This window comes from Pinus tabuliformis, chromosome 6 (genome assembly GCF_031772625.1).
Source record: "Pinus tabuliformis cultivar Carrire ecotype Pingquan chromosome 6, CPIR1, whole genome shotgun sequence".
Lineage (NCBI taxonomy): Eukaryota > Viridiplantae > Streptophyta > Pinopsida > Pinales > Pinaceae > Pinus > Pinus tabuliformis.
This window is the reverse complement of record NC_142292.1, coordinates 593,985,259-594,129,437: the sequence shown is the minus strand read 5'-3', so window position 1 is coordinate 594,129,437 and position 144,179 is coordinate 593,985,259. Positions and strand designations below refer to the sequence as shown.

General features: G+C 36.9%; 4 pseudogenes; 2 read left to right on the top strand and 2 right to left on the bottom strand.

Moving 5' to 3' along the window:
- The first annotated feature begins 18,319 nt into the window (after positions 1 to 18,319).
- On the top strand, positions 18,320 to 19,458 carry LOC149259970 (iron-sulfur cluster assembly SufBD family protein ABCI8, chloroplastic pseudogene; annotated as a pseudogene).
- A 37,039-nt stretch (positions 19,459 to 56,497) lies between these two features.
- LOC149259969 (large ribosomal subunit protein bL12m-like) lies at positions 56,498 to 112,925 on the top strand (annotated as a pseudogene).
- A 2,715-nt stretch (positions 112,926 to 115,640) lies between these two features.
- Positions 115,641 to 117,746, bottom strand: LOC149259968 (asparagine--tRNA ligase, chloroplastic/mitochondrial pseudogene; annotated as a pseudogene).
- A 3,235-nt stretch (positions 117,747 to 120,981) lies between these two features.
- LOC149259967 (asparagine--tRNA ligase, chloroplastic/mitochondrial pseudogene) lies at positions 120,982 to 123,087 on the bottom strand (annotated as a pseudogene).
- Between the last annotated feature and the right edge of the window lie 21,092 nt (positions 123,088 to 144,179).

Genomic DNA, 144,179 nt, shown 5'->3' with positions numbered 1-144,179 from the left:
AAATATTTAGTACAAACAGTATTTACACAGAGGATATTCATGAGTGAACCCTCGAAAGACTTAAAATGACATAAGAGATGAGATTTGCAAATCTCAATAATATACAAAGTGGAGATTCCAGAGCGAGGGAATCCACGAAAGCTCGTTCGGCACCATAGTCGGCCAGAAAGACAACACTTAATCCATTGTATAGTATTCTATCTGCGGATGTGTATAATGTTGATATCTAAACCTTACAATCAGAGAATTATTAAAGTACTGTACTCTTATTTCTTTCTCTGATTCCCACATTTGTGAACTGTTCCTATTAGGTGGTTCCATAAAGTTGATGGGTTGGAAAGGATTTGATGAGATGTCAACCTGATTGTGGAAATCTTCATAATTGGAGCTAGAAGATATCATCCTTGCTTTGTATTGATTTGTGACAAACCATCTGATATGACTGTAGCGTCGGATTGCTTGCAAGAAGGATAAATCATTTATGTCGGCAATGTCTTCAACACTCTTATATACTATCCCATTCATGTGGGATCTTGTTTCACTAAAACCAGGGATTTTAAGCATGTGTAAAGTATACGGTTTTATTACCAAGGCTGAGAGACCATAAATTTTCCACCATTCAATGAACCAATCTGGAGTAGGGTCTTCTTGTTCTAAGGCTTCTGCTGTCATACCTTCAAATATGAATGAAGAATGTATAGAATAAAATAAGTTGGTTGAGCATTTTTGAAGGTTCATAGCTGTAAAGAAGCATTCCTTTTGTCTATCAGGATCATAGTCTTCCTGATGAAGAGGATTATCAAACCTTCGGAGTGTAATATGGTAACTTGTCATTCGATCATCATCCTCATCATCTCTTTCGAGAGTATAGTGTATGCTATCAATATATTCCAGATATTCTAAAGCTTCCACTGACTCTTGATTCATTTCATCCTGCATTGTTTCTGTCCAAAGATAAGGAATATCTTCACGATGCCCAATTTCTTTAATTGGATACCAATATACATCATGGATAAGTAAAGGAATTTCAAGCATATAGCTTACCCAACCATTTGGTGTTTCTATTTCAACAGTACTCTCTCTTCTCCTGATATAATTGCAATGTAAGCTTAGGATTGAATGTTCAGATAGAAATTCCCTACTCAACATATCTGCAAAATTGTTCTTATCTCCTTTAACAAATTCAACTTCAAAATTATACTGGCTGAGCTGCATAATCCATCTGACCATAGCAGCGTCTTCAAAATCACATTTATGAATGGCAAATTTTAAGGCTTGGCAGTCTGTTTTAACAGTGAATTTGGTATAGATAACAAAGTCTCTGAATTTTTCTATTCCCAAACAAACTGCTCTATGCTCTTTCTTCAGGCTTGACCAATTCAATTGATTTTTGGCCCATAATCCAGATGCATATTGACAGATTTTAACCTCACCTTTGCTGCTAGGGTTCTTCTGGCACAAAACTGCTCCCCATCCTTCATAACTGGCATCTGTCATGATTATCTTTTCCCATTCTTCTCTGATAGGAGAGAGAGGCTGAATTTTTCTGACCTTTTCTTTTATTGTTCTGACTGCCTGAGTGCAATCATTATTCCATGGAATTGGATCCTTCTGAAGCCTTTTGTTTAGCAATTTCCTTTCTTGTGCACAATGCTTCAAAAACTTAGAAATGTAGTTCAAACTTCCCAAAAACCTTTGCAATTGTGTTTTATCTTTAATTTCATCAGGGAAGTGATCAATAAAATTTAGACTTCTTTGAATTACAGTATAGGATCCATACTGAATATTGTAACCCAAAAAGTCTATTATTGGCCGAAATAATTTCATCTTGGATTCTGATAATACTATACCCATGTCTTTGACCCTGTGAAGAAAGATTTTCAAATGTTTGATATGGTCAGCAATATTATCAAAATGAATTAGTAAATCATCAATATATTTTTTCAAAAAACTTTCCATTCCTTCGAAAGTTTCATCCATTATTCTCTGAAAGGCTGAAGGAGCATTGATCAGGCCGAATGGCATGATATTCCACTCATAATGTCCTTCTGGTATAGAGAATGCTGTCTTCCATTTATCTTCTTCTTTGATTCCGACTTGCCAGAAACCAGATTTGAGATCAAATTTGGAAAATATCTTAGACTTTGATATCTGAGCAAGTATGGAAGAAGGCTTTGGCAAAGGATAGGCATCATAATCCAAAATGTTATTCAGAGGTTTATAGTTTACGACTAACCTTGGTTTTCCTCTGGCAATCTCAGCATGCTTATTAACATAGAATGCAAAACATGCTATGGGGCTTTTACTTTTCCTGATAAGCCCTTTCTTTAAAAGATCCTTTATTTCTTCTTTGCAAAGCTTCATCTGTTCTTCATTCATTGCCACTGCTTTGGATCTTCTTAATTTTCCACTGAAATCTTTCTTGAGAGGAAGTTCTACTTCCTGTTTCTTAATATGCCAGAAAGCATTTGGATCATCTGAACAACATTCTTTAAACTGAGCAGTAAGATTTGCTATTTCTGAAGCAAATTTTCCATTATCCAAGAGTTCTTCTGTTTTTAGTACTTCTCTCTTTATTTCCATTTTTGCCAGCAGATTTTCCATTCTTTCTATTCTCTTAATTCTAATTGGAGAATTAGAATTAATAAATGGAAAAAAGACTTCCTTATTATCAAAGTTGACAAAATATCCATACCTCTGAGTTTTTGTATCAAATTTTGCTCCATGCATACTAAAGTTCTGAAAAAATGGTGTCCCGAGGTACATTGCACAATCCAATCCTGGAACAACAGGACAAACCAAATGAACTCCAATTTTTTCTGTAAGCAGAACATCAATTTCTGCTTCATGCTTTGTGGGGATGTCACCACTTGCAGTGATTACCCTTGGGCATGTTGTTGGTCTTCTATGATGCATACAAACCACTGTATCACTTGCAATATTTAACCTGGAACCAATATCCATAAGAACTTTCCAGAATTCATACTGGTTTCCAATTTTTACCTTCATTTTGACACAATACATGACATCCCTATTCATGATATTGCATCCAAAATCTGTTCTTGCTATCTCTTCTTCTTCTCCTTCTTCTTTGTTATACTGCTGTTGAACTGGCCCAGAATGATAGGTCCAATTTTCTGTCTTTCCTGAAATAGGGTCTTGTGATGAAGAAACAAAAGGAGCTTATGCATTTAATATCTTTAGGCTTAACTCATTGTGCCTTTCAACACATAATCTTCTGTTTTCTTTGATTATTTTTCTCAATTCTTTTATTGCCTGATGTACTGCAGGCAAAGTCTGTGGCAAATCTTCTCCAAAATCCTCATTTCTGAATTGTCTAGTTAAAGCCTCAACAGAGAAAAGAGTAGCAGGAGGCACATACCCTTTATTTGGAGAGTTCTTTAAACTAGAGGGTGATTTCTTCAAATGTTCTGTCAGCAAAGTTCTATACATTTCTTTCATTTGCGGATCTGTAGCAGCCATCATTTGCACAAAAATATTTTTACTGATTTCATCATAATCAGTCTTCATCATCCTGATTGCATTACATGTACAAATATCAGGGTCATCACAATCACAATATTTACATTCTGTACAATGGGGATCATTACATAATTCTTCATCAGATGATTCTTCTGAATCAACAAAATTAAAATCATTTGCAGATCCAAAATCAGAAGATACCAGCTCATCACAACTGCTTGGAAGATCAAAAGAATTTACTTTGCCTTTCTTGTTTCTATACTGGACTTTCTTCTTAGAAGAGTCTTTCTTTTTGTTTGGACAATTTGGAGCTGTATGACCTTTTTTGTTACAATTGTAACAAATTATTTCTTTGTCTTTAGAAAACATCCTTGTGTGTTTGTATGGTTTAGCTTTGTAATGTTTTCTTTTTTATTTTTCTTGGGATATCTAGGAATTCTTTTTGAAATGTATTTTCCTCCTCTTATGCCCCTCAGAATTTCCAGCTTTACCAAGGTGCCATTGTTTGCAGAGTTGTTGATATCCATGTGGCTTTTTAGGGTTGGTGGCTGCTCTTGCAATCTTCATTTGTGAGCACAATTCTACAATGATTGCTTTTACAGCTTGTCTGATTATGCCAAATTTATAGTCCCCAACCTTCCCTGGTAGTTTATTGACAATAGCTGAAGAGACCCATTGGGGAAGGGATGCAACAAAAATTTCCTTCCATTTTGGCTCAAGAATGAGATCTGGAGTCAATGTATGCAACCTGTGAAGGAATTCATTAAAGTACTCATCAAAATGTTGCATATTATGCAACTTCATGGCCAGCAAAGTAATAGTTGTAATATCATTGGTTATTTGAGGAAAACCAATGAAGTTGACTGTAATAGCATAAAGAAGCTTTCCTATCATATTGTTGACAGGTAAACTAGTGACAGGATCTATGTGAGTAGATCCATCTTCATTTTGGACAACTGCTTGTTCCCATCCTGCAAGGAGACTAGGATCTTTTAATGTCTCAGCTTTTAGCCAAGAATCCAATGTCCCTTCAAATCCTCCTATTATTCTCCTTGTAGCATTAATAGGACCTATATCATCAGCAAGATAAGTCCTATAACATACAAGCATGGAATGTAAAACAGACATAATTTCAGCCTCTGTGCAATTATCAATATTCCATGAGTAAGTTGAATTTGCAGACCAATCCTTATGGTATTCAGATTTCATAAGATCTCTTCTATCAGGAGCAGGGTTCCAAGTAGTCTCCCATCTTGAGCTGGATGATGTAGCATTAACTTGATCTTCATTATCAGGTTGCTCCTGGTCTTGATTTGTCAAAGATAAGTTATTGATACAGGTTTCAAGCTCTTCAATTTGTGGTTCTGCCTCTATCTTGCGTAGAGTCATATCACCAAAAGATGTTTCTGCCTTATGGAAACTTGTATCAAAACTTTCTTCTTCTTCTCTAGTGTAAGGATCTTCGGACATGAAATTAGAAGATTCTGGTTTGCTGGATTCTTCAGTTTCTTTGGATTGCTTTATGGCAGGATGTGGGCTAAAGAAACTGAGATTTGCAAACAGAGAATATGGATGAGAGGAAGTAGGCGGTGGAAAGGTTATAGAGCTGGGTGTTTTAATAAGGCTTTCCACAGAAGGAGTAATAGAATATGGGACAGAAGTCTTGGGTTCTGAAAATATAGTTGCAGATTTGTAGGCCTCAACCCTAGGCTTCTTCTTCAAGGACTCTATCCCTTGAGTTACTTCCCAGACTTGTTTTTTTACAATATCTAGGGAATTGCTGATCTTTACAATTTCTTTTCCATGAGCTACAGTAGCATCATGGGACTTTTTATCTATCTATCCTGTTTGTAAGGATAACCTGTCAAGACTCTTAGCAAGAGCTTTATCATTTTCCGCCAAAGTTGTAACACTGCTATTCAAACATATTGTATTGTAATCTTGTTTTCTAAGAATACTTTCCAGCATGGTCTTCATCTGAGAATTAGCGGTTTAAATATTTTCAAATTTAGAGCTAACAAATTTCTCAAGACTGGATAAAGCTAAATTTGTCCAATTAGTAGCAACCACAGCATCTCTTGCTACTAGGTTAGAATCATCAACATGAGATGGAAGTAATTTGTATAGTTTTCCATCTTGACTTCTTATCACAAAATTTTTCCAAGGGGGAAACTCTGTGTCTGCTTCTAAAAGGCTCCCATCAAGGAGTTCCCACTTGTGTTTATTCGGGGTCCCGGACCTCATCATGTTTACTTGAAACTGAGAACAAATTTTTCTTAGTAGTTTTTCTCCTTCAATTTGAACAGCAATCAGAGATCCCAGAATGTTTGGTTTATTTAGCATACTCTGAATTTTTGGCTGAAAGACATGTGCTTTCAGAGGAGGAGGAATTACTACTGGATTTTCTTTCAACTTTTCTTCTACAAATTTTTCTGGATCCTTGATTCTCTTCTATTTAGCCTGGTTCCTGAATTGTTTCATCAAGGATTGTTCTATTATATTTGCAGAAGGATAATACCATTCATAGAATGATATCCATTGATTTTCTGCCTTCATCCATTCTTTCCATTTTTCAACATTCTGTCTGTTGAAGGCAGGACGATCATTTCTTGGAAGAAGCATTACTTCTTCAAAATACAAATGTTCCTTTTCATGTGTAAACATATCCCAATTGAACATTTTCTTTTTCCATTGATCATCAGGATCATATGGACTGATTCCTTTAAAAATCTTTAGAAAGGCAATTATCTCTGAATCAGAAGGAATATCTACATGCCTTGGAATTTTATCAATAGGATTTCTTCTGTATTCAGGAATAGGCGAAGAATCAACATAACCTAAACCATAAGTAGAAGAACTGGATATAGTCTGTACAAGTAGCTCTTCTTGTGGATTGAAAAATGCAACCTTTTTGTAACTTTCTTCAGAAAAGTCAGACGGAGGAGTAAATCTGATCATGTTTATCCTATGACGGTCTGATGACTCCCCCTGTGGAGTAGGTGGTTCTGAAGAAAACTGACAAAAAATCTTGGAGCAGTGTGGATGGTCACAGACTGAACTGAAAGGCTGAGATGGGTTTTGCTGTGAAAACAATCTTCTGATAGAATCATACACTGCTTGATCAATTACAAATTGTGGGGGTGCAGAAGTCTGGCCAGGGTGTAACTGACTAATTGTAGTAGGGATTGCAGAGACAGAAGTAGAGGGTCCACCATGCTGAACTGTGTTAACTCTGGGAAATCGTGTGGTAACCTTTCCATCTATCTCTGTTATTATTGATTGTGCAGCAGCAACAGGTTTCTTTGTGGGTTTTCCCCAATTGGTTACCCAATCATCAGGCGGACATAAATTATTTCTGGAGACATAAACTGGTGCTACTGGATTGTAAGGTGAATCATACTGGATAAGAGTAACTCGGCCTTCATCTTTATCAGGGGTATGCAATACAGCAGGGATTGTTGTATTATAGAACCTAACACAAGTAATATAAAAAATGGCCAAATTTTTTGATTTTCTTTTGAAATTTTCATACCCAGCAGTCTGGATACCTAAGGTTAGGCATTGCAGGACATTTGGGTCGCCAAGTGCAACAGAGAAATCTGGAAAAACATCATACTGTACAGGGCCTTCAGCAAGGCTTGTTTCAATGCCACCTATCATAGCCTGTGTGAATGTGGTCCATCAATTATCAAATAGGGCTGAGAACACATAAGCCTTTTGTCCTTTTCTATGTAATGCATTCAGTCCTATCCTCACCATCCCCAGATGGACATACTGATAACCAGCTTTGAGAGCTGATTTGATATGTTTGGCTTCCAGGAGAGATATAGTTAACATAGCATTCAAAGTTAAATCTGCTTTGATGGATTTTTCTTTGATTTTGATTTGACTAAGGGCATGAAAGTTAAAAGAGGATAAATTTCTATATACATCATGTGGAGAAACTGGTGGAAGTTTCCAATTAACAGAGGGATCTGTTTCTTCTTATTCTATGACAGCAGAATTACCAGAAGTAGATTCAGATCTACATAATCCTTCTAATGCAGATTTTGATTTTTCTTCATCTTTCATAGTTCTAAAGTTCTTAGATCCAAAAATAGACTCAGAAGATTCAGCTGAAGAATGTCTAGAAGCATCCATTTTAGAATAGATAAATACCCGTTCAAAAGTCTTGCAGAAAATGATGAGAAGAATTGCGGTCTTCTTCTGAAAGAGAAATTGCGGCAAATTCTTGTCCAACGTCTTCAATGCTCTCCAACGCCAACTCCGGCAACAACGAGCTCAAATGCTATTCATGAATCAAGCAAATTTTTTCACTCAAACAATATCTCATATCAAAATATCAACTCAAACAATACTTGGCTCTGATACCATCTCTTACAGGACCTATAACACACAGCGGAAATTTGAACTGGAATTTTATTATATGGATGCCATAGATACATATGAGAAATCTCCTTACAGAGATTGACTGTCTACGCTTTTACCGGACTTTATACCGTCCTCAAGGAATAAGTATCACCGGAGGCTACCTGGCAATAGACAGACTTTGCCTCAGAAATTACAAACTAACTCTCAAATTTTCCTAATGGTTCAGCCACTTTAGGTTCTCATCAGTGCCGAGCACACTGATGCGCAGGCTTCCAAACCAGACTCTAAGACTTACTAAACTCTTCATGGTGCAAGCAGATCAGTCACAATTGTACGCAGATGCAGAGCAAGAAAAGTTTATGACTCTAAACTCAGACTCTCTCCCGACCCGAATGAATCTTACTTCGCAGCTAGCTCTAATTTATAAGCTCGAAGGGAACAAACATTCATGAGTGGGATTTGTACAGACTGATGACTCAAAAGCAAAGTACTCAGACAAATCTGGGTGGATCGCCGAAAGAAAGATTCGGGCATAGGACAATATCGTCCTATGTTATCTCGTCCCTACTCTTTATCAGAGCGTAGACAATCAATCTCTGTAAGGAGATTTCTCATATGTATCTATGGCATCCATATAATAAAATTCTAGTTCAAATTTCCGTTGTGTGTTATAGGTCCTGTAAGAGATGGTATCAGAGCCAAGTATTGTTTGAGTTGATATTTTGATATGAGATATTGTTTGAGTGAAAAAATTTGCTTGAGTCCTGAATAGCATTTGAGCTCGTTGTTGCCGGAGTTGGCGTTGGAGAGTGTTGAAGACGTTGGACGAGAATTTGCCGCAATTTCTCTTTCAGAAGAAGACCGCAATTCTTCTCATCATTTTCTGCAAGACTTTTGAACCGGTATTTATCTATTCTAAAATGGATGCTTCTAGACATTCTTCAGCTGAATCTTCTGAGTCTATTTTTGGATCTAAGCACTTTAGAACTATGAAAGATGAAGAAAAATCAAAATCTACATTAGAAGGATTATGTAGATCTGAATCTACTTCTGGTAATTCTGCTGTCATAGAACAAGAAGAAACAGATCCCTCTGTTAATTGGAAACTTCCACCAGTTTCTCCACATGATGTATATAGAAATTTATCCTCTTTTAACTTTCGTGCCCTTAGTCAAATCAAAATCAAAGAAAAATCCATCAAAGCAGATTTAACTTTGAATGCTATGTTAACTATATCTCTCCTGGAAGCCAAACATATCAAATCAGCTCTCTAAGCTGGTTATCAGTATGTCCATCTGGGGATGGTGAGGATAGGACTGAATGCATTACATAGAAAAGGACAAAAAGCTTATGTATTCTCAGCCCTATTTGATAATCGATGGACCACATTCACACAGGCTATGATAGGTGGCATTGAAACAAGCCTTGCTGAAGGCCCTGTACAGTATGATGTTTTTCCAGATTTCTCTGTTGCACATGACGACCCAAATGTCCTGCAATGCCTAACCTTAGGTATCCAGACTGCTGGGTATGAAAATTTCAAAAGAAAATAAAAAAATTTGGCTATTTTTTATATTACTTGTGTTAGGTTCTATAATACAACAATCCCTGTTGTATTGCATACCCCTGATAAAGATGAAGGCCGAGTTACTCTTATCCAATATGATTCATCTTGCAATCCAGTAGCACCAGTTTATGTCTCCAGAAATGATTTATGTCCACCTGATGATTGGGTAACCAATTGGGGAAAACCCACAAAGAAACCTATTGCTGCTGCACAGTCAATAATAACAGAGATAGATGGAAAGGTTACCACACGATTTCCCAGAGTTAACACAGGTCAGCATGGTGGACCCTCTACTTCTGTCTCTGCAATCCCTACTACAATTAGTCAGTTACACCCTGGCCAGACTTCTGCACCCCCACAATTTGTAATTGATCAAGCAGTGTATGATTCTATCAGAAGATTGTTTTCACAGCAAAACCCATCTCAGCCTTTCAGTTCAGTCTGTGACCGTCCACACTGCTCCAAGACTTTTTGTTAGTTTTCTTCAGAACCACCTACTCCACATGGGGAGTCATCAGACCGTCATAGGATAAACATGATCAGATTTACTCCTCCATCTGACTTTTCTGAAGAAAGTTACAAAAAGGTTGCATTTTTCAATCCACAAGAAGAGCTACTTGTACATACTGTATCCAGTTCTTCTACTTATGGTTTAGGTTATGTTGATTCTTCACCTATTCCTGAATACAGAAGAAATCCTATTGATAAAATTCCAAGGCATGTAGAAATTCCTTCTGATTCAGAGATAATTGCCTTTTTAAAGATTTTTAAAGGAATCAGTCCATATGATCCTGATGATCAATGGAAAAAGAAAATGTTCAATTGGGATATGTTTACACATGAAAAGGAACATTTGTATTTTGAAGAAGTAATGCTTCTTCCAAGAAATGATCGTCCTGCCTTCAACAGACAGAATGTTGAAAAATGGAAAGAATGGATGAAGGCAGAAAATCAATGGATATCATTCTATGAATGGTATTATCCTTCTGCAAATATAATAGAACAATCCTTGATGAAACAATTCAGGAACCAGGCTAAACAGAAGAGAATCAAGGATCCAGAAAAATTTGTAGAAGAAAAGTTGAAAGAAAATCCAGTAGTAATTCCTCCTCCTTTGAAAGCACATGTCTTTCAGCCAAAAATTCAGAGTATGCTAAATAAACCAAACATTCCCAGATCTCTGATTGCTGTTCAAATTGAAGGAGAAAAACTACTAAGAAAAATTTGTTCTCAGTTTCAAGTAAACATGATGAGGTCCGGGACCCCAAATAAACACAAGTGGGAACTCCTTGATGGGAGCCTTTTAGAAACAGACACAGAGTTTCCCCCTTGGAAAAATTTTGTGATAAGAAGTCAAGATGGAAAACTGTACAAATTACTTCCATCTCATGTTGATGATTCTAACCTAGTAGCAAGAGATGCTGTGGCTGCTACTAATTGGACAAATTTAGCTTTATCCAGTCTTGAGAAATTTGTCAGCTCTAAATTTGAAAATATTGAAACTGCTAATTCTGAGATGAAGACCATGCTGGAAAGTATTCTTAGAAAACAAGATTACAATACAGTATGTTTGAATAGCAGTGTTACAACTTTGGCAGAAAATGATAAGGCTCTTGCTAAGAGTCTTGACAGGTTATCTTTACAAACAGGACAGATAGACAAAAAGTCCCATGATGCTACTGTAGCTCATGGAAAAGAAATTGTAAAGATCAGTAATTCCCTAGATATTGTAAAAAAACAAGTCTGGGAAGTAACTCAAGGGATAGAATCCTTGAAGAAGAAGCCTAGGGTTGAGGCCTACAAATCTGCAACTATATTTTCAGAACGCAAGACTTCTATCCCATATTCTATTACTCCTTCTGTGGAAAGCCTTATTAAAACACCCAGCTCTATAACTTTTCCACCGCCTACTTCCTCTCATCCATATTCTCTGTTTGCAAATCCCAGTTTCTTTAGCCCACATCCTGCCATAAAGCAATCCAAAGAAACTGAAGAATCCAGCAAACCAGAATCTTCTAATTTCATGTCCGAAGATCCTTACACTAGAGAAGAAGAAGAGAGTTTTGATACAAGTTTCCATAAGGCAGAAATATCTTTTGGTGATATGACTCTATGCAAGATAGAGGCAGAACCACAAATTGAAGAGCTTGAAACCTATATCAATAACTTATCTTTGACAGATCAAGACCAGGAGCAACCTAATAATGAAGATCAAGTTAATGCTACATCATCCAGGTCAAGATGGGAGACTACTTGGAACCCTGCTCCTGATAGAAGAGATCTTATGAAATCTGAATACCATAAGGATTGGTCTGCAAATTCAACTTACTCATGGAATATTGATAATTGCACAGAGGCTGAAATTATGTCTGTTTTACATTCCATGCTTGTATGTTATAGGACTTATCTTGCTGATGATATAGGTCCTATTAATGCTACAAGGAGAATAATAGGAGGATTTGAAGGGACATTGGATTCTTGGCTAAAAGGTGAGACATTAAAAGATCCTAGTCTCCTTGGAGGATGGGAACAAGCAGTTGTCCAAAATGAAGATGGATCTACTCACATAGATCCTGTCACTAGTTTACCTGTCAACAATATGATAGGAAAGCTTCTTTATGCTATTACAGTCAACTTCATTGGTTTTCCTCAAATAACCAATGATATTACAACTTTTACTTTGCTGGCCATGAAGTTGCATAATATGCAACATTTTGATGAGTACTTTAATGAATTCCTTCACAAGTTGCATACATTGACTCCGGATCTCATTCTTGAGCCAAAATGGAAGGAAATTTTTGTTGCATCCCTTCCCCAATGGGTCTCTTCAGCTATTTTCAATAAACTACCAAGGAAGGTTGGGGACTATAAATTTGGCATAATCAGACAAGTTGTAAAAGCAATCATTGTAGAATTGTGCTCACAAATGAAGATTGCAAGAGCAGCCACCAACCCTAAAAAGCCACATGGATATCAACAGCTCTGCAAACAATGGCACCTTGGTAAAGCTGGAAATTCTGAGGGGCATAAGAGGAGGAAAAGACATTTCAAAAAGAATTCCCAGATATCCCAAGAAAAATAAAAAAGAAAACATTACAAAGCTAAACCATACAAACACACAAGGATGTTTTCTAAAGACAAAGAAATAATTTGTTACAATTGTAACAAAAAAGGTCATACAGCTCCAAATTGTCCAAACAAAAAGAAAGACTCTTCTAAGAAGAAAGTCCAGTATAGAAACAAGAAAGGCAAAGTAAATTCTTTTGATCTTCCAAGCAGCTGTGATGAGTTGGTATCTTCTGATTCAGGATCTGAAAATGATTTTAATTTTGTTGATTCAGAAGAATCATCTGATGAAGAATTATGTAATGATCCCCATTGTACAGAATGTAAATATTGTGATTGTGATGACCCTGATATTTGTACATGTAATGCAGTCAGGATGATGAAGACTGATTATGATGAAATCAGTAAAAATATTTTTGCACAAATGATGGCTGCTACAGATCCGCAAATGAAAGAAATGTACAGATCTTTGCTGACAGAACATTTGAAGAAATCACCCTCTAGTTCAAAGAACTCTCCAAATAAAGGGTATGTGCCTCCTGCTACTCTTTTCTCTGTTGAGGCTTTAACTAGACAATTCAGAAATGAAGATTTTGGAGAAGATTTTCCACAGACTTTGCCTGCAGTACATCAGGCAATAAAAGAATTGAGAAAAACAATCAAAGAAAACAGAAGATTATGTGTTGAAAGGCACAATGGGTTAAGCCTAATGATATTAAATGCACAAGCTCCTTTTGTTTCTTCATCACAAGACCCTATTTCAAGAAAGACAGAAAATTGGACCTACCATTCTGGGCTAGTTCAACAGCAGTATAACAAAGAAGAAGGAGAAGAAGAAGAGATAGCAAGAACAGATTTTGGATGCAATATCATGAATAGAGATGTCATATATTGTGTGAAAATGAAGGTAAAAATTTGAAACCAGTATGAATTCTGGAAAGTTCTTACGGATACTGGTTGCAGGTTAAATATTGTAAGTGATACAGTGGTTGGTATGCATCATAGAAGACCAACAACATGCCCAAGGGTAATCACTGCAAGTGGTGACATCCCCACAAAGCATGAAGTAGAAATTGATGTTCTGCTTACAGAAAAAATTGGAGTTCATTTGGTTTGTCCTGTTGTTCCAGGATTGGATTGTGCAATGTACCTCGGGACACCATTTTTTCAGGACTTTAGTATGCATGGAGAAAAATTTGATACAAAAAATCAGAGGTATGGATATTTTGTCAACTTTGATAATAAGGAAGTCTTTTTTCCATTTATTAATTCTAATTCTCCAATTAGAATTAAGAGAATAGAAAGAATGGAAAATCTGCTGGCAAAAATGGAAATAAAGAGAAAAGTGCTAAAAACAAAAGAACTCTTGGATAATGGAAAATTTGCTTTAGAAATAGCAAATCTTACTGCTCAGTTTAAAGAATGTTGTTCAGATGATCCAAATGCTTTTTGGCATATTAGGAAACAGGAAGTAGAACTTCCTCTCAAGAAAGATTTCAGTGGAAAATTAAGAAGATCCAAAGCAGTGGTAATGAATGAAGAACAGATGAAGCTTTGCAAAGAAGAAATAAAGGATCTTTTAAAGAAAGGGCTCATCAGGAAAAGTAAAAGCCCCATAGCATGTTTTGCATTCTATGTTAATAAGCATGCTGAGATTGCCAGAGGAAAACCAAGGTTAGTCATAAATTATAAACCTCTGAATAACATTTTGGATTATGATGCCTATCCTTTGCCAAAGCCTTCTTCCATACTTGCTCAGATATCAAAGTCTAAGATATTTTCCAAATTTGATCTCAAATCTGGTTTCTGGCAAGTCGGAATCAAAGAAGAAGATAAATGGAAGACAGCATTCTCTGTACCAGAAGGACATTATGAGTGGAATATCATGCCATTCGGCCTGATAAATGCTCCTTCAGCCTTTCAGAGAATAATGGATGAAACTTTTGAAGGAATGGAAAGTTTTTTGAAAAAATATATTGATGATTTACTAATTCATTCTGATAATATTGCTGACCATATCAAACATTTGAAAATCTTTCTTCACAGGGTCAAAGACATGGGTATAGTATTATCAGAATCCAAGATGAAATTATTTCGGCCAATAATAGACTTTTTGGGTTACAATATTCAATATGGATCCTATACTGTAATTCAAAGAAGTCTAAATTTTATTGATCACTTCCCTGATGAAATTAAAGATAAAACACAAATGCAAAGATTTTTGGGAAGTTTGAACTACATTTCTAAGTTTTTGAAGCATTGTGCACAAGAAAGGAAACTGCTAAACAAAAGGCTTCAGAAGGATCCAATTCCATGGAATAATGATTGCACTCAGGTAGTCAGAAAAATAAAAGAAAATGTCAGAAAAATTTAGCCTCTCTCTCCTATCAGAGAAGAATGGGAAAAGATAATCATGACAGATGCCAGTTATGAAGGATGGGGAGCAGTTTTGTGCCAGAAGAACCCTAGCAGCAAAGGTGAGGTTGAAATCTGTCAATATGCATCTGGATTATGGGCCAAAAATCAATTGAATTGGTCAAGCCTGAAGAAAGAACTTAGAGCAGTTTGTTTGGGAATAGAAAAATTCAGAGACTTTGTTATCTATACCAAATTCACTGTTAAAACAGACTGCCAAGCCTTAAAATTTTCCATTCATAAATGTGATTTTGAAGACGCTGCTATGGTTAGATGGATTATGCAGCTCAGCCAGTATAATTTTGAAGTTGAATTTGTTAAAGGAGATAAGAGCAATTTTGCAGATATGTTGAGTAGGGAATTTCTCTCTGAACATTCAATCCTAAGCTTACATTGCAATTATATCAGGAGAAGAGAGAGTATTGTTGAAATAGAAACACCAAATGGTTGGGTAAGCTATATGATTGAAATTCCTTTACTTATCCATGATGTAGATTGGTATCCAATTAAAGAAATCAGGCATCGTGAAGATATTCCTTATCTTTGGACAGAAACAAAGCAGGATGAAATGAATCAAGAGTCAGTGGAAGCTTTAGAATATATGGAATATATTGATAGCATACACTATACTCTCGAAAGAGATGATGAGGATGATGATCAAATGACAAGTTGCCATATTACACTCCGAAGGTTTGATAATCCTCTTCATCGGGAAGACTATGATCCTGACAGACAAAAGGAATGCTTCTTTACAGCTATGAACCTTCAAAACTGCTCAACCAACTTATTCTATTCTATACAGTCTTCATTCATATTTGAAGGTATGACAACAGAAGCCTTAGAACAAGAAGACCCTACTCCAGATTGGTTCATTGAATGGTGGAAAATTTATGGTCTCTTAGCCTTGGTGATAAAGCCGTATACTTTACACATGCTTAAAATCCCTGGTTTTAGTGAACCAAGATCCCACATGAATGGGATAGTATATAAGAGTGTTGAAAACATTGCCGACATAGATGATTTATCCTTCTTGCAAGCAATCCGACGCTGCGGTCATATCAGATGGTTTGTCACAAATCAATACAAGGCAAGGATGATATCTTCTAGCTCCAATTATGAAGATTTCCACAATCAAGTTGACATCTCATCAAATCCTTTCCAACCCATGAACTTTATGGAACCACCTAATAGGAACAATTCACAAATGTGGGAATCAAAGAAAGAAATAAGAGTACAGTACTTTAATAATTCTCTGATTGAAAGGTTCAGATATCAGCATTATACACATCCACAGATAGAATACTATACAATGGATTAAGTGTTGTCTTTCTGGCCGACTATGGTGCCGGACGAGCTTTCGTGGATTCCCTCGCTCTGGAATCTCCACTTTGTATATTATTGAGATTTGTAAATCTCATCTCTTATGTCATTTTAGTCTTTCGAGGGTTCACTCATGAATATCCTCTGTGTAAATACTGTTTGTACTAAAGATTCGGTCCCCACATGCCTCAGGCTCTCTGATAAAGAGTAGGGACGAGATAACATAGGACGATATCGTCCTATGCCCGAATCTTTCTTTCGGCGATCCGCCCAGATTTGTCTGAGTACTTTTCTTTTGATACATCAGTCTGTACAAATCCCACTCATGAATGTTTGTTCCCTTCGAGCTTATAAATAAGAGCTAGCTGCGAAGTAAGATTCATTCGGGTCGGGAGAGAGTCTGAGTTTAGAGTCATAAACCTTTCCTGCTCTGCATCTGCGGACAATTGTGTCTGATCTGCTTGCACCACGAAGAGTTTAGTAAGTCTTAGAGTCTGGTTTGGAAGCCTGCGCATCAGTGTGCTCGGCACTGATGAGAACCTAAAGTGGTTGAACCATTAGGAAAATCTGAGAGTTTGTTTGTAATTTCTGAGGCAGAGTCTGTCTATTGCCAGGTAACCTCCGGTGATACTTGTTCCTTGAGGATGGTATAAAGTCCGGTAAAAGCGTAGATAGTCAATCTCTGTAAGGAGATTTCTCATATGTATCTATGGCATCCATATAATAAAATTCCAGTTCAAATTTCCGCTGTGTGTTATACGTCCTGTAAGAGATGTACCGTAATGTGGGGGTGAATATCCATGGTTAAGAATCTTGTCATATTGTTATAAAAGATTTTGGTTCTGAAATAAGTTATGGTTTTGGAACTTGTAGTATTGATAAGTCATGGTATTGACCCATGGTATTGTAACAAAGCCTATTCACAAGTTAATAACAAAATCAAAATAAAACAAATTGAATTTTGTTATTTTTATTAATTTAACTTTTTGTTATTAATTTAGGCCATATTTAAATGTTTACACTCATCCCAATATCATTTTTAACTTCTTTTTCTTCTTTTTAATTTAGCCTCTTATGCAAAAATAACAAATTATTATTAAAAATAAATCATTTATCCCAATTGAAATTTATATATTTTATTTTATATTATAAATATATCTTTTATTTTTTCCATTATAAATATTTCTTTTCATTTTCATATCCATTTTAGCATAAAATATTCACAAGTTACAACTTCACATTGTAGCACTGCATTTTTCTCTGTCTTGTTGATATCTGCGTGGACTCTGTCTTGTTGATATCTGCGTGGAAATGACAAAAGAAGGAAGACCATCAATGCGATCTATGGATTTCATGGGATTTGAACCCCAGATGTAGTTTGCATGGGAAACACCTTAGGAGAGCTTCAACGATTAAATGGAGGAATGACAAGGTCATTGCGGGTGGAGATTTTGGCCATTTGTACATGGGTATGGATTTGGACTCTGGAGAGTTCTTCCTTTTTACTAAGGATGAATTTTTTTCTTATGGGTAAATAATTTCAAGGGTTTATATGATCAAAGCATAAATTTCATCTAGAGTTGAGGGTTTAAATATTATGATAATGTAGATCTTGATTGCAGCCAACAATTCATCCACAGACAATGCACAAGTAAGCATTTTGCAAGTCCTTGTTCTACAAAGGGTTTAATGATTATGATAATGCAGATCCAACAATTTATCAAAGGACAATCGATAGGTAAGCATTTTGCATGTCCTTATTGTACATATCAGCTCCTCCCTAACTTTTCCAGGGTTATAATGCATGAAACTTTATTTTTTCATTTCACCTTTTTTTAGTGGTTGATTTTTTTCGTAATGGACTCTACCATGGCCAAATTCAAAGGGCTCAAGTGACGGAAGAAAATTTTCTGGTAGGATGCAAATACTATACCTTCCTCAAACTTTGTTACATGAAATTAAAATTTCTTGTAATCATGAACATAAAATATTTTTTGTTTCATCCTTAGATTATGATCTCAATGCCTATAGTTCTAAACCATGTTACTATATTTTAATTAGAATACACTTAGATCCATTCAACCTTACAACTCTCCAATGATTAGGTTAATTTTAGCTAAAAAGAAGGAACCTGAATGGCTTTTGCAATTTAGACTCAATGCTTACAGACAATGATTAAAAATGGAAGAACCTAAACAGTCTGATAATTCTTACCCACCCATAAATTTCTAAGACCTTCACTATTATTCTAAACCTAAATAGAGAGAGTAGAAGAAGAAGAGGACCCTGGATGATATGGACCCTAACCTGCTTGATACTTTTCAAAAGTTGGGCATGCCCTTGACTGGAAGAATAGATTGACCAACGTTCTTGTAGATGTTGTTTTGACAGTGTTTTCATTGCTACAATGCATAGGTACACTCTATAGGCAGATGAGGTTATATTTTGTTTGTTATAAGAGGTAATTCAAGAGTCTCTTGATCTAGTTAGGAAGTAGCTAGGCAGGATTGTTCCTCTTGCTGATAACTATTATGTCACATTATATTTTTCTTTTAGTGATAACTCCTTCTGTTAAATCCCCAAGCACACTTTATCACGCATTGAAATATACACTTATTTCAGGATGAATGAGATGGAGACCAAGCAATTTGAGAGGACTCTTATTGTTGTAGATGAGAGGAGTTTTGTGAGGTAAGAGGAGTTTTGGGACATAAATTAGAGGATGAACTGCACCATTTTATTACACCAATCATCTCCATGCAATAATAGTGGATCTCTATTTCACCGAGGGAGGAAAGATAAAGTATTCCACTGTAAAGAATTGGTATTTCAGGGAAGAGGAATGAAGACGTGGGATTTATAATTTTATTATGAAAATAGGTTTGTGCCAGGGAGACAAATCAAGGATTTCGTGGAACCAAGTAGAGACTGGTTGTACAATCATCTGGAAACACTCAAGCATTGCTTGGAAAGGTGATGATACAATTGGAGAGTTCTATTTTGCTGCGTTGAAAAATAACTATCAATAAGGGGGGACAAATATGATCCATATCGGGAAGAATTGTAGGAGTAGGATTTTTTCTAAAATTATATCTATAGGAAAGTCAAGGAACTATTACATATGATTAGTGTAGGTGCAACCAAACTCTCATAATGCAAGGAAATTTTCATAGTGTGATTCGATGCTCATCAGTGACCAAGAAACTGCAAAAACATATTGTTACATTCAGGTATAATTTGAGTTGCATTCTAAAGTAACTAATTTCATTTATTGATAGTCCTTCCTATGTCCTTGTCTCTGTTAATTTTATTGTGGTAGGATTGGAATGGGTTAAAAAATAAAACACATCATTAATTAAAATTGACACCCACATGTCACTACAAGTCATTGTGCATACTCTCTATTTTTTATACCACTAGAAGTGAGCAATATGATGTGTGCACAATTAAAAATCCTAGGAGGCATGATGAATATAGTCGTAGCATGGAAATCGAAATCAAGAATCATAAAATATAAATAAATTTGTGACACGGAGTAAAAAAACAATAAAATATTATATGCCAACATTGTCTATTTAGTGAAAGATACTACTATTATTTCATAATTTTGGTGGATGTCATGAAGATGCCCTCAAGAAAAGTTACTAACTTGAAGATAAGATGGTTAGTGCAACTATTTACTTTAAATGAGCTAAATTTAGATAATTAAAACAAGTTTGAAAATCACTAGAAACACCACCCATGTTTATTTTAAATAGGCTAAATTATGTAATTAAAACAAGTTTCAAAATCACTAGAAACACCACCCCCACATCATTTTATTTCCAGTTGTACAAGATAATATTGAATAAAATTTTGAGCACTTCCGTTTAAATTGACCGTGCATAAAATAAAAAACATGTTTGATGCTTTTAAAAGCTATATCCATCATTAAATCTAATATATGACAAGGATGGCTCATTATTTTAAAGGCTATATCCATCACCAGCTATAAGGTAAGAGTTAACGAGATGAGAAAAAAATTGTATTGATATAACATGTAAACGTCATATTACTTATAACTCATTTGTATTGTATCTTGTACCTTATTGTGCATATGTTAATTGTATAACTTTAATCTAGGTACTTTTTTACATTTAAATTGTCAAATATGTAGAATTTACATTACACTAGCTTAAATTCGCATGTAAATAAAATATCATAAATATGGCAATGGCATGAATAAGAATTTTCACACTGGTTTAACATTTCCTGTTGGTTGGTGAATAACCAATTCAATTCTATTTTTGGTGGAGTATTAAGTAATTAACCAAAGATAAAAAAATGTTAGTCTCTTAAATGACTGAAAAAAAGATATTTAGAATGTTATATAGAACTTACATTTCACATAACTATATCTACCCTGACGTAACTATAATATTCCAACTCCATTTTTTTATATAGAAGTTACATTTCATGTAGCTATAGAAGTTACATTTTACATAGCTATATCTACCCTGACATAACTATAATATTCCAACTCCATCTTTTTCACACTTTTCAACATTTTAAAAATTTGTCTATTTTAGTGTGATTATGCAATTAAATAGTTGATACTATTTAAGACATCTCCTATTTGCAACATTTTGAATTCTTAAGTGGGACCTTGGGTAGGTTTTTGCTACTACCATATATCATGTTTTAAGTAGATGGTGTTTTATAATTCACCCAAGATACTTTAGGATCAACCTTGAATTGCATACTTGTTTCCATTATACATCTAATATTTGCAACCTTTTCCACATGAAGAACTCAATACCCCATGCTGAACATGAAGCAAGTACCTAAAGAATTGGGGAATATCAGTTATTCTATTTCCAGAGGGGGGTGGATCTAGAGAAGGAAATGATAGCTACCATAAAGGGCTTTTGTCGGGTTGTATTTAATAAAATCCCACTAGAATTAACTACTAAAGTAAATCAGTTAATGAATTTGAAGCTTGAAGGTAGTGTTGAATAGGTGTTGCAATGTATCTCTATAACACTATATATATACATGATTCTAATGCCATGAGATGATGTCTCAATAACACTATTGTCCACCGATGGGTGCTATATGTAGTTATCTTTCTCCTATCCTGCAGGTAAATCGTATGATTATATTTCTATGAAATCTCAGAATGTGTTCAAAGTTTGTCTCAGATAAGGAAATATGTTATGAAACCAGCTCACAAAAAGATAGAAAAGATAGATCAACACCTTAGAATTCAGCCTCTTCGAGGGGGCAACCTCATTTACATTACATAAATGAACAATTCTTGGACGATACAAATGAAAAGACCTCCTTTCTATATATAGTAGTTTAAGGGGTCATAACATAATCAGAGCCAACATAACAATAATAATGTAAGGGCACAATAATAACAATAGTGGGCTTCTATGGGGCACAATAGTAACAATATGGGCACTACATGGGTACATCAATATAATAAGTGGGTTATACTAATAACAATAAGGGGTTACACTAGTAGTATAGGGGCCTAACATGCCCCTCTCCTTGAAAAAGCGTTGTCCTCAACGCTTGGGTAGTTCTTGATGCTTTTGTATAAAATTCTTGTCCTCCCATGTGGAATCTTCAACGGGTAAGTTCTTCCACTTGATGAGATACCTTGGAATTGATCGATTTCGTAGCTGTCAGGTTCTTGTTTCTATGACTACTCCAGGTTCCAATATGATTTTTCCTTCCTCTTCAATTTCTGGCAATATTGTTTGAATTGGGATCTTTTGCAACTTTTGAATAAGTGGCCATACTTCTTCGTCCCTCTTCCATTCATCCCTTGCTTCGTTTATCCAATCTGGTTGGATAATAGAAATAGCACAAAACAATGCTTCCACATCCTCATCCTTGAAGAGTCTTCCCATTCGGTAAGGTTGCCATTTTTTAAGTGCATGTAGTATTGCCAACATTTCCTTCTCATAAATAGCTTGCTTGAGATGTAGCAGTGAAAATACCCAATCACCTACATCAAAACATTTTTCACTATGATGTTGATCTACCTGTTGTTTCGTTTGATTTTGCACTGAAGTGGCATTATCCTTTAAAATTTGGAGAACTTGTTGTCGATGCTCGATGTGATCTTTCATTGCTTGAACCTTTTTCTTCTTCATATGTCCTTCTATCTCTAGAGTTTGAGGAGTGGTAATTTCTTCCAATCCTTTACAAGATATGGTCGGATTCATTTCTTGATGCTCAATGTGATCTTTCACTTCTTGAACATTTTTCTTCTTGATATGTCCTTCTATCTTGATAGTTTGAGGAGTGGTAATTTCGACCAATGAATTACAAGATATGGCTGGATTCATTTCTTCTTTCTCGATGTGATCTTTCACTTCTTGCACCTTTTTCTTCTTGATATGTCCTTCTATCTTGAGAGTTTGAGGAGTGGTAATTCTTGCCAATGCTTTACAAGATATGGTCTGATTCATTTCTTCTTTCTTTAGGGTGGTATCCTAGTGTATATCTTCTTCTTTTGATGTTTCTTGATCCTTTTCTTCCTCCACTTCATATTCTATGTAAAATAATTTCTTCTCAGCACACTTATGACCTTTAGTGCATTTTCTATCACAATTGTAACAAAGCCCTTTTTCTCTTTTTTCTTCCAATTGTTGTGGTGTAACCCTTGTAGGTTGTGGAAGGCTAGGAGAAACAACACTTCCATATTTATAGTTGTGAGGGGTATGCTTCCTGGTTTCCATAATTTTCCTTTCCACTATGTCACAAAGCCCTTTTACTCTTTCCAATTGTTGTGGTGTTGCTCTAAAGAAGGTGTTGCTCTTTGTATCCTCATAATGTGCTATCATTTCCTCCGTGAAAATTGACCACGTAACAATTTGTTTACAAGAAAAAAGCCCTTCATACCATAAAAATTGATCCGATTCCAAATATGAAGATGTAATACATACCTTTTGTAACAATAGTACACCATGTAGATCAAAATATTGCTCTATTTGAAGTATCCAATTTACCGGATCCTTGCCATCAAACTTCCTCATCTTGCTTTTTCTTGATTTTAGGAGCTCGTTCTTGAAACGACTGTAACTTTGTACTTTCAGATCTTTAAGTTTTGAAATTGCGATCTGTAGTATCCCTCCATGTCCTCTTTCCAATGCCACCAGTCTAACCCCAATTGGATTCTCCAATGAAGATTTATGCCAAATCTCCCACAGTGACCTGATTATAGACTAATTCAGTAGAGCGAACTTGTACGACGTGCCACGTGTCCTTGTTTTGACCTTTGGCTCTAAAAAATATATACAAGAAACTACATTCCGTCCTCTTTTTGTACCTTCTTAAAAAATTTCAATCCAATGCTTAGAGAGAAGGTTATGATGATTTTCCGTAGGTCACCTATTTGGAATGTAATTTAGGAGTCTGCAAAAAGACCAACTTCCTAAGATCATATCTCCACAAATATAGTGCGAAAAACTTTAAAATTTGGACCCGAGCTTCAGCGCGATGTGTTCTCAAATGGGTTGTTCTTTTAGCTTCTGAAACGTTACAGAAAACAAAGTTATAGCGATAATGCCACGATGACCTATTTGGAGCAGTGAAACCCTAGAATCCAAAGCTCTGATACCAAATGTTATGAAACCAGCTCACAAAAAGATAGAAAAGATAGATCAACACCTTAGAATTCAGCCTCTTCAAGGGGGAAACCTCCTTTACATTACATAAATGAACAATTCTTGGATGATACAAATGGAAAGACCTCCTTTCAATATATAGGAGTTTAAGGGGTCATAACATAATCAGAGCCGACATAACAATAATAATGTAATGGCACAATAATAACAATAGTGGGCTTCTATGGGGCACAATGGTAACAATATGGGCACTACATGGGTACATCAATATAATAAGTGGGTTGTACTAATAACAATAAGGGGTTACACTAGTAGTATAGGGGCCTAACAAAATATGTATGTACTCTTGAATTTATCTATCTTGTAATAAGATCAAGATTAAAGTTGTCATTGCAAATAATTGGGATCTGCCTTGTATGTTTACTGTACTACATGAAATTCTCGATTTGTTAGATCCCAACTAGATAGGGTTGAATTTATTTTTGTTGTAATGAGATTAAGAATAAAGTTTTGTTTTTAATCACTGAAATCTACCAGTTAAGATTTATTCACTACATGAAATTGTTTATTTTCTAGAGTCATCTTTCATGACAATATTTCTGAATGCTCTATCCTTCCTCAAAGAATTACATATTACAGAAAGGTGGAAAATAAATGAGATGTAGCTGAATGGTTTCTGTTTTAAAATGTGTGGAGGGAGTGTAAAATCATTTTTAGTCTCGTTCAAATATTTTGGAGCACCCACTAAAGTGCTTCATTTTCCTCCTACTTAATTCCATTTTTACTATCCCAATGCTTCTAGAAGTCCTTCTCCAAAGTGACCTCTTAACTGCCTTGGAGGGAAATTGATTAGTTGATTGGAACCCACATATTATAATTTGATTAGGAGAAACATATGAGAAAGTTTGATATTCTTCAATATATTCTGAAAGTTAAAAGAATATCAAATGATTGCCTTTCTGTTTAATGGATACGACAATCACTCGAGCATTTGTTAGGATTTTGACACCTTTTTCAATGATTTTTTTTTTGAAAGTTATGTTCTCAATTAAAGAAATTAAAGAAAAGGTGAAAATGATGCAATGGAAGGATTTTCTATTTTAGTGCCTAAGAATGTCTTACTAATGTAAAGGGCTTGGTATTTTCTTGACTCAAGATTAGTCACATTTGACTTCCTAGTATTTCTTTTAATTTCGTGTTTGTTGTGTTTATATTTTTATCCTTGAAGCTGGTCATCTACTGTGTGTGTAATAGGAAGTATTAAATACTAATCACTCTCAAAGGTGATATTGTTGGATGAATAACGTTAAATGTCCCTACTTGACACTTTCGTATTGCATGATCATGCAAAGAAATTATCAATGAATACTAAAGGGAAGATGATTAACATGCAGTGTCTCTTAGCTTGTCATATAATTAGTACATTTTGGCCCCCAATAATAGATTTGAGGCTAATTTTTGGTTGTTACTAGTGGAGCTTCCCTTTGGCTTCCCTTTGGCTCAAAAAAAAATCAAGGATAAATGTCCATTGCATTGGCATTGGACATCATCAAAGAGGAATTCACCAAAAGAAGTAGAGGACATGGGAGAAATTGGTAAAATGAGTGGATAACTGCTAGAGAAACACTGATGCACCATAATTTCTTATGTATTTAGATTCACTCGAAATTAAATAGTCACAAAAGTATCTTTTTTACCGAATATTTTTATGTATACATAAATACTAAAAATACAATTTCAGGCTAATTATTCAAACTAATAATGATTTGATAGTCATAATTTATAATTAAATAGTATATTATGATTAATTTTATAGGATACAACTATAGGGTCTGACTGTGAGGGGCATTGTGACAATATATGTACACTTCTCATTGTATTAGACAATCATCTCTCAGAGTGTGATATCCATCCAATGAAATGTACTCCCAGAGGCCATTGTGGGATTGAAATTTTTTCTTTTCGTGGACAAGTGGTGATATATTTTCCTAAGCCTTAGTGTTTTTCTTCCCTAAGTTTTTGACACTACACACAGCTAGCACCTTCATTCAACCAAGTGAGGTACTCATATTGGAAAGTTTAATCATTTTGTCTCCACAATCCAATATGATGTTGGATCAATCTCATGATCCTAAAAACATAGGTCATAATAGCTAGGATTTTATAATGTGGACAAAAGAATATCCAAATTTAAGAAACATGAATCTTTTCGAACAAGCAATAAGGATATTTTTTACACTGATCTTTTTTCTTTCCATTTGTTTTCACAAGTTATATATTGCCTGATATTTTTAACATATAACTTGGTATGGTTGTGACTAAGGTTTTGTTGAAGGTTGAATACTAATTTCCTAAGGTGTTATTTTCTATGGTGACATTTTATTTGCTTTGTTTATACTGGCCGTCTAGACTCATAGTGGCCACTATCGAATGTTGAGGTATATGTCACATAAATATTTTATAGTCTACTTTATTTTATATTCAAGTATTCATCATCTTTCATGTCTTATACTCTGCATTGTATCTTCTTTCATTTTTAGGAGAGGAACTCAATATTGATGGTAAGAAGCGGCAATTGAAGAAACATGAGAATAATAACACTAGAGCAACAAATGCAAAATGAGAGAGAGAAGAGAATCTATCTAGTGATACCCTTAGAGCCAATATCTTGCGTAAGACACACTCATAGAGATTGATGGTCAAGCCTTGAGAGTTGTTGAATTCACTTGCAATGCTTTGGCAACACAGTGACAATGTTTTGAAATGATGAAACAATATTTCATGTGTAAATTGTAGTCCAACCGATATGAAGTTTGAAACTGATATTGTAATACTTGATGTTTTATAGGATTAAATTTATATGGTTAAAATTATTTTTATTTGCACTTGATATTATTTAGTCTTGTAATTAACATACGTAACTTTGTGTTATCATATTTGATATGCATGTACATTCTATGGCATTTTTTAAAAATTTAGTTTCAAAATCATAGTAATTAATTTATGTTGAATAATAATGAACACATAAATTCAATATAAAACTACTAAATTAGTAGTTTATATTAATTAATGATGAACACAAATAAAATGAATATATGACTAAATTAATCATTTATAATGATTATGAATGAAATTAAATGAAATGAATAGAAACTACCAAATTAGTCGTTTATATAATGAATATGAAAATGCCAAAAAAAGATAAATGACTACTGCAAATGATAATTTTTTTATTAAAATGATGGAAAAAAATTTCATATATACGACTATTAGTAGCTAATTTACAATATCTTATAACATAACTAAAATTTATTCATATTTCTTTGGTCATTAATTGGTTTCAAATGATGACTAAAATTTGCATATATATGACTATTAGTAGCTAATTTATAGTATCTTATAAGATGGCCAACATTTTGGTCATTTATTGGTTTTCTTGATGATTCATATAGTAATATATTTTGTCGTATATTTGGTCATTAATTGTGACAATTAATGACTAAACCAATGAAAAATTAATGACCAAATTAATGACTAAATATACTACTAGATGGTAAAATTGAGGAAACCAATTAATGACTAAGCTAAAAATGACTAAAAGTTGGTCGCGTTATAAGATACTATAAATTAGCTACTGTTGGTCACCGACTGAAAAATGGTCGTTTATATGCAAATTTTAGTTGTTTTTTTAGTAACTAATTAGTCATTTTGTACTAGTGCACTTCCTTAACTGACACATAGGGAGTCGAATCATATCATAGTAGCTTCTTGTCACCTGTTTACCCTAGTTGGTCGTTTACTTGGGTAGATGTGGGAGGAGGTGTTACAATTATCTAGGCTTAGGAGTTTGCTATGGTAAATTACAATATTATTGATATGTTTAGTAACAATATTTTTTGACATATTAATTTAATTTGCTGCAATTTTTCATATCTTCATGTCGTTAATGTGTCGACTTGTATATAATAATTTCACTGGTATTTTAACAAAAGGGTGTCATGGATGTAAATGTTGTGGAACTTCTCTAAAGGCTAGGTGGTATGACCACCTACGAAAGCTAGTGTATGACTACTCCAAGGTATTCCTCCTAGAAAAATGCCCTTATCAGAGAGCAACATCTGCTTTCAATAGTAACCAAAGAGAACCCAAAGGCCTGCAATAATGACGCCGAATGAATGGATTAGAGCATATGAGAGAGAGGAGAAGGATTTTGTGTAAATGTTCGATTAAAATTGGGAGCCTATGTTTGATGATCTAGAATTATTTGACACCTATGTTGAGAAATTTCCCATTGGGATGAAAAGGAAATATGTCTTTTATGAGCTCACATATTGGGAGAATATAAAGATTGCCCACATACTAGATCCCATGCATATATTTAAAATTGTTTCATTTCCTTTATGGAGTCACATGTCATTGAAATAGAGTGACACATTTGTTGTTAGGAGTAATCTTATTTCTTCAAAAGCTAAAAAGAAACATTAGCCAAGGCAATAAACTAGAGGAGAGGGTGGGTCCCTCTTGATATTTTAAAGAAGGTGATGTCCCATGGATTTTAAAGGAATTTAATCTTTCTCTGGTAAAGGAAGTTATAATGAGTGTGAGGGTGCCTTTTCTATATGAGTCTTCACTACGACAATGATTCACCATGGAAGATATTTTTTCCGGGTTGAAATCACATGACCATTTGAACCTTCTAAGAGTATGTATGTCAAAAGCATGATTTTATTATTTATTTTACTTTTATTTAATGGGATATTTTATAATTAATTTTTCATAATGTATTATTTACTATGTAGTGTCATTATAATTTTCTGAGTGTCATTACTATGCTGAGATTTTTTGTATGTTTGAGATGGAGTTTCCAACGAGTTTCATGCACTTGCAGGTTCATCTTCTAATTCATGTAGTAGATGACGTTGAATTATTTGGGGTCATTTATTATCGTTCGATGTTCTTCTTAGAGAGGTACATGAAGAAATTGAAAGGTTTTGTTCGACAAAGGGAGAAACCTTAGCTGTCTATGGCAGAGGGGTATATATCATATTAGTATTTCTATTATGTGAGTGAGTACATGAGGTAGATCAATAACACCCTAGGTGCAGTGATTTGGGACGATGAAAGGGATTAAGAAAAAAGAGAAGGGGAGATTCTTGAAACGAATGGAAAAAGACTCATGATAAATAGTAAGTGCATGCTTATCATTTGTCAAATTAATACACAGTAACTATTCACACTGAACTTAATTCATATTTTGATCTCATACATACTAAATATATATATGCTAGTTTGATTTGATCATCAACGAATTCAGAAATTGAAGCCATCAACAAATTCATTCTTTACAATATGGTAGCAACACAAGTATGGGTTGCATTGTATGAAGAGAAGAGGCATAAATGGGATAGTGACAATAAATAATTCAAACGGTTGAATGGTATAAGTGTGCCTTATCATGATCATTGAAAATAAAATATGTCAATGACTTGCCCTAGCAGTTAGGTTGTTGATCAAGTCAAAGAGAAATATAGTGCATGTGGCCATTACTCGTGCTACGAAGAGGATGCACTAACAATGTACCAGAGAAGAAGTCTACAACAACACACAAATAATTCAGGATAAGATTAAAAGGATTCATGATAGAAGAGTGAAAGAATATGATTTCTAGTTAAATGATCCTATTTTGAAATGGGATGCTATAAATGAGTAAAAGGGAAAACATGGAATGTCTGATAGTTTATGGAAAGGCCCCTACAATATTGGATATTTATGTGGAAATAATGCATTTATATTAGAATATTTGACTTGAGAAACATTGTCAGGATCACTTGTTAGCACTGCTTCACCTGAATTCAGTCGATTACAAGCCCAAAATTGTATATATCATTTTATTGATTTCAAAGTACTATAGGTGTGGGAGATTGTCATCAGAAAATGAAGCCTGGAGTGAAGGCCCTAACATTCAAATGAATTTTCTACCATATGTAATTTTTTTTAGTTAATCAAGTTAGTCTTAGTTGTTTGATAATTAAATTAATGCCTAATGGAGAAGGCTACTAATTTACAGTGTTCTTGACACCTCACAGGGAGGATGTCATCCCCATTGGATCCACTATTAGGGTCCTATAAATATAGTAGTCTAGTATGGTGCTTTAGCCATTTATCCCACATAGATATTGTAAAAAATATTTTTCATTTTAAATTTTTTAGCCTATAAAAAGGAAAATAATAGAGAAAAAGAAAAAAAATACAAAGAGAAAGAAAAATAACCTTTTGTTGTTTACCATAAAAATTTTTCATGTATCAACAATCACAATTGTCCCCACTTGAATCAACGTGTGGGGGACAACTTTCATACACCCCCCCTGGTCCCCGAAAACTGCCATGACACGCTTCCTTCCACCCATTCATCCCCGCACCATCTGCTCACGCCACCTCCCCTTCGTGTCATTTCACCGTTACCATTAAAAACACTCGCCAACAGCAAATAAACATTGGAAAATTAATCTCTCCCACCAATGGATGCATTCCTAATTAATACCCCACTCCAAAATGGTAATAATTTCATTACAACCCTCGTGAATCTCGTTATAATAATCTCTCAGTAACATGAAAATTTTCCCTTTCAAAATTCATTTGAATTGTGAAGGTCTAGCTTGAAGTTTTTTTAAGTTACCAACTCCATCTTCAAGTCGTCCCCTTTTGCAATTTCAGTCACAAAATAATCGGGTAACATCGTTCCTTCAGTGTTCTATCGAGCCTCAAAATTACTTTTTCCCTAGCAACTCTTCTCATTCCTTTTCTTTGTTTTTTCCATAATAAAGATGCATTCTCATCGCCAATGACTGGTATATATTGTCTTGAGGAGGACATTTAGTGATTTACATGTTATGCTTTTATGTTTTGCTGTTTGAATAAATTTTTGTATATCAGCTAAGGAACGCAACCTATTCTGTAGCTAATCAGTTGTTTCACAGCTACCTTCATGCTCTAACAGGTTCCAGGTGTCAGGAGGAGAAACTAGCTACATAGGCAGCTTGGAAATCATTGTGACATGGACCTTGTCCTATTCACTTAGCCCAAGTCGACAAAGAAAATGGCATAAGACTACGGTCAATGGATAAGTCAAACGCAGAGACCGAAGGTAACAAGACTCTGTTTGTGGTTAATTGACATGTTTCACAGTGATGGGAAGTGTTATCCGGAACAACTACCTATACCTATGGACTCCAACAGCCACCTGTACAATCGAATCCAACATCCACCATGTCTTGGATTTATGTCTCTAGTAGCCGAGGAAGAAATTTTGCATATCTGTCTTCTACGTGTTTGACTATAGCATGTTTTTCTCCACAAACAGTTACATGGTTTTTCTTATAAATACCTGTGTAAAGGAACAAAGAAGTTAGTAGTGATAATGATAGTTTTATTGTGAAATCGAAGTTGTAAACTCGGTAATTCCTCGGCATTTTGTGTCCCTATTTTTAATATGAAGACCACATGTTTTATGGAAATATGAAGGAGTTTTCTTGGAGTTGATTGAGCAAGGATAGCCTAATCAGTTGCATAGGGCCCCTGCACTGAAGAAGGTTTCATTTCATTTTTTTTCTTCTTGTTAACCGTAAATTCATCATTTTCTTTCATAGTGTTTATAATCATTTTCTTATTAACAATTTTTATAATGCGGTTTCCATCATTTTCTTATTAACAATGTTCATAATTTAGAGTAGCTTCCATTTCCTTGATCTCTTTTAGTTTATCAGTAGTTTAGAAGATCTGAAACTTAGTAATGTAATCTAGTTTACTTCATTCACTGTTTTGCTAGTTTAAATTCTCAATTAGACTGATCAGTGCCATTTACTGCCTTTGCCATTTTATTTTTAGTTCACTGACTCGTGGTGTTAATGAATGTTTATAAAAAACCCTTCAAGTTGATAATTCATCCTTAACTAAGTGGTTGAACATTTCATTTATGCAATGAGTTGTTACTACATCTCTATATTTGTTTTCTCTTAGATTAACGAAGTACAAAATTCCTCAAATGTCTTCCAAAGGAGACTTTATCCCAAAATTGAGAGGTAGAGTAACTAAGTATTTCATTTAGTTTTATTTTTGTGATTAGTTAGACATTAGTTGCAAATTTCACTTTCAATTTTAATTCATGATTTGGAAATAATGGTGAAACAGGAATAGAAACTTTGTTTTCATTTCTTGCTTAAGCTTTTCTTCCAAGTCTTTCTTAAGCTTTGTTTTCATTTTAAGATTTTGAGTAGTCTTTACGAAAGTTAAATTTAATTTTTTGATATTTACATTGTAAATCATTAGGAACTAAAGACCAAGAACCCCCAAAACAACATAAGATACAAAAACAACGAAGTGAGAAGGGTTATGTAGCACAAACAGTGCACTACACTTCATTAGTTTACGATACCTAGATTGATAACGTATGTAGAGAAATTTAGGACACTAAATTGACCAAACATTTTGGTGCCTTTTCTAGGGAAGTGTAACTAGGTAGCCTTATCTCTTACATTCAAAAAAAAATGACATGCATAGATAAAGAGACTCTAGGGGTAGATTTATAGCTAGGGCCAGAAGTTCAATTCCTACAACACCACCTACTCCACCAAGAACAAGAAAAGACACACCTCCATCCCAAACTCATACTCCCAGCCATAGGACTTCTGGAATTTGAGGGGCAGAAATCCAATCAAAAGAATATCCTACTTCATCTACCAAGTTAGTCCTAGGGGAAAAAAAATTTGAATCTCCAACAGCAGGAATAGCCTTTTTCACCTCCACGGGAGAGCACATTATAGTTGAACAATTAGGAATACCTGGTGAGGAAGAAGAAGTAGAACCTTTCTCCCATATTCTATTAATATAAGAATTAGAGGAGGAGGAAGTAACCTTGCAGGTTGAACCCTATACTGATTGTGAAGAAACTATAATGACAAAAGAAGAACAAGATGGAGAATTCTCACTGTTTGGAGGAGGGGATAGAGGGAGAGGTAGAGGAAATAATGGAGGAGGTAGAGGAAATAGGGAAATAGATAATTCTTTTGGATTCCCTATACTGGATGAGGAAACAAATGTCATAATGAAAAATATTTCACCCTCTGTCCTCCCAAACTTCTATGGGTTGAAAAGTGAGGATCCTGAAACATTTTTGTTTGAGTTTGAAGTCTTGTGTAGAACCTATGATTATCTAGAAGACTCTCAAAAACATAAATTGTTTCCTTCAACACTGAAGGGAACTACTTGGAAATGGTTCATGGGGTTAGTCACTCAGTCCATTAGAACATGGAATGACATGGAAAAAACTTTTTTGGATAGGTACTTGGATTATTGCATGCCTACCAATCACAAAGATGAAGTGTTCAAAATGATGGAAAGAGAGGATGAAACTTAAAAGATTTGATTGAGAGATTCAACTATAATTTGAAAAGAGCAAAGAAGAACAATTTAGATGAAGAAACCTTGAGAGCTCTTTTATTAAAGGTGATTAGAGATGAGTGGATAGATATCCTTAACATGATGGGGAAGGGAGATATCTCTCAACTTCCATTAAATAATATAGGAGAATTGTGTGTTCATCTCTCAAGAGGGAAATCTAAAACAGGGAAAGGGCCAAGAGATCCTTCTCTTGTTAGAGTAAACAAATCTGCAACGGGATCTGTAAGTAGGGCAGAAATTGGTAATGTGCTTGATGAATTTAAAACTGACATTCTAGGGAGCATTATTGAGCAATTAGACACCCTTAAAATACAAAACAAGCAGAAAACCGAGGATCATACTTTAGCCACTTTTTTTCCGAAATGCATAAAAAAACCTGCTCTAAGGGAATGCCCTTTAGATGCAAAAATTGTAGAAACTTGTATGATTTGCTCAGAAAGCCATGAGACCAAGGTTTGTCCTTCAATCCCGGGTCTTAAGGCTGTCTTTCAAGAGGAAACAGTCACAAATTCTACAGAGCCTCTTTTTTTTGTTGCTAGAAGACCTTGGAAGGGGCCACAAAATCAGGGATTTAACAATCAAATGTATCTTCAGCCCCCACCAAACTGGAATTATTGGCAACAACCTTGGCCTCAACCTCAATCTCAATCTCAACCGTGGGCACAAGGAGTACAAAATCCTTATTGGAAATTTTCTCAATATTTTAGAATTATCCTCCCCCACATGTTCAGCAACAAAACAAATAGCCACAACTTCAAAATCAGAACCCTCAACTTTCATTGCCATTTCCACAACAACCTCCACAACAAAACCGAAATCCTCAACTCTTACTACCATTTCAGTAGAAACCAAATCGGCTACCTACCCAACCATTACCAAACCCCAACAATAAAAACCCTCAGAATGATTACATGGTAGAAGGAAAACAATTTCCAACATACATGATTACTCCTCTAGATCTTAATGATGTTCAACTAAGATTTGGAAGGATATTAGAAAAGGAAAGACCTTTTATAGTAATTTAGGAACAAGACAGTTTTGAGGAAGATTCTCTAAAAGTCAATAATTTTTTTTGAGGGAACATCTCTCCAAAACCAGAACATTGAAAAAGAAAAACAAAAAGAATCACTGAACACAACTCCTATCATTGAGCAACCAGCATCTACTTCTACACCTCCTTTTCCTGAAAGACTACAAATTGGTAGAGGGGTAGAAAAATAGATCTTGTTGCCCAACTATGATTATCTAGATGAATTGAAGAATGTCTGTATCAAAATTCCTTTGCTACAATCCATTAGAGAAATTCCAATTCTATCCAAAACAATAAAGGATTTGAGCATAAAAAGACTAGGAAGAAAAGAAAAAGAAACAAAAAAAATTCACCTGGTAGGAAAAATAGCAGACATAATGATGAGAAAAATTTCCATAAAAAAATATGTGGATCCAGGTAGTCCAATTATGAAAACACATATCAATGGAATTGAAATTCCAAATACATTGATTGACTTAGGGGCAACAATAAACATCATGAGTAAACAAACTATGGGGCAGTTTAAACTTCCTAATCTTCTCTACACACCCACCTTACTACAACTAGTAGATAGATCACTAATCAAACCAAATGGTGTGCTAGAAGATATTTCAGTATCCTTAGATTCTTCAGAGTATCCTATTGATTTCATGATCTTAACTCCCAAGAACAATCTAGGAGGACATCCATTCATATTAGGAAGACCTTGGCTGGCCACAGCGCATGCTTTTATTAGTTGTAGATCTGGTGACATGTATATTTCTGATGGTAATTCAACAAAGAAATTTACTCTATATCCTCAAACAAAAGCAATCATAGAAATAGATGACAAAGAATGGATTGATGATGAAGATGATATTCAACCTCTCTTTATTATTTCAGAAATTAGTGAAGATAGTAAAATTTTGAATACATTGGAAAATTTTGAATCATCTTCAGAATATGACCATGAGCAATTTAAAGAAAATCTAATGTTGAATATTTGTCCTCTAGCCAGATGTCTCTCTATTCTATGGAAGATTTTGGTAGCTCTACAATTAAAATTTTTCCAGGTAGGACATTGAACATAAACAAAAACTTGGAGAAACTACAACAAGAAGAGCTAATCAAAACATTACAAAAACATTCTGCTGCATTTGCATGGGAATACTTGTAAGGCATTGATCCTAATACTTGTATCCATCACATCTACATTGAGAAATATAGTAGGCCTATCAGAAAACCTCAAAGAAAGATGAATCCAAAGCTTAGGGAGATTGTGAAAGAAGAGCTCCAAAAATTACTGAATGTAAACTTCATTTACCCAATTTCAGATAGCCAATGGGTTTCTCCTTTGGTAATTGTGCCTAAAAAGAAACGTAAATGGAGGGTGTGCATTGACTATCAAGAACTGAATAAGGAAACCCTCAAATATCATTTCCCTTTGCCTTTTATAGATCAAGTGTTAGATACATTAGAAGGTAAGAAGTATTTCTCATTCTTGGATGGTTTTAGTCGTTATAATCAAATTCAGGTAGCACCTGAAGATCAGGATAAGACCACATTTACTTTTCCATGGGGAACTTATGCCTACCAAGTACTTCCCTTTGGGTTATGTAATGCACCTGCAACATTCGAAAGAGCAGTACTAGGAATTTTTTCTGATCTGATACATGATTGTGTAGAGGTATATATGGATGATTTTATGGTCTATGGAAATACATTTGAGGAAGCTTTGGAAAATTTGGAAAAAGTTCTTAAAAGATGTAAGGAAACAAACCTTTAATTAAGCCATGAAAAATGTTTTATGATGTTTACAGAAGGTATTGTTTTAGGACATCACATTTCAGGATATGGGATTAAAGTTGATAAATCTAAAGTTGAAGTCATCTCTAAGTTATCTTCTAAATTGCCAAAAGGATGTTAGAAGTTTTCTAGGATTTACAGGATACTATAGGAGGTTTATAGAAAATTTCACTAAAATAGCACCCCCACTCTTCAAATTTCTTACCAAAGATTGTGAATTCAATTGGAATTCTGATTGCCAATTGGCATTTGAAACCTTAAAAACAGAAATTTCTGAAGCACCCATTTTAAGAGGTCCAAATTGGAAACTCCCTTTCCATATTTCAACAAATGTTTCAGATATAGCTCTGGGAGTTATATTGGGACAAAAAGATTTGATTCCTTATGGCATTTACTATACAAGTAAGAATTTGACTCCCACTGAGTTGAATTATACTATGATTGAAAAGGAATTTTTAGCTATTGTTCATGAAATTAACAAGTTCAGACACTATAACAGGCTATGAAACCTTTGTTCATACAGATCACTTTGCAATTAGATATTTGATGAATAAACCTACTACTAATGGCAGAGTTACAAGATGGATTTTTCTTTTTTAAGAATTCAACATTACTGCGCTAGATAGACCGGGAAAACAAAACACAGTTGCTGATTTCTTGTCCAGGATTCAGAATACCAAAGAAGATTCTCCGTTTGAAGATAAGTTTCCCGATGAATATCTTTTTGTAGTAACTACTCAAACTCCTTGGTTTGTAGATATTGCTAACTACTTGGTCACAGGAAAGTTACCTTCACATTTTTTTCCTAGAGAGAAAAGAAAAATTATTCAAGAAAGTGAAAGATATTCATGGATCACTAATGAATTGTATAAAACAGGGTCAGATCTTATGATCAGAAGGTGTGTTAGGGAAGATGAAATGCCCAAAATTCTTAAGGCATGTCATGATGAGCCGTGTGGTGGTCACTTTGCTGATAAGAGGACAGCTTATAAAATCCTTTCTTTAGGATATTATTGGCCATCCATCTTCAAATATGCTAAAGAATATGTCAGGAGTTGTGACAGCTACCAAAGGGTAGGGAAACCTGCTCTCTTGAATGAAATGCCATTACAAACTTAGGTACTCATCGAACCTTTTGAGAAGTGGGCCTTAGATTTTTTTGGACCAATTAATCTTCCATCTAAGCAGAAAAAGTATATATTGGTATGCACTGATTATGTCACTAAATGGGTAGAAGCCAAAGCATTACCTTTTGCTAATGAAAAATCTATAATTAATTTTCTTTTTGAGGATATCTTCACTCGTTTTCGTGTTCCAAGAGAAATTGTGATAGTTCAGGGATCTCAATCCACATCTAACATGATGGAAGGGCTTGTGGAAGAATACAAGATCAAGAATAGGAAATCTACTCCCTATCATCCACAAGAAAATGGTTAAGTGTAATCTACAAATAAAGTGATTGAAGGAATCCTCACCAAGACTGTGCATCTACATAGAAGGCATTGGGCAGAAAGGATTCCTGAAGCCTTATGGGCCTATAGAACTACATGGAGGAACACAATGGGACATACTCCCTATGAACTTGTTTATGGGAAACAAGTCCTGTTCCCTATAGAGTTCCAAATTAGAACTTTCAAGATGGCAGTCCAACTAGGACTAGATTTATCAGAGGCACAAAAGCATAGGCTGGAGCAATTAAATGAACTTGATGAAATTAGGGAAGAGGTAGTTCAAAGGACTGGTATAGTCCAACAACAGAGGGCTAAATGGCATGACAAATATATCAAGGACAAGAAGTTTCAAGTGGGAGATTGGGCGTTGTTCTTTGATTCAAAGCTTAAATATTTTCAAGGGAAGTTTCAAACTCATTGGCTTGGGCCATATGAGATTGAAAAAGTCTTTAGTAATGGAGCAATGAGGATCAGAACAATAGATGAAAGTAAAATAACTCTTCTTGTGAATGGTCCTAGATTAAAGATACATCAAAAACCCATTTCAAAAGAGGAGTTTATTAAGTTTTTTCAAGACAATTATGAAATGAAGCTAATGAAGAAGAATTCTTCTTCTCCACTAACTTAGTATTTATTTTTCCTAAAATAATAATAGTAATAATATTAATATTAATAAAAATAAATAAATAAATTGTATAAGGTTGAAAACCAATCATTGATTGGCATACTTATACAGAAAATATAGGGTGAAAATCAGAGGTTTCTAACACCCTATATTTTCCATTTTCTTTCTATAATAAGTAGTGACAAAAAGCCACAGTCACTCTGTAGTTTAGATTCTGCAAAATTCATCATCTCATCTCACCTCACTCCATTTTATTTTTGCAATTTCACTTCATCCCATTGTCATATTTCATCAATAAATTTTTCAATTTTTCCTTTTTCAGTATTCATTCCATCTTCATTTCATTTATCATCTGGTCTTACATCTCATTTCATTTCACTTACATAGCCATTTCCATCTCATTCAAGATCCATAACCCATATTTCACTTTCTGTTTCATGTTCTGCAGTTGATTCTGTTCTGCAGCTAATCTGATTCTACAGCTACAATTTGTTTATCAGTTCAGGCACAAGTGTATAGTTCATAATAAAATCATGTATGTAGGGAATTGAAGAAAAATCAATTTTGAAGACCAATCATGCTCAAGGTACCTGTGGATCAACATCAAAAAAAAAAATTAGCAAGCAAAAGGTAAAGGTTCCAAAGGTAAATGCAAAAATTTATTTCAAAAAGCAATTTGAAAACATAAGTTTGTATAGTATGTATAGTTACATGTCTCCTTAATCAACCATCATTTGATTTGACTACCACGATATCTCCGCCATATCTTCCATCTTTAATGACAAATGGTCTCAACGATTCTTTCATAACAAATCTTTGCTTCAAACTCCATAACCTGTACTCAAACGGTCCTCCACAACTACACCTGTTAACGGTTAAGATAACGATGTGACCTACCTATCTATGACTCTCTAAACCCTTACTGTCTATTTATTACATACCAACTCTTAATTTTTTCTCTCATATTCATGCAGCCATTTGATATACACAATCTTTCCATTTTCTATATACACAATCATTCCATTTCCTAAATAGCACTCTTTTTATAGAGAGTGAAAGTAATTTTGAGGTTAGTAAATTCTACAAAATAGAGGATATGGGGCTTATTGTTAGGATATAGCCCGTAGGAGTGAAGTATATGGAGGGGTATCCATAGCTTAAAGGGATGCTACAAAAGGCCGGATGGTTAAATTTTATTGAGAAATTTGACAGCTACCATACGGAAATTACCAAGTCTTTTGCAAGGTCATTTGATGGCACAAAAGTGGAGATAGGAGATATCAAATTTGTAGTCACAGAATCCTTCATAGCAGAAGCAACAGAGCTATAGAGACAAGAAGAAAGATGGTTTAAAAACAACGAATTTCATGGTGAATCTTGGAAAGTGATCCTTAGAAACCCAGGTATGGATGTTACAATATTTAGAAAGGGAATTCCTATTTCAGCACTCAAGAACAAATGGAGTAATATGTTGTTAATATTGCAACAATTAATTACATGTCAAGGAAGATTTGGGTCTATGTATGTTTACCATATACGCTTGTTAATGAATTTTTTAGAAAATGGAACCATCAACCTTCCCTTCTTCCTTCTAAACAGTCTGAGAAGGATGGCTACAAATGTCTAAAAGAAAATTGAATCCATAGAAACAACTATGTATCATCATGGATTAGTGAGAATACTAGTTGAATTACATTTGAGAAGTATAGAGGAGACATGGGAATATTTCTTGGTAAGAATTTTTTTCCAGGATGCTCCAGAGTCACCTGAGGATAGTCATGTTAAGAAAAGTAAGAAGAGAAAGATCAACATTAATATTCAAATCTCCTCACGAAAGAATGATGCAGAGACAGCTTCCAAACCAGAGGTTAGGAAGCAAACTAAAGAGAAAAGAAAAATGAAAGAGAGAGCTGAAGAAATCAATAAAGAAATTCCTGAACCTTCATCACCATAAGAAGATGAACAATTACTCTTCGAAATACTGACCAATATTAAGGAGAAAATCAAGAAAAATAAGGAGATAGGAAAGAGGAACAAGGACATAATAGAAGAAACCATAAGCTTCCAAAAGCTGAGAATGAGCTCTAGACTCTGAGGTAAGGTGAAGAAGGTAACATCGAAAGAAGCCCAATTCATAAACTTAGAAGAAGAAACCCCAGTTCAATCCCCTGACAACATTCCACCTGAATACAGTCCAGAAAACTCTCCTCCATAGAATTTTGAAGGCAGCCCAAGCAGAGCTTCTCCTGTCATATATCCAGTACAGCAGCAAACCTATGACTACATAGAGTCATTAGAGAAAATGAATACCTCAATGGATCCAGGATCCTCGATCAATCTAGAGTAGCCTGTCAATCCATAAGAACCTCTAACTAGCTCTCTCAAACAAGAAATCTTAGAGTTAGAGATTTTGAATAGGAACATTCAAAAAGAAAATGAAACCTTGAGGGAACAGAACAAGCTAGATAGATCCATTCATGACAACAAAATGCTACACCTGGGATTATGGTACAAGAAAATTAGGAAGCTGAAGAGGAAAAATAGGAAGTTGAGTAGAACACTAATCAACCTCAAATACATATGTCTTATGAAGAAGCCCAGGATGGCAGTCAGTGCAAATAGAAATAAGAAAAGGAATTTGGATGTGCTGGCAGAAGTATCAGAACAGATGCAATAAGAGAAATAAGTTCACATTTTTGAAAATTGCATGGGCACATCCAATGAATTTGCAGTGGGGGTAAGTTGAGCCTTAAAATTAATATTTCCCTAGCAACACTTCTCATTCCTTTTCTTTGTTTTTCCATAAGAAAGATGCATTCTCATCACTAATGACCGGTATATATTGTCTTGAGGTGGACATTTAATGATTTACATTTTATGCTTTTATGTTTTTCTGTTTGAATAAATTTTTGTATATTAGCTATGGCACGTAGCCTATTCTACAGCTAATCAGATGTTCTGTAGCTACCTTCATGATCTAATAGGTTCCAGGTGTTAGAAGGAGAAACTAGCTACATGGGCAGCTTGGAAATCATCATGAGATGGACTCTGTCCTATTCACTTAGCCCAGGTTGACAAAGAAGATGGCATAAGACTACGGTAAATGGATAAGTCAAATGTAGAGACCGAAGGTAACAGGACTCTGTTTCATGGTTAATTAAGACATTTCACAGTGATGGGAAGTGTTATCCGGAACAACTACCTGTACCTATGGACTCCAATAGCCACCATGTCTTGGATTTATGTCTCTAGCAGCCGAGGATGAAATTCCGCATATCTATCTTCTACGTTTTTTACTGTAGCATGTTTTTCTCCACAAATAGTTATATGGTTTTCCTTATAAATACCTGTGTAAAGGACTAAACAAGTTAGTAGTGATAGTGATAGTTTTATTGTGAAATCGAAGTTGTAAACTCTGTAATTCCTCGGCATTTTGTGTCCCTGTTTTTAATATGAAGACCACATGTTTTATGGAAATCTGAAGGAGTATTCTTGGGGTTGATTGAGCAAGCATAGCCTAATCAGTTGCAGAGGGCCCCTACACTAAATAAGGTTTCATTTCATTTTATTTTTCTTCTTCTTGTTAACCATAAATTCATAATTTTCTTTCACAGTGTTTACAATCATTTTCTTACTAACAATGTTTATAATGAGGTTTCCATCATTTTCTTATTAACAGTGTTCATAATTTAGAGTAGCTTCCATTTTCTTGATCTCTTTTAGTTTATCAGCAGTTTAGAAGATGAAACTCAGAAATGTAATCTAGTTTACTTCATTCACTGTTTTGCTAGACTAAATTCTCAATTAGACTGATCAATGCCATTTATTGCCTTTGCCATTTTATTTGTAGTTTACTGACTCATGGTGTTAATCAATGTTTATAAAAAAACCTTCAAGTTGATAATTCATCCTTAACTAAGTGGTTGAACATTTCATTTATGCAATGCGTTATTGCTGCATCTATGTATTCATTTTCTCTTAGATTAATGAAGTACAGAATTCCTCAAATGTCATCCCAAGGAGACTTTCTCCCAAAATTGAGAGGCAGAGTAACTAAGTATTTCATTTAGTTTTATTTTTGTAATTAGTTAGACATCAATTGCAAATTTCACTTTCAATTTTAATTCATTATTTGGAAATAATGGTGAAACAAGAATAGAAACTTTGTTTTCATTTGTTGCTTAAGCTTTGCTTCCAAGTCTTTCTTAAGCTCTGTTTTCATTTTTGGATTTTGAGCAGTCTTTACAAAAATTAAATTTAAGTTTTTGATATTTACATTGTAAATCATTAGGAACTAAAGACAAAGAGCCCCCAAAACAACATAAAACACAAAAACAAAAAAGTGAGAAGGGCTATCTAGCACAAACAGTGCGCTACACTACATCAGTTTACAATACCCAGATTGATAATTGATGTAGAGCAATTTAGGACACTAAATTGACCAAACAGTTCCTTTGAAATTGAAAATTTCATCGCATAAGGGAAAGGGGAATAAAGATGTTGAAGGCCTGATGTTCCCTCCTGTGGCTGATCTAGATAGGTCCCCATTAATTGATACACAGTACAAAATATTTGAGACTTAGTGTGGATTTGACTTGTATGAGCTGAGAAATTAGGAAAAACAAAACTTTTTAGATAACAGTGATAATCTGGGCATTTTGGAATCCCTCTTGCCACAATTTTTTTCCCCAAACCCATTTCTTCCCTGAATGTGTCACCTGGCATCATATGAGATACCTTCTCAACCATAATGCAGTTGTGGTCTAAAATAACCAAGTTTTATTCTCAATAACCCCCGAGAGTATCTATCAAGCCCTTCAAGTCAAGCCTATCTACATCCTTTTTTAGCTGATTCTCTTATAGAGATATACCATAAACTTACTTTTGCCCAAAGAGCCCATATATTTGACTATTTCCTGCTTGAAAACTCTGAATTACCCAGAATAAACCCCCCTTACTCTCCCTCCATTTTTCCTGAAATGTCATGGTAGGTAATATTTATGGTTACCTACCTATTAGGTTATCATTCAGACCAGTGGGTAGATGAGTTTGTCTTAGGATTTCTACCAACTTTCACAGTTGGATAGAAGCCTTCAATTTTATTCAATTACAACCAATTTTTATCATATATCCTTCATGAACATTTTATGAAGTTTATGTTGAAGATGTGGTCAAACACAATCAATTTTAGTATACCTGATGTTATTTTAAAAGGAAGATGTGTTCAAGATCCAATTATAGAAAATGGATGATCAGGGTAACATATTATCAGTAATTCGCTAGAATTCTTTAGTTAGAAGAAACTGAGAGGATTAGTCATTCACCGATTTTGTTGATGAGTTTCTACATACATCCTTGTGTCTACTCAGCAGTGATGCTAGACTAAGGATTTCACTAGGGATCAAAAAGGTCGTTCATCTCACTCAACATGCCAAAGATGGAGATTGGTATTTATACAATAATTGTACAAAGATTAGAATCTATGGGTGTGAACCTCCTCCCTATATATTACCAAAGTTCGTGCCAGTGAGAATTTTTTCTCTCAAATACATGAGACAAATGCTTAACATGGATGATTTTCACGTTTCCTCAAACAATAAGACCATTCATTACATTAGAAAATTAACAGGACCAATTATGAAAAATAGCTACAGATGCATCTAAATTTGCAAAGGAAAAATGAACTATCAGTGGAGAATATTTCTTTGAAGGCCTACAATCTAATCTCAACATTTAGCATGAAATTCATCATTTGTTTCTGAACAAGCCAACTTTCCATACCTACACAGAGGTAGATGAAAGATTCAGAAACATGGTAAAAATTTCTATCCCAAGTGAGGAGTGATGGGACCAATTACTAGAGTTGGTCAAATGAGCACAAACAGAAAACCTACAATTTTGACAACAGGACAAACAAAGGAGCTAGAAAATAGCTACAGTCAGTAACAAATTTTCTTCAAATATTCAAGAGAAAATCTGAATTTGTCCATAATTCCTATTATTTAGTTATGTTTTAGAAATATCTATAATTTTATTAGATATTATTTTGTAATCAATTCCTTTTTGGAATCCGAAGTTGATTCAATAGAAAGTCTATAAATATTTTGTTACAAGACTTAGTAAGGGTTGGATTATGTATGAAGGAAAGAGCTCTACCTTGATGGAGGTTGCGCATTGTACTCAAAGTAATCAATTCCTAGAAATACAGAGGTTGTTTTGTTCCAGGATTCTTGTTTCAAACAAATGGTGATGTGTTTTCTCATGTTAAATTGTTATTTTTCTTAGTTTCTATTGGGATTTCCCTCTTGATTGTTGCAAGAAGATTAAGAGTTGAATTTACCTAAGTTTACTTTTCTCTGGCTTGTTTTAAATAGTCTTAATGTTTTCCTCATCACATTAAATATAAAATTCATTTAAATATGCTTTATATTTAATTGATCATTTACTTTTTAATCTCAACCACACCATAAATATCTTAAGATCCAAGAGTTTTCCTACCCTACCCTGTTACAGCCACTCTGTCACTTTGCAATTGATTACCCAAAAGTTCATGACTCCGTTCCCAATGGACTTTTCTTTCATTTTTCAACCAAAATTTTGAAAAAGCCCACCTTGAACTTAGGTATCTAGCCTAAAATCTTGAAAGAAAAAGATTAATTCATACAGAGACAACCCTCTCTAAACTTGGAAGGGTTAGATCCCAACTTTAAAAGTGGTTTGTGGTTACCTTTGTAGTTTTCTTCCTCAGCCTAGGAAAATTATGGAGTGCTAACACGAGGCATGATTCATGTTGCAAAAGTCCACACATAAGGGGATTTCCCCAGACTACTTCCTTACTTGGACCAGATTTGATACGCAGGGAGAATGTCACACTTTATATATGTTGGAAATAATGTTGCATAACTTTGACAAACTCTGATTGTGACAGACTTCCCAATAATCTATTAACAGACTTGGCATTGGTTTCATATTGCTTTTTACCTACTGCATCTGTAGGAATTGCTGATGGAAATGTATATCCTCCTTCCATAATTTCCTAGACATCTGTTCCAAGAGATTGAAGATAGGCTGTGGTCCTTACCTTCCAATAAACAATGTTTCTCCCATCAAATATTTGCGGTCTGATGGATCCCCCACTTTCTTGATTACTCATGATGATGGATCTTCGTTCAAGCGATCAAGCTTCTTCTGAAGGACCGGCTCTGATACCAATTGTTGGAAATAATACTGAGAGGGGGGGTGAATCAGCATTATCAAACTAATAATTTTTCATTTCCATAATTAGATTCATATATGCTACTTTAGTTAAGGGAACTCGCGTGTACACGCAACTGTGTTTAGTGCAACTAGCATATATCTAGAAAACTTATGATTTAATTAATTCTTCATATATTGATCATTAATCAGTGTATCAAAATCATATAAATAGTAACCAGGTGCAGTAAAAATAGAACAGATCATCGCACATAAGAAACACACATGAACACCAAGGTATAAGGTGGAAACCCAATGTGGGTGAAAACCACCTACTGCAATTGTCTGTCTTCTTTTAATAATAAGAGAATTCTGTTTACAATTTTTGTACTGGCGAAGTCTTATACCAGTACGCAGGCTTCTACCTACAGAAGGCTACAACCTTCTCTCATTCTCCAGCTTCTACTAGAAGAGAGCTACAACCCCCTAGCTCTTTTACTAGCTGATATGTTTACTAGTACATAGGTGCCATCCTACAGAAGGCTACAACCTTCTCTTTTCTTCCAGGGACCACATTTCATTAATTTTCAGACTGGATCCATCAACAACATCATTCAATCATCAAATATATCTGCATCAACCAATCTCCTTTTCAACCAAGCACAACTAAATCAATCAATCACTCTGATCATTCAGAATGTTGTTACCAGAATATAATAACTAGAACCCAAGTAATAACCCAGAACACTGCAACAGCAAACAGAAGCAACTAAAACATATTTTATAAGCTATATGCTACTTCCATGTGTCGAACTTGCATGCATACGTGCTTTCCTCAAAGCGAACTTGCGTACAAATCTGCAAATCAAATTTATGATGTATACAATGTTTCGATATGTAGAACCTGTGTGTGTATGCGCCTTTTCTAATGTGAACCTGCGTACATCTGTAAATGATGATTTAAATATTACAACAATTCCAGACTTCAGTTATACCCAGATCATCAAATTTACAGACTACAACATGCGCCAGTTATTTAGATAAATGATCAAACCAGATAAATATAATTCTCTTTAAGCCTTAAGATCATGATACATCATTAGATCTTATCGTTCATCAAGCACTAAGGTTCATCCTTGGTTCAGATCCAGCAATGCACCATAACCCAATAACCTGCATACTAGATCTCACCCTTCATTAGATATTGAATACTTGAGTGACTTTGTGTAATGATCTTCTCCTCCTTTTATAGTCTTAGGCCTTTCTCAATACGATGGACCAAAACCACTTAGGACCAATACCTTGGACAAAATACCTGGGGTCAATACTTTGGACTAGATACGTTGGACCAATACCATGGATCAAAATACCATGGACCAAATACCACAGACCAAAACTTAGTTTTCCAACATGTACATGCCTTTCTTCTGTGAAAGTGTGTGTGTACGTTATACGCTCCTTTTGGTCTATTAACCCGCATGTATACACAGCTTGGTCAATGGGGAACCTGCGTATACCTCTATTTCTTCATTCTTTGAAGTCCGATCTGTAACTCTGTGCTAGTAACCTGCTGCATTGTGATCTATCATCTAAGTGAGTTGCCATCAAGGACAACACCTGTGTCATAATGCCAAAAATCTCCCCCTTTGGACTTGATGGCAACACCAAGTCACTCTCCCCCTTTGTCATCAAGGGCAAAGGGTCATGCTCCCCTGAGTACCTGCTGAATTCTCTGATATGCTGAAGTGTTGATTGAGCTCCTACGATCAAGTCCATGTTCCCCCTGAGCACAAGCAAGGTCTGCAAAAAGATAATATGACTCTATACGTACATCACCAATGACCTTCCTATCGCTAAAGACTCATACATACATCCATCTACCAATCAAATGGGGATATACCACTTTTGACTCATCTACCCAACCAAGTGGGGATATACAATTGTTTATACATGTCAAAATGCAAATATTACATCATCCATCCAATGCATAGTGGGGTTACAAAATAGGTATTTTCATGACCTTTACATTAAAATATGTACACGACTTATGTAACAGACACCAAATATCTTAAACAAGACCATGATAGTCATCAACAACTATCATCAGTAGCATTTGTCAATCAACATCTAGATCAGCAACCATGTTCTCCCCTTGATCCTGTTCCACCTGAAACAAAAATCTGCAGTGATATCTTCTAAGATAATGCCAACAATGCATTATTAGAAGCATATGCTCCCCCTGAACCATCAACAGATTGTGACCATCATCAAGCAGAGCATATAATTCACTGAACCATATCAAACTCCTTTCTCCTGAGTCTGGTCCACTGTTTTTTTCTCAAACCATCATATACACGACTGTACCCACAGAAACCAGCGTATATACATGACTACATTTCATGCAACTCCCGTATAACCACCTTACTTTGAAGAAGATAGGATTTAACAGCAGGATGATGCAGCAACTACTCCCAACTTTTGTCTGAGATATTCAAATGTCTCTCTGGGCAGTGGTTTGGTGAATATATCAGCAACCTGTTCTTTGGAGGGAACATACTCCAATTTGACCTTTTGTTTAAGCACTTGTACACGTAGAAAATGATATTTGGTGGGTATGTTCTTGGTCTTGGAGTGCATGACTAGATTCTTCGAAATATTGATGGCACTTGTATTATCACATAGAATGGAGATGGTTGGAGTACATGTGATCTGAACGTCTTGCAAGGTTTGCATCATCCAGAGTAGTTGTGTGCAGCAAGATGTAGCAGCCACATATTCTGCTTCCGCTGTAGATAATGCAATTGAACTTTGTTTCTCACTAAACCAAGACACTGACCTTGAACCCATACAAAATGCACCACCACTAGTGCTTTTTCTATCATCAACACTTCCTACCCAATATGCATTTGTATATGCATGAAGTGTAAGATCTGTATCTCTAGGATCCCATAAGCCAAAGTTCTGTGTCCCTTGAAGATATTTCAAGATCCTTTTGACTGCCTGAAGGTGTGATTCCTTTGGATTTTCTTGGAATCTTCCAACTATTCCCACTGAATGCATGATGTCCGGTCAAGTACCTATTAGATAAAGCAAACTTCCAATCATGGATATGTAAGTTGGTTGATGCATTGTTGTTGATTCATCATTTGAGATGAGACTGCATCTTGTTACCATTGGGGTACATACTGGTTCAGAATATTCCATGCCATACTTTTTCAGGATCTGTTTGAGGTATTTGGTTTGTGAGAGAAAAATTCCATCTTTATTTTGCTAAACTTGTAGACCAAGAAAGTAGGTGAGCTCACCAAGAAATGACATTTCAAATTCTTGTTGCATTACTAAAGCAAAATTCTGACTCATGGATTCTTCATTTCTACCAAAAATGATATCATCAACATAAACAACAATTATTAGAAATTTACCGGAGTCAATCTTTGTATATAGATTGCTATCTGTTGATCCCTTTGAAAAGCCCTGTTGGTGGAGATATTTGTCAAACCAGTAATACCATGCCCTTGGAGCCTGTTTTAGACCATACAGAGCCTTTCTGAGTTTGCATACAAGTTTTTCATCATTCCCAAGAATGAATCCTTCTATTTGTTCAATATAGACTTCTTCTTCTAAGTCTCCATTATGAAAGGCAGATTTGACATCCATTTGATATACCTTGAATTTCTAAAAACTAGACAGAGCAAGAAACATTCTGATGGCTTCAAGTCTAGCAACAGGTGAAAAAGTTTCTTCAAAATCTATACCTTCTTGTTGAGCATGGCCTTTACAAACATGTCTAGCCTTGTTTCTAATAACTTCTCCATTTTCACTCAGCTTGTTTTTGAAAATCCATTTAGTTCCTATGATATTATTATCATGAGGTATAGGAACTAATTCCCAAGTATTATTATTTTCAATTTGTTCAAGTTCTTCATTCATGGCCTTGACGCAACATTCTGTTGGAAATAATACTGAGAGGGGGGGGGGGGTGACTCAGTATTATCAGATCAATCAAACTTTTTCAATGCTCAGAAACATATACGCTACTTCAGTTAAGTGAACCAGCATATACACGCTACTGTGTCCAAGGAAAACAGCGTATAACCAAAAAACTTATAATTCAGTTAGTTTATTCTTCAGTTAAGTGCATCAGGACATTATTCACCATGTTATCACTGAAAATTATAATGCCAAAATTTCTTAGACTAGCTTGAGGACAAAGTGCATAGGTCCCTTTATCAGTTTCGTAGTGCAACATCTTTTAGGTGATTTCGTAGCGAAAAACACCGACTTTGCACTAACTGCGCTACGAAATGGGGAATTCGTGCTGATACATAGCACATCTCACACCAGCTGTCATATTTTCTGCAAGAATTTTACGGGAATAGCATGTGTAAGGTCTTACATGTCGATCTTGACACGTGCAGGCTCTGTTCGCATCAAAGGGGTTACAGCTTATGAGATTTCTGATTATATTGTTGAGATTGATACTGAGGAGATCATGGGACCTATATTATTCCTTGCGGACCTTGGTGGTCTTTACGCGATTAGTATTGCCTTGTTCTTTTATATCCCGGCCAAATTTGAATAGAGGATTGAGCGGTTTCGGTAGATGGATGATGTTTTACAGAAGCTTGAAGCCCGCCGGCGTGCTCGATTGACAAAGGATAACTACTATATTTCTTGGCATTTTTATTGATGTGCCTAACAGTCCAGTTGCTGCAGTTGGTTCCCAATTTAACCTCACTGCAAAAAAGACCCGGAAATGATGAATATATTAGGGTTCTTAGTGGAGCAGTGGATGGAAGAGATGACCTTATCTGATCCAAATCAAATGAATCTCGGGCTAGCAGATTGAGACAGGGGCATGGAATGGAATGGAAGATATTTCAAATTCCAAGAAAAGGTTGTTCCTGAGGGATGCATTGATAAATATATATATGTGTGCGAAAAGGGGATAGCGGTAATATAAATTATTATGAAGTCGAATGGAAGTCAAGGTTGCCTTTGTCTGCATATGCTTTGACGGGGAACATCCCAGTGGTAGTTTTACTTTGCACTCACAGCTGTGGTGGTAGGCTCTCATGATCACCAACGGAGGTCCATCAAAACACTGTTTCATACCCAAGTCTCAAAATTGTGGTCCTCTTTGAAACTGATGCGCATAAGATTTGAGTCCTTTTACAAGCGTATCTCAGTCACACGCCGTCTGAATTGAGCCAAAAAGCACCTCAAGACCGAGCTATTGCCAGGGTTTTACAGTCAGTTTTTGGTCAAGGTTATTGGAAGGTCAAGCCATCCCGTGGATGGGAGGTTGGGATGATGAAGATATGGCAGGGTTTTAGCTTATTTTTAATTTAAACTTTTTAAGTGTTGTCAGGGTTCTGCAGCTATCATGCATTCTAGTCTTTGATCAGTTACAGTGAAACGCAGATTGAAGGTCCGATTGAGATGGATAATTTAATGATTCCTTATCCTATGCATTAGGTGCTGGAAGCTGGTTCAATGTTTCAGAGGATTCAGATTATGTGCACACTTTACTTGCTGAAGCCACAGAACAGTATGCTATCATTGAAGGTAGGGATTTTCGCCGCTACAATGAAGACGAGAGGCTAGAATTTGTGAACAAAATTTGTGTAATGGGAAGATCCCCACATACAGACAAACTTAACTTGGTGCAAGTCCTGAGGAAAATAGGTCATGTCATGGCAGTAACTGGAGATGCTACGTTATCATGATGTCCACATGGTGGTGCTGTTTCATGCTTCATGGTGTCCATTTTCAAAGTTATGTCGATCTTTATATGATGACCTATCCTCAATGTTTCCAAAGATTTACCATGTAGTTGTAGAGGAGTCTGTTCTGTTTGAAGGCCCAACTGAATCATCAGTCAAGAAGGCTAAAGCTGAGGTGAAATGAGTCTTGGAAGATTATACATCGCAGTCCCTTTCTTTACCAGGTTCAGGTCAACCTGGAAGGTATTCTGTGCTATAAGTTTTTGAAGGGAATGTTCTTTCCACGACCAAGCTCGTTGCTATTGTCAGTGGTTAAATAAGGCACAACCTCAACTATCAGAGGAAGATCGTCCCACACTTTGCAAATCACTGAAGCCTAAACTGTTAAAAAACTATCTGAAGAAGCCTGCGTTAATGCTGTTCAGATCAAACCATGCTTATGCAGCAACTCCAAACACGGAGATGCATGTGATTCAGTTCTGAAAGCTGTCGGTTTGAGGGGAGTGATGACATTGATTTGCCATCTTTTTCTTGATGAAACTTAAATCATTTCATTCCATTTTTTGCCAGATGATATTAGATGCAGATTTACTGAGGACGATGATGGATTGGCAGGAGTATTTATTCTGAAAAGAGATGTAGCTTTCTGTCAAGTTGCTTATCTGAAGACAGTCCATGAAGCTATGAGTTTCAGAATAAAAAATTTAGAGGGATAACTGGTTGCAATGAAACAAAAAGATAGAACCTTGATGGAAACAAAAAGCAATCGGGCAAAACCTTCAAGGGTAAATCAAAGATCTACATAGCATTTAAAAACTAGTGGTTACTGGGATGCATCCGAAGGCTTGGAAATGCATTTCATGTTATAATACAAACTGGCTTTTTCAAAGGAAAAATCATGGAGATTTAACTAAGAAATTATTAAAAGCTTTATGGCAAGAATGCAGAGAAGTGATGAGGTTGTGTATGGCGAATTTTTTTATATACCTGTCCTAAAATTATTACTCCTTCAGTACCAAACTATGATGAAGCTCTTGTAAAAAATAACCAGGATGCATATAGGCATCAGTTGAAGCTGTTCTTATCAGAAGTTATGACATACAAGCATAAGACTCATGCAATTGACCATGATGGAGGAATTATATCAAATGCAGATGTTGACTTTTATATTGATGAGGATATCGTTCATATTGTTGAATCAAAGTCTTCAAAGCTATACGCTGATAACTTTATGCATCACATTATCAAGTGTGAAGAGATTATTAATGATTTGGATAGAGTACATGAAATGGTGGACAGCACATCCAGGACGTGGCATTGGGTAATTAAAGGATAAAGGCAAGCTTCTTTGGAACCGAATATTTTGAGGCAAACCAAGGACCAACAAACAGGGGCAGTTTCCTATGTTTAAGGGGATTGGAAAACATGTAACATTGAAGACAAACATGGAACTTTAAAGGTCCATCACAGCCACCGCCAGAAGGGAACTAGATGTCAGAGAACGAAAATGATTGTAAACTAAGGCTGTTATGCAATTAGAGTCCTATTTGATCTAGAAGTCTAGAAGATCTAGTAAAATTAGAATCTTAATTGTTTCAGGATTATAAAGCTGTTAATTAACAGTCAGTTGTATTTATTATTTAGTTAAATAGTTGATAGGTGTCATCATAGGCAGAATCGAATTCCCCTCATGATGGAGGAGGAATATCGATTAGTTAGAATAAGGATGTTATATATAGCTGAAACATCTATGTAATAAGGGTTGGATATTTGATAAAACAGAGTATTGTTTGGCTTGTGTAAAAACTCAGTTTCAGTAATATAATTTGCTGCTTTTCTTCTCAGGATTCATACAGTATTTCTATGTTCAAGATGTGTGGTTTTACTTTGTCCTCGATGTTTTTTCAGTTGTATAAATACACAATCACTCAGAATTCACTTATGCTGCTCTGATTTCCTGTGTGTATTTGTAAACTGTGGTTTTCTATGAGTTGTGTTTTGAGCATCTAAATGCCACATGCCCTGACTTCTATGTAAAAGCAGTGTCATTCTTTACTGAAGTATGATTGACTCCATAAGCCCAATGGAAACTCATGTAATGTTCGTCCAGCCTTCATATTTGTTAATTTTACTTCACAAGAGTTAGCCATCTTACTAATAGTCAAAATCAATAACCCTGTTGAGAGAGCCCTCTCAGGCTAAGGAGGCTAAGCCTTAGTCAAAAGATTGGTCTGAAATAGTTACACAAGGTCTGCCTGATCAGCAGCCTTTCAGTGCTTGATTTTGTGATAACATTTTGGTGCGTCTGCCGGGAGCCTGAAGTCTATTCATTCCCGAAATTTAGAGGCTGAACTTCTGAAGGTAGCAGGAGCTCAGACAACTTTTTGAGGCTGCAAAACTACCTTGGCGACTCCACACATCAAATAAGAAATTGGAAGGTGACTCCACTGCTAGAAGATCAGTAGCTTGATGAAGTTTCAAGATGAATTCCACTGCAAGAAAGAATGCCATATATGCTCCTATGAATCGGTCTCATATCCCTGGTTTTCCAAATCCTATGCCAGAGGTTGATTGGTTAGATGATCTTCCAATATTCAAAGATGAAAAGAAGGACAATGCTGCTCTTCATTTGGTTAAATTCCATATGCATGTACGCAGTCTTAAGGTTCATTTCCCTGAAGATTGTCTCATGAAAATGTTTATGACCACTTTAGAAGGAAAAGCATGGTCTTGGTATAAAAGTCTGGAAAATGGTTCAATATATTCGCTTGCTAGTTTTCATGATGAATTCTGTGAAATGTATAAAGAAGGTTATCCTTCCTTATTGCTGCTTAAAGATTGCTGTAGACATTCTTTAAGTCTTATTCAGTACTTGGAAGATTGTTATGATGATGATGAATTTATGGATGAAGAAATTTTAGAGGCTCTTCATAACAATGCATTTCAGCACCGAGAAGAAAGTATAACATCTCATGAAACGCAGCATGAAGATCAGCAGGGGTTTACTTGTGAAAACCATGTTCAATCCTCTGATATGAATGTAGAGATGCAGCAGACTTCTCAGTCTTCGAATCATAATGAGTATGAAATTGATTGCAAACAGCAAGAAGAAGTGGGAGATAGCTTTTACGACCCTCAGGCAGAGGAAAAGGTTGGTTTTTTATGTCAAACTTCTCAGCAGCTTACAGCAATAAATGATCATAAGAAAGAGGAAAATTACATTGTTTGTAGGCAGCATTCAGAAAAGCAGTTCGATAGCATATCAAAAGAACCTTGTGTGGTTGAGAATCAACTATCTAAAGATGTAGAATGTTATGATGATCATCAATATAACCATGTATTCTTTGACCCTATAAGTGAATATATGGACAAGCTTTGCACTCCGGTCTTTCATTTTCATTTGCATTATGAAAATCAAGTATATTATGAGTTGATGTGGTCATCTCACTACCATGGTTATTTTGAGGTCGGATGCAGTCAAGAGCCTCTTATATCAGATAAAACAGAGGATTGGTTACATTGGAAATATCATGTTGCTTGAGCTACAAGAGGAGCTTGCAGCTGATAGGGTAGGTAGGTAGGAAAGTGAAAATAAAGCTCAAGGTTGACTGATTTTTTTTTTTTTTAGTAGTGGTAGATATAGACTTCTTTCTCCTACAGTGATCATCAAGTTTCAGCCCCAGGTGAAGGCCCCAGAGGTTTGAAAGGGATGCTTGTCAAGCAAATTTCTGTTTGTCATAAATGGATAAGGCACTGGACTTACGAGTTCTTAGTGTACCACAAGGGCACACTATCCCAAGTGGAGCCACTGTTATCACTGAAAATTATAATGCCAAAATTTCTTAGACTAGCTTGAGGACAAAGTGCATAGGTCCCTTTATCAGTTTCGCAGCGCAACATCTTTTAGGTGATTTCGTAGCGAAAAACACCGACTTTGCTCTAACTGCGCTACGAAATGGGGAATTCGTGCTGATACATAGCACATCTCACACCAGCTGTCATATTTTCTAGAAGAATTTTACGGGAATAGCATGTGTAAGGTCTTACATGTCGATCTTGACACGTGCAGGCTCTGTTGGCATCAAAGGGGCTACAGCTTATGAGATTTCTGATTATATTGTTGAGATTGATACTGAGGAGATCATGGGACCTATATTATTCCTTGCGGACCTTGGTGGTCTTTACGCGATTAGTATTGCCTTGTTCTTTTATATCCTGGCCAAATTTGAATAGAGGATTGAGCGGTTTCGGTAGATGGATGATGTTTTACAGAAGCTTGAAGCCCGCCGGCGTGCTCAATTGACAAAGGATAACTACTATATTTCTTGGCATTTTATTGATGTGCCTAACAGTCCAGTTGCTGCAGTTGGTTCCCAATTTAACCTCACTGCAAAAAAGACCCGGAAGTGATGAACATATTAGTGTTCTTAGTGGAGCAGTGGATGGAAGAGATGACCTTATCTGATCCAAATCAAATGAATCTCGGGCTAGCAGATTGAGACAGGGGCATGGAATGGAATGGAAGATATTTCAAATTCCAAGAAAAGGTTGTTCCTGAGGGATGCATTGATAAATATATATATGTGTGCGAAAAGGGGATAGCGGTAATATAAATTATTATGAAGTCGAATGGAAGTCAAGGTTGCCTTTGTCTGCATATGCTTTGACGGGGAACGTCCCAGTGGTAGTTTTACTTTGCGCTCACAGCTGTGGTGGCAGGCTCTCATGATCACCAACGGAGGTCCATCAAAACACTGTTTCATACCCAAGTCTCAAAATTGTGGTCCTCTTTGAAACCGATGCGCATAAGATTTGAGTCCTTTTACAAGCGTATCTCAGTCGCACGTCGTCTGAATTGAGCCAAAAAGCACCTCAAGACCGAGCTATCGCCAGGGTTTTACAGTCAGTTTTTGGTCAAGGTTATTGGAAGGTCAAGCCATCCCGTGGATGGAAGGTTGGGATGATGAAGATATGGCAGGGTTTTAGCTTATTTTTAATTTAAACTTTTTAAGTGTTGCCGGGGTTTTGCAGCTATCATGCATTCTAGTCTTTGATCAGTTACAGTGAAACGCAGATTGAAGGTCCAATTGAGATGGATAATTTAATGATTCCTTATCCTATGCATTAGGTGCTGGAAGCTGGTTCAATGTTTCAGAGGATTCAGATTATGTGCACACTTTACTTGCCGAAGCCACAGAACAGTATGCTATCATTGAAGGTAGGGATTTTCGCCGCTACAGTGAAGATGAGAGGCTAGAATTTGTGAACAAAATTTGTGTAATGGGAAGATCCCCACATACAGACAAACTTAACTTGGTGCAAGCCCTGAGGAAAAGAGGTCATGTCGTGGCGGTAACTGGAGATGCTACGTTATCATGATGTCCACATGGCGGTGCTGTTTCATGCTTCATGGTGTCCATTTTCAAAGTTATGTCGATCTTTATATGATGACCTATCCTCAATGTTTCCAAAGATTTACCATGTAGCTGTAGAGGAGTCTGTTCTGTTTGAAGGCCCAACTGAATCATCAGTCAAGAAGGCTAAAGCTGAGGTGAAACGAGTCTTGGAAGATTATACATCGCAGTCCCTTTCTTTACCAGGTTCAGGTCAACCTAGAAGGTATTCTGTGCTATAAGTTTTTGAAGGGAATGTTCTTTCCACGACCAAGCTCGTTGCTATTGTCAGTGGTTAAATAAGGCACAAACTCAACTATCAGAGGAAGATCGTCCCACACTTTGCAAATCACTGAAGCCTAAACTGTTAAAAAATTGTCTGAAGAAGCCTGCGTTAATGCTGTTCAGATCAAACCATGCTTATGCAGCAACTGCAAACACGGAGATGCATGTGATTCAGTTTTGAAAGCTGTCGGTTTGAGGGGAGTGATGACATTGATTTGCCATCTTTTTCTTGATGAAACTTAAATCATTTCATTCCATTTTTTTCCAGATGATATTAGATGCAGATTTACTGAGGATGATGATGGATTGGCAGGAGTATTTATTCTGAAAAGAGATGTAGCTTTCTGTCAAGTTGCTTATCTGAAGACAGTCCATGAAGCTATGAGTTTCAGAATAAAAAATTTACAGGGATAACTGGTTGCAATGAAACAAAAAGATAGAACCTTGATGGAAACAAAAAGCAATCGGGAAAAACCTTCAAGGGTAAATCAGAGATCTGCATAGCATTTAAAAACCAGTGGTTACTGGGATGCATCCGAAGGCATGGAAATGCATTTCATGTTATAATACAAACTGGCTTTTTCAAAGGAAAAATCATGGAGATTTAACTAAGAAATTATTAAAAGCTTTATGGCAAGAATGCAGAGAAGTGATGAGGTTGTGTATGGCGAATTTTTTTATATACCTGTCCTAAATTTATTACTCCTTCAGTACCAAACTATGATGAAGCTCTTGTAAAAAATAACCAGGATGAATATAGGCATCAGTTGAAGCTGTTCTTATCAAAAGTTATGACATACAAGCATAAGACTCATGCAATTGACCATGATGGAGGAATTATATCAAATGCAGATGTTGACTTTTATATTGATGAGGATATCATTCATATTGTTGAATCAAAGTCTTCAAAGCTATACGCTGATAACTTTATGCATCACATTATCAAGTGTGAAGAGATTATTAATGATTTGGACAGAGTACATGAAACGGTGGACAGCACATCCAGGACGTGGCATTGGGTAATTAAAGGATAAAGGCATGCTTCTTTGGATCCGAATATTTTGAGGCAAACCAAGGACCAACAAACAGGGGCAGTTTCCTATGTTTCAGGGGATTGGAAAACATGTAACATTGAAGACAAACATGGAACTTTAAAGGTCCATCACAGCCACCGCCAGAAGGGAACCAGATGTCAGAGAACGGAAATGATTGTAAACTAAGGCTGTTATGCAATTAGAGTCCTATTTGATCTAGAAGTCTAGAAGATCTAGTAAAATTAGAATCTTAATTGTTTCAGGATTATAGAGCTGTTAATTAACAGTCAGTTGTATTTATTAGTTAGTTAAATAGTTGATAGGTGTCATCATAGGCAGAATCGAATTCCCCTCATGTTGGAGGAGGAATATCGATTATTTAGAATAAGGATGTTATATATAGCTGAAACATCTATGTAATAAGGGTTGGATATTTGATAAAACAGAGTATTGTTTGGCTTGTGTAAAAACTCAGTTTCAGTAATATAATTTGCTGCTTTTCTTCTCAGGATTCATACAGTATTTCTATGTTCAAGATGTGTAGTTTTACTTTGTCCTGGATGTTTTTTCAGTTGTATAAATACACAATCACTCAGAATTCACTTATGCTGCTCTGATTTCCTATGTGTATTTGTAAACTGTGGTTTTCTATGAGTTGTGTTTTGAGCATCTAAATGCCACATGCCCTGACTTCTATGTAAAAGCAGTGTCATTGTTTACTGAAGTATGATTGACTCCATAAGCCCAATGGAAACTCATGTAATGTTCGTCCAGCCTTCATATTTGTTAATTTTACTTCACAAGAGTTAGCCATCTTACTAATAGTCAAAATCAATAACCCTGTTGAGAGAGCCCTCTCAGGCTAAGGAGGCTAAGCCTTAGTCAAAAGATTGGTCTGAAATAGTTACACAAGGTCTGCCTGATCAACAGCCTTTCAGTGCTTGATTTTGTGATAACACACCATATTAAGAGTAAACAGATGCAGTAAAACAGAATAGATCATCACACAAAAGCCACACACATGAACACCATGATATTAGGTGGAAACCCAATGTGGGTGAAAACCACCTCCTGCAAGTCGTCTCTATCTTTCTTTAATAAGAACTTCAGTTTACAATCTTTTGTACTGGTGCAGCCTTATACCAGTACGCCGGCTACAACCTGTAGAAGGCTTCAACCTTCTCTCATTCTCCAAACTTCCTTGGAAGGGAGCTCCAACCCCCTTTTCTTTTGTACTAGCTAAGATACTAGTACGTAGGTGCTGGCCTACAATCTTCTTTCCTTCAGGTACCACTTTTCATCAATTTTCAGACTGGATATTCCTAAAGCACAACATTACAACCTGAAGACCATGATTCATTCATAAATCATTGAAGCATAAAACAACCAATACTAGCATCATCAATCTATGAATCACTGAACCACTGAAACCCTGTCAACACCTGTCAGCGGAACACAGAGCAGACTACAGAACTCTGTAATATCAGTCAGATCCAACTGCAAACCCAAAAATCAAGCTTCAAAAGATATACACTACTTCAATGAGAGCAACCCGCGTATACACGTGCTTTTACCGAAGACAACCTGCGTACAGATCTAAAAATAAATTCTATCAACTTGCAGCAGTACCAGACATCAGTTAGACCTAGAACATAACATTGCGTCAGTATGCAGATCTAAAAATACGCATAATCAACCATATCATAATAGTGCATTTCAACCATTAGATCCCGATCTGTCCTTAGATCTAGTCTTCCATCAACCGATGTGATCTCTCCTTAGCTTAGATCAAACAACCCAGAACCTCCATACCAGATCTCTTTCTTTTTCAGATATTCAAGCCTTTTCCAAAATTGTGTTTGCCTAATGATCTTCTTCTCCTTATATAGCCTTAGGCCTTGCTCAATACCAAGGGCCAAAACCATAGAGATCCAATACCATCAACTTCAAAACTAGGGATCAACACGTCCGTCGAGACACCATGGCCCAAAACCATAGGCACAACTTCCAAGGAATAACTGCCATGGACCAAAGATAAGTTTTCCTCATACACGCTCTTTTAATGAAGCCAACCTGCGTGTACACGCGACTTGGTATATAGAGAACCTGCGTATACATGACTTGGTATATATTGAACCTGCTTGTATACGCGACTTGGGCTTGATGAACCTGTGTGTATGAACTTTCTCTTCTTCTTATAGTCTGATCATCAATTCCTTGCTGCTGACCTTCTGCACTATGATTTGTCATCAGTGTGGTTTGCCATCAAGGACAACACTTATCTCATAATGCCAACACATTCATCACTGCATGCTTCATTTACATTTTGAGGTTCAATGGAAGATAGTAATGCTAGATAGCTTGAAGCTTCGGCATTGGTTCTTCTAGTCTGCACACCTGCTCCGTTTTCTCCTTCGATTTGAGTTTTTGGATGATTTTTCTAAACATACATGGACGAAGTCTTTTCCTCTATTCTTATCTCTTCTTCTAGTTCTTCATTGGTTTCTTCTTCAGAATTAGTGTGATTTGATGTGGGAAAATGATCCTCATCATCTTCATCATCATAATCTTCAGTTTTTATCTGTTTTGGATTTTTTCATGCTTCATATCCTTTACTTCGGGAAGAGTAGCCAAGAAGAATACCTTCATTTGCTCTGGGTTCAAACTTACCAAGTTTTTCATCAGTCCTTTTGATGTAGCATTTGCTTCCAAAAACTTTGAAGTATTTTACAGTAGGAGTCTTACCATGCAAAAGTTCATGTGGAGTTTGAGTGTTGTTTACCCGAAAATTTGCTTGATTGAGAATAGTGACGGTGGAAAATGTAGCTTCACCCCAGAAGGTTGCAGGAGTTACAGATTCATCTAGCATAGCACGAGCCATTTGTTGAACAATTGTATTCATTCTTTTTACCACTCCATTTTGTTGAGGAGTCCTTGCAGTGGAGAACTACCTTTTTATTCCATGTTGTTCACAAAAGTCAAAGAATTCGTCTGAGGTAAATTCCCCTCCTCGATCAGATCTGAGGCATTTTATTTTGCGATATGACTCATTTTCCACCAAAGCTTTGAAGGCTTTGAACTTTTCAAATGCTTCATATTTATGCTTTAGAAGACCTATCCAACACATTTTGGAAAAATCATCAATAAACAATATAAAGTATTCTTCTCCTCGAGGTGACTTTTTCCTTGATGGACCACATAAATCAGTATGAAGAAGTTCAAGAGGCTTACTAGCTGACCCTTCCTTTTCGATGAATTGAGATCTAGTTTTCTTACCGAATTGACATGATTTGCATATAGTATTTTCAAGAATGTTGATATTTGGAAGATCATGAACAGCCTGGAATCTGCATGCTTTTCTAATTTGAGAAAAGCTTAGATGTCCCAATCTTCTGTGCCATAGCAAGTTTTCATCATTTTTGTGTAGATAGCACTGTTGTTGTCCTCCCTTAAGTATGTATAGGTTGTTTGGAGTTCTTTTCCCCTTAATCATGCTTTCTCCTATGTCAAGCTCACGAACGACACATCCATTTGATCGAAACACTACTTCATTTCCTTGATCATACATTTGACTCACACTCAACAGATTATGCTTTAAGCCATCGACATACATAACATTCTGATATTTAACCTTTTCTTTCAAGAAAACAGAGCCTTTACCTTTTATGACAGCAGGAGTGTCATTTCCAAAAGACACACTCTTTTCCTTTTCTAAGGCATTATATGATTGTAGTTTTTCTTTGTCACCTATCATGTGCTTTAGGCATCCACTGTCGATGTACCACTGGTCGTCTTGTCCTTTTGCATACAATGCTATACCACATCTTTCTATTTGCAGTTCTTTCTTTCTTCATATTTTTGGATTTAATGGAGTTTGCTCTTTCTGAGCTATTTGCCGAGATTTACTCCTACATTTAGATTCTTCATGGCCAAAGTTGTTACAGATTGAACATTCTATTTCATTTTCAAGAAGAGAAAAGTTATTATAGGAAATTTTCTTGATCCCTATCACATTCCTTTGATTCTGTGCTTCTCTAGTCATGATAGTTTTGTAAGAAACACATTAAGCAGCTTTGTGTCCAAAGTTATGACATGAGAAACATTGACCATTAAAGAAGTTCCTGTGATTATCGAATCTACTGACCTGTTGATTGTAGTTGAAATTCCTCCTACTGACCTGTTGATTGATATTCTTTGAAGAAAATGGAGTATGATTTACCTGAGGTTGATTGTGGTTTCTGTTCATCCTTGAAGTAAATTGAGCTTGATTCACCTGGTGATTTACTTTATGCCTTTGCTAACAATTGTTGAACTGTTCACTACTCTTTGCTGCATCATGATAGTTTTTAGTGGAGGTTGACAACTTCTGAGATGTTTCTTCAGTATATCCAAGACCTGTCTTTATTAGAGGAGAGCAATGCACATTGATAATTTCATTTAAGGTTTCTAATCCTTTAGCAAATCTAAGATTCAGAGCTTTTGTTTTCTCAAGATCATTTCTTAGACCCACAATTTCACATTCTCTCTTTTCATTGTGTTTTTCTGTTTCAACAAGTTAGAATGTCAAGGTATCTATAATCATATTCTTTTCTTCTAAATAGATTTTGAGTTTAGATATTTCTTCATAAAGGTCATCTACATCTAAAGCATCCAAAAAATCATCATCTTCATAAGCCATCAGAAGTCTATAGTCATCACTATTTTCATCTTCATCACTATTTGATAACCCATCACTATCTTCATGAGTATAGTAGCTCTTTTTACTTACACTTTGTTTTCTATTCCATTTTGTAGTTTCCTTCCCTTTATCATATTTGTCTTTATGAGGAAATTTGGCAGCATAATGACCGACTCTACCACAGGAAAAACATTTGAAAGTTAGTTTACCTCTGAATCTACCCTAAGATTCTTGACAAAGTTTGCTTCCTCTTCTTCTTCTGAAATATGTCCTGATTCATTGAGTTCTCCTTTTCCTTTTGCTGAAGTTTTAAATGCAGCTTCTCTCATATCTGATGGACCTCCTTTTCTCATCTCAAAAGCAGTTAAGATTCCATGAAGCTATGTCACAGTAATAGTCTGTAGATCCTGCTTTTCTTCTATAGCAGATAATTTTGATTCAAATTTAGCAGATAAGGATCTTAAGAATTTTTCAACTAAGGTAAATTCCTTTATCTCTTCACCCAAATTCTTCATGCAATTAACCATCTCATCTATACGTAAGAAGTAACTAGCTACACCTTCATCATTGTGCATCTTGAGAGTTTCATATTGAATTATGAGAGTTTGCAGTTTAGCACGTTTTACCTGAGAGTCTCCTTTGTAGCTTAGAATGATTTTGTCCTATATTTCTTTGGTTGATTTGAGTTGCATAACTTCGACAAACTCTAATTGTGACAGACTTCCCAATAATCTATTGACAGCCTTGGCATTCCTTTCATATTGCTTTTTACCTGCTGCATCTGTAGGAATTGTTGATGGAAATGTATATCCTCCTTCCACGATTTCCCAGACATCTTTTCCAAGAGATTGAAGATAGGTTGTGGTTCTTACCTTCCAATAAACAAAGTTGCTCCCATCAAATATTGGCGATCTGATGGATCCCTGTATTCTTGATTACTCATGATGATGGATCTTCATTCAAGCGATCAAGCTTCTTCTGAAGGACCGGCTCTGATACCAATTGTTGGAAATAATACTGAGAGGGGGGGTGAATCAGTGTTATCAAACTAATAATTTTTCATTTCCTTAATTAGATTCATATACGCTACTTCAGTTAAGGGAACTCGCGTGTACACGCAACTATGTTTAGTGCAACTAGCATATATCTAGCAAACTTATGATTCAGTTAATTCTTCATATATTGATCTTTAATCAGTGCATCAAAATCATATAAACAGTAACAAGGTGCAGTAAAAATATAATAGATCATCACACATAAGAAACACACATGAACACCAATATATAAGGTGGAAATCCAATGTGGGTGAAAACCACCTGCTGCAATCATCTCTGTCTTCTTTTAATAATAAGAGAATTTTCTTTACAATTTTTGTACTAGTGCAGTCTTATACCAGTATGCAGGATTCTACCTGCAGAAGGCTACAACCTTCTCTCGTTCTCTAGCTTCTACTGGAAGGGAGCTACAACCCCCTAGCTCTTGTACTAGCTGATATGTTTACTAGTACGTAGGTGTCGTCCTATAGAAGGCTACAACCTTCTCTTTTCTTTTAGGGACCACGTTTCATTAATTTTTAGTCTAGATCCATCAACAAGATCATTCAATCATCAAATATATCTACATCAACCAATCTCCTTTTGAACCAACCACAACCGAATCAATCAATCGCTCTGATCATTCAGAATTCTATCACTAGAATATAGTAACTAGAACCCAAGCAATAACCCAGAACACTCCAACATCAAACAGAAGCATCTAAAACATATTTTATAAGGTATATGCTACTTCCATGTGTCGAACCTACATGCATACGTGCTTTCCTCTAAGCGAACCTGCGTACAGATCTGCAAATCAAATTTATGATGTATACGCTGTTTCGATATGCAGAACTTGCATGTGTACACGCCTTTTCTAAGGTGAACCTGCGTACAAATTTGTAAATGATGATTTAAATATTACAACAGTTGCAGACTTCAGTCATACGCGTATCATCACATTTACAGACTACAACATGCGCCAGTTATTCAGATAAATGATCAAACCACATAAAGATAATTCTCTTCAAGCCTTAAGATCCTGATACGTCATTAGATATTATCCTTCAGCCAGTGTTAAGGTTCGTCCTTGGTTCAGATCTGGTAATGCACCATAACCCAATAACCTGCATACTAGGTCTCAACCTTCATCAAATATTCAATACTTGAGTGACTTGGCCTAATGATCTTCTCCTCCTTTTATAGTTTTAGGCCTTTCACAATACCATGGACCAAAACCACTTAGGACCAATACCTTGGACCAAATACCTAGGGTCAATACTTTGAACAAGATACCTTGGACCAATACCATGGATCAAAATACCATGGACCAAATACCACAGAGCAAAACTTAGTTTTCCAACATGTACACGCCTTTCTTTATGGGAAAGTGTGTGTGTACGTTATACGCTCCTTTTGGTCTATTAACTCCCGTGTATACATAGCTTGGTCAATGGGGAACCTACGTATACCTCTCTTTCTTCATTTTGTGAAGTCTGATCTGTAACTCTGTGTTGGTAACCTGCTACACTCTGATCTGTCATTTGAGTGAGTTGCCATCAAGGAAAACACTTGTGTCATAATGCCAAAAATACATGATCTAAGCATCCAACAATTTCCTCAAATCCTTTTGAATTAGAGGCTCAAGCATTGGGTGTACCTTTCGTAGCTTCTATTGGAATGGCTTGGCCAATTATTTAATTGGAATAAGATGCTGGATTATTCACATCTCATAAGTTTTGAGCTCATCATATGTCCACAAGAAAACATCATGGTAATACTTGAATACACTGATAAAATATTACAAGTTCTATGGTGTAGAACAAGTACCGAGATTGACAATTTTTTTATCTTTCTCTATTCCAATATTTATTTTCTCATGTGACAACATTGAGATATGGGTTTTTGTATTCACCGGCCCTTGGAAGCGATTTTGTACGTCATACAACATCTCAAATGATACCACGCCTTTTGGCATGGGTTTTTCTCTGTTCATACAGGCTACATCTTGTAATGCTTTCTCGTTCTTGTCTTTGTTGATAATTGCGTCCTTGAATACATCAGCATTTTCCATAAAGGATAGTATATTTTGGTCATCATTAAAACATGTAAGTTAGTTGTATTTCCAAGTACGCATGGTTTATAAAGAATCTCTATAGAAAACTTGTCCCTAAGCGTGACAACATAGCAACAACATTTGCTAATGCATCTGTAGTTGTGTTACACATTCTAGGAATAGAAATAATATTGGAAGCTTGGAACTGTGAAATCAAACACCATACCTCTTGTTGATACCATTTTATATGAGGTGACACATAGTGTATAGTATCACGTACCAGTTGTATGACAACTTTTGAGTCAGCTACTACTTTAAGGATTGCAACATTGAGGTCAACGGCTCTTGCAAACCTAAGATGAGTGCTTCATATTTTGTAGTGTTATTGGTGCACTCAAATTCCAAGTAGTTGGATATCAGATGTTTCCTTTTCCAAGGGTTTATTAAAATAAAAATAGCTCCAAAGCCCTCCTTTGTCTTAGAACCATCAAAATATAGTTTCCAAGCATCATATGTACAAGGACTATGTATTGAATTAGTACTACTATTACTACTACTAATTGTACAAGTATCATTTTTGTGACTTGGACTAGGAAGGAGATCCAACTGTGGGTCAAGTGGGATTGGGGATGGTTGAGCAATATAGCACCCCATATCAGTTTCAAGAAAGAAATTTCCAAAGATAAGATCTATGAAATCCATTGGCTCATTTTTTCCTTCGAACATAGTAACTATATGTTTCATGTATATCTCTGAGTTCACCTAGATCTGATTGTTCTTGCCCTTGTATGAAAGCCACAAATGTGACCATTTCATAGAAAAATACCCCTATAACTTGCTGGACCATTTTATGCTCAACAATATACCGTATGCTTCAGGAATGTCCACAATTACTATATTCATACATGGTGAACTCGCTCTTCAGATGATAAGCGCATTAGCACATTTTGGAGTTCACCAGTCACATGGACAAAAGTCTTGTCTAGTTGAATGATCAATGCATCTGTTTTATCCCATTTTTCATTGATTTTATTTGCTACTAATAAAGGTATTACATTAACAAATGCACTAGAATCAACTAAGCAATTGTGCACATTATAGCTAAAAATTTTTAACATTAACACAAATGGAGGGTAGAGTGTGTTTGCATCTAAAGTTAAGGCATTAAGTACAGATTAGAGGGAACCAGAGGATGTACCATATCCCTTCTACGAAGAAGCCACATTACTTGAGGTAGACCATTTGAGTGCGCGGACAAGAAGTTCTCGCTAGCTTGCGATCTTTGTCAATTCGAAGAGTGAAATATTCACGCGATATTTCTTCATCTCATAAACTATGTTATAATCCAGTGCGAGAGGAATTGGCAAAGTGTATGGTGGATTTGATGACTCAAAATACACCATAGGATAGAATATTAACAAGCAAAAGTAAGTACAGGTAGGTGTGGAACTATCAAGGTTCATCCGCAATAACGCAGGTCCTAGAGGATCAGTCAAAGTTTGATTAGAATAATAAATAGAGCCATTTTTCAAGGTTTCAAAGGAAATCAAATCGCTACAAGAAGGACCAGGTATAGACTCCATAAATATGGTTTTGTCAGGCTCTTGAGCACTGATAGTCACACCTCATGTAGGAGTAGAAATTCTACCTCGTTCTAGAGGAAAACTGTGCATACAACGTGACTAACAACAACTCTATTCAGCCAAGGTGAAAATTTATAAATTAACACAATTATGATAGTGAAAACACCCTAAGCCCAAGACTAATAACGAAAATCAAACAACGCACACCAAAAAATTCCTGGAATTTAAATGTTCAAACATGCAAACCAATCCTAGTCTATGTTTCAAATGGCCTTCCAATATACTTCTTACTTGCAAGGTATGAATTTCGCAAGGAGAATGATTAATAGAAAGGTAGGGAAGATTTATGGTTTCCTCCCATAACCACCACCTATAGGGTATTATTCCTAGGAATGGCCACAATGGTACCTCCATCCTGCAGGGGCACAAAAATCTTGATATTCTTGGTGATAAACCACAACAAAAGATTCCCTACCATAGGGTGGGTGGCCTCACGGAGAACCGCTTGCACTATGACCTAGCCTAACCCCTTAAGGATTTGAACTCCTTAAGTCATGCTTGCTATGATTGTTTTGTGGTCTTGGAGTTGTTGAATCACACTCATATCTCCAAGACCCTAGCCTAAGCTAATGTTGGTGTGCTACTAGCAAAAATAAAACATATGTCTAGTTGTTTTTATTATTGCGTTAATTTTAAGTGGCGTTAGTTACATAGCGAGGATGCGGTGTGAAACTTAGATGGTGTGAATGACTCTTATTAGTAATCTTGATGCAACTATATGAAAATTCTTCTTTTCAGTTTGATAAATGCTAACTAAAAGAAGGTAAGAGTTTTTCCACGACACACAAATTGATTCGTATTTAAACAACAACACAAAAAATTACAAATATAACCATAAATAAAGAGATGCATTAGAAATAATACTTCATTTCATTAATTTAAAATACTGAAATATGCTTACAAACAAAAATGGAAATAAACCAGCAAGCGCGATGGTAGCTTATCTCTGAGAAGAGATGTGATGGCTACATGCCTCTGAACTGTGTTACAATGAGGCTCGAAGGCCTATTTATTTTTGAGAAACAATGGAAAACCCTAAACATCCAAAAACCTAAGCCTAGGAGATGAAGCGCCACACTATGGGCCATGTTTTGGGTAAATTGGTACATAAACTTCCAGGGGTCGTAACGAAGGCATACAATCTCTATTTGACGCGCACCATACATCGTTAGAAAGATCTATCCAAGGAATACAACTTTTGGAAGAGCATCATTGGTCCATGGCCCCATGTTTCTCCAAATGTTCCCAAAAAATGTCGTTTAGGGCCTCACAACGGCTCCGGAATTTCAGGACCTGAAAAACTGCTAAAAATAGTAAATTGTGCTACAATTAAGGAAACTAAAAAACTGAAAGAGACAGTTGTGGGGGTCCAATGGGGATATGTGGGTGGCCACCAACACCCACCTACATCATTTCTCCCCCCTTAGGAAGTAATGGCCCCCATTGCATTGAGTTCCTCCCTGAGATGAGGAAACTTTTGCTGAGGTGGGTCCCTGGTGAGTTGTTCTGCAACCTCTAATTTGTCTAGTAATGGTGGGAATCATGGTCGAGAGCGATCCACATTGAACACTCAGTGAAATAAAAGGAATGGGGAAATGTTGTGCTCTAAAGCATTATTCCCACAGCCTTGGTATGGTCTCTTGTAAGGTGTTCTTTTTGCAGATGCAACTAGACATTGTCACCCACTTGAAACTTGTGTGGTACCTGATGCTAATCATGTCGCTGCTTGTACTTGGAATTTTCTAGAATGGAGTGGTGATATACGACCCATTGGGTAGAGGTGCTCTAGGAGTCAGATCAAATGAATGCTTGACCTGATAGTGCAACAGTGTCCCTATGGGTGAGGAGAAGATGTTCATGTCTAATTTCGTGACATTATCCATCTGCTACTGCTACATGGAGGAACCCTACATTTCCTAGTAGTGATCAAAGAGGTGGCGGTAGGTGGGGCTACCTCCGATATCTTGTATAATGAATTACCCAAAGAAATAATAATAGCGGGAGGCCTTGACTCATACATAGCATGTCGCCTCCATAAGTATGGTTGGCCTAATAGTACATCACAAAAGTCAAGAGGTGAAACATCACACAATACCTCATATGTGAAGGGCTTGATGTTGTAGGGAAGGTGACACTACTGGTCGACTCAGAGATCTCGTCCTTGGTGAAGCCACCCGATACTGTACGTCTACGGCTATGGTGTAGTCAGGATGACCAACTGCTTCATGACCTCTGCTGAAATTTGGTTCTTTTGGCTCCCACTGTCAACAATGAATTGTAGCGACAAACCCTTCACCCACATGTGTGAGTGGAAAAGACGCTCCCCCTCCTTTGGATCTTCGGGCTCATTCTTCTGGACCTTCGTGGTGGCAATAGTGGCACTGGGCTCCACGTCATTGATCTGCGTCCCTTTGCCATTACCCTTGTTGGGTTCTGACTTAGGGTCAGAACATGCATCTGATTCTGAAGCCTTCAACTCGGCCACCAATTATTTCTTGGTCCGACACTGACTTGTGTTATGAGTGGGGATCTTGTGGAACTGACACCACTTTCCTGTGTCCTTCTTTGAATTTGTGGTGTTGTTCTTTTCTTGCTGCTTCGAGGGGTTGTCTTGGGTCACCCTGTCTTGGCTTTGTCCTTGGTTATGCGGTTTGGGGAAGCCTTTCCCATGCTTTGGATTCGTTGATCCAAAGTCCCACTTCTTTTGTTTAAACTTATGCTCGATCTTGACAGTGTATCGATACGTCGTGCCGAGCGAGGAGATATTCAGTAACTCCATCTCATCTTGGATATCCCTATATAGGAAGCCATGGTATTTGAGTACCAAATGTAGCTTATAACACTTGATACCCAACTTTGTGCGAAGGGTATGAAAAATATTGGTGAACTATGCCACGTCTTCGTCCCTTCCCTACCGCAGCATGGTCCACTTTATGTATTTGTCCTCATAGATTTTGACAGGGTAGTATTGCTCCTCGATGGCGTCCTGAAATGCATTCCAAGTGCGTGCAGCTAAAAATAGTGAGTCCATACATTAATCCTTCTGCTTACAGTAGGTTTCCCACAAATCCTTGATGTGGGGGGTTGCTTTAAGAAGAGAAAAAGTAATCTTTTCCCGGCTAGAAAAATCACGTACAGAAAAATAACCCTCTATAAGATTTAACCATTTATCTATGGCATCGATATCTATCTGACCCTAGAATATGGGGATTTCAAAATTAATTTGTACCTTAAAGGGTGTGGCATTTCCAGAGTAGCTGTTGGAAGCCGATGCGTCACCCCTAGGTAGTCGTTGAAGGATCTGGGCGAAATTTTCCATCATCACATTCCTTTGTTGTTCGAGGGTTTCTTCAAGAAGGATTTTGATAGGATCTCATGCCCCCTCATCTTTCTTTTCATCCGCCATGGGAGGCCATCAAGATTTGTGAGGCTGGTCTTGCAAAGGTTCGACCAGTTCAAGCCCTAACTCCTTATATCCCCACCTAGTTAGGGTCATGCAAAGAAAGACGGAGAAAGAGTTGACCACTCTGATACCACTGATCCAGATTTAAATAGGAAAGCAAAAAATTATAGAGATAACCATAAATACAGAGATGCAACAGAAATAATACTTCATTTCATTTATGTAAAATACTGAAATATGCTTATAAACATAAATGGAAGTAAACCAACTAGGGCGATGGTAGCTTATTTCTCAGGAGAGATGTGGTGGCTACATGCCTCTAAACCATGTTAAAATGAGGCTTGAAGGCCTATTTATTGTTGAGAAACAGTGGAAAACCATAAACATCCAAAAACATAACCCTAGGAGATGAAGCGCCACACTATTGGCCGCGTTTTGGGTAAATTGTTACATTAACTTCCTGGGGTTGTAACCTTGGAATACAATCTTCGTTTAACGTGAACCATAGCTCGTTAGAAAGATATATACAAGGACTACAACTTTGGGAAAACAAACATTGGTTCATGAGCCCATGTTGCTCCCAGGTTTCACAAAAAACATCATTTAGGGCCTCAAAATGGCTCCGGAAGTTTAGAACCCGAAAAACTGCTAAAAATAGCAAATTGTGCTACGATTAAGGAAATTGAAAAACTGAAAGAGACAGTTGTATGGGTCCATGTGAGATAGGTGGGTGACCAACAACATCCACCTGGATCATTCCTCCCCCCTTAGGAAGCAATGATACTCATTGCATTGAGTTCCTCCCCAAGATGAGGAAACTTCTGCTGAGCTGGGTCCCTGGTGAGCTGTTCAGCAACCTTTGATGTGTCTAGTAATGGTGGGAAGCATGGTTGAAGGCGGTCCACATTGAATGCTCGGTGCAAGTGAAGGAATGGGGAAATGGTGTGCTCCAAAGCATTGTTTCCCATAGCCTTGGTATGGGCTCTTGTAAGGCGTTCTTTCTGCAGATGCAACCAGACTCTCTCGCCCACTTGAAAGTTCTGTGGTACCTCATACTGATCATGTCGCTGCTTGTACTTGGAATTTTCCAGAATGGAGCGACAATACATCGACATGTTGGGTAGATGTGCTATAGGAGTCAGATTGAATGAATGCTTGACCTGATAGTGCAACAGTTTCCCTGTGCATGAGGAGAAGATGTTCCTGTCTGCTTTCGTGACTGTATCCATTTGTTGTTGCTACTGCATGGAGGAACCCTTCATGGGGTTCATGGATGTGGTGGAAATATCCCCCTTAATTTTGGAGTGAACCATACAAAAAATGGATTTCCTAGTCTGGGAGTGAGCTTGCTGCATTTCTTAGCATTCATCAAAGAGGTGGCAGTAGGTGGGGCTACCTCCAGTATCCTGTATAATGACTTACCAAAAGAAATAATAATAGCACAAGGCCTTGACTCATACACATCATGTTGCCTCCATATGTATGGTTGGACTAATAGTACATCACAAAAATCAACATGTGCAACTTCACACAATACCTCAGCTGTGAAGGGCTTGATGCTGTAGGGAAGGTGGCACTGTTGGCGGACTCGGAGATCTCATCCTTGGCGAAGCCACCTGATACTATACAGCTGTAGGTGTGGTGTAGTTGGTAGGCCCAACCTCTTCATGACCTCTACTGAAATGAGGTTCCTTTGGCTCCCACTGTCAACAATGAATTATAGCGGCGAACCCTTCACCCACATCTGTGAGTGGAAAAGATGCTCCCCCTCCTCTGGATCTTCGGGCTCATTCTTCTGGACCTTCGCAGTGGCAATAGTGGCACTAGGCTCCATGTCATTGATCTGCTTCCCTTTTCCATTACCCTTGTTGGTTTCTGACTCAGGGTCAGAACATGCATCTGATTTTGAAGCCTTCAACTTGGCCACTAATGACTAGTTGGTCCGACACTCACTTGTGTTACGAGTGGGGCTCTTGTGGAACTCACACCACTTTTCTATGTCCTTCTTTGAATTTCCGGTGTTTTTCTTTTCTTGCAGCTTCGATGAGTTGTCTTGCATTGTCCCTTCTTGGCTTTGTCCTTGGTTATGCGGTTTGGGGAAGCCTTTCCCGTGCTTTGGATTTGTGGATCCAAAGTCTCGCTTCTTTTGTTTAAACTTCTACACGATCTTGACAGCGTATCAGTACGTCGTGCTGAGCGAGGAGATGTTCAAGAACTCCATCTCATTCTCGATATACCTATGTAGGCAGCCGTGGTATTTGAGTACCAAATATAGCTCAGAATCCTTGATACCCGACTTTGTGCGAAGGGTATGAAAAATATTGGTGAACTCTGGCATGTCTTGGTCCCTTGCCTGCCGCAGTGTGGTCCACTTTATGTATTTGTCCACATAGCTTTTGACAGGGTAGTAATTATCCTTGATGGCATCTAGGAATGCATTCAAAGTGGGTGTGGCTGAACATAGTGAGCCCATACTTTAATCCTTCTACTCGCAGTAGGTTTCGCACCAATCCTGGACGTGGGGGGCTGCTTTGAGAAGAGAGAAAGTAATATTCTCCCGGCTGGAGAATTCATGAACAGAAAAATAACCCTCTAGAAGATTTAACCATTTATCTATAGCATCTGTGTCTATTTGACCCTCGAATATGGTGATTTCAAAATTAACTTGTACCTTAAAGGGTGTGGCATTTCGAAAGTAGCTGTTAGAAGCTGATGTGTCGCCCCTAGGTAGCCACTAAAGGATTTGGGCAAAGTTTTCCATCACCACATTCCTTTGTCTCTCGAGGGCTTCTTTGAGAAAGATTTTGATAGGATCTCCTAACCCCTCATCTTTATTTTCATCCACCATGGGAGGCCGTCGGGATTTGCGAGGCTGGTCTTGCAAACGTTTGACCAGTTCAAGCCACAACTACTTATATCGCGACCTCATTGGGGACATGGAAAGAAAGACAAAGAAAAAGTATACCGCTCTGATACCACCAATCTAGATGTAAACAGGAATGCAAAAAATTATAGAGATAACCATAAATAGAGAGATGCAGAAGAAATAATACTTCATTTCATTAATGTAAAATACTGAAATATGCTTGCAAACAAAAATGGAAATAAACGAGCTACGGTGATAGTAGCTTATCTCTGAGAAGAGATGTGGTGGCTACATGCCTCTGAACTATGTTAAAATGAGTCTCAAAGGCCTATTTATTGTTGATAAACAATGGAAAACCCTAAACATCCAAAAACCTAACCCTAAGAGATGAAGCGCCACACTATGGGCCCCGTATTGGGTAAATTGGGACATCAACTTCTCGGGGTCGTAACTTTGCCATCCAATCTCTGTTTGACACGCACCATAGATCGTTAGAAAGATCTATCTGAGGAATACAACTTTGGGAAAGGAAACATCAGTCCATGGACCCATGTTACTCCCAGTTTTCCCAAAAAATGTAGTTTAGGGCCTCAAAACGGCTCTAGAAGTTCAGGAGCCGAAAAACTGCAAAAAATTGTAAATTGTGCTACAATTAAAGAAACTTAAAAAATGAAAGATATAGTTGTGGGGGTCCAAGTGGGATAGGTGGGTGGCCAACAACATCCACCTAGATCATTCCTCCCCCCTTAGGAAGCAATTCCCCCATTGCGTTGAGTTCCTCCCCGAGATGGGGAAACGTTTGCTGAGTTGGATCATTGCTGAGCTGTTCTACAACCTCTGATGTGTCGAGTAATGGTGGGAGGCATGGTCAAGGGTGGTCCACTTTTAACACTCAGTGCAAGCAAAGGAATGGGGAAATGATGTGCTCCAAAGCATTGTTTCCTACAGCCTTGGTATGGGCTCTTGTAAGGCGTTCTTTCTGCAGATGCAACCAGACTTTGTTGCCCACTTGAAACTTGTGTGGTATCTGTTGTCGATCATGTCACTGCTTGTACTTGGCATTCTCCAAAATGGAGCAGCAATACATCGAATCATTGGGTAGAGGTTTTCTAGGAGTCAAATCGAATGAATTCTTGACCTAATAGTGCAATGGTGTCCCTATGGGTGAGGAGAAGATGTTCCTATCTGCTTTCGTGACCATATCCATTTGTTTTTGCTTCTACGTGGAGGAACCCTTCACAGGGGTCATCGATGTGGTGATGATATCCCCCTTACTTTGGGAGAGAACCAGACAAAAAACTGAATTTCCTAGTCTGGGAAATGAGCTTGCTGCATTTCTTAGCATTGATAAAAGAGCTGGCAGTAGGTGGGGCTACCTCCGGTATCCTGTATAACGAATTACCCAAAGAAATAATAACAACTCGAGGCCTTGACTCATACACAACATGTCTTCTCCATATGTATGGTTCGCCTAATAGTACATCACAAACATGAAGATGTGCAACATCACATAATACCTCATCTCTGAAGCACTTGATGTTGTAGGGAAGGCAACACTGCTGGTGGAATTGGAGATCTCGTCCTTGGTGAAGCCACCCAATATTATATGGCTGTGGGTGTGGTGTAGTCAGTAGGCCCAACCTCTTCATGACCTCTACTAAAATGAGGTTATTTTGGCTTCCACTATCAACAATGAGTTGTAGCGGCGAACCCTTCACCCACATTTGTGAGTGGAAAAGATGCTACCCCTCCTCTAGACCTTCGGGCTCATTCTTCTGGATCTTTGCAGTGGTAATAGTGGCACAGGGCTCTGCATTAATGATCTTCTTCCCTTTACCATTCCACTTGTCAGGTTCTGATTCAGGGTTGAAACATGCATCTGATATGAAGCCTTCAACTCGGCCACCAAAGACTGCTTGGTCCGACACTCACTTGTGTTATGAGTGGGGCTCTTGTGGAACTCCCACCAATTTCCTGTGTCCTTCTTTGACTTTGTGGTGTTGTTATTTTCTTGCGGCTTTGACAAGTTTTCTTGGGTCACGCTACCTTAGCTTTTTCCTTAGTTCTGCGGTTTGGGGAAGCCTTTCTAGTGCTTCGGATTCATGGATCCAAACTCTCGCTTCTTTTTTTAAAACTTCTACTCGATCTTGACAGCGTATGGATATGTCGTGCTGAGTGAGGAGATGTTTAGGAACTCCAACTCATCCTGGATATACTTGTGTAGGCACCCATGGTATTTGAGTACCAAATGTAGCTTAGAATCCTTGATACCCAACTTTGTGCGAAGGGTATGAAAAATATTGGTGAACTCTGGCAGGTCCTGGTCCCTTCCTTGTCACAACGTGGTCCACTTTATGTATTTGTCCTCATAGCTTTTGACAGGGTAGTACTACTCCTTCTTGGCATTCCAGAATGCGTTCCAATTGGGTACGGCTGAGAATAGTGAGCATGTACTATCATCCTTCTACTCACAGTAGGTTTCTGACCAATCCTTGACGTGGGGGGCTGCTTTGAGAAGACCGAATGTAATATTTTCCCAACTGGAAAAATAATGAAGAGAAAAATAACTCTCTACCATATTTAACCATTTATCTACGACATCTGTGTCTATCTGACCATTGAATATGGGGATTTCAAAAGTAATTTCTACCTTAAATGGTGTGGCATTTCCATAGTATCTGTTGGAAGCCGATGTGTCACCCCTAGGTAGTCGCTAAAGGATCTGGGCAAAGTTTTCCATCATCACGTTCCTTTGTCGCTTAAGGGCTTCTTCAAGCAATATCTTCATAGGATCCCCTGCCTCCTCATATTTCTTTTCATCTGCCATGGGAGGTCATCGGGATTTGCGATGCTTCTCTTGCAAAGGTTCGACCACTTCAAGCCTAACTCCTTATATCCCAACCTCGTTGGGGACATGCAAAGAAAGATAGAGAAAGAGCAGACCGCTCTAATACCACTAATCCAGATTCAAATAGGAATGCAACAAATTACAGAGATAACCATAAATACAGAAATGTAGCAGAAATAATACTTCATTTCATTAATGCAAAATACTGAAATATGCTTACAAACAGAAATGGAAATAAACAAGCTAGGGTGATGGTAGCTTATCTCTGAGAAGAGATGTGGCATCTACATGCCTCTAAACTGTGTTACAATGAGGCTTGAAGGCCTATTTATTATTGAGAAGTAATGGAAAACCCTAAACATCCAAAAACCTAACTCTAGGAGATGAAGTGCCACACTATGGGCCCCATTTTCGGTAAATTGGTACATCAACTTCCCGGGGTCGTAACTTTGGCATACAATCTCCGTTTGATGCACACCATAGCTTGTTAGAAATATCTATCCGAGCACTACAACTTTGGGAAGAGAAACATTGGTCCATAGGCCCATGTTGCTCTTTATTTTCCCAAAAAACGTCATTTAGGACCTCAAAATGGCTCTCAAAGTTCAGGATCTGAAAAACTGCTAAAAATAGTAAATTGTGCTACAATTAAGGAAACTCAAAAAATGAAAGAGACAGTTGTGGTGCTCCAAGTGGGATAGGTGGGTGGCCACCAACATCCACCTAGATCACCAATGCCTATTATAATCCACCTCTCACTAAATTATTTAAATGCAAATCCCCAAATCTATAAATATTTTAACCCAAAAACAAACCTAAAAGGAAAAGAAACCGAAAAGTGGCCAAAGAAAAGTCCCCAATCTAGAATGAAAAGTACTTCAAAAGCGTCAAATATAGGAAAAAAATCCAAGCAAACAAGTACACTCAAGAAATAAAAAGAAATCTAAAAGTGAGAAAGGAAGGCAACGTCAACAAGCTAGGCTTGTAGCACAATCACTAGTAGAAAATGGTGAAATCAGTGACTAGGTGACTAAGAAAGTTAGTCACCACAACTTTTCCAAGTGAAATACTACCAAAATTTTGTTGGGTGTGTGTTATATTCTTTCCATGACTAGTGGGACGTGTGGGGGAGCCAAAAGTGGGGCGTTAGCACGCCTTATTCATTGAGTCGAATGCAGCACGGGGGTCATAGGGAGGGCACAGCCCCCCTGTCAGGGGGTTTCAGGGTGGCGTAGCTCCCCTGTATGGGGTCCAGGACAACACCTCAAGAATGCTTTTTGGATCCTATATTAGGTGGGAAAACCTACCTACGGTTTTTTTAATGGGTTTCGCACATGGTTTTGGGCATGATGGTTTTCTTCCCATGTTATTTTGTAGATCCAGTCAGGGGAACTACAACTATGTTCTAATCCAGGGTTAATGGATTGGGGTTTATGAATCCTTAGGATATATCTATATATATATATATTAACAATGAAATAAACATAATGAAAACTCAATCTGGTAGTCGCGGTTTTGGGGTCCAGGGAAAATCTTTGTGTATATATGTTTTACGTTTTATGTTCTCACCACTGTTTATTTTCTATTTTTAGAATTCGTATGCAGGGAATTTATGCACAGGTTAAAACTTACATTTGGTATCGGAGTTGTTTCAGCTTCTAGGGGACACCTTTACTACTGAGGGGTTTTTCTCGGGCCTCTGGTAGACCCTGTTCAGTTCGAGATCTGTGGGATTGATTCTCGCAGTGAAAGAAGATGACGAGCAGTGGAAAGATAGAGATTGAGAAATTTAATGGTCAGAGTTTTGAGTTGTGGAAACTCAAGATGGAGGATCTGGTGGTGGATAAAGATTAGAGGATAGTGGTAGATCTGGGTACTAAACCAATGACGATGTCAAATGAAGACTAGGTGAAGTTGGATCGGAAAGAAAAGAACACAATACGATTGTGTATTTTAGATTCAGTATTGTTGAATGTATCAGGGGAAGATACATCAAAGGATTTGTGGGACAAGCTAGGGACTTTGTACAAATCTAAGTCTCTGGTGAACAAACTTTTCGTATGGAAAAATGTGTATAACCTGAGGATGAAGGATGGAGACTTAGTGCTAGAGCATACGAATGCCTTTAATACTATGGTAAGCTAGCTGTTAACTGTTGATATTAAAATTTCATATGAAGATAAGTGTATCAATTTGCTGTGTTCTCTAGCCGATTCGTGGGATAGTCTGGTTGTTGCAATAAGTAGAAATATAACTACCTTGAAGTTTGATGAAATAGTCTCTTCCTTTCTATCAGAGGAGATGAGCATAAAAATATGGAGGGCCAAAATGACAATGTCTTGTCTCTATGAGGATAGTCCCAGAAAAAAAACAAAATAAGTCCTCGAGTGGGAGATCTAAATCTAGAGGGAGATCTAAATCTCCAGGAAAATGTGTAAAGGTGTGTTGGAAATGCGGAATGGAAGGGCACCTCAAAAATTATTGTAGATATAAATCTCCTCATAAAGGAAAGGGATATAATGATGCTCCTTCTTTAAAGTCAAAAACCACCTCAAATGAACATGGGCATGTGTACTTGGCTTCTTCTTCAAGTACACATGTCGATCATGAGGCATGGTTGATTAACTCAGGTGCATCCTTTCACTTCACTCACCATAGGGAGTGGTTCTGCGAGTATGAGAAATATGATGGTGGTGATACCTTCACAGGGGATGAAAAGAAGGCTAGAATCATTAGATGCAGAAAAGTCAAGCTAAATTTTCAAGGTGGAAGGATTAGAACACTTCCAGGTATTTTGCATATTCCTATATTGGCCAAAAATTTGATTTTTGTAAGCAAGATGGATTATGCAGGTGTAAAAACAATGTTTGAGAGCGATACCTACAACATGGTTTGGGGAGCACTGTTATTGATGTGGTGAATTTGGATTTGAACCCTATACAAGCTTCTAGGAAGTACTTTTATTGATGGGTGAAACAATTTTGTGGTTCCTGAAATTGTAGTAGAAAATCTAGTGGCTTCTAGAGAAAAGACCATGCTATGGCATCAAACACTTGGACATATTGGAGAGGATAACCTTTGAATATGTCATGGTAATAGTATGGTAGAAGCCATGTCTAAACTCTCTCTAGATTTCGAATTCTGTGAACATTGTGTATATCGAAAGTAGAATCGGGTGAGTTTCCCCTTTGGTGATGTTGTGACCACCATCAACCCCCCTCCTTCTTTAGTATTAGAAATAACACTAAAGAAGTGGGGACCCTTAGTAAAAAAAAAAAAAAATCCAAAAAATTTTATAAAAAATTTTGTATTATACTCCTAAAAAAAAAAAAATACATCGCACGGAGAAGAATGAAACATTTCTTTATGAGCACAATAAGAAACTGTGAAGAAGTGGCGCAAAATTCATCGCATCGCATACATTAAGAAGCGCCCATAAATGAGAATCTTAAGAAATCTCTGATGGCCGATATGCGACATCGCATATCACAACATCGCATAAACAACACACGAATAACTTAACAAATGTTGCGATGTTGCGATCTGCGATAAAAGCAATCTTGCGATGCTGCGATAAAAGCGATCTGCGATCTTGCTATGCTGCGATCTTGCTATGCTGCGATCTGTGCGATGCTGTGATAAATGTGATCTGCAATCTTGCGATGATGCGATCTGGCGATTCTGCAATACGAGTCGCAGAAATCACCCATCGCAAATTCTCCTCGGCTCAGCATTTAAGAGAAGCTGTCCCTAAACCAAAAAATTGGGCGCATGCCTAAAAACGATTAATGAATCTACGCCAAAGTGTTCATGAAGGATAGTTTTGTGTTTTTCAAAGAGTCAGTTCATTGTGGGTGTCATGATTTTATACATTCGTAGAGCTTAAAGCTTTCATGTCAAAATTTATTATCATTACTTTTTCCTTTGCGTGAACTGCAGGAATAAAAAACAGGGAAAAACACGAAGCAATGTGCAGGAAACATCTAAGGAAAAAGGGAAAGCATCAATGCTCGGAGAACAGAGAAGAGATTCCCTCATAAACGGATGCCGCATGCAACAAAAACGCAGATTTCAGAGTGTTACTGAACAGATGCTAATATCAATAGGCGATTCGACACTTAAGGTCAAAAAACTCACAAAAGTAGCATGTTTACAAAATTCTGAAGCTCATGCCCGGTAAAGGAAGAAGCGCTAAAGGCGAAAAACACACCAGCATCATCCAACTCTGCACACACACACACCCTTAGATTGGGAAACTGGTCAGATTATCCCCAATCAGACCCGCTATACCAAACGGATAAGGAGCTGCCAACCAAGGTCTGGACCGGGTGGGTATCTCCCTTGTTGTCGACCCGATTTTTGGGGCTTCAAAATATTTGGCACTAGAAGGAGGGCCTGAACTATGAATGGCACTTAAATCAAAATCTAAATACCATTCTAAGAGTAAATCGCCCTTATCATCTCCTCCAACTTCTCCAGTATATTTAAATCCAGAGTCGAAAGTCGATCGAGTATCAATCGCTGCTACACAACCTGATATTTCAGACCAATCTACGATTAGACCTCCTGGAGTCAAATATCTCATCACAAACTTCAGGGATTTTCCATTTCTCCTCAAAGGTCTGATAAATCTCAAAGCAGTGTGACTTCGCAGTACAATCCTGCTCATCCCCTAACCAGATTGAAAAGTGAAAAATTTGGCATCTAGCCAACTGACTTGCCTCTTCCCACCAGGAAAAGAGCGAGGAAATCACCACAAGAGTCTGACAGTGAGACTCTTTCGTCTACATCGCCCATTTCAACTACCTCACTGCGAAGTTGACCACCCACACCTCCATTCCAAATCATCATCCATCCGTCTACCACAATCCCTCTTCAACCATCCACGATCATAGTATGCTCATCTTCCCAACCACAGAGATCATCTCCTGCACTTTTCTCTACTAGCAGCTCATCGATGGCCCAATCTCCATGGAACAACCCTGGGGCAGTCTTGATGCCTGCACCCTTGAGCCCAATACCGGCCCATCTTGAGAAATGGCTGCCTAAATTCAATCCAGAAGTAGGCATGCTAGCAGAAGAACACATAAACAATTTCATGCTTTCTATCAATCTCAACGGATTTACTAATGAAGATGCCGTTGTTCGACTTTTTCCCTATACACTGCAAGGGACAACCAGGTCATGGTATTTTTCATTACCCTCCGGGTCTATCACAAGTTGGGATATCTTCCACAATCAATTCCTTATCAAGTTTGGTGATGACAGATCAATAGCAACATTAATCAATGACCTATCCAATCTTAAGGCCCAAGCTAAAGAACCTATCAAAGATTTCGATTTACGGTTCAATAAGATTCTCAACAAAATTCCTACTACTTCCCAACCCAGCGAAGAAGTACGTTGTGAATGGTACATTACTGCTTTACCATCAAACATAGCAATCTTCGTGGATAGAGCAAATAAAACAACCTTAGTTGAAAACATGACAGAGGCGATAGCAGTAGAGAAACACATAATAGCCCTAGAAAAGAGATCCGCGATAGAGGAACGAAAGTCTAAAAAAGTCACCTTCAAGGAAGACTCCAAGAAGAAACAAAAAAAAGACCCTTTCGATTTGGAAGGATTGCAAAAAGTATTAAAGACCATGTCTAATGAGATGATTGACATAAAAAAACATGTAGCAGAAACTTCTTTAAAAAAGCCCTACAGAGCTTTTAAAAGAGGTCCTTCAATGGATGCAAAACCACCCAATGCCATCTCCAATGCTGAAACTAAGGAAGAGGAAGAAGAAGAAAGTGCCGCTGAAGGGCAAATCGATGACGAAGAAGTTGTGGAATTACAAGGAATGTGGGATTTCATCCTCCCACAAGAAGAAGATCAAGAAGTATTTCCGGTTAGCACACGAAGCAAAAATCAGCTTGATCCTCCCCAAAGTACACCCAAGCAAAAGGGCGCAAGCCCTACAACAAAAGATAAAGTCGCAACAAAGAAAACAATAACTAAAGCGACTCAATCTAGCCCAGTCCAAGCAGATCAAACAACTCCATCAAAAACACTGATAGTGTCGGATGAAATGGAGTACAATATTGTTGATGACATGAAAAAGACTAGGCTTAATATTACCCTTTATGAATTGAGCAAATTGAAGCATCAACAAAAGATAATGATGAAAGAATTACATGCTGTGCCTATTTTACCTTTGCCTGTCGCTGTACTCTCTCAAGCTTCCCATAAGATGGGAAGACCTCCAACTAACGCGATCAATAAGATTGATCCAAATGATATCGCCTTGATTGGACGAAGATCAAGATCTCAGACTCCCCCGTTTCTTCTCACTTACGATATTTTCAACAAAAATGTACACAATTGTTTGGTAGATTCCGGTGCTTCTTCGAATATTTTACCCAGATCAATATGTGCTAAGTTAAATGTTCAACCACAAAAATCCGCAGTGCGTATAGTTCAGCTTGATCGATCTCAAGTCGAAGTGATTGGTGAAATTAATCAAGTAACCATAAGATTGCCATCTAACCCGAAGGTATGTCAGGTTATTGACATTCTAGTGGCTGATATCCGAGAATTCTATGGCTTAATTCTTAGCAGGGATTGGTCCGAGAAACTCCACGGATACTTTGCAACCGACTGGTCGCACATGTGGTTACCCTACAACGGTAAACCAAATCAGATAAAGGTTGAACGAGAGTTACACCAGAAGTACATAGTAACGGAATTAGAGGGAGAAAATGAAGCAGTATCTTATAATAGCAGTATCATAGGCAATTACTCAGTAGATTCTTTTCTCAGTAATTTCAATGCTCACCCATCACCTTACTTAGAAAATTCAGTTTTGTCCCAAGTCGAAAATTTTTCCCAAACTGATAGTTCAAAGTGTGTTAATTTCGTAGATGAACCTGTAAATACATCTTTGTTTTGGAAATTGTATTTCGATGGCTCTAAATCTAACGAAGGAGCAGGAGCAGGATGCGTTCTGATTAGTCCAGAAGGAAACAAGACCATGCTTACATGCAGACTCGAATTCAATTGCACAAACAATACAACAGAATATGAGGCCTTGGTGCAAGGCCTATACAAAGCAATCCGGTTAAACGTCAAGTATCTTCAGGTCTTCGGAGACTCTGAGATTATTGTCAAACAGGTACGTAACACTATACATTGCCTATGAGGTCATTTAAAACACTATCAATCTTTAGTACAAGATCTGACTGAGCATTTCATAGCATTTAATATTTCTTCAATCCCGAGACTCCAAAACACGAGCACAGACCTTTTGGCTAACATAGCCTCTAGGCTTATTCCCTCCAAAGATTTTAGACCAGATAGATTCTCAATAGAATTAATCTTTAGACCATCCATCCCTGACAACATTACAAATTGGAGAGTATTCAATGACGATTATGATATTGTAAATTTCCTGACTTCTGAAGGATCCTACTCCAATCAGATAATTGACGAAGACCATCATGATCAACAAACACAACAAAATAGCACTGATAATGCTATACCTAAATCGGTGGTTAAGTTAGAAGACTTGTACGATTTGAAAAATCGGTTTAAAAGGTCTACCAATTCAAAGCTCTACAGTTCAACTCTGAACTACGAATTAGTAAAACTAGGGACTGATGATAAACCACAAAACGTTAATCTAGGCATAGGTCTGGCCCCTGAAGAAAAGCTGGCGTATATTCATCTTCTGAAACAATATAAAAATGTTTTTGCCTGGAATTACGATGAGCCGAAGACGTACAACACTTCTATCATTCAGCACACTATTCCTATGATTGACAACGAAAAACCTATCCAACAGAAACTGAGAAAGATCCACCCTAATTTAGAAAATCAGATAAAAACTAAGCTAAATAAGTTATTAAAAGATAGAATAATTTTCCCCGTCAGACATTCCAAATGGGTCTCCAATATGGTACCCGTTAGGAAGAAAAACGGAGATATTAGAATCTGTATCGATTTTCAGAATCTTAACAAAGCCTGTCAAAAAGACAATTTTCCTCTTCCACCTATGGAACAGATATTACAGGTAGTAGCAGGCTCAGAACTGATGTCTTTCTTGGACAGATTTTCAGGATATAATCAAGTGTTGGTGCATCCCAATGATCAATTGAAAACCACATTCAGAACTAAATGGGGCACATACGCATATCAGAAGATGCCATTTGGTCTGATTAATGCCGGCACTACATTTCAAAGAGCCATGGACATCGCATTTAAGGTTTTAGTCAATAAATCTGTAGTGATTTATTTGGATGATATAACAGTGCATTCCAAGTAGCGAGCTGACCATCTCAGAGATTTAAAACAAATTTTTCAACGATGTTTAAGGTATGGGATTTCACTTAACCCAAAGAAATATTTTTTCGCATTAAGTGAAGGAAACCTTCTAGGATTCATAGTGTCAAAATCCGGCATTCACATTGATCCTGACAGAATCAAAGAAATCTCTAAAATATCCCTACCTCATAATAAAAAGCCATGCAATCTTTCCTTGGTCAAATCAATTTTGTAAAGAGATTTGTCCCAGATTTTTCATGAATTGTGTCTCCTTTGCAAACCATGATTAAAAAGAATTCAACTTTCAAATGGGGTCAAGATGAACATGAAACATTCAACCTGATCAAACAAGCTATTATTAATGCTCCATCTTTAGCGACCCCAAATTTTTCAGAATCTTTTATTTTATACACATTTTCCTCAGAGAAATCATATGCTGCGATTCTAACCCAAGCAAATCAAGAAAAAACAGAAGCTCCAATTGCGTTTTTTAGCTCAAATTTACAAGGTGCTGAACTCAATTATTCAGACGTAGAAAAATAGGCCTATGCTGTTTTCAAAGCGGTCAAATATTTCAGAACTTTCTTACTCAAAACCCATATTAAGGTCATAGTACCATTTCCAGCGGTAAGAAATCTTCTAGTACAAAAGGATATGGGTGAGAAAAGAGAAAATTGGATCACTGCTTTACAGGAATACGATCTTGAGATTAAACCAGCAAACATTGTAAGAGGTCAAGGCTTCTGCAAAATGTTGGCTGGAGCATCGCAAATCCCTGAAATTCCATCCGAAGAGGTACAAATGTATGAGGTAAGCCTAAACGATGCAGAATCATTGTATGATGATATCATTTATTATCTTAAGAATGAGTATGATCCATCACACCTAGATCACACTAAGAAAAGAGCTCTGAGATTGAAAGCTAAACAATATCAGCTCATAAATGATATTATTTTTAGAAAAAATTATGATTCTGTTCTTCTTAGATGTCTTGAAAAAACTGAAGTCGAAAATGTTTTGCAGGAACTCCACGATAGACTAGTAGGTGGACACTATGATGGAGATGCTACTGCACATAAAATTTTACATGCAGGATATTACTGGCCTACGCTGTTCAAAGATTCACACAGTTACGTGAGGAAATGTCAAGTCTGCCAAACAACTGCTGGAAGACAAAAGAAGTCGTCCCTACTACTACAACCGGTGAACATCAAGCAACCATTCAGCCTGTGGGGCTTGGACATAATAGGTGAGATCGTTCCACACTCTTCTAAGCAGCATAGATACATCCTCACGGCAACAGATTATTTTACTAAATGGGTAGAGGCAGTTCCTCTCAAGACAGCTAATTCTGAAAATATTATCGAATTCATAGATCAATTTATAATCACTAGGTTTGGATTGCCAACGGCTTTAAAGTTTGATAATGCATCATACTTTTCTGGAAATGCAATGACTAAGTTTGCACTTAAAAGAGGATTCAAACTAAAATATTCGGCCAATTACTATCCGCAAGGTAATGGGTTAGCTGAGTCAACAAATAAAAACCTAATCAAGATTATTAAAAGAACAGTTGACTAGAACCAAAAGAATTGGCATAGAGCTTTGGTAAATGCTTTATGGGCAGATAGAATAACAAAGAAAGCTTCGATCGGCACTTCCCCCTTTAATTTAGTTTATGGGAAAGAAGTAGTTCTTCCAAATCAGTTAGTCATTCCATCTTTGTCTTTAATACAATACATTGATGAAGTACCTACTTCCTCCATACAACTAAGACAAATGGAAATAATCAAATTAGAAGAGCAACGAGAACAAGCTAAGAGAACCCATGCTCATCATCAAGCGCTAATAAAATCCTCTTTCAATTCAAACAAAATGACCAGAAATTTTTTTCAGATGGGAGATTTAGTTTTAAAATGGGATAAGGCTCATGAAGAAAAGGGCAAACATACAAAATTTCAAAAGATGTGGCTTGGTCCTTTTCAGATTGTCGAAGTCATTGGTCCTTCAATTTTTGTCTTACAGGATCTAGCAGGTAGAAGGGATTCTTTGCCTGTTAATGGTCAAATCCTTAAAATATATTTTCCATAGAAGATTATTCTTCTATTTTGTAGAATAGTTTTGTTTTTATTTTTTTTCTCATAATAAAACCGGTTGTTAATGGTTACTATTGGTATTCGCGAAAAGACACCAATTCTCTTTCAGATTTTGAGCTTTTCGCTTGTATAAATAGGAAATTTTTGAAAATCTGATCTTTATTATTGACAGATACAGTTAAAAAATTTAGCCTAGATATGATATTAGTTTCAACTTCAAAAAATTTGATGAAAGGAACCTTTAGCGAAGGAATTGTTTTATATCAGCCCAATGAAAGGTATCAATAACAAAATAAAGATTCTCTGTAAAACTACTGTTTTCAAACTCTATTATTTTCATCCAGAGCTTTCTTAAGGAAAACAATGATATCCTCCTTGTTAAAGAAAATCGCAGCATTCAGAGGAACAATCCAAGAAACGCTATATCTCAAAGAATAAGAGGTCTCATCACGAGCCGGCTTATCATGATCACAGATATTATAACTTTGCTGACTTTGCCAAACACTGTCCATCAAAACAGGGCAATGACTCAAGATTATTGAAATCAAAAGACAAGGGATCTCATCACGAGCCAGCTTGTTCAGCAAAAGTGTAAATCAAGTGAATGACTGTGTCATAATTTGGCTACCAAACCAAGACATTGTTCTTTAAGAATAAAAAATGAAAAAGTGTCAACATGGATTTTTCTTTGAGGGTTGTAGATAACCTTAAATAGGATAAAGTATCATTGTTGGGTAATAGGTAACCCTGTCGAGGCTATGGACGCCTGCAGGCAGCAGAGGCTCTACCTACGACAAACGAGCATATTTTAAGGCTAGCACATAGAGAAGACTTTATTTTATCTTTACATGACCAAGTAATGGCTGATGTAGATACAAGGACAAGACCGAGGAAGCAAACAATTAGAATAGAAAGAGGTTGAAACAAAATATCATTGATAGAATAAGGCATAATGTACTCTATCTGTCCATAACAAAGTTTAGATTCATGAAAATTTTTCTGTTTTGGAAGTTTAAAGAATTGAATAGAAAAGCAAAGATAACTGGTTCTTCCAAGTGAATCACCATTGTTGTGGCCACCAACAACCCCCCTCCTTATTTAGTATTAGCAATAACACTAAAGAAGTGGGGACCCTTAGTAAAAAAAAAAAAAATCCAAAAAATTTTATAAAAATTTTTGTATTATACTCCTCAAAAAAAAAAAAAATACATCGCACGGAGAAGAATGAAACATTTCTTTATGAGCACAATAAGAAACTGCGAAGAAGCAACGTGAAATTCATCGCATCGCATACATTAAGAAGCGCCCATAAATGAGAATCTTAAGAAATCTCCGATCGCGGATATGCGACATCGCATATCGTAACGTCGCATAAACAACACACGAATAACTTAACAAATGTTGCGATGCTGCGATCTGCGATAAAAGCGATCTTGCGATGCTGTGATGCTGCGATAAAAGTGATCTGCGATCTTGCTATGCTGTGATCTGTGCGATGCTGCGATAAATGCGATCTGCGAACTTGCGATGATGCGATCTGCGCGATTCTACGATACGAGTCGCAGAAATCACCCATCGCAAATTCTCCTCGGCTCAAATTAAGAGAAGTTGTCCCTAAACCAAAAAATTGGGCGCGCGACTTAAAAAGATTAATGAATTTACGCCAAAGTATTCATGAAGGACAGTTTTGTGTTTTTCGAAGAGTCAGTTCACTGTGGGTGTCATGATTTTATACATTCGTAGAGCTTAAAGCTTTCATGTCAAAATTTAGTATCATTAATTTTTCCTTTGCGTGAACTGCAGGAATAAAAAACAGGGAACAACATGAAGCAATGTGCAGGAAACATCTAAGGAAAACGGGAAAGCGTCAATGCTCAGAGAACAGAGAAGAGATGCCCTCATAAACGGATGCTGCATGCAACAGAAATGCAGATTTCAGAGTGTTACTGAACAGATGCTGATATCAATAGGCGATTCGACACTCAAGGTCAAAAAACTCACAAAAGCAGCATGTTTACAAAATTCTGAAGCTCATGCCTGGTAAAGGAAAAAGCGCTAAAGGCAAAAAACGCACCAGAAAGGCCCGGATTGAAGAACGGAGGCAATTTTTGATGCGCGAATAGCGCTTAGTGCTAATCGCGCGTCGCTAAGAAAATTGTTCAGAAAGAAAAGTCCCTAACTTGCTTAGTCATCCACGAGTCCGGAAACCGAGATAGAAAAAGCAGAGGCATTTTAAGAGGAATCTGGGTTGTTACCAAGCATACACACAGTAAATTCGCCCAACCAGAAGATGATTCTCAAAAATATCTTCTAGTTTACTAAAAAATGGTGCCAGTGCTTGCCTTTTCTATTTTCATAGCTCAAACAAAAGCAGAAGACGACCAACCGACTCTTCCCAGTCAAATGTTGCATGCTCGCAGCACTAAGGAGCAAATGCAGAAATAGTTAGAAATTAGATTCAATTTTTAGAAATAAGTTTGCTTAGATAAAGGGCAGTCATTTAAACCGTATCCGAAATTTATGTAATTAAATTATTTAGTTAGCAGTATTTAAACCCTTCTCATGCATTTAGAGAAGGGTCCAGAAACTTGTCAAAAACTTGTCCTCAGAACATGCACTTTTGCACCCTCAGAGGAGGTTTTGATGAATGGATGGATCAAGGTTTATCAATGTTTGCATTTGATATCTGCTACTGATGTTGCACTTCTGTACTCTTAGTAGATATTGGAACAAGGAGAGATAAATCATTGTTGCTTGAAGCTTATGAGTAGGACTTGTCATAAATGGTACTTTTATCTGTTGATCATTTCTTCTTATATTCTTAAAGTGATATACAGTTTTTAGTTGTTTATATATTATTGCATGAATGTGTGAGTTACCATTTGGCACTTTTGTATGGTGGAGTCATTTATTTATGCTTGATATATGAATAACTTATTATGCGATATGTTGTTCACAATTGTTTTGCCTAACTTTTTATGTAAAGTGGTTCATCTTAATTGATTTCCATTCTTATGATATCTAAATGATCTTTATTACCAGTTATTGTTTGAAATCTCTTTAGATCGCATAATAGAAGAAATACATCCCGGGTTAGCATAGATTAGATGTGTTGTTTTCATTAGATTACAATATCATAGAACTAGATTAAAATAGCTTAGATTAGAACTCTTAGACCAGCATCATCCAACTCTGCACACACACACACCCTTAGATTGGGAAACTGGTCCCATTATCCCTAGTCGGACTCGCTATACCAAACGGATAAGGAGCTGCCAACCAAGGTTCGGACCGGGTGCGTATCCCCCTTGTTGTCAACCCAATTTCGGGGCATCAACAAGTGCTAAGAGGGCGAAAGGGATATTAGAGCTTGTGCATAGTGATGAGTTTGGACCTATGTTGGTTCCATCACTAGCTAAGCCTGTGTACTATGTATAATTTATATATGACTTCTCAAGGAATACATGTATATATTTCCTCATGAAGAAATATAAATTCTTTGACAAATTTAAAGAATTTAAGGCTCTGGTGGAAAGCCAGATAGATAAGATAAAGGTGCTAAGGACATATAATGGTGGAGAGTTCTACAAAAAGGAATTTGAAGAGTTCTATAATAAGTGTGGTATATAATGAAAAAAGACTACTCCATACACACCTCATCAAAATGGATTTGCAGAAGGAATTAAGATGAACTTGATGGAAAAGGAAAGAAGCATGCTAAGTGGTGCCAAGTTAGGAGAAGAACTCTGGGTAGAGTCGGTGGAGACTACATGTTACCTGGTTAATAGATCACCTTCATCAATGTTTGAGGATAAGACTGCACATGAGGTATGGATTGGTAAGAAACACTCTCTTTCACATCTAAGAGTATTTTTTCGTGATGCATATGTACATGTTCCAAAGGAGAAAAGAACCAAGCCGGATAGTAAATCTGAAAAGTGAATCTTTATTGGATATAAGGATGGCATAAAAGGTTATAAGCTTTGGAACCCAGAAACAAGGAAAGTTGTGTACAACCAAGATGTAGTATTTAGAGAGGTGAAATATGTTATTAAATATGAAGTCCTACTAAAGGAACTTGAGAAGATAGAGTTTGAGCTAAATGAGGAAGAATCAGACTCTATAGCAGAACATGAATTAGAAGATGAAGAGCCAAAAAATCCAACTATGAGAAGATCAATTTGAGAAATAAGGCAGCCAGAAAGGTATAGTCCATTTGCATTTTTTTCAATTTTTTCTTTATCTATTACTGATGATGGTCCCAGAACTATCAAGGAGGCCATATATTTAGAGGATGGAAAACTTTGGAAAGAGGAAATGATTAATGAAATGGCACCTTTGGATAAAAATGAGGCTTTGGATCTGGTGGAGTTGTCGGCTAGAAGGAAATCCATTGGAAGCAAATGGGTGTTTAAGAAGAAGATGAATGCATAAGTCAAGGTGGAGAAATACAAATCTCGGTTGGTAGAAAAATGTTATTCTGAGGTGTGAGGAATTTATTTTGGTGATCTTCTTTCTCATGTTGCCAAGGTAGCTTTTATTAGATTACTTTAATTGTTGTTGCTACTTTTGAATTTGAGGTAGAACAAATGGATGTGAAGACATCACTTCTTCACATAAATATGGAAAAAGAGATCTTCAAGAAGCAATCTCAAGGCTTTCTAGTTAAGGGAAAGAAAGAACCCATATGCATCTTAAAAAATTCTCTGTATAGGTTAAAACAATCACCAAGGATGTGGTATCATAAATTTGATACATATATATATGGGGGCTTGAATTCACCAAAAGAAAAGAAGATCATTGTGTGTATTTTGAATTAATTGGTGATTGTGTTATTTATCTGGTCTTGTATGTGGATGATATGTTGCTAATTGGAAATGACAAAGAAATTATCCAGGATTTGAAGACTCAATTGTCCTCCAAATTTGACATGAAGGATCTTAGTGCTGCAAACTATATTTTTGGAATGGAAATGAAACGAGATTTAGAAAAGAGGAAGCTTTTTTTAAACTAGAGGAATTATGTTGAGACAATACTACAAAGGTTTAATATGCAGGAGAGTAAACCGGTGAAGTTTCCTATTATTGTAGGTGTAAGGTTATCTATTGAACATTGTCCCAAGACAAAAGAAGACGAAGAGGACATCTCCCATGTTCCATACGCAAGTGCAGTTGGTAGCATGATGTATGCAATGGTTTGTACTACACCAGACATTGAACATGCAGTGGGAGTATTGAGTAGGTTTATGTCAAAACCAAGGAAGGAGAATTGGACAATAGTGAAGCCAATTTTCAGGTATTTGGGTGGCACTAGTGATTATGACCTGTGCTAGCAAGGAAGACCAGGTCTTGACAGAGTTTTGGACATCTGTGGCTTTGTTGATGTAGAATGGGTTAGAGATCTGGATCAGAGAGGATCTACAAGTGGGTATGTGTTTAAACTATCTAAAGGAGAAATCAGTTGGATGAGAAAGAGACACTCTATGATGGCACTTTCAACTATAGACACATAATACATGGCAGCCACTCATGTAAGAAAGGAATTAGTTTGGTTGCAAAGATTGTGTTCAAGTATGGGGTTAGTACAATGAGCTATAAGGCTAGAATGTGACATCCAAAGTGCAATCTTCTTGGCAACTAACCCTGCATATCATTCAAATAAAAAGCAAATTGATGTTCAGTATCACTTTGTGAGGGATATGGTTGAGAAAAAACAGTTGTTCTCATAAAGGTGGACACTTTGAAGAAAGTTTCAAATGCATTCACAAAGTCTTTGAGCACTTAGAAGTTTTCTTGATGTAGAGGAACAATGGGAGTGGCATGGATAGACCAATGACTAAGCTCTCTTGTGACCCCACGTGTGGAAAAGAAAATAACAAGTGGGATAGTGTTGGCTATTTTTTATATTCTTTCCACGATTAGTCACATGTGTGAGGAGGGTCAGAGGCCCCCTGTAGGGATCTAGGGAAACACCATGAGAAACTTTTTTTGGACCCTAAATTAGACGGGGGGACCTACCTATGGTTTTTTGGATGGGTTTCACACATGATTTTGGACATGATGGTTTTCTGCCCATATTATTTTGTAGATACACACAAGGGAACTAAAGTTATGTTCTAATCCGAGGTTAATGGATCGAGTTTTATGAATGCTTCGGCATGTATATATATGTATTGTAACTTTGAAAGGAACATAATGAAAAATCAATCTAGTAGTCCCGGTTTTACGATCCAAGGGAAATCTCTATGTATATCTGATAAGCCCCATAAATGGGTAATTATATGGGCTTAATTTGCCTCCTAACATAGTTTAACCAACCATTCTCTTAGCTTATTGCATGTTTTTTGATTATATTTATGCTTATGGAGTGAGTTGGGTTGGTTATGATGCCATGAGGTCTAATATGTGTTTAATGCAAATTTTTATTGAATTTTCAAGACAAAGTCAAAGATTTAATAGACAATTGGTAGCAATAATTCGAAGTGGAAAAATGAGAGGATTTATAGTATGGAATCCCCCTCATTTAGTACTCCCCCACTTCGAATTCACGTTCATGCAGCTCGGAGCACAAACATCCAAATCAATGCACTAGGAGGCTGCCGAGCAAGTGGACGATAACTTATGTTTATCTTGCGTTTTGGGAGCCAAGCCTCCCTGATTTTAAGGAAGATGTTGGGAGATTCATTTGTATAAATAGAAAGGCATAGGGCCTCATTAGGGAGTTGGTCAAATTTTTGTTGAATTTTTGTTGCAGCTTTGCTCTGCTCAACTTCGAGCTTACTCTTATTGACAGTTTCATGCAATCCTATTATAATTTTGAGAATAAAGATGAGATCCTTTTTGAGATAGCACTAAGTTACCTCAGAGGGTTGAAGCTCTTAGGTTAGGGCCCAATCCAACTATCCAAGCTCCTCTTGTTTGTATTTATATGCTTTGTTTCAGTTTATGCATTAGTTGCTCTTAGATAAATCTCTTTCTTGGTTAAGAATAGGTTGCTTTTGGTGATTTAGAAGGTTGTTTCCATTTGAGTTTTCTATAGCAGGTTGAACAGTGATAGAAAGAAGATACAAAAAGGCCATCAATAGAGCCTTGGCCTCCTTTCCTTCCCTTGGGACCATGAACTGAGGCCAAGACCCTCTTGCTGCCACAAAAAACACAGATTTGCCTTCTCCATAGGAATTCTAGTGTTGTAGTTTGTTAGAAGGTTAATGCTTTGCTTGAGATCTCTTTCACCATGCTCATTTATATATTTCAATAAGTTTCCTTCCTTTCTTTCTCGCATTATAACATTTTTCAGCATTTCCTTCCATAGCTCATAATCTAGATTAGCTTGATGCAAAATTTTGTTTTTTGATGTACTTAGTTTCCTTGCTTGCTTGATCTCCTTGTTTGATTTTCAGGTCCTTTTGCAGCAAATCTCTTCTCACAGCAAGTTAGCCTACCAGCCATCACCTTCTCTCCCTGAACTATGCCCTACAGGTCACCCAAAGTTCACCACAAATTTTCCTTAGTTTTCTCCGTTTTTCCATAGGTTTTCTTTCTCTCTCCCGTCCATCTTTTCCTCTCCTAGAAATCCTTGGTGACTCCTAGGCACCTTAACACATCATCCCACCCTTCAACTACCCTTTCCACCCACTCTCAAACCTTTAAAACCTCCAAAACTTCTCTTGGCATCCTCCTGTAGACCTGCTGTACACCTGTTGTAGACCTCCTGTAGATCCTGTACAGCCTCCTGTGGATTTTCCTATAGGCTTTCTTTTGAAGCCCAATTGTGGGAAAATCCTCCAAAAGGACACTTGAGACCACCTAGGACCCATCCACACCTTCCTACATCCTCTCATGTCCTGAAACCACCCTCCATCACCACCTAATCGTTGCCACATTCACAGACAAATAAATTACATGCATGACAATTTCACATAAAAGTACATAAAAATCCAAAAAGATGTTTTTTCTCATTTACTTCTAGAAATAGCTTGAGTAGATGTTGTTTACTTCCTGAGTAGGTAATGGCATTAATTTCATGGTTTTTATCTTTCTTTCTGCAAAAGTAGGATTAGTTGGTTAAGTAGGGTTTGCTAGGTTTACTTTACATTTCAGTCTTATTTTCCTTTCTACAAGTAGAATAGCCTCTGTAGAGTAAGCTTTCCTTTCTTCCATCACATATAGAGCTTCTTTTGGAATCCATAGAAGTTGGCATGAGCTCCTATTGATCTTGTGCCAGTTGACCAAGTGACAGCCTGCAGTAAGAACTAGTACTTGTGCATACAACACCATCACTTCCAAGTTTGTTACGAATGATCGGGCTGATAAGAGTAAAGTATGTAGCCCAGGAGTTGCAGCATATTGCTGCAGTACTGGTGCTCACCACTTTTTGGTGTCATTGCCAGGGAGACGTCAAAGTATTTTGTGATTATTGCTTTCTTCTATTTTCTATCGCAACATTCTGCTAAGTAGTTTATTTCAGCAAAAGTAGAGTAGTTGTTTCTTTCATTTTCTACATTTCCTTGCTTTCCTTTTCAATTCCGCAACTTCCATTTCAGCAAAAGTAGATTAGTCCTTTCCTTGCTTTCAGTTCTGCATTTCATTTGCTTTGATTTTCAATTCTGCAAATTTCATTTCAACAACTTCATTTCAATAAAAGTAGATTAGTCATTTCCTTGCTTTCAGTTCTTCATTTCATTTCAGCAAGTTCATTTCAGTTAGTTTCAATTTGTTTGTTCAATCAATTTCAATTTTGTAGGTACAATCAGTGAAAAAGAAAAAACCAACCAAAATATTTCTTTTCATGCTTCGTAGGAATAGATATAACTTAGGAAAATTCTTGCACAACACCCCCACTACATCACATGGCCAACCTTCTCTCTTCTTCGGTGGCAGTGATCAGGAAGAACCTTTAGGTGAACAACCAGAGATACTTGAAGAGCCTATAGGGAAAGAAGAAGAAGAAAACATTCCTCCTGAGACAATGGCTGAAAACATAAATTCTAGGGGGAATGGAGAAAGAATATAGGGTACCTTTCCCATCTGGGAGACCAATGGGGACACCAAAATGAAGAATATAAGTCCCTCAGCCCTACCTCACTTCCATGGTTTGACCACAGAAGATCCTGACACCTTCTTGTTTGAGTTTGTTGTCATCTGTTGAACCTATGACTATGTGGAAGATGAGCAAAAGTTTAAACTATTTCCTTCTACTCTCAAGGATGCAGCATTGCGCTGGTTCATGGGGTTACCTGGCAATAGCATCACAGCTTGGGCTCAAATGCAGCAGACCTTTAATAACAAATATTGAGACTACTATGGGTCAAAATATACCAAGGAAGAAATCTTTCGAATGACCATGGGAAGTGATGAATCCTTGGAAGATTATGAAGAGAGGTTCCAGCTCAGTTACAAAAGGGACAGGTGCACACTTGACCCTGAATCTCTAAATTTGGTCTCGATCAGGGGAATTCTGGAAGAGCTTCTAGACACCCTCCATTTAATGGCTGGGGGAGACATCTTCCAACTACCTTATGAGGAGATAAATATTGTTTTTAGAAACCATTCTAGAGCAGCCAGAAAGAGAGGTAGGGGGAGTCAACCCATAGCCAGTACCTCCTCATCCAATTCATCCATCAAAGATGAACTTGTAAACATGCTGGAAGACTTCAAGAGTGAGATGCTATAGACTCTTTCCATGCAAATGGATACCTTACATATCAAAAGGAAACAAGAGGAAGCAGAGAGGGCTTTGGCCATTTTTTGTCCTAGGTGCACTATGAGGCATCCTAGGAACGAATGTACATTGAACTCTATAGAGGTTTGTTCAGTTTGTGAAGAGGATCATTCTATGGATAAGTGCCCTTCCTTGCCCAGACTTGAAGTTGTATACCAAGGGGCTGAAGGAGCCACTGAACCACTCTATTTCATGAGCCAAAGGAGGCCGCATGGACCTAGACCATACTAGCAGGGGATGCAAGGGACATCTCAAGCATATTACAACCCCAACCAAGTCACTTCCATACCTTCTTGGGGCCCTCCTACCTATCCTTACTGGTCCATGCCTCCTCCTTGGTCCTATCCATCTCAATATCATGCCCAACCAGCCGCTCATTCATTTCAATCCTATGCTCAGCCACAAACTCAGTGGAATGCATATCAACAGGGGTGGAGGCCCCAGTACAACTCTCCTCCTACTCTTTTGCCTCCACCACCTGATCAACCAAAACCATTTCCTCCTTCTCCACCAAGGCTGTTGTAGGGAAAAGTATCTGATTCAGATGACCCTATCCCACTCTAAGGGTGATAGTACCTCAGCAACAACTGTAAAGAAAACTACTTAAGGTTTACTTCTTTATGAAAGAAAGAGAGAATGAAGAAATGCACTAACCGTTGCCTTGCGCTTAATGTCGAATCCAAACTCTTCTCTTTGCTTGCTTGCTCCCAGCTCCTTGCTCTTTTACTGGCCCAGCTACAATGAGATCCTGTAAAATAACAAAGAAGGAAACTACAAGAAGCATGCAATCATAACTGATTCAAGGATTAGCATAAATCAAATATACAATTATCACAACACATCATTGAAACAAATGTATATAGAAGAACCTCAATAGCTTTTATTAATAGAAGAAGTAAAGTTCTGAGAGTGTTACAACCATTGAAGGCCCCAATCCAGCAACACCTCCCAGCAGAAAGAATTTCTCCTCTTCACCTCCTTCAAGCAATCACCCAATAGTTCTATAGTGAAACCAACAGCATATCATTACTTTGCACAAAATTCCAGCCTCTTGAGCTCATAGGAAAGAGCTCAATATATAGATGAATTGAGAAAGGATGAGTCAGCTTGCAACTGATGTGTAGCTGCCTTGTGTCCTCTCTCTCTTCAGTTGATCTTCAGTTCTTGAGTCCACTTGTAGAACCTTGCTTCCACTTGGAGAAACCGAGCCTATGACTCATCACAAGGCGAAATCCCTGATCCAAGTGTCATTTTTGGAAGATTCCAGAGCAATGACTCAGTGTGCCACTTGTCCCATCTCGCTTAGTGCAGGTGGCCTTTGTTCTATCTGCTTTGCAATGCAGGTACACCATGGAGGAGTTGAGTTTCAGCGCAGAAGCCTAGTGGAGCACCTGCTTTGATTTCAGGATTGCTTGTTTTTGAGTGTTTTTAGGTGGAGAACTGATCTGAGAGCTGTTGGTTTGCTGACCTTGTTCCTCTAGGGGTAGGAACATCATGTTTAGGGACTTTGGATCCCTTGGATTATTGACAATTCATGCCTGATGCTGCAAGGCACAAAATTGTCTATAACAAAGGCAACCCAAAATGCCTGCTGAGCCGAACCCAAACCCAAACAACAGATAGGCTCAGCAGGTATATAGTGGGGAACCATCATGCCTGACTTATGCTGTGGAGATTTAGGAGATTAACCTACGATCTGGGAAGGTTCTCCCAGGTAATCAGCCTCCCCCTAGGGAGGTTGAGGAAGATAAAGAGGAAATTGAACCTAAAGCAATTCCACCCTTTCCTGAGAGACTATCTAGGACAACACGGCCTACCCCAGAAGAAACTGAACTTGTAGGAGAATTGAAACAGTTATGCATGAAGATACCTTCTTCTCCAAGCCATAAAAGATGTGCCTCTATACAATAGGCTGATCAAAGAGAAGTGCTTTAGGCATCCAGGAAAACGCAAGAGAGATGCCCCAACCATCAATGTCATAGGACAATTGTCTGACCTAATGTTGGGGCAGGTAATCTGTCCAAAATATTTGGACCCTCGAAGCCTGGTAGTTGATGTCCACATCAATGCCACCATGATCCCTCATACCTTGATTGATCTGGGAGCTACCATTAATGTGATAACAAAGGACACCATGCTCAAACTTAACCTCCAGGGCTCCTTGAGGAAGACCACGACAATACTGTAGCTAGCAGACTGCTCCACCATGACCCCTAAAGGGGTTGTGGAAGATGTGATGGTCTCCATTGATTCTTGGGAGTACCCTACTGATTTCTTAGTTCTCCAGCCGAAGGAAAAGCTCACTGGGTATCATCTCATCCTGGGATGACCGTGGTTGGCTACTATTGATGCCTACATCAACTATCAGGCAGGGAACATGACCATCAAGAATGGGCATATGTCCAAATAGTTAATCCTATACCCTCTTACCCAACCCTTGCTAGAACATGATCTACCTCTCTGGTTGGAGGAGGAGGATGAGGATGAAGTCTATTCTGCACCACTTTGTACATTAGAAACCGCCATGGGGAGAAAACAACAAGATGAGGATGATATCATTAAAAATTTAATTTGAGATCCACCCACCACTGCCCTACCATTAGAAGATATAGTGAAAGAAACCCAAGACAATCCCTTAACTAATCTTTGTGTGGCTGACCCGACCTCTCTCCATGTTAAGAATATACAGTTCGGCCCATAAAGAACCTTGAAAATCAATCAATCCCTTTCCACCTCCCAGGAAAAGGAGATGTGTAGCTTATTGAGGAAACATTTAGATGCCTTCACTTAGAGTTATAAGGAGATGAAGGGAGTGCACCCTTCAGTATGTACTCATCATATATACATCAAGGAAGATTACAAACAAGTTAGGTAGCCTCAAAGGAGGATGAATCCAGCCTTTAAAGACATTGTTAAGGAAGAATTGCAAAATTTACTTGATGCAGGATTCATCTACCCCATCTCTGACATTGAATGGATCTCTCCTTTGGTGCTAGTGCCAAAGAAAAATGGTAAGAGGAGAATCTGTGTTGATTATCAGGAATTGAACAAAGCCACTAAAAAGGACCATTTTCCTTTGCCTTCTATAGATCATGTGTTAGATGGTCTAGCGGGGAAAATGTTTTTCTCCTTCCTAGATGGGTTTAGCGGGTAAAATCATATTAAAATCAGCCCAGGAGACCAAGATAAGACCACTTTTACTTGTCCTTGGGGTACCTTTCCATACCGGGTCCTTCCTTTTGGTTTGTGCAACACTCCAGCCACTTTCCAGAAAACAGTATTGAGTATATTTTTTGAACTGGTTCATGACGTAGTGGAAATATATATGGATGATTTTACTCCTTATGGTTCTAACTTCCAAGAAGCTTTATCTAACCTAGGAAAAGCCTTGGACAAGTGTATTGAAATGAACCTGTCCCTCAGTCTGGAAAAATGTGAATTTTTGATGACTGAAGGAACCGTGCTAGGTCATGCAATATCTCAACAAGGACTGTAGGTGGACCCCAACAAAGTTGCCATCATCCAAAGGGTCCCACCTCCTCAAAAGGTGAGAGATGTCAAAATTTTCCTAGGCTTAGCTAGATATTATAGAAGATTCATTAAAGATTTCAGTAAGTTAGCCTCTCTGTTGTTTGGTCTTTTAGGAAAAGATGTCAAATTTATATGGTCTGAAAATTGTGAAGAAGCCCTAGATACCTTGAAAATCAAACTTGTGACTGCCCCAATTTTGAGAGGCCCAAATTGGGCCCTACCTTTCCACATTCACACAGATGTCTCGAACAAAGCAATAAGAGCAGCCTTAGGACAAATTTATGAAAAGTTACCTTATGCCATATACTTTATAAGCAAAAAAATTTCAAAGGCTAAGTTAAATTACGCGGTCACCGAGAAGGAACTCCTAGCTGTGGTGCATTCCTTAAACAAATTCAGGCATTATATCACAAGCTATCAAACCTTTGTGCACACTGATCATGCTGCAATTAGATATTTAATGAACAAATCAGATGTAAATGCTCACATTATTAGATGGTTGCTTTTACTGCAGTAGTTTGATTTGACCATTGTTGATAAACCTGGTAAAGAAAATGTTGTTGCTGACTTTTTGTCTAGAGTAAATTTGCCTATAGGTGAAGAAGGAATGGTGGATGATCAAATGCTAGATGAACACCTGTTTTCTATCTCAGTACTCTCTCCATGGTTTGCTGATATAGTAAACTACTTGGTTTCAGCACAATTTCCACCACACCTGTCCTCAAAGGAGAAGAGCAAGATCGTGAGGAAAAGCACTCCTTTCACCTGGATTGGGGGAAATATCTTCAAACTTGGCCCAGATTAGATCTTGAGAAGATGTGTCAGGGAGGAGGAAGTTTTTGACATTCTCCTGACCCATCGTGATGGGCCTTGTGGAGGCCATTTTGCAGCAAAGAGGAATGCCTTCAAAATATTGCAAGAAGGCTACTATTGTCCCACTCTTCATCAAGATGTGAGGAGATACACCAGCCAATGTGATCGGTGTCAAAGGATGGGGAAACCTACTACAAAGGATGAGATGCCCATGCAACCTCAAGTGACCTTTGAGCCATTTGAGAAGTGGGGCATGGACTTTGTGGGTCCTATCAACCCTCCTTCAAAACAGAAGCAATGCATCATTGTGTGCACCGATTATCTGAAAAAGTGGGTAGAAACAAAAGGAATCAAAGTAGCAATAGAGGAAAAATTAGTTGAGTTTTTGAGAGAAAACATATTTTATAAGTTCGGATATCCAAGAGAACTGGTCATAGATCGAGGCAGTCAGTTCACTTCCAATTTGATTGAATACTTGCTCACACATCATAAAATCAAGCACATGACTTCCACCCCTTACCATCCACAAGCCAATAGGCAGGTGGAAGTCATTAACGGAGCTTTGGAAGGAATTCTGACCAAGGTAGTGAGCAGCAGCAGAAAATATTGGGTGGATAGATTAGTTGAGGCCACCTGGGCCTACAACACAACATGGAAGACCACCACAGGGTTCACAACCTATGAAATGATCTATGGGAAGAAGGATTTGTTGTTAATAAAATTTGAATACAATACACTAAGGATGGCAGCTTAGCTGGACCTAGATCTCAGCCATGCATAGAAGAGAAGACTACTCCAGCTCAATGGATTAGATGAACAAAGATTGCAGGCCCTTCTCCACATAGAGGTAGTTCAGCTTCAAAGGAAGATATGGCATGACAAAAATATCAAGGAGAAGCAATTCCAAGAGGGAGATTGGGCACTGCTCTATGACTCAAGGTATAAAGACTTCAAAGGCAAGCTGAGGACAAGATGGCTGGGACCCTACACTGTGGAAAAATGCAATGACAATGGTTCAGTTCTGATCAGAACCATTGATGAGGAAGCCATCCCCATGCTTGTCAATGGACATAGGTTGAAAATTTACAAGAAGCCCTCTCCAAGCAAGAGTTCATTGAAGATCTAAATAATACAATGATGGTAGTGGAGCATGTCTTAGCCTCCACTTCACCCACTCACTGAAGAGAAAAAGGAAAAATAATAAGGACTCAAGTGAAAACCTCTATGAGGCGCTTGACTCCCATCATTGGGTTGAAAACCTCTTCCGAGGCGGCCCAGTGATGAAAAAAAAGAAAGAAGAAGAAAGAATAAGATCCCTGGGTGAAAATCTCCCTTGGAGGAACCCAGGGCAAGCAATCAGGGTGAAAACCTCCTTGACGCACCATAGCTGTCTTTCAAAAAGAAAAAAAAAAACCAGAGAAAAGAAGAAGAAGAAAATTGAATTTTAATGTGCATTGCAGGTTGCAAGAGGACCATAGGGAGCAAGAGAAGATGCCACAAAGCTTGTTTCATTTCCTCCACACTCTTCTCCATCATTTCTAACCTTTCTTCCACCCCATTTTGTTTTTTTTCTGGAAACTGTGTGTTCTACAGAAGGCCCTGTGTTTTCTACAGGAGGCTCCTGTAGAAATCACAGAGAGCTAGAAATGGTTCCAGAAAGTAGTTTGAGGGGCTGGGAAGCTTCATAAAGAGCATTTAGACCCTCCTACAACTATCCACCCTCCTTGCCATCCATCCCACACCTGCATCACTTCACCATCATCATTTTTTTCCTTCTTGTTGAAAAAACACAGAAACCGGTTTTTAGAAAAAAAACAAAAAAATAAAGGGAGCAGCACCTCAAATCTCACCTGTAGCTTACCAAGTACCTCTCCATTTCCATCATCATCACAGCCCCCAGCACAAAAAAAATCAGCTAAAATTTTAAAGGGAGAAGCAGCTACATGATCTCCTTTAGGAATTCCTGTAACAACTGATCCCATTAAAATCAAGCCACAACAGCAAAAGAAGTGCAACCATGGGATTGAAGGAGATATCTGAAGCTAGATGCAGCTAGAGGATACCTGCACAAAACAAACAGCCACACATCAAAAAGCAGAGAACATTCAGTAAAGGAAATACAGGCATGCAACAAAGGAAATACAAGCATGTGGCAACAAAAGGAACCAAAGTACCTCACAACACATACATTTGACTCCAAAGTAAGTGACTAACTTTCTCATCTGTTGCATTTGTGTAATTGAAAGATATGCATAAGCGAATGAGATGGTTAGGGTTGAATGAGAAAGGGTGTCCAGTTAACTGGCCACCCTCATCCAGTTGACTTCACTCATTCGGAGGTGTCACCACACGTGCATGTAGTCAAACTTAGAGAAAGATCCCAAGGACAGGCAGTGGAGGGTATGCAAACTCTGATGCAATGATGGGAGGTGATTTCGGGAAGAAACCATGATGACAAGGCAAGTGGGGACCAACGATCCAAATATGGCAACGTACATTACTCCTTCACCACCTTTTCTTTCAATCTATCCTCATCCACTTAGCTGCAGCAAGCTCTTTGTCAGCACCACAGCCTCGAAACCATCGTTCTCCATCTCTTTCATCCCTCCTACTATCGACATTGTACAGAAGCACTTACAGATTCTACAAGAGCACCTATAGGCAGTTCTACAGGAGGGGCAGTAAGCTATTTTTAAGGAGAAAACATGGGGTTTTTGCTCAATTTCTAGCTTGAGGAGGTAGGCTCTATGCATACCCACCTTGATTATCAATATGTGCAAGGAATGATATAATTTTAAGTAGGAATTTAGTCTGTAGAAGAAGATGAATTACATAAAAAAAATCTGCCTGTTTTCTTAAGAAAAAAAAACACAGTTTTTCTCTGTTTTCCTATTTTCTACAAAATTCTTGTCTCCATCAGTTGGTGTTCAAAAAGGGGTATAAGAAAAATGACAGGGGGATTCATGAGGAAGGAGCCTAGAAATTCAAGCAGGCTCCATGAACACCCCCAAGTAGTAGCCATATTCACCAGAGCAAATTGGATGCCATTTTTTGAGAAATTTCGAGGGTTTGATGAAGAAGTGGCTCAGGAGTTTGCCCTTTCTTTAATCCCTCACTCAAGGACCCATGCCCGTATTAATTTTACAGGTCTTTCCATGGAATTCACCCTAGAATTTATCAGTAGGGTTACCACCCTTCCTCTTGGATTACCTTGGAGCAAAGATGAAAAGCCAATTGGATAGTCTACCAAGAGAAACTTCTTCCAAAACAATGAACATCCTATAGAAGACAAAAATGGCATTAGAAGGACAAGCATACCTTACCCTTGGGATGAGGTCAGTTACCAAATCATCAAATATATTTCTTGTGAAGGGAGGTATAGCATAGTTTATGGATACCATTTTAGACTTCTCCATGAGCTGAGATATGGCATGGACACTCCAGCACCCCAGAAACTCAACATCCCCTATTTTGTCCTGCAGTCCCTCATAGACTCCAGCATTAAGTTGAAGGCAGGAGGTCCAGATTAGCTGGCTCAACATGGGTTAATTAAAATGTTAGTGAAAGAAGCCCTCCATACCTTCACAATCCCAATAGCATGGGAAATTTTCCGAAACATGACCGCAGAGGATGACATAAAGGCCCTCACATATGATCTCAGTCCTTCTCATAGTGAGGAGGAAGAGTAGCAAGGGGGAAAAGGGGAAGAAACTGAGGAACAAGAAGGGAAGAAGGAAGAAACCAAAACAAAACAGGAAGAAACAAAACCAACAGAGACAGAGAAAAAGACATAAGGAGGAGAAAAAGGGGCAGAAAAGACAGAGGTATCTCCTGAGACCCTAGAAAGAGAGGCAGCAGCTGCTCTTACTATCCTTGGCACCCCAATTAAACCAGAACAAAAGAGGAAAAGGCAGACCTCAATGTATTTCAGGGCTAGGAAGAGCACAAGGATGAAACAAGGGAAACCCTAGCCTTCTTCTAAAGTGCCCATTGTTATTGAAGATTCACCCTCTACCCAAAGGAAGGAATCCCCTTCAAGGCACCTGTCACTTATGAAAGGGGGACTCCTAGATCTCCCACATGGAAGGAAAAAGTAGAACTATAGGACTCAAAAACAATTCTACAGGAAGCACAGACTGTTCTATAGGAGACCCTGTCAAGACTGCAGGAGACTGAAAAACTTGAAAGAAGGATAGAAGGACCACCATAGGGGAAGGAGGAAGAAACAGAGGCACAAGAACCTGACCCCTAGCCTAGTTTTGGCTCTTACTACAATCTTCTTGAGGGGGAAGAATCATTCCACAGAAATTTGCAGTCCCACTTTTCTTTGAGATTTGAGGATAAGGAGCCATAGGTGGATGCAAATCGCTAAATCCAAGAGATTTGAGGATATTGGCCATATGGAGAATCAACTCAGGGAAATGGGCAGGGAATTAAGTGTTGTCAAACATAGAGAAGCAATCACAAGAACTCACCTTGAAATAGAAAATGAGTTGCTAAGAAGACAGCTGCAAGAAAAAGAGACACAATTGGCATGCATGGCCAGTTGGTCCATGGAGGCACTGCAATGTAGAACACCAGCAAAATCATATGGATTATACCTCAAGGACCAAATGGCTGCAGTTTTAGATAAAGACTTTGGCACAGAGAGGCACAATGCCTTTTCAAGATTACAGACAATTTATGGACCTGTGTGACCAAACCTCATCAGAAGACAAGGCAAAAATAGTAAAATTCTATCTCCATAACATGGCCCTCACAGACATGAATGTGTGGGACCCAAATGCTAGGATAAGGGACCTGCAACTAATGGCGATGGCATCATGGATGAATCATGAGGAGTGAAGGGCAACAAAAATAAGAAAGTTGATGATAAAGGAGTAGAATGAGCCCTTAATGATCAGAGCTGAGCCATCAGATCCCATGGCTTTCATCAACACACACCAGCTGCTTGCAAATAATCCTCAAATTTCCCCTAGATATATAAGTGATCAAGCTCAAGCCATTGCACATTTTGAGGATATGGAAAGATTACTTGGGGATGATTGTATTCATGCTTGTATGAAGAGGTGGAATACCTTACCACACAATTTTCATATGAGGGAGTATCACTCCCCAACAAGGATGAAGGAGGCATTAAGAAGAGTGCCAATGTACAAGCGCTCTATGCAGAATTTCAAGGTCAATTGGATTGGCCTCAAATTGGGTCCCCCACTGCGGCTAGGCATGCTAGAAGGCAGAAAAGAGGAAGAAGAGCAACAATAGTGGGAAGACGTAGACAGAAAGGCAAGATTCCATGACAAAGAAGAGGATATCACATCAAAAGCATGGGATGTTAGTGAGGCCACTAGGGCCATCCAAGATGATGAGATGGACTAAGTTGCTCAGAGGATGAGCAACACCTTCAGTAGGGGGGTGATGATGAGCCCCAGAAACAGGTAATTATATGGGCTCATTTTGCCTCCTAAAATAGTTTAATCAACCATTCTCTTATCTTGTCGCATGTTTTTTTATTATATTTATGCTTATGGAGTGAATTGGGTTGGTTATGATGCCATGAGGTCTAATATATGTTTAATGCGGATTTTTGTTGAATTTTGAAAACAAAGTCAAAGATTTAATAGACAATTGGCAGCAATAATTCGAAGTGGACAAAGGAGAGGATGTATAGGATGGAATCCCCCTCATTTAGTACTCCCCGACTTCAAATTCTCCTTCATGCAGCTCGGAGCGCAAAAAGCCAAATCAATGCACTAGGAGGCAGCCGAGCAAGTGGAGGATAACTTATGTTTATCTCGAGTCTTGGGAGCCAAGCCCCCTTGATTTTAAGGAAGATGTTGGGAGCTTCATTTGTATAAGTAGAAAATCCTAGGGCCTCATTATGGAGTTGGTCGAATTTTTGTTGAATTTTTGTTGCAGCTTTGCTCTGCTCAACTTCGATCTTACTTTTATTGACAGTTTCATGTAATCCTATTATTATTTTGAGAATAAAGATGAGATCCTTTTTGAGCTAGCAGTGAGTTACCTCAAAGAGCTAAATATCCTGGGTTCAGTCCCACTCCAAGCACCCAAACTCCTCTTGTTTGTATTTATATGCTTTGTTTCAGTTTATGGATTAGTTGCTGTTAGATAAATCTCTTTCTTGGTTAAGAATAGGTTGCTTTTGGTGATTTAGAAGGTTGTTTCCATTTGAGTTTTCTATAGCAGGTTGAATAGTGATAGAAAGAAGATACAGAAGGGCCATCAATAGAGCCTTGGCCTCCTTTCCTTCCCTTGGGACCATGAACTGAGGCCAAGACCCTCTTGTTGCCACAGAAAACCTAGATTTGCCTTCTCCATAGGATTTCTAGTGTTGCAGTTTGTTAGAAGGTTAATGCTTTACTTTAGATCTCTTTCACCATGCTCATTTCTGTCTTGCAATAAGTTTCCTTCCATGCTTTCTCTCATTATAGCATTTTTCAGCATTTCTTTCCATAGCTGATAATCTAGATTAGCTTGATGCAAAATTCTATTTTTTGATGTACTTAGTTTCCTTCCTTGCTTGATCTCCTTGTTTGATTTTCAGGTCCTTTTGTAGCAAATCTCTTCTCATAGCAAGTCAGCCTACCAGCCATCACCTTCTCTCCCTGATCTATGCCCTACATGTCACCTAAATTTCACCACAAATCTACCTCAGTTTTCTCCGTTTTTCCATAGGATTTCTTTCTCTCTCTTGACCGTCTTTTCCTCTCCTATCAATCCTTGGTGACCCCTAGACACCTTAACACATCATCCCAGCCTTCAGCTACCCTTTCCACCCACTCTCACACCTTCAAAACCTCCAAAACTACTCTCGGCATCCTCCTGTAGACCTCCTATAGATCCCCTACAACCTCCTGTAGATTTTCCTGTAGGCTTCCTTTTGAAGCTTGATTACAGGAAAAGCCTCCAGAAGGCCATCTGAGACCCCCTAGGACCCATCCACACCTTCCTACATCCTCTCAAGTCCTGAAACCGCCCTCCATCGCCATCTAATCATTGCCACATTCACAGACAAATAAATTTCATGCATGACAATTTCACATAAAAATACATAAAAATCCAAAAAGATGTTTGTTGCTCATTTACTTCTAGAAATAGCTTGAGTAGATGTTGTTTACTTCCTCAGTAGGTAATGGCATTCATTTCATTGTTTTCATCTTTCTTTCTGTAAAAGTAGGATTAGTTGGTTAAGTAGGGCTTTCTAGGTTTACTTTACATTTCAGTCTTCTTTTCCTTTCTACAAGTAGAATAGCCTCTATAGAGTAAGATTTCCTTTCTTCCATCACATATAGAGCTTCTTCTGGAATCCATAGAAGTTGGCTTGAGCTCCTAGTGATCTTGCGCCAGCTGACCAAGTGACAGCCTGTAGTAAGAACTAGTACTTGTGCATATAGCACCATCGCTTCCAAGTTTGTTACGAACTACCGAGTTGATAAGAGTAAAGTAGGCAGCCCAGGAGTTGCAGCATTATTGCTGCAATACTAGTGCTCACCAATATCTATTTTATTTTTTATGTTCTCACCTTGTTTATTTTTTATTTTTAGAATTCGTATGCAGGTAATTTCTCTACAAGGTTAAAACTTAGAAATTTAGCAATATTAAGAGAACCAACTAAAAACAACTAAAATAAATTGCTAATTTAGTACCAAGTTAAAATATACGACTATCTAATAAGTAATATTACTAAAAAATACTAACTTGAATTACTAATTTATTCTAGGAACAAAAATATGACTACCTAACAAGGACCAATAATATGAGCTAATCATTTATGTTAGTCATTTTAATTGTGTCAATTCAATAATCTAAACTTAGAAGTGATAGGGGATTGAAATGCTATTATAAATTAGATGAAAGGTTATACTTCCTTATAGACTTCTTTATTGGATCAAAGGATTATTACAATTATGGAGATTATTAGAATCTTTAGGGTTATATAATTTTATCTCATTCACAGGGAATTAAACTCAAAGGTTGACAGATTATCAAAAATGGGAGTGGGACCACACCTCCTTTTGCAACATGACATGAACATCTATATATGTTGCAACAACATTCCCAACTTATTTAATGGGTTGCACATCTATTTCACATTCCTTCTTCTTCTTGCAAAGTGGTAGTGCCAAGGAGAGGGTATGAAATTTGATTAAGGAATATTCACTTAGTACCACTACCAAGTTTCCTTCATGTAGCTTGTCAAATGTCTTAAGTTTTCTTCACAACTTATCATGGTGCTTAAATTGCTTTCCTAAACCTATAATTGAGACAACAACCCTCCAACATCTCTAACTATTAAAACTCTTCAAGTTTTGTTAGAGTCTTCTTAGGCATGCACTCATGCCAGAAGAAAAACATAACACTAGCATCCCAAATGTGCAAGATCATTCCCTCTTTTAGTGTCTCGTTGAAACCACATTATCACATTCATTAAAATTAAATGTTCATATCTTAAGGAAAATCACCTACTTTACTTATAAAAACCTAAACTATGCGAGTGACTAGGAGAGAAATCCATTTTCTCAAGACGAAAACATGGGGTCTTACAACCCCATTCGTGTAACAATTTGAATATATTTAACCTAAAGAAGCATGTGTATCCTACTCCTTCCAAATTTTACATATGAATTTTAAGAACTAACACTTTTTTTTAACTATTAAATCCATCTACTACATACCCTATTTCTTTTGCACCCACCTAATATGCAAGGACACCTAAATGTTTTCAATACAGCCAAGTTAAACACACCTATTTCCTTCCAACATCTCACATTTTTCCTCCATAAACTTTAATAGAAAAATCATTACATAAAACTGTAACCTTAGATTATTATTATTTTTATTATTATAATAAATACCACCTAATATCAAAACCAAAAACATGTAAAATCATCTTATTTTCTCAAATACAACTAAAATTGGATGTAAGTGAAAATAAAATATTCTATCTATTGCTTTTCACATTGGAAAATTTTAACACTTTTAAAAATTTAAGCTTTAATTTTTCTTTACAATACCCCGGCCAACCATAAACTTTTCATAGGGTAGGAAAATGACATCTTAGAGAGATGTGAACTATTGTTTTACAACTAGCAGACCCAATATTGAATTCTACCATCAAATATTCAGTCCATTAATGGCCGCAAGGTAAGTTTCAATTTTAACTTCAATGAAATTCCACCACACATTTAGCCTTCACACATACAGGAGTACAAGCACCTCAGGTCTATGGTTCAAAATCGATTGGTTTTTTGCAGCCGAGCTTGTATGTTTAGGATTTAATCTTTGTGCTACATTTTGTTACTATTTGTAGGGATGGCATTGGAATTTGATGAGTATGGGAGACCATTTATCATACTAAAGGAGCAAGAGAAGAAGGCCCAAATAATAAGCTTATAAGGAAAACATTATGGCTACTAGGGCCATTGCACGAATCCTATGCACCTCACATGGCCCCAATGGACCCCAAGGGAATGGAAAATATGCTCGAGAGCCCCAAACATAGAAAAATAGATGTTAAAATTGAGAGGAAAGATTGATGTATGTTAAACATTTTAACTTTGGAGGGTTATCATTTGGTGGCCAAGCTAAGGCACAAGCCCAGGGAAACTTGTAGATGAAAAATTATAGAGCCTATGATTCTTGTATATTTGAGGGTTTTGGCTATTAAACATTTTTCTCTAAAATATGCTTTGATAGATTTTATTATCCTTTTAAACAAGACAAAATTGAGGGATTCTAGGTTGTCTTAATTGTACATTTAGGAATTTTTTCACGCTTCCTGGGATTCAATAAGTTAATTATCATAGTATTCCTTAAATGCTTGCTACCTTGGGCACCTTTAATACTACCACAAGCCCTCACAATCCCAAAAAATCCTTCTAGGTATGCATTTTTTGTATTGGTTCTTTCCTCCTGTCAATATGGTGTATGTCATAGCCTCCAAAATTATGTCTTCTTTAATATGATAAATGGACCCCACACCCTTAAGTGATCAATATTCACACTTGATTGAATGTAATCATATGAACCATCTCTCCCCCATCCTCTAGTTGACAATTTGGTTTGGAAGTAATAACTTTGTAATAAAAGTAATTCTCATTTTGTGGTATAACAATCACATGGAGGGAGGGATCATATCATCATTTCTGCTCCTTCAATAATCTTATATGTTGGTATTGCATAATTCGAAGTCAAAGAAAATTTATTAAGGTTTAGGGTTTTATCAAGTCTAGTGGTTGCAGGTTCAAAACCTCAGAAGCATATATTCTTGTTGTGGTTGCCAGTATCTATCTTCCTAAAGCAGGTTTCCTCCTCTTGATATATTCAAAAACTAATGAGTCCATTCCCAAAATTTAGTTCATCTTCAAAAGCATTAGACTACAATTCCAGTACAAATTAGGGTTTTCTTTATACTGTAAAAACTATTCCATTCTCGCTTCCAGACATGAAGCCATAGATAAATACCAAATATCACTTTTGTACATTCCATTTGGAGCCCATTTTGACACTCCAAACTATTTTTCTATGGAAACCAAATCCAAAAAATGAAATTGCCATCAGACTGTGATCCATATGGGTTGAGGCCTCCTCTCTCCGATAAAATCCTCAAGCTTGTTGAATCCATTTCCATCCTATTCCTAGAAGAGTGAAAATGTATCGGCCCCTGCCTGAGGGATAATTTGAGGGCACCTTGCATTGAGATGTTGTTAGTGGATGCTGTTGCAATGATCCCTCAGGCGATTTCTACCTTTGGTGCAACGAAATTTGAGGAAAAGAAGCCTTAAAAGACCACATTTGATATCAAGTTAGAGAACTTTGACAATGCATCGAATATCGAGACCTACTAGACGATTGGAACCAATTTTTTTTTTTTTTAATATTTAAAAGTAGATCCTAGAAATAAAAATAAAATATCCACAATTCTTAGCTAATTTTATACCATACGGGAGAGATTTCATAGGGCATAGGCCCACTAGTTACTTTTGCAATGGAAGACTAACACCAAAATTTTTGGGTAATATTCATGGAACTGAATTCAATTCCAAATCATATAATATTGATTTATCATATATGTAAGTTCATTTCCTTATTTAAAATATCCATGAAAATTTTCTTTCATGATTGTTAATTAGCGAAGATGAAGGATTGGGCATAAAAGAAACGGTGCCAACATATCTGTATCCAAAGCTCACCCACCAAGATCTACTCACTGGAATTAGTTTTTCATCTCCAGGCACTGGATATGATAATAGGAATCCAAAGAATTTGTATGGTTATTATAATATATTCTGCAATTTTAGATATAAATATTCTATGGCACACAAAGTCATGTAATGCTAATATATTTATTTTAATGTTATTATTTTTTCAAGTCTATAATACCCCTATAGATAGAAGTAGAGTACTTCAAGGAATACAGGTAGAAGTTGGGGAAGATTGCATGAGTTGAAAGTGCCACCAATATTTTACATGAAGAAATTTTCATAATCAACATGGGCAACAATGATTTTCTTGTTAATTATTATATCAATCCTTACAATTGATTTAGTTTCAAAAATTGAGGACTGCATTCTAAAAATCAATTCCAATTTTATTGAGGTACATCACTCATCTTCTCTTGAGGTATATCACTTATTTTTTGTATAATTAATTTTACATTGATACTGAAATATGAGAACATTTGTTTCTGATTTCCAAAGAAAAAACACATTTTCTTTTCTAACAAAACTTACTGTTACATGAAATCTTTAATTATGGTGCACAAAGAGTAGTAGTTATTGAAATTTCTCTACTAGGGTGACTACCTATAGAGAAATAAATAAACATCATACAGAAAAAGGACTGAGGTTGCTTTAAGGATATAGATCAACAAGCAATTAGCTACAATATAAAACTTCATAAAATGTTTCGTCATCAAGGAAGTGAGGGAATTCACAGATTTGGGGCTGAAGGAGGACAAGGAACTCATGGAGAAGACTCATGTTATTCTAAAGTAGGGAGTCACCAACGAAGAAGCAAGTGAGATCATAGAAAATATCAAGGTTATAGGACGAGTGACTATCATGGAATGTATGCCATCATTATGATTGGAAATCATAAATAGGGAAACACTTTTGGGGTGCATGTCTGTTCTTTGTGGGTATATTTCATTATCATTGATATCATTGTTATGTTTTCTTATTTTCAAGTTTAATAAAAACATCAAACCTGCATACACCTTGTCAAGATGAATGGTTTTGGTATATGTTTTCAAATGTTAGTTGAGAACAATACATTATGCAAAACATTCAGAGTTCAAATCTTAAAGGCACTTAAATTACAACAATCATTTTTTTTGGATATATTATGCTTTGATGTAGACAAAGTCACTCATTCCATTTTTCACGTACTCCTTGGCCAGGAAAATTAAGGATACATTTTAGCCAATGGGTAAAATATCTAATGTGAGGATACAGTGTGGTGTGAAATTTATTATTAAAATATTGTTTATATTATGTGTGTGTGTGTGTGTGTGTGTGTGTGCATATATCTATATCTATATATCTATATCTATATCTATATATATATATCTATATATCTATATATATATATATATATATATATATATATATATATATATATATATATATATATATATATATATATATATATATAATCCATTTCCTATTTTCATTTAATGTGTCATTGCAATTTGAAAGTATATAAACATAATATTTAGCTATCAATTGTTTGACACTCCAAATCTGCAAAGCAGGACGTAGGTTATGAATATCCAAACTCATATTATTCTCAAGAGAATGACATGCTACATCCTGTGAAAGAGACAAAGCTTAAAACAAATGGGGCTACATTTGATTCTGAAAAAGTAGAAGAAAAACATTTCATCCCTATGAGCACACATTTGAGACACTGCAATAGAAGAACATGAGAAAGATGATTCTAAGATAGAATAATTTATTTGATAAGAAGACCTGTAAATTCACATCAAAGAGACAGAAGATAGGTTTCTAAGACACCACAGTTGAATATCACAAGAACGATGATTCTATGAAGGGAATTTATATTTATGTTTTGGACCAATTTTGCTCATGATTTGACTGATTTTGGTTGTATACAGGTCCAAATTGTATAATGGCTAGACTATTGCCTTTACTATAGGATTTGTCTAACTATTATAGGCTTTGGACTGATTTTGGTCAGATATGGGTCTAGATTGTATAATAATTAGATTTTTGTATCTACATTATATTAGTTTAGGACCTTTATGAGACGCTCAATGTGTGTCCAAGTTTATTGTAAGAACTGTATTATTCTATAAATGATGGGGGCTTGATGTGTTTTTTGATTTTTACAAATGCATGTATAGATTGTGTTACTTCATGTGAGTGTTGATGCTGTTAGCGCTTGAGATTTCACCCTAGGCTGAGGAAGGTAAACCTTCAAGGCTACATCAAACCATTTCACCTCGTAGCTAGCCCTACGAGGTATGAGAAGGCTCTCTCGGGTCAGATTCGATAGATCTTTCAATAGGATTAGGCTGACCAATTAAGAATAAGGATTTTAGGCTAGTAAATTGATAGGGGGTTTGGATTTAATGATTTTTGGGGTTTTTTAATGGAATGACGGGGCTTTTCTGGGCTACATGGGCAAAATCACAGCTTCAAACAGAGAAATATAATGACTACACAGGTTATCAACTGAGGCAAGGTAGGCATGCAATTTAACACCAAATCTGGTTTCAAATGGGATGGCAACACTGGTGAGGAGCTAAGGAGGGCAGACAATAACTCTGAATCCTCCTTAAACAGTAGAAAACATCGAATGCGAACAAACTTATAGGAGGAGCATATAATACTATGAATTCCTACCTAATCACTTCATTTGTTCAGCTTGAAAGGGTCATGAAATGAAATGGAACATAACTGATTACATATGAGACAAAGGGAAAAACTTATGCTAAATCAACATACCACATGAATCTCAGCAAACAGAGCTTTGAAATTCCATTAAATTCTCTGCAGAAAACTGTACAATACAAAGCTCTCTGCTTCTCCAGCAGCTCCCAACGCTCAGAAAAACTCCCTCTCTACCTCTCTTACTAACTAAAAATTATATCTATATTTTTTATACATTACATAAAACTAAACTAAAAAAAAACCAAAAAGCAACAGCTCGACCCCACAATCAGGGCGCTGTTTGAAACTGAAATTACAAAAAAAAATCGAAAATAGAAAAGCCTTCTATCATAAAACAGTACCATCTCCCTAAAAATCTTCTGTTTAACTAATAAAAACATAAATGCTGGAGCGCCTCTCTTTTCGGTTTCTGCGGTCTTGAAATAGGAAATCTGTTGCGGTTGTTGTCTTGGTGACATGAACGAGGATCGGACTTAGTGCTTAAAAATACCACATGAAATTTGACGGTGGCAAAATGTGCTACAAGTACAGAATCACAAACATGCCACGCGGCATACTCATGGTACAGTTTGCTTGAATGACAAAGGCAGCCATATAGAGCGCAGATCTTGTTGAAGCATTGATTAAAATCTGGGAAATAGGAATCGAATCCCATTATGCTGTTATGGCGCCGTTTGAATAGCACTGAGACTACACGTTTACCCTTGGCACTCTTCTGCTTCTCGTAAGAGTCTAGTAACTTTGGTGTGTAAACAGCATCAAAAACAAGATCGTATGCCACTTGGAGCTCCACATCAACATAGTCGGCATCCAATTCTATAGCCAAACGAAGTACATCAAGGCGTGTTGCTTCATCAATACTCCAACGCTGCTGTTCTACCGAGATTACAGCAGGAGGAACCTTGGAACTAAAACATCCATAGCTGCTACAGTCTTCCCATCCGCATTTTCTCACATATAGAAAGCTTTTATATCTTTGGGATAATCTTTTATAATAACAGGTGAACCAGAAAAGGCTTCCTCTGTTATATAACGCTCATGCTCACTCTGCAAGTCACATCCCCATGTCACCGGGAATTCAAAATTTTTCTTTGCTTTCAAAAGCAGTTCAACTGCATCTGTATATGTCAATTGCACAAATTTCTTTTCTGCAACATTACTTAAACGTGTAATTATCCCCTTCTCAATCCAGGTATTAAAGAATTCCATATCTTCTTTGCAATTATCCGGAATAAACCTCACTGGAGATAGACAGTTGCACAAGCCATGTCATCATTCAGATTGGCAAAAGCAAGCTCTGGTTCAATCATCCAGAACTCAGCTAAATGACGTGAAGTGTTCGACTGCTCTGCTCGAAATGTGGGACCAAACGTGTATATATCTGAAAGAGCACATGCATAGGTCTCTCCATTGAGCTGTCCAGAAACTGTCAAGAATGCTGATTTTCCAAAAAAAATCCTGTGCCCAATCAACATAACCATCCTTTGTGCTAGGGATCATGCTAATTGGAGAGCCCACATCCTCCTTAGAGCTAGGAAGCAAAGATGTGACACAAAATTGCTCTCCGGCACCTTCACAATCTGAAGCAGTGATTATTGGACTAGCAACCCAGACAAAACCCATCTCCTGGGAAAAATTTGTGTGTGGCATATGCGAGGGCATTTCTTACTCGGGCAACCGCACCAAATGTATTTGTTCGAGGCCGCATATGTGCTACATTTCTCAGATACTCTCTACTTGCTTTTTCTTTTGAACAGGAAATGTGGCAGCATCACAGCTCCCAATCAAAACAAGTTTTGTTGTCCTCAATTCCACCTTCTGCTTCGAGCCTGTACTGGCTACTAAAACACCATCAATAAAGATAGATGCCCCTGTTGTGATCAAGCCAGACTCAAGCTTATCATATCCCTCAATATCAGAACCAATCACACACTGCAAATTTGAAAGACATGACCCATCATTTACATCATCAAACTTTACAAAACCTGGCCACTTCAACGACTCTGACTCGAATAAAGCAAAACCTGCATCTGGTTTGCCCCTTCTAATGTATTCAATCGGCGTTGTTCTACATTTTAGTGAGCTGAAGTTATCTGATGTGAAACATAAGCAATTGATGTGCCATTAGACCAGTTTTGATTCCTTACTGGAAGTGCGTCAAGAGCTTGTTCCCATAAGAACTTGTGCTCATGCCTTTCTGATAGAACAGACATTAGAAACAATAAGATTTCCTTGAATTTCTCTTCAGTAAGGGGTGAAAAGGATCCTAGAAACGAAGCCAAAGCCTGCAACCCAGCCACTCCCAAATGAATGATCTCATTTTGTGTTGTCAATTATGATTTCTGGCAATCAATTCCATTGTGCGTTGGAATGGCAGATGCAAAAGCAATTGTTAATGGATTTGCTAAACACTGAAGCAGAGATAATGAAGAACTTCTAGAGCTCAGATCCAGTCTAACTACTGGTTGTAAAACTAATCCCTCAGACAATATTGTTTGCTTGAACAATCTGATCACAAATATAAAGAGCACTAACTGTCACGAAGCAGTTAGCCACACTTATGTTATTTGAAGCAAGTAATGGACCAGGCCCTTGATCCAAAGGAGCTCCCATAGCATCTAGAAGTCGTGGCAAGAATCTTTGAGACACAATAAAACAAGAAGCAAAAGAAGATTTTGCAGTAGCTGTTATTGCAGCATTGAAAACTTTAGCTCCCTTTGCAGTCTCACGACGATGATCTCTAGTAATTAGCCTCTCCTCTTCAAAAAATCGCAAGGTACGTCTAAGTTGTGTTGAGTGTAGCTTTAAATCCTTAGCCAAATCATCTTCTTTAACCCATTGTCGCCTTGTTAAAGCATCAAGGACCACAACTGCCATTCCTCTGTTATCGCTCCTGCCAGATTTCGGTTGATTTTCTGCTCTTGTAGGGATATCATCATAGAAGGCCCTTGCAACAAGCCTTACCAACCGCTTGAAAGGTTCAACACTCATGATGTTTACAGGAATAAAATACTGGCCTTCAAATTTAAAACATTCAGCTCCGTCAAGTTTTATGTGACTTCTGTACAATACACAATAGTTCCAATCTTCTCCCAAGCACCACGGACAGACCCATCTTCAAATGGAAACCAGGTTCAGTAATTCTCTTCGATAGAGCACCTCCTATCCAGTAAGTGCCAACATGTCCTTTTAGAACTTGGTGCAGAATACCAAAACAAAAACCAACAGCTTGAAGGCATTATCCATTGTCAAAGTAAAACCATTCTTTAATAAAGGCAGCAGAAAATTATATACATTTGCCAAGGCAGAAAGAAATTCTCGATTATCTTCATTGGAAAACCTTTCGTGAGATGAAACATGAGGCAGCAGCAGGATATGGTTCCACAATAGCATCCAGAGTAGCAACAACATCATTAAAACCAAAGTAATAGATGCTAGTATAGGTAAATAATCGATTCTCAATATAGCAGACTAGCAATGTGTGGATTATAAGACCGCATTCTGTCACAACACAAGCCTTTGGAGGAAGAAGCGCTAGGCCCGGAATCATCATAGCCAGCACGACACTTGCAAATTGAAGTCGCTGCCAGTTGAAGAGTTGAAGAATAAATAACATAATCTAAAACAACACATTAATGATTTCTTCTTCAAAACAGGGTTTTGAAGAAGAATCAATCTCTGATATAAGACAGAGTCTAACATCGGCTCCATTTGGGATGGCAGCTGCAGCTTCCTGGAGGTGCCAAGAACCACAGAACTTTGGGAGAGCAGACAGTGCCTCCACCATTGGGCAATGGAGTCATCATCAACACAACTCTGGATTTATTTTCACACTGAAACTGAACAATCTTCAAGCAAACTAAAACAAGATGTTGCCCTTATGGCTGCTTATTTATGTACATAACCTATTCTAATCTGCTGTACAAACAATAGATCAGGTAATGCTAAAATGCCAAATTAACCATGCAAGTAAACCTGAAATTGAAGCCGCTTGAGAATGCTGCCACGAAGTCACAGATGCAATTGCTGGCAGCCCTTCATGCACATACTGATCCTGGTCACCGAGAAGACAGCCCGATCTGTCAATCAAACTGAAAAATGTGTCCATGTATGCCGCAATAGGATCACGGACACCGGCCTCTGTTGGCTGCCCCAACTCTGCAATACATACTTCCAGCTGCACATTGTCAATGTATACCTCTATAGGCAAATCTGTTATTGCTTGTTTCGATGGAGGAAGGATTTCCAAGAACTTTTTAGGGTCTTGGAAATCATAAGACTGAATTTGCTCATCGAGATACTGAATTTCATTTTCAACTCTTTCAACAACTAACTCATAAAATCTAGTTTTGCCTTCAAGATGAAGCTTCGGATATTTCACACATTGAAGGAAAATACTAAAAAATTCTTCATTAATTTCAATATCCGCTAACATTTCTCTAACGCCATCTAGAGTTTTACAAAATGCAGGGTCTGCCACATACCCTACCATTGCATGAACATATCAACAGGCACTGAAATGTCTGGATCGAGTTGGAGCCGCCAGGTGAATGATTCAGCCTTTCAAGTGTCTGATCGCTGTTCACTATCAACAATCAGATCTGAACTTGATATATGTACTGGGGTAAAGTGTCAATGAAGCGCTATGTTCACAAATCCCACGGAGATAGACTGAAGCAGCGTTTATCTACTTGCGCTGATGTAAAACAAGAGCGTTTTTGAAGGCTTCTGGCGTAACTTCAGGCTCCGTCTAAGACTTATGAAACAAACACATCAATGAGCAAACGATTAATATGTTCTCCCCAGTATGGTCGCCAATATGTTAGCGCTTGAGATTTCACCCTAGGCTGAGGAAGGTAAACCTTCAAGGCTACATCAAACCATTTCACCTCGTAGCTAGCCCTACGAGGTATGAGAAGGCTCTCTCGGGTCAGATTCGATAGATCTTTCAATAGGATTAGGCTGACCAATTAAGAATAAGGATTTTAGGCTAGTAAATTGATAGGGGGTTTGGATTTAATGATTTTTGGGGTTTTTTAATGGAATGACGGGGCTTTTCTGGGCTACATGGGCAAAATCACAGCTTCAAACAGAGAAATATAATGACTACACAGGTTATCAACTGAGGCAAGGTAGGCATGCAATTTAACACCAAATCTGGTTTCAAATGGGATGGCAACACTGGTGAGGAGCTAAGGAGGGCAGACAATAACTCTGAATCCTCCTTAAACAGTAGAAAACATCGAATGCGAACAAACTTATAGGAGGAGCATATAATACTATGAATTCCTACCTAATCACTTCATTTGTTCAGCTTGAAAGGGTCATGAAATGAAATGGAACATAACTGATTACATATGAGACAAAGGAAAAAACTTATGCTAAATCAACATACCACATGAATCTCAGCAAACAGAGTTTTGAAATTCCATTAAATTCTCTGCAGAAAACTGTACAATACAAAGCTCTCTGCTTCTCCAGCAGCTCCCAGCGCTCAGAAAAACTCCCTCTCTACCTCTCTTACTAACTAAAAATTATATCTATATTTTTTATACATTACATAAAACTAAACTAAAAAAAAACCAAAAAGCAACAGCTCGACCCCACAATCAGGGCGCTGTTTGAAACTGAAATTACAAAAAAAAATCGAAAATAGAAAAGCCTTCTATCATAAAACAGTACCATCTCCCTAAAAATCTTCTATTTAACTAATAAAAACATAAATGCTGGAGCGCCTCTCTTTTTGGTTTCTGCGGTCTTGAAATAGGAAATCTGTTGCGGTTGTTGTCTTGGTGACATGAATGAGGATCGGACTTAGTGCTTAAAAATACCACATGAAATTTGACGGTGGCAAAATGTGCTACAAGTACAGAATCACAAACATGCCACGCGGCATACTCATGGTATAGTTTGCTTGAATGACAAAGGCAGCCATATAGAGCGCAGATCTTGTTGAAGCATTGATTAAAATCTGGGAAATAGGAATCGAATCCCATTATGCTGTTCTGGCGCCGTTTGAAAAGCACTGAGACTACACGTTTACCCTTGGCACTCTTCTGCTTCTCGTAAGAGTCTAGTAACTTTGGTGTGTAAACAGCATCAAAAACAAGATCGTATGCCACCTGGAGCTCCACATCAACATAGTCGGCATCCAATTCTATAGCCAAACGAAGTACATCAAGGCGTGTTGCTTCATCAATACTCCAACACTGCTGTTCTACCGAGATTACAGCAGGAGGAACCTTGGAACTAAAACATCCATAGCTGCTACAGTCTTCCCATCCGCATTTTCTCACATATAGAAAGCTTTTATATCTTTGGGATAATCTTTTATAATAACAGGTGAACCAGAAAAGGCTTCCTCTGTTATATAACGCTCATGCTCACTCTGCAAGTCACATCCCCATGTCACCGGGAATTCAAAATTTTTCTTTGCTTTCAAAAGCAGTTCAACTGCATCTGTATATGTCAATTGCACAAATTTCTTTTCTGCAACATTACTTAAACGTGTAATTATCCCCTTCTCAATCCAGGTATTAAAGAATTCCATATCTTCTTTGCAATTATCCGGAATAAACCTCACTGGAGATAGACAGTTGCACAAGCCATGTCATCATTCAGATTGGCAAAAGCAAGCTCTGGTTCAATCATCCATAACTCAGCTAAATGACGTGAAGTGTTCGACTGCTCTGCTCGAAATGTGGGACCAAACGTGTATATATCTGAAAGAGCACATGCATAGGTCTCTCCATTGAGCTGTCCAGAAACTGTCAAGAATGCTGATTTTCCAAAAAAAATCCTGTGCCCAATCAACATAACCATCCTTTGTGCTAGGGATCATGCTAATTGGAGAGCCCACATCCTCCTTAGAGCTAGGAAGCAAAGATGTGACACAAAATTGCTCTCCGGCACCTTCACAATCTGAAGCAGTGATTATTGGACTAGCAACCCAGACAAAACCCATCTCCTGGGAAAAATTTGTGTGTGGCATATGCGAGGGCATTTGTTACTCGGGCAACCGCACCAAATATATTTGTTCGAGGCCGCATATGTGCTACATTTCTCAGATACTCTCTACTTGCTTTTTCTTTTGAACAGGAAATGTGGCAGCATCACAGCTCCCAATCAAAACAAGTTTTGTTGTCCTCAATTCCACCTTCTGCTTCGAGCCTGTACTGGCTACTAAAACACCATCAATAAAGATAGATGCCCCTGTTGTGATCAAGCCAGACTCAAGCTTATCATATCCCTCAATATCAGAACCCATCACACACTGCAAATTTGAAAGACAGGACCCATCATTTACATCATCAAACTTTACAAAACCTGGCCACTTCAACAACTCTGACTCGAATAAAGCAAAACCTGCATCTGGTTTGCCCCTTCTAATGTATTCAATCGGTGTTGTTCTGCATTTTAGTGAGCTGAAGTTATCTGATGTGAAACAGAAGCAATTGATGTGCCATTAGACCAGTTTTGATTCCTTACTGGAAGTGCGTCAAGAGCTTGTTCCCATAAGAACTTGTGCTCATGCCTTTCTGATAGAACAGACATTAGAAACAATAAGATTTCCTTGAATTTCTCTTCAGTAAGGGGTGAAAAGGATCCTGGAAACGAAGCCAAAGCCTGCAACCCAGCCACTCCCAAATGAATGATCTCATTTTGTGTTGTCAATTGTGATTTCTGGCAATCAATTCCATTGTGCGTTGGAATGGCAGATGCAAAAGCAATTGTTAATGGATTTGCTAAACACTGAAGCAGAGATAATGAAGAACTTCCAGAGCTCAGATCCAGTCTAACTACTGGTTGTAAAACTAATCCCTCAGACAATATTGTTTGCTTGAACAATCTGATCACAAATATAAAGAGCACTAACTGTCACGAAGCAGTTAGCCACACTTATGTTATTTGAAGCAAGTAATGGACCAGGCCCTTGATCCAAAGGAGCTCCCATAGCATCTAGAAGTCGTGGCAAGAATCTTTGAGACATAATAAAACAAGAAGCAAAAGAAGATTTTGCAGTAGCTGTTATTGCAGCATTGAAAACTTTAGCTCCCTTTGCAGTCTCACGACGATGATCTCTAGTAATTAGCCTCTCCTCTTCAAAAAATCGCAAGGTACGTCTAAGTTGTGTTGAGTGTAGCTTTAAATCCTTAGCCAAATCATCTTCTTTAACCCATTGTCGCCTTGTTAAAGCATCAAGGACCACAACTGCCATTCCTCTGTTATCGCTCCTGCCAGATTTCGGTTGATTTTCTGCTCTTGTAGGGATATCATCATAGAAGGCCCTTGCAACAAGCCTTACCAACCGCTTGAAAGGTTCAGCACTCATGATGTTTACAGGAATAAAATACTGGCCTTCAAATTTAAAACATTCAGCTCCGTCAAGTTTTATGTGACATCTGTACAATACACAATAGTTCCAATCTTCTCCCAAGCACCACGGACAGACCCATCTTCAAATGGAAACCAGGTTCAGTAATTCTCTTCGATAGAGCACCTCCTATCCAGTAAGTGCCAACATGTCCTTTTAGAACTTGGTGCAGAATACCAAAACAAAAACCAACAGCTTGAAGGCATTATCCATTGTCAAAGTAAAACCATTCTTTAATAAAGGCAGCAGAAAATTATATATATTTGCCAAGGCAGAAAGAAATTCTCGATTATCTTCATTGGAAAACCTTTCGTGAGATGAAACATGAGGCAGCAGCAGGATATGGTTCCACAATAGCATCCAGAGTAGCAACAGCATCATTAAAACCAAAGTAATAGATGCTAGTATAGGTAAATAATCGATTCTCAATATAGCAGACTAGCAATGTGTGGATTATAAGACCGCATTCTGTCACAACACAAGCCTTTGGAGGAAGAAGCGCTAGGCCCGGAATCATCATAGCCAGCACGACACTTGCAAATTGAAGTCGCTGCCAGTTGAAGAGTTGAAGAATAAATAACATAATCTAAAACAACACATTAATGATTTCTTCTTCAAAACAGGGTTTTGAAGAAGAATCAATCTCTGATATAAGACAGAGTCTAACAGATGCCATCATCAAAACCTTGGCCCTAGAATATGTATTTTACTATTCTTTTTCACTTAAAATCTTGATGCAATCAACACTCTTATATGCTAATAGGTTATTTGCTTGGTGTGTCTGATAGAGTCTCTCTAGGTGCACATGAATGGAAAGGGTGTTTTATTGAATTATTAACTGATGATATTTATTACGATATTAATGTCTTCCAATTAATGGATCTCTCTTCCAATGTGAATTGATTTGAGACACCTTGGATTACATGTGAATTGATAAGAGGAATTTTTTCATTTAATGTGGGAAAACCTTGAAGCCCCTCACATTCTCATGCAATGTATGAATCAATGGATCATCCTTAGACAGTCATGGGTTCCAAGTAATATTTCATAGGGTTGTATGTAACGCTAAAGAGCATATTTGAGTGAACAAAGGTAGACTATATTGTTAAGAACTAAATAACATCATCATGATTTTTGCAACAAGTAAATCAACCTAGAGTGTTGTAATATGTGCACCTCAATGAAATTGATTAATATTGAAGGAAGGTATCTTTTATAGCTTGATAACTCCCTCATTATCACAAAAAATACTATGCTTATCCTAATGAACTTGCATATTTGCAAGTATTTTCCTAATCCAAATTTCTTGACATGCCTATTTTGTTGCTACTCTATTTTGAGTTTCCTACATTCAACCTTGGAAGTTAGGAGAGAGAGAGAGATCTATTGGGCTATGACCTTGTCAATACATCTCTCTCCAAGTATCTTGCTTTCCTTCTTGTTTGTTATATAGGAGATTGGTACACCTGCTTAGTATAAATATCATGATACTCAAAAATCCCATTGGTCTACGTTTGTGGTCATTTTTTAGACATTGATAGAATTATCTAATATGATATTATGTTTAGCTTCTATAGAATAGTGTGACACTACATTTTATTTCTTAATGATCTAGGAAACTACCTTTCTGCTAGGAATGAACCCAAATTATTGTGGATTTCTTGTCATCCATGGATCTTTCCTAATCTAAGTTTGACTAGCCACATAACTAAGTCTAATTTCTTTTTCCATATAGAATTCCCAAGTCAAATATTCCCTCTTCATACTATGTAAACCTCCTTATTGTTTTCTATTGTTGTGTTCAGAGATTCAATAAATTTGGAGACATAGCATACCACATAGCTCAAGTCGGGGTAAATGGAAGTAACATAGATCAAGTTGTGAACAATTTTCATGTAGATTGATTAATTCATTTCCTTGTAATCAATTTTGGTTAAATGTTTCAACCATTTTTTCCATTGGTGTGGATGATATTTTACAATTTTCCATATTTTAAACTTTCTAACAAACTTTTGGCATATATATCCTCTGACCGTGGGTGGGATATGTCTCTTACAAAATGGTTAATGATCATTTTTCTAGTCTCAAATTTATTTGCATCCTGGATTTTAATTTACTCCTTTGTCTTTCATCATTTGTTTTCTCACATTTGCAAGATAATCCACCTATCAGTTGCTAAGTATGAATCAGTGGATCATCCTTAGGTAGTCATGAGCTCCAAGTGATGCCACTAAGCATTCATAGGCTTGTATATAACAACTGAGAGCATATTTGAGTGAACAGAGGTAGAGTACATTAGTAAGAACAAATTAACATCATCAAGAGTTGTGTGCACATGTAAATCAACCTGACGTGTTGTAATATGTGAACCTCAATGAAATTGATTAATATCAAAGGAATGATTTTTTTCCATCTTGATAACTCCCTCATTATCACACAAAGTACTCTCTGTATCCTTATGAACTTGGATATCTGCAAGTTTTTTACTAATCCAAATTTCTTGAGATGCCCATTTTGTTGCTACTATGTTTTGAGTTTCATTCATTTAACCTTGGAAGTTAGGTGAGAGAGATATCTAGTGGATTATGACCTTGTCCATACATCTACTTCTAATTGTCTTACTTTCCTTCTTTTTTGTTATTTAGGATGTCAGTACACCTACTTTATATAAATATCATTGTACTCAAGAGTTCCATTGACCTACTTTTGTGGTCATTTGTTACACATTAATAGAATTTTCTAATTTGATCTTATGTTAAGCTTCTATATAATAGTGTGACTACATGTTATTTCTTAATGATCCAGTAAATTACCTTTGTGCCAAGAATGAACCCAAATTCTTGTGGAGTTCTTGTCATCCACGGATCTTGCCTAATCTATGTCTAAATAGTGATGTAAATAAGTATCCTTTATTTTTACATATAGAATTCCCAAGTCAAATATTCCCTCTTCATACTATGGCACCGTCTTTATTGTTGTCTACTGTTGTGTTTGGAGCTTCCATAAAATGGGAGACAAAGCATACTTCATATATCAAGTCAGGGAAAATGGTAGTAAGATAGATCAAGTTGTGAACAAGTTTCTTGTAGATTGTTTAATCCATTACCTTTGAATCAATTTTGGTTGAAATTTTCAACCCTTTTTTCCATTGGTATGCATGATATTTTACAATTTGCCATCTTTGAAACTTTCTAACAATTTTTTTGCATATATATCTTGTGACTGTGGGTGGGATATGTCTCTTACAGAGAGGTGAATGATCCTTATTCTAGAGTCAAATTTATTTGCATCCTAGATTTTATTTCACTCCAATGTCTATCATCATTTTTTTCTCACATTTGCAAGATAATCCACCTATCAGTGGCAGCATATCTATACATAAGACAAAAACACAAATTTTGGAGCATGAGAATATGTTTTGTTGCCCATTTCTCTACATCCACATTACAACAAGTTGGGTTACATTTGAATTGATAAGAGGCATTTTTTCATTTAATGTGTGAAAACCCTAAATCCCCTCACATTCTCATTCAATGTGTGAATCATTGGATCATCCTTGGGTAGTCATCACTCCATGTGATGGCACTAAGCTTGTAGAGATTTGTATGCAACGCTAAAGAGCATATTTGAGTAAACAAAGGTAGAGTACATTGCTAAGAACTAAATAACATCATCAGGAGTTGTGAAACAAGTAAATCAACCTAAATTGTTGTAATATGTGCACCTCCATGCAATTAATTAATATTGAAGGAAAGTATTTTTTCCATATTGATAACTCCCTCATTATCACAAAAAATACTATGCTTATCCTAATGAGCTTGAATATCTTCAATTATTTTCCTAATCCAAATTACTTGAGATGCCCATATTTTTTCTACTCTGTCCTGTGTTTCCTACACTCAACCATGGAAGTTAGGAGAGGGAGAGAGATCTAACAGACTATGACCTTGTCCATACATCTTGCTCCTAGTTTCTTACTTTCCTTTATGTTTATTATATAAGGCATTGGTACACTTTCTTTATATAAACATCATTGTACTCAAAAATCCCATTGGCCTACTTTTGTGGTCATTTTTTGTACATTGATAGAATTATCTAATCTGATCTTATGTTCAGCTTACATAGAATAGTGTGACACTACATGTTATTTCTTAATGATCTAGGAAACCACCTTTGTGCGAGGAATGAACCCAAATTCTTTTGGATTTCTTATCATCCAAGGATCTTGCCTAATCTATGTCTAAATAGTCACCTAACTAGATCTCCTTGGTTTTTCCATATAGAATGCCCAAGTCAAATATTCCCTCTTCATATTGTGGGGCCCTCTTTATTGTTGTCTATTATTGTTTTTAGAGCTTCCATAAATTGGGAGACAGAGCATACTGCAAATCTTAAGTTGGGGAAAATAGAAGTAAGATAGATCAAGTTGTAAACAAGTTGCTTTTATATTGATTAATTCATCTCCATTGAATCAATTTTGGTTGAAAGTTTAAAACCTTTTTTCCATTGGTGTGGATGAGATGTTACATTTTCCATCTTTGAAACTTTCTAACAATATTTTCACATATATATCCTCTCGCCGTGGGTTCGATCTGTCTCTTACAAAAATGATTAATGATCCTTAATCTAGACTCAAATTTAGTTGCATCATGGCATTTGTTTTACTCCTTTGTATTTCATGATTTTTTTTCTCACATCTGCAAGATAATCCACCTGCCAGTTGCAACATAAACACACACACACACACATACATATAACATAAGTACAAATTTTGGAGCATCAGTATATGTTTTGTTGCTCATTTCTCTACATCCACATTGCCATGGACTTTATAGGTTGAAAACAAGGTTTGCCATACGAAAGCACAAACGACATTTATTAATGAAATCCTCAGCACCATCCAGTTGTCTAGCATGGCCAAGAAGGTAACCCATGTGCACACACAAAGTTGCATTGTTAATATAATGCATTATAATGTAGCTCATTTGATTTTCATATGTATGTAGATATGTATGAATATGTATTAGTGTTTAAAACAAGAACATATATATATATATATATATATATATATATATATATATATATATATATATATATATATATATATATATAACAAAATAAAATAAAGCAAGACAAATATTTTATCTTATCATTGACTAAACATTAATCAATTGTTATGGAAGTGTTAAAAAAATAGGTGGGGCCTGAATCCAACATCACCACATCAGATTTTAAAGGTCTGTAAAATTCATAGGCGTGATGAGATAAAGTAGTAAGTCCTTGGGGATAGTAAAAACTCCATGACACTACATGCCCAACAGTTAGCTCTCCTCATCCCCTTGTATGAATTTTCAACGCACGGCTAGATCAGTAGATCTACAGTTGAGGATGGTTGTGGAGGGTCTCTGTCGGCTTTCTCTCATACTGGAGTCTACCCCCCTATGACATCATCAAGTGGAACGCATTCCATTGACAAGTGAGATGGGATTTGTCCATTCCACTTTCTTGTTGCATTATCACTACTTTAATTCTACCACCTCGTTTTTTACGTCATCTATCCTTTCATCCATCACTTTGCCAACTCATTTTTCTTAATTTTCTCAAAATTACCCTTAATGCCATTTACCTACCTATTACTCTATTTCCAATAAAATCTCTTTTTTCTGCATTTCCCTCACTGTCGTTTCCATTCCTACTGTAAAAAATGAATTGTACTAGTTGCAGAAATTAGTTTCCATCACCAGATATTTTTTTGTCATCTACATAGAGCCTCATCATTCAGAAGTCAGCGAAAATGTCAAAGAAAGCTACGATTATAGGTTCTACCATTCATATTCCCTTAATGGATACAAGACAAGATATTTTTGACCCATTCTGTTCACTTAATTATATAAAAATCTATCATCAAATTTTGCTGAAACAAACCAAATCCGCTATGTATACTGATGTTATTAGGTATGATGTCCTAGCTACCATAATTCCACAAACTTATAATTTTCCAGAGTTTATAAATTGGCTTGTCTTTGCCCTTTACCCACAAAAATGTTTTGAACAAATTAGGGGAAAATGTCTTTCAAGTGTCAACTTTGTTAATTCAACAAGCTCTATGCTTCCCTATTGCAAATTCTTACACTACATTCTCATAAGAATCCCTGCTTTCAACTTTTCAAGATTTGTCTACTTCTAATTATGATTAGCTCAGTTTCTTTTTAATGTATACTCGAAAATAAATGCCTATAGAACCTCCTTAATTTCCTGTAGATACTTTTGTTGAAGAAGTCAGACATGTGCTACAAATTCTGGCCAAAATCCTAGGAAAGGAAGATACAAATATTGTGGATAAGGCCATTTTAGGAATGTTCAGTCTGATGATGAACCCAAAAATAGTTTTTGATATACCTTCTTTATGGGAAAAAATGATAAATTCTCAATTATGAGATCTCCCTCTCACTGGTTGTTTTAGATTTCCATCTCTTGTCACATATCTCTTTTTATACACCCATGTTGAAAGATTCATCATTTAAGGTTGAATATCATGGAATCTAATATATACAAGAAATTAGTAGTGTTTTGGACTGATGTGATAAGACACACAAGTAATGGCCAAGGATTGATGTATTTTTCCACTTCTTTCCTATCAATTATCTATTTAATTTTGAATAGTTCTCCTTCAGCCTATTTCTTGCCAAAGGCTTAGTCTTTACTTCAACTCAGAAAATATGTTAAAGTGGGTGATTGATTTCAATTTGAATATTATTCGTAAATCAGATTATATGGAACAAAAGTTGCCGCTTTCAGACTTCTAGTTTTTGTACCTATGAGTTTGTTTTCACTGGAGTTCATTGAGTAGAGCTTGAATGTAGATCATATCCACTTTGTGTTAGCAAAGAAGGGGTATTTTTTTAAATTTCCAAAGATCTTGGGACCTTTCATTGTAAACAGCAGACAAGATGTAGAAGAAGTATAGAAATTACTTGAGGAGATGGATTTACAACTGGGTGAAAAATGTGCATATGACCCACACTACATTATTTCAAAAATAAGGGTGGAAAATGATTATGCTCCTTTTATTCATGAAGCTAAACTAGAGATAGCTAAATTGGTTAATGGAGGCCAATCTACCTCATCAAGAGATATGGAAATTGAGACTCCTCATCAGAGTGAGAAAAGTTTGAAAAGAAGCAGTGAAAATGTCATATTCTTAGAAGAAGAAACTGAGAGAAGTTCAAAGAAGGCTAAGTTGTCTGAAGGTGGTAGCTCATCATCATTTCAGCTACAATTAGGAGAAATTGTATGAAAACCTTCTTCTCCTATTCCATAAGAAGCTGACCAAAGTTCAGTCTCCATGATTAAACATATGTACTCCCAGATTGAAGAAAGAAACAAAAATGTCAGAGAAAATATGGAGTCACAGGTGGAAGCACAATTTGTTTCAAACTATTAAACCTGACTGCTTTCAGCTGTGGATTTGGAAATAACTTAATTTATCTTTCTCTCACCCTTCTGCTTTAAGTGTATCTTCTTCTTCTTGTTTCAAGACTATCAATTTGATAGTGGAGGCTAGGGATATTGCTTTGCCTAATATAATTAATCTACGTAGGAAAACTGGGGAATTAATTTACAGTGATTTGAAGAGAACCCTCTTCACTGCCAGCAGAGCAAAAAATTTATTGGACAAGGTGAGCCAATTAAAGTTGGAAAATGCTAATTCAAGAGCCTTAGTCACTCAAAATGAAGAATTGAAGAATATGATCATTAAAATTGGGGTCAATCTAGAAGATAGAAGCATAGTTCAGAATTCGTTGCAGGGAGCAGAAACAGAGGTTCATGTATTGAGGAAGAAATTGAAGATGCCTGAAATAGAACATGTAATGGCACTAGAAGTAGAAAAGGTAGAAAAGAAGAAAGAAGCTTTGAATAAGGAGTTGATTAAAAGAAATGATGAAATAAATAAACATTTCTTTTATTAGTTAAAAGAAATAAACATTTTTCTATAATAAAATATTGCCTCACATGCTTGCACTATTGTAGTACCAGCTCATTTGGAAGACCCAACTAATAAAATGACCAAGGTCATGACTGAAATGAAGATTTCTAAGATTGAAATGAAAAAAACACAGAGAGGCTATGAAACTGAATTGGAGATCATAAAATCTAATGAAAGGGAAATAGCCAGGCTAGGGAGACTACAAAAAAATACAGAGATGATTTTCAAGTTTGTTCTAAGGAAATCAAAGAATTGAAAGAGAAGGTGAAGGGAAACATTTCCCTTATTCGGGATAGGGAAATTTTATGGAATGAAATCATTCATATTGTTAGAGATATTTGGGAATCATAGTCCATAGTGGAAGAAGAAAAGATCATCATTAGGGACCTAGAAAATCTAATTGTTGCAAATAAACAGAAGTTACATCAAAGAGCTTAGTTCGCAAAGAAAATGATAGATTTCATTAATTCATGATATTCTCAGCAACTAAGGGAATTAGGAGTTGAAGAAAAAGTTGAATATGTATTATATATAAACAAAATGATTATGAAGAACCTCTATAGGAAAACAATAGAGACAATGTTAAGAGAGGTCACGGAAGGTGTAATGAAATTCAACACTACTTTTGATAAGAGAACAAGAGTAGGTCTGCATTCTTGCTGAATAAACAAAATGATTATGAAGAACCTCTACAGGAAAAAAATAGAGACAAAGTTAACAGAGGTCAAGGAAGGTGTAATGAAATTCAACACTAATTTTGATAAGATAGCAAGAGCAGGTTTGCATTCATGTTGAGCTGGCAAGGTAATTTATTACCCTGGGAAACTTATGAGACTCTACTGGTAAAGGAAAAAATAAAAATTGGATCAGCTCGTGAAAGAAAAACATTGTTGAGAGGAACGACTATTGTCAACTATTTGCAGAGGGATTTTCAGTTGTTATGGTTGATGATAACTCTTTTGTGGACAAGCAAACATATAGTAGAATTACAAGCTTCAAGATGACACATTCAATGTTTGACAAAAATCCTAGTCCTTATACATCCATATGGAGAAAGTTCAGGGAATGGATGTCACCATCAACAACTACTACAGAAGCAGGACCTTCATCTGCAACCCAATCCCACATTACCAAATAAAATGATCGAATAGAAAATGGCATCAACCCATGGTATTCATCCACCCATGTTATTGATCCACCCATGGAATTTACCCATGGTATTCATTCACCCATGGTATTTTCCAATGGTATTTTGGCATCCACCCATGGAATTGACCCGTGGTATTGTGCCATCCACCCATGGTATTCATTCACCCATGGAATTGACCTGCGCTATTGTGACATCCACCCATGGTATTCATTCACCCATGGAATTGACCCGTGGTATGGTAACTGAAAAAGACTATCAGTAACAAGTTGCATTTTGTAAAAGTATAGATTTTACACCACAATGTAGTCTTTACAGTTATTATCTGTTTGAATAAAAAATTTCTTTGTGGTTTTGTTTATTGTACATTCTCCTCTTTTTCTTCTCTCATTTCAATTTTTCAAATCTTGGGGGCCTCCCCCCAAGAATCAGATGAATGGTATTATATCAGGTTATGATTCCATGGGAATGAGGGTTTGATGCATATTTCAGTTTCAAATTTTGCAGCAATATTCAACAAAAACTTCAAGGATGTGCTACTTCCTCCAGAGAGCATTTTCTTGGGCCAAGTAGGAAGAGTTTTTATTTTTTCATTTTTTTGAAGGAATGTTTCTGGGCGATGAGTTTATAGACCATATCTAAAATTTTTGGTGCAAATTTTACAAAACCAAATAACAGTTCAGGATTTCTTGCTGAAAAATACCTAAATTAAAAAAAAAAATTGACCGAATCGGAGTTTTGATGAGTGAGATATCATTGATTTAAAATCAGCTATGTTGCAGAAATGTTTCTAACGACAATTCATGGACATCGTTCCTTGTATATTTTTTTGCAATTTTGGTGCATAATGTTAGAACATTGATTATAGATTTGAGATCATCTCAAAAAATCACTCAATTTCAAGAAAAAAATGGGTCGAATTGGAGTTCAGATGTGGGAGATATCGTTGATTTAAAAACAACTATTTTTTCATAACTTTTGTGACAGCGAAAAAGTTGTAGCGTGAATCTGAGATTCTAGAGTGTCCAGATAAGGGTTTCCAACATAGGGGATGATGAAAAATGGTCCTTTTGTTTCCAAAATAGGTTATAATAAATATTCTAAGTTATATTGACCGAGTTATGTACATTTTAATTCTGGAGCAGCATTCGGAGCGGGTTCCCTTTGATTTAAAAACAACTACTTTTTCATAACTTTAGTGACGGCGAAAAAGTTGTAGCGCAAATCTGAGATTCTAGAGTATCCAAATAAGGGTTTCCAACATAGGGGAAGATGCAAAATGGTCCTTTTGTTTCCAAAATAGGTTATAATAAATATTCTGAGTTATATTGACCGAGTTATGTACATTTTAATTCTGGAGCAGCATTCAGAGCGGGTTCCCATTCGCTTTAGTAGGCACCTTCTTCACATTCATCGGTTTCAGCATAGCAGCATTCTACTTGGGTTCTTTGGAGACGTACCCTCCCACCCTAGGTTATGTAGGCACTTGTTACTTCATCAACAACCAACATCATGGTTATGGGTCAACCGCGCAAAATCCTTGTCATCAAAGTCCGTTTGCTAGGCCGCACACTGTTAGCGTCACAGTTGGTCACAAGTATTATAGGGTATCTCTATCCTTGGATCTTTGCTTGTCATGGTTATGGGTCATCCAAAAACCCACACTTCATCGAATTCCATTTGCTAGGCCACACATTATCAGTATCACAGTTGGTCAAAACCATTACATGGTATCTCTATCCTCGGATCTTCGTTCCTCATGGTTCTGGGTTAACCACATAAAACCCTTATCTTCAATGGCTCTTCATATTCAACAAAGGCTTTGCAGGAGGGAACTTCACGCAATGGGGACCATTTCTCCTTAAGGAGGGAGGAATGATCTGAATAGAAAATGGCATCAACCCATGGTTTCAACCACCCATGGAATTTACCCATGGTATTGTAAGTGACATCCACCCATGGTAATTTGACATCCACCCATGGTATTCATTCACCCATGGAATTGAACTGTGGTATGGTAACTGAAAAAGACTATAATTAACAAGTCGCATTTTGTAAAAGGACATATTTTCCACCACAATGTAGTCTTTACAATTATTATCTATTTTTATAAAAAAAATCTTTGTGGTTTTTTTATTGGACATTCTCCTCTTTTTCTTCTGGCATTTCATTTTTTCAGATCTTGGGGGTCTCCCCCCCGAGATCAGATCATAAAACAATGCCACTTTTCATACAAAATCATGTCATACATTTTTTGATCATATTAATATATCTTTTTTCACTATTGTAAATGTTCAGAAGAACTATTTTAGAGTTCGAAAGAACTATTAGTTTTGAAGTAGTTAGGAAGCTATGAAATTTTGGGTACTTGACAATTTTTTAACTGTCTTTCTAATTTTTGTATAAATCCTTTTCAGAAAGGAAAACGAGGGTTCAGAGCTCAGGACCTCAAAAGTAGTAAATACTTGTATCTGTTTATCTTCACATGGAATTGAATAAAGAAGTTTGAAGTGATTCCAGACACTTGTTGGGTACAAAATGTTTTTCCTTGTTTTTCCATTTTGTGTATTCTTCATAGTAAAGAGTAATGAAGATATTGGTCTTTAATATTACAGTTCTAAAAATGAGTTTCCCATGATTTAAAGTTAAAAATACCTTAATGATGTGCTCCTCTTTTCTATACACCATCTTCTACTAATCATATTTTTCCTCTAAGGTTGAAAACAAAGATTCTGCATTAAGAAACCTATATTGTAAACTTTCCACTATCATTCAATCTTCCTTTCATTTAAATTGTAATCAACATCAGAAGGCCCCTTTAAGAAAATGGTTTCTTTCCATTGAAGATTAATAATCATTTCATTTAAACAAATAATCTCTGGGGTTTGAACAATGGGAAAACTAGTTTATTCTTTTATTGTTTTGAATAAATGTCTTGAGCACTGACCTCTCCTCAGTCGGAGGTTGTCTTCCAAGGTACAAGACATTCCATGAGGCAATATCACATTAACATTCATCAAATACATTTCATGCATCTTCCAGTATTCAAACATTTTCACATATGTCAACAATCGCATTTCCAATAAAGATATTTGATTCAAGCCCACTTTGGATAATGAAAGGATGGAACTACTTTCCAATTTCCATTACTTTTAGATTTGCACAACCATAAATGGCACTAGCAATAATAAAATGATTTGGCTTCATTATTTCTTATATAATTTCGCCAATGTCTCTTCCCAATACCCATTTTGGGTGTATCTTGCAATTATGGTAATCCATGAAATCTCATCTATTTTTGGTCATTTTTTCAAGCACCTGTCGAATACGAAATACCATGCATTAACATCTAATACTCATATAATCATTAATATTTCTAATACTATGCATTAACCATCCCCAGCATATGAGTAGACATATATGCCTAACATCATATTCACCATGCATAACACATATTATCCTACAAAACTAGAAAATCATAGTTAAACAATCATTAAACACATAACAATAGCACATTAAATAAATCATATAAATAACATATGACATAGGACACCACAATGGAAAACTATGTGTCTTCTCTTAGCCCATGCAAAAACTGATACTGAAGCTTCCCACTCAACCAACCATCCCAATCACTAGCTCTCTTTTCCCCTCAGTCACTCACAACTCAAGAGGGGATCCCGCTTCTTTCTAAATTCAATTCTTTAGGTTAATTCCCTATTCCAATGCTTTAATGCAACTTGGATCTGAAAATCCTTATGTTGGGACAATAGGGATGCTAATGGAAACAATGCATCACATTACTATGGAATCCAACTTTGCTATCCCTTCCAGTATTTTCTATGGCTTCTTTAGTAGGCCTCGACATATACTTGAATAAGTGAGAATGGAAGTGTATCACCATGACTGACCAAAGGAGAATGAATCCCTAGCTAACTCTCCTTGCACAAAGTTAAGGCCTTTGCATGCATGTAACTTTTCACTTGGCATCATCTCCACTATCATCATATAATCTAAGGTTCGTACAGGTGATACCATATTGAGGGGACATTTGCCAACTCTTGAGCTTATATTGTTAAGCAATGTACCTTGGGATGTGTAAAAAATCGTTGGAGAAGCTGGAAGTGGACAAGGGATCTATGCCATTGTCTTATCATTCAAAAGTGACATGTTATCATCACTAAAGTATAGTAATTATATGTAGATAAAAATTCTTGTCTTTGTGATAATGGCATTCCATTGATTAATGAAATCTAATACACCATTCCTTTCAGTTTGAGATCCATTATACAATTATTGCAATTGAGATAATGGAAACTATTTACTATTGTGGATTAAAGTATTAGGTAACTAGCCATGTGGAATATATAATTTAACAAGAAGCCACATATTAGTCGGCTAATTGTTCCTTCGATAAAACTATAGAAGTGAATGAGATATTGGTTTAAACTCTAAATAGCCTATGTCCCAAAGAATCCATCTTCGAAAGTTGTAATTAGTTTGTCATGATAATATTGTTTCCATATGATTGCAAAGTTTGACTTCTCATGGAACATTTTTCTACTATTTTTGCCTATTGTTGAAGAAGATACGTCCTTTGTGTTGAGGTTCCAATACCCCCATAAGTTTTAGTCAAGAAAAAAATGATGAATTGTCTTTGAAATATTTTGACAGAAAACTCTTATCATTTCTTGAATTCTCTATTGATCCATAACTGCGATGATTTGATGTAAAAATGTGAAGCATCAGTCTAAAGCTTTTATAAGTTGGTGAAGAAATGACTTTGGTCTAGCTAAGTTTAGAATTAGAACAATTTATTAATTTTGTAATCGTAGACTTATTGGGCCTAATAATTGAGAGAAGGATTGAAACAACTGAGATGCACAGAAGTGGAGGAAAAAGAATACATTTCAACAAGACATGCTTATGAAAGGTCAAAATCATGCTCCAAATGACTGAGAAAAAGGACATATTTTCTATAAATTTATTAAAAAAAATGTCCATATTAAGTCTCCATGGAATTATAAAAAACTCTTCTATTCTACAAATAAAGTAATAGAAAATATCCTTTTGAAGCATAGATGTTGGAAGAGAATGTGCACAGGTCCATAAACCCAAATGATCTCTATTATAAGAGATTTTGTAACAATGATCACTATGGTCACATCACATCGTGTGCATCAGTTAGGAAATATATTATATGGATATTTTTGGAAGAAAGTCAAAGATATTTACTATTTCTATGACATGTTTCTAGTGGGAGTGATTAGATATTTATTTATGTATGAGTGATGGCTTGGATTTTCCTTATTGAATATCATTTTTACAAGTTCATGTGATCTAGATTTTGGAGTAAAAATTTAGCACAAAATAAGAGTGCATTTTGTACTTGCAACATTGAATTGACAATGAACATCCAACACTCTATGGAGATACCTCAAATAGTTGGAGATTATTTGGGTTGTTTTCTATGTACAACCATATTGATGTTCTTTTGTTAATAGCAGTAAAGTAAAAACGACAACAAACTTATCAAAATCTACAAATGGATGAGAGTTTTATGTGTAACTTGTCAATTGAAGTATGGGAATGGCACATAGAAATAACTCATTCTTTCTTATTTATGTTCAAATGAAAACAAAGAGAAATATATATGCCTTTGGTGCAGTTACATCAAATGGGTGATGGATGTGAATTGAATCTGATACTTCAAAAACATTTAACATGTGGGCACTGTTAGGGTCCTATAGTCTAGGAATCAAAGTGTGTTTGCCTACCTTATTATTTCATTTTGCATGTCTCCTTGTCAATTTTATCCTATAAGTCACTAAATGTTATAGTCTAAAGGGTAATTTTATAAAGATTCATATGATTTAAGGTCATGTGAATTTTCCTGTCATAAAGGGGTATTTTATCCCTAATTCGAATTTGTAAAGGTCTAATAGTCCATAAGGAGTCATTATTTAAAATTAGTAATAATGAGGGATTAAAGTTATATGGAAGTGTAGAGGGGTCATGCCATCAGAGCTAGTCATCATAGGTTAGTTTGCTAAATTCATGTCCATCATAAGAATTAGTTTGAAGAGTCAGTTATTGGTTAAATGTGTCCTGTCCTTTTCATTATTGCAAAAAGTGCCCCTCTCATCACATCCTTCACATCATCAAGTGGACTGTTATCATTCCAAAAGGAGGCTTTGGGTGGTATGAAAGTTTCAAATTTATTGTGAAGTTTTTGATTCTTACCCCATTCGAATATGATACTAGCTCTGAAGAAAATTTTAAGGCTAAAGACGTGATTTGCAGGCTTAGACATACATTTGCTACGAATTTGCTGCGAAATTGACTCTTTTGCCATCATTTTCAAAATATGTTTCCAACCAAATGGAGCTGAATTGGGGAAAACCAAAAGAGGTTTTGTCAAGAATGGACCAAGTAAGAAAAACCTCATTTCGTTTCTTCACAAGTGTCATATATTATAAGATTAAAATTCATCTTTACAATATATTTTTCAGGTTTTGGCATTTCCAGTTTTAGTTATGATGTTTGGGTGCATATTGTAAGGATATGGAGAGGAATTTTTGGAAACTCAGAGAGGTTTCTCTCAAGAATACTCTCATATACAAGAAAATCCCTCGATTTTGTAACATCTATCATGATTTAGGATATATGATCTCGTCTTTGAACCCTATTTTTCTAGATATTTGGTCCCTGTTTCCTAGCAGACTTGCTATGCAAACTGAAAACAATCATTTTGAAGGCCTATAAACATGGAAGGAAGCACTGAATGGGTAAGAAACCAACACCATGTCATATCAGGCACATCTACATACTTAGTTTTTCACATAAACCACCTACAACCATACGAATTTGAAGACATATGCCATTTGTTGCACAAACATGTCAGTGAATTTTATTTTCAAAAATTTGAAATTTTGGAACTTTTAGAAGTAATTTTTTTTTTCTGGATAAGTTTCGTTAAGCTTAAATTCATGTAGTTTGAGTTTTTAAAAAATTTTTCCAACTTGGTTGATGTTTCTAAATTATATTAGTCTTGATATAACAGTTCCTATTTTTCTACATAACAAGTAAAGGTGCATTGTATCTAAACCGCTTGACTTTTATGGAGTGAATTTGACCACCTAGAGTGGTAATTCAGATTCCTAATTGTATATAATGATGCAAAGACATGGAAAATAGATTTGGTTGGTAGTGTAAGAGGTTAGTCTACATTTTCTGCAATTTTGTATCATTCTCCCAGGTGAAAAGAATATCTCAGAATTCACTTAGTGCTCTGTTTTAGATTAGATGAACATATGTGTTTTAGTTTATCCTAAGGAAAAGTGAATTCATTAGTATTTTGATGCTCTATTTGTCATATTTTCTCATGTTGCACTCACCCATTTACTACAACAAAATTCGAGTTGGTCCTAATAAAACTGCCTATCTTTCCCCTGTTGAAACTCCATCACATCCCTTATTCGCTTGGATCTAAAACAATGATCTGATCTGAGTTACATCTACTTTCTTCCACATACCTTCAAAAAACAACATAAGTTCACCTTTTTGATCCTTATAGTAAGCTTAAGATCAAGAGTTTTAGTCACTAGACTAACTAAAAGAAAAAATAGTGAGAGAGCTCTCTCCAAGGCTAGGGGGGTTGGACCTTAGCATAAAAGAGGTTTGTGGTTACCCTCGTGATCCTTTTTTTCTCTAGTTTAGAGGTTGATTACAGGGTGCTAACATATTGGCCTAGGGAAATCTTTGGAGTGTTAATATATTGGCGTTGTTGTCGGGGAACGAAAGGTTCCATATTCTTCGAGAAATAGCATTAAAGTTCTAGATTTGGTTGTTGATGGTGGTCAATAGTCAAACATATGAAGGTTGAATCATTCACCTAGCGACTCTAATTAAATTTTAACTTGATCCAAACACACCACTAGTAGTAGGATCCATAAATCAGAGTGTTACTCGCAACTCTATTGGCCAAAATGAATTCAGTTGCAAGGTATGCACCTATGAATCATGCTCATATACCTGGATTTCCAAATTGTATGCCTTGTATAGATTGGAAATCATATTTTCCAAAGTTCAAATATGAAAATGGTGATGGTGCTGCTTTACATCTTATCAAATTTCATATTCATTCACAAAGGCTTAAATTTGAATGGAATCAAGATCGTCTCATGAATATGTTCATGGCTACTCTAGAAGGAAAGGCAAGATCATGGTATTAACAATTGCCATCTGTTATTTTATGTTCTTTAAAGAATTTTTATACAGTATTCTTTCAAAATTTTCAATAATCTTATCCATCTTTATTGTTGATTCAAAATTGGTGTGGGCATTTTGAGAATTTCATTGAAAATTTGGAAAGCTTGTATGAAGATAATGAGTCCATGGATGAGGAAATTTTAGAGGCCCTTCATGACAATCCTTTTCATCACCAAGAAGAAATGGTATCCTCTCTCTTGGATGAAAATGAAATGAAGCAGTATTTTAATGATGACATTCATGTTCCATCTTTTGAAGTTGATGAAAATTTGTAGCAATCTTGTCAATCTTTTTGTTAGGTCCCTATAATACTAGTGATTCCCCCATTACTCTGGTCATAGTATCCCTTATTGTTATTGTTGTGCCCTTATTTTCCCCATATTGTTATTATTGTGCCCCATAAAATCCCACTATTGTTATTTTTGTGCCTTTATATTATTATTGTTAGGTCGGCTTGGTTATATTGTGACCCCTTAGACTCCTATATATAGAAAGGAGATTTTTCCATTTCAATCATCCAAGAATTTTTCATTTGTGTAATGTAAATGAGGTTTCCCCTCGAAGAGACTAAATTCTAAGGCGTTGATCTATCTTTTCTATCTTTTTGCGAGCTAGTTTCATAACATTTGGTATCAGAGTTTTGGATTCTAGGGTTTCGCTGCTCCAAATAGGCCATCATGGAATTTTCGATATAACTCTTTTTCTGCGACGTTTCATTAGCCAAAAAAAAAACCCATTTGAGATGCAATCTCACTGAACCTTGGGTCAAAATTTCAGATCTTGTCACACTATATTTTTGGAGATATGATCTGAGGAGGTTAGGGTTTTTGCAAGCTCCAGAATTTCATCTAGAATAGGTCATCGTAGAATTTTCTCTATAACTCATTCAGTATGAAGTTTCAAAAAAAAAAAAAAAAACACCCATTTGAGAAGAAATTGGTCTGAAATTGGGCTCTGAATTTTCGATCCTGTCTCCCTATATTTTCGGAGATATAATCTGAGGAAGTTAGGGTTTTTGCAGACCCCCAAATTACATTCCAAACAGGTCACGTTGGAAAAATTGTCATGAATTTCGCTCTGAGCATCAGATTAAATTTTCGTAAGAAGTTATGGAAAGAGGACAGACTATAGTGTTTTGGGTATCATTTCAGAACCTAAGGTCTAAACAGTGACTCACGAAATGTCGTAAAAGTTTGCTCTACTGAACCAGTCTATACTCAGGATATCATGGGAGATTTGGCATAACTCCTCATTGGAGAATCCAATCCTGATCAGACTTGTGGGTTAGAAATATTACTTAGAAGGTTACCAAATGTTATAGACATTTTTGGGCATTGCAACCCCAACCATAAATGTCCATAAACCAAGGGCTCTTAAGTCCCTAAAAGTGTTGTTCCAACCTCTAACAGAACAAGGTCCATTGATTACATCTTCTCCCAGAAGTTCTCCATGAAAAACTGCTCAGAACTGTTCAAAACTGGACCATCTCACCTGCTCCATGGTCAAAGTGCACTACATCCCACCTAAATACACACAGTAGGTGCGATGCATCTTGAAAAGCCCTTCTATGGGGTGTGATGGGCGAGAGTGGAAAAATGGCGGGGTCAATTTGCAAGGTGGAGGATCATGGAATCTTCTAGAAACTTCTCCTCTGACACTTGCCTCTCTACATTCGCCCAAGGATGAGTAAGAGATCATCAATCTCCAAGTGGAATCAAGAAATATCAGAGAGAGGACACTAATCAAATCTCAAAAGCTAACTCACCCCCCTTGCAAAGATCTATATATGGATCCCTCATCCCAGAGATCAAAAGGCTGGAATTTTGTATCTTGTAAGGAAGTGCTGCTGGTTTCTTGGTGCAATATCATAGTGTTGGGTGATCTAAGCTTTTCATGAGGTGAAGAAGGGATTTCTTGCTGAGATGATGATGCTGGGTCAGAACAATTGGTTGTAATCCTCTTTGCTCTTTCTTGATTATTAATAAAGCTATTCAAGTTTTCCTCCACATTATTGTATGATTGATGTTATATGCATTTGTGTGGTCAATATATATTTGGTCCTATATTGTTTATGATAATAGATCTATGTTCTTGGATAGTGTTATGCTGCTTTGATTCTATAGGTGCTCTTTGAAGTTGGGTAGACGAGGAAGCGAGTGGCAAATATCTATCAGAAGGGGGAGGAATCAAGCAAGGAACCAAGCATAAGACAGAGGTTGGTATTCTTATTCCCCTCTCATTTATTTCTCATAAAGGAAAACAAAAGTAGTTTTAGTTTGTTTGTTTCTAAGGTAGCTACTAGCCTTAATGGGACTAGCAGCTCTGCATAGACACTAGTTTTCCCGATAAAAAAATGGCGACTCCGTTGGGGATCGAATAGATTTTTTGTTTATCTACATTTGTTTGCTTTATAAACTTATAGATGGAGCCTGAAGTCAAGCCAGCTAGCCTTCGAACAGCATTTGCTATGCAAGTGCAAAGCAGATCAATGCTACTTCAGTCTATCTCTGGGTTTTGTTTATGAACTGAACAATTGATTTACAAGCTCTCTAATTGCCCTTGTGGTGCCTCTAGTAACCTCTTTAGATCTACCCCTGTGATTGATTTACTGATTACCACTTGCTCGGCCTAAATCCCTGAACTGAGCTGCAAACTGTGACCCGGAACCCAGTTAAAGTCTCGTCCCTGGTCCAGCGCACTGTCTCTTCTATGAATTCTAGATGCATCACACTTCCTGAGTGTAGTAGGTGCGCTGCATCTCTTTTTCACTGTGTTACAGGTGCGTTGATCAGACAAGGCCTTTCCTGCTCCTAGATTTGGTTTCTGTGTTCACTCTTTTCAGCTCTATTCAAGAGTTTTGCTACCTGTAGTTAGTACACCTCTATTGAAACCCCCTTCCTTGCTATTATTCCATCTCCATTTTGCAAAGGACTGTAATTGTTTTTATGTATTTTTAGCCATTTTCAGTTCTCTTTTACAAAGAAGTAGCATAATCGTAGTGTCGTTTCTTGATTTGAAAGTGTCGCAAGTGTCGTTTTCAGTCATAGAAGAGGATCTGATTGTTCTTGATAGTTGATTACACTCTTACTCTTGTATTTGATTTGAATGAGTAGTTTTTCAAGTGTCGAAAGCAAGTTTTCATTTCAAAATTGCAAAGTGTCGTCATTGTCCTCATTTTGTCTTGAAAAGAAACTTGTTAGTAACGTCGCTTTGGAAAATAATTCAGATTTGTGCTTAGCTTTCTTTTTATCATTCACACATTAAGAAGGCTAAAAACAAATAAATGCACATGCATTTGCATTTAGACTGTTGTTTGGTTTGATTTAGGACAGTGCATATAGTGTGTGCTCTCTGCTCTATGTTGAAAGAACGCCATCTCTCTTTCTGTTACACTAAAAAATGTCACCTTGACTACTTACAGTTAGTATGGCTCCAATCAACAAGTCATGCTACCCTCTTAGGCAAGTCTCATGCCTCTGTTATCCATCTCAAACTCAAAGAAGAGAGAAAGTCTTGTAAAAATCATGTTTATCTCTGGGGTCGCAGGTTCTCTCTAGCCTTACCTGCGGGGACGCTGACCATGTTCACAAAATATGCGTCCATGGACGCTCTGTATGTTAAGGGACAGGTGCGTCCCTCTGTAAA